This window comes from Littorina saxatilis, linkage group LG16 (genome assembly GCF_037325665.1).
Source record: "Littorina saxatilis isolate snail1 linkage group LG16, US_GU_Lsax_2.0, whole genome shotgun sequence".
Lineage (NCBI taxonomy): Eukaryota > Metazoa > Mollusca > Gastropoda > Littorinimorpha > Littorinidae > Littorina > Littorina saxatilis.
This window is the reverse complement of record NC_090260.1, coordinates 13,212,020-13,356,198: the sequence shown is the minus strand read 5'-3', so window position 1 is coordinate 13,356,198 and position 144,179 is coordinate 13,212,020. Positions and strand designations below refer to the sequence as shown.

Sequence of the window (144,179 nt, the reverse complement as noted above, 5' to 3'; positions counted from 1 at the left end):
CAGGGTCATACAGCAAGACCCAGGATCATACAGCAAGACCCAGGGTCATACAGCAAGACCCAGGATCATACAGCAAAACCCAGGGTCGTACAGCAAGACCCAGGGTCGTACAGCAAGACCCAGGGTCGTACAGCAAGACCCAGGGTCATACAGCAAGACACAGGGTCGTACAGCAAGACCGAGGGTCATACAGCAAGATCCAGGGTCATACAGCAAGACCCAGGGTCGTACAGCAAGACCCAGGGTCGTACAGCAAGACACAGGGTCATACAGCAAGACCCAGGGTCCTACAGCAAGACACAGGGTCGTACAGCAAGACACAGGGTCGTACAGCAAAACACAGGGTCGTACAGCAAGACACAGGGTCGTATAGCAAGACACAGGGTCCTACAGCAAGACACAGGGTCCTACAGCAAGACACAGGGTCGTACAGCAAGACACAGGGTCCTACAGCAAGACACAGGGTCGTACAGCAAGACATAGGGTCGTACAGCAAGACACAGGGTCCTACAGCAAGACACAGGGTCATACAGCAAGACACAGGGTCGTACAGCAAGAGCCAGGGTCCTACAGCAAGACACAGGGTCCTACAGCAAGACACAGGGTCGTACAGCAAGACACAGGGTCGTACAGCAAGACACAGGGTCCTACAGCAAGACACAGGGTCCTACAGCAAGACACAGGGTCATACAGCAAGACACAGGGTCATACAGCCAGACACAGGGTCCTACAGCAAGACACAGGGTCCTACAGCAAGACACAGGGTCGTACAGCAAGACACAGGGTCGTACAGCAAGACACAGGGTCGTACAGCAAGACACAGGGTCCAACAGTAAGACACAGGGTCCTACAGCAAGACACAGGGTCCTACAGCAAGACACAGGGTCCTACAACAAGACACAGGGTCATACAACAAGACACAGGGTCATACAGCAAGACACAGGGTCCTACAGCAAGACACAGGGTCCTACAGCAAGACACAGGGTCATACATTACGACACAGGGTCCTACAGCAAGACACAGGGTCCTACAGCAAGACACAGGGTCCTACAGCAAAACACAGGGTCATACAGCAAGACACAGTGTCATACAGCAAGACACAGGGTCATACAGCAAGACACAGGGTCATACAGCAAGACACAGGGTCCTACAGAAAGACACAGGGTCCTACAGCAAGACACAGGGTCATACAGCAAGACACAGGGTCCTACAGCAGACCGCAAAGAGCCTATTAAGGGCCCACACAAACTTTAACTTGTCACAACAAGTTATAAATCACAAGTTGAAAAGGAACTATGTACACATTAACAATCTTGGCATTATTAATTGTTTTGTCGTTTAAGCTATTTTTACACAATGAAAGGCGGTAAAAATGTCACGTGGGATCATAATCACCACGTTTTCTGCATGCAATCATTTCTCCAATTAGCAATCTCCCCACTGTGACAGCAGCGACTAAAGGCACTTCACATCGCCTCCTTCCCTACTTTTCAAACCGATATCACAGGGTACCAGACCGCAATTCCGAGAATATACCAGTACTGATTTATGACGTCTCAACATAATTGTCTTAGCAAGATTAAAGCAGAGTAGATAGAAATACAAGGATCCCAGTACTTCGTGGAAAATATTGAGTAAAAATGCAGATCATTGTTGATCAAGACCGAGGGTCATACAGCAAGACCGAGGGACATACAGCAAGATTGAGGGTCATACAGCAAGATCCAGGGTCATACAGCAATCCCCAGAGTCATGCATACATACATAATGCGTATAGCCCAGCGGACTGCAAAGAGTCTATTAAGGGCTTACACAAACTTTAACTTGTCACAACGAGTTATAAATCACAAGCTGAAAAGGAACTATGTACACATTAAAAATCTTGGCATTATTAATTGTTTTGTCATTAAACAAAGATCGACCAATCAAACACAGCAATAACACCTTCCTATTTCAAGTTTTACGAATCGTAGTCACACTCAATTCGTCAAAACTTTGAACATCGTGATTTGTATGTCGTACGTGACATGAAAACCCATGGTCATACAGCAAGACCCAGGGTCGTACAGCAAGATCCAGGGTCGTACAGCAAGACCCAGGGTCGTACAGCAAGACCCAGGGCCGTACAGCAAGACCCAGGGCCGTACAGCAAGACCCAGGGTCGTACAGCAAGACCCAGGGTCGTACAGCAAGACCCAGGGCCGTACAGCAAGACCCAGGGCCGTACAGCAAGACCCAGGGCCGTACAGCAAGACCCAGGGTCGTACAGCAAGACCCAGGGCCGTACAGCAAGACCCAGGGTCGTACAGCAAGACCCAGGGCCGTACAGCAAGACCCAGGGTCGTACAGCAAGACCCAGGGTCGTACAGCAAGACCCAGGGTCGTACAGCAAGACCCAGGGCCATGCATACATACATAACATATCGCGTATAGCCCAGCAGACTGCAAAGAGCCAATTTTTGTCTTGCTGTATGACTGGGAATTGCAGATATGTTCTTCAAAAGATTATGCCGTGTCTGAAGCATCAATATAAACGCTTATAGCTCACAGCTGAAAAGAACACTTCCTTACTAGTACGAAACCAAATGACAAACTATCAATTTGAATACAAAACAGCTTCATAAGAACTGCTCAAACAAGGACCAATAAAAGAGAAAACTGAAGACCGTGGCCTTAATCTTACAGGTTTGAAGTTAAAACAAGTTTTGCAAACAAAACATGTGAAAGAATGTTGTTATGCCTGAATATTAAAAAAAAAGTTAGTGTTCCCAGAAACATTTATTATATATATTATTATATTCAGACAAGGTTTTTGGGAACGTGGATATGGGGACCTTATTATGTTTTCATATATATATATTTAAATCCTACAAATAACATTTTCCAGAATGTCTTTTTATATTTGGGTACTAAGTCGACATATAAACCACAATGACAAATTTCAACTTTCTGCAAGCAGTTGAAAACGAGTTCCCAAATAACCGGCTGGTGTCAGAGTTAGCTTCATAAGAACTGCTCAAACAAGGACCAATAAAAGAGAAAACTGAAGACCGTGGCCTTAATCTTACAAGTTTGAAGTTAAAACAAGTTTTGCAAGCAATACATGTGACAGAATGTTGTTATGCCTGAATATTAAAAAAATTAGTTAGTGTTCCCAGAAACTTTTATTATATATATAATACAAGTTTCTGGGAACACTAACTTTAAAAAAAAATTAAATCGATCAACACACACACAAACAAACAAACATAACAACAATAAAAAAAAAAATTAAAAAAAAGGACATACATGTTCATGTCTTGTCGTTTTAAAAGTATAACTAAAAAAGAACTTATAACTAGATATTTAACAATGGTACATAGAACATCCAGAAAGTTGAAATTTCGCACTGTGGTTTATATGTCGACCTAGTACCCAAATATATATAGACATTCTGGAAAACGTTATTTGTTTAGGATTTAAATATATATGTGAAAACATAATATTAATAAGGTCCCCATATCCACGTTCCCCATATTCCTAAACAAATAACGTTTTCCAGAATGTCTATATATATTTGGGTACTAGGTCGACATATAAACAACAATGCCAAATTTCAAGTTTCTGGGAACACTAACTAATTTTTTTAAATATTCAGGCATAACAACATTCTTTCACATGTATTGTTTGCAAAACTTGTTTTAACTTCAAACTTGTAAGATTAAGGCCACGGTCTTCAGTTTTCTCTTTTATTGGTCCTTGTTTGAGCAGTTCTTATGAAGCTGTGTTGTATTCAAATTGATAGTTTGTCATTTGGTTTCGTACTAGTAAGGAAGTGTTCTTTTCAGCTGTGAGCTATAAGCGTTTATATTGATGCTTCAGACACGGCATCATCTTTTGAAGAACATATCTGCAATTCCCAGTCATACAGCAAGACCCAGGGTCATGCATGCATACCTACATAACTTGTATAGCCCAGCAAATAATAGTATTACATCAGGGTCTCATTTCGGGGTCGGACTTATCGCTATTTTGTTACTCAATTTCCTTGTCAGCTATTAAACTCTAAGACACCGGTACAAAATGTTTTCTTATTACGGAAGCCGAAGCGGGGTTTCGCGGGGTACCCCCGGGGTTCCGCAGGGTTTCGCGGAAAATAGCTACCGCACGCATACTGCATGCGTCAGACGTTCTCAACATCAACATTCCGCGATCGTCACCTGTGTTTCTGTTGAAGCTCCTGGAGTGACTCAGAATGTGTGTTGCCGTGTTCCACTCCCTTTTCGTTTTTTTCTTTTCTTCAAGCAAGACAGATAGTCATTGTAAATTTATCTGTGAGATTTCATTCAATTTTATTTGGGTTTAAACCGTTTTAATGACATTAAAATCATTTAAAGCTGTCGGTGTTGCTGTGTGTAGATTTCATTTATTTGTGCGAGTGCGTGCAGTTTGCATCGATGGTGCGATTAGTTTGAAAAATGTCCGATTACATTCCTCTTGACAACCTCAATTTCAAAATGAGCCCCTGTTATATTGTGGGTTTTTTTTGCTTAACGCCCAGCCGACCACGAAGGGCCATATCAGGGCGGTGCTGGTTTGACATATAACGTGCGCCACACACAAGACAGAAGTCGCAGCACACAAGACAGAAGTCGCAGCACAGGCTTCATGTCTCACCCAGTCACATTCTTCTGACACCGGACCAACCAGTCCTAGCACTAACCCCATAATGCCTGACGCCAGGCGGAGCAGCCACTAGATTGCCAATTTTAAAGTCTTAGGTATGACCTGGCCGGGGTTCGAACCCACGACCTCCCGATCACGGGGCGGACGCCTTACCACTAGGCCAACCGTGCCTGTGCCACTGTTATATGGTAAGATGTAATGAATAGGTTTGCTCTACATATTGCACCAACAGGCCAGCAAGTTGTCTCAATCTCTGTGCTATGTCATTTTTTCTAGCTGGTCCATATTTCTTCAGTAAGCTTTCGCCAAAAAGCAACAACATGCTGTCTTTGCCCACAACTTCAGCTAGTCCATCTTAAAACCGTGTCTTCATTTAGTGCTGAAGCTTTGTTCGCACATTCATACATGTTCTATTGTTGAGACAAGTATTTTGGTTAATTGCGGCTTGAATTATCTTCCCTGACGGATACATGCCTTTTTGAAGGAGATGCCCAAAACCATTTATTAAAGTTTGTATTTCAGCATGAGACCAGCTTGAATTTACGCTTGTCTTCATGAGCTTTGTCAACCTCTGCCTTTAATTATTTTTTTTTGTTTGTTTATTTTTTGCTTAACGTCCAGCCGACTACGCAGAGCCATATCAGGACGAGGAAGGGGGGGATGAAGGGGGCCACTTGTCAAGCGATTCCTGTTTACAAATGCACTAACCCATTACTTGTGTCCCAGCAGGCTTTAGTAAAACTAAATTAATACCTACTGGAAGATTACCAGTTTCCAGTATGTTAAAATAGGCTTAACCTATCTACTGCTGGACTTACATCAGAACACTAACAGATTAAACTATACATGAATCGCGAGACAAGCGGCAAGAGAAGAGATTTTTGGAAAAAATACAGGTGAATGAGCAAGATTAAGGCAGAAAAAAGAAAAGAATTCATGAAGAAAAAGAGAGCATGACAGGAAAGAGGAACCAAAAATCTACCTAACAGCAAACTAGAAAGCTCCTGCGGTTCCAAAAACAGGAGGGGCCTTTAATTTCTTAACCGCAGTGCCCCACTGCGGGAGCCTTTAATTAGGTAATAAACAATGCATGTTATTAGTAGTAGCAAAAGTATTTAGATATTATAAGAGTATGTCCACTAGAACCCGACATGTAGCATCTATATATAAATAAAATTTAAATAATATTGTGGCGGTTTCTGCGACTTCCATTACTCGCGCAGAAGCGTCTGATTGGAGAAACTAGAGGTCAAAGTATGTACCAAAATGTTGCTAACTTGACGTTGAGCAATGTAAAATAACATATTTTTTTTAAACAAACTTTGAACTCGAATTTCTCCAATCAGAAGATTCTGCACGAGTTTTGGAAGTCGCAGAAACCGTCACATATGATGGTGGCGGTATAAACATACCAAGCGGTTCTGCATGTGTGCGACATGTGTAGTCGCAATCCTTGACGGAGGAGTCATCGCTCCCCAAATCACCCACGATGCCGGTGTTGTCATTGCCCAAATCACCCACGATGCCGGTGTCGTCATTGCCCAAATCAGCCACGATGCCGGTGTCGTCATTGCCCAAATCAGCCACGAATTGCCCAAATCACCCACGATGCCGGTGTCGTCATTGCCCAAATCACCCACGATGCCAGTGTCGTCATTGCCCAAATCACCCACGATGCCAGTGTCTTCATTGCCCAAATCACCCACGATGCCAGTGTCGTCATTGCCCAAATCACCCACGATGCCGGTGTTGTCATTGCCCAAATCACCATGACCAACTGAAACAAAGATTAGTTTAAAATTATAGAATCTTTGCTTATTGTTGATTTATAACACCGACACAAGACAGACGATGGACCTTCTTGACTGTCACGACCTCAAACAGCATGTAGACGCTCCCACACGCAAAACACACATCATTGACTGGATTGTCACCCACGAGTCCACTGACCTGGTGTACGACATCCTGCTGAATGACTACCTCAGATCCGATCATTCTGCAGTTTTGTTCTCTCTTAAGATGGCCAAACCATCCAAACAGAAAAAGCGCGTAGTCCGCCGTAACCTCAAAGAAGTTAACACTGACACATTTCGCGCAGAAGCAGCCCGCCGACTGCTTGATCCTCCGGTATCCTCAGACCCTGTACGTCATTACGACTCCACTCTCAGCACACTTCTTGACGAACATGCACCCGCAAAAACCAAACTCATCGTAGATTGGCCTTCTGCACCCTCGATCACAGCTGAAGTTAAGTATACAAAACAGTTGCGTCGCCGAGCAGAGAGGAAGTTGCGAACCTCAAAGCTGGTAGTTGACAGACAGATTTACAACAAGCAAATGGAACATGCTCAGACACTCATCGCAGACGCCAAACAATCGCACTACAGCACCAAAATCTGTGAAACAACCTCTGCCAAAACACTCTTCTCCACAGTGAATGACCTTGTTGGCTGCTCTTCTGCTTCTCCCTTGCCCAACAACATCGACCCCTCCAAACTGTCGCAAGCTTTCTCTGATTACTTCCATAACAAGATCCAAACCATCCGTGACAAACTAGACAAAATCCCACACCAAAACTCTGAAACTTCTCCTGCATTTACAGGCACTCCCTTCACACACTTTCAGCCTCTCACTCTCACTGACCTGGAGAAAGTCCTCAAAGAAATGACCTTGAAAACCTGTGACCTTGACCCTCTTCCCACACAACTCTACTCTGACTGTCTTCCTGAACTCCTCCCTTCTATTCTCAAAATCATCAACACTTCTCTGCAAACAGGCACTGTCCCCAACTCCTTTAAGACTGCTATTGTCAAACATCTACTGAAGAAACCATCGCTCGACCCAAACACTCTCAGCAACTACCGCCCTGTCTCAAACCTTTCCTTCATCTCCAAACTCCTTGAAAGAGTCGTCCTAAAACAACTCAACTCTCACCTTCTTTGCAACAATCTTCTCTCTCCGCTTCAATCTGCCTATCGTCCTCACCACTCCACCGAAACTGCCCTTCTCAAAATCACTACTGATCTCCTCCTTGCCACTGACCAAGCTGAAATCTCTGCCGTCGCTCTACTTGATCTATCAGCGGCCTTTGACACAGTCGACCACAACATCCTCCTTCAACGCCTTCAGTACACCTTTGGTATCCATAGCACAGCTCTTTCTTGGTTCTCTTCTTATTTCACCGACCGCTACCAGACTGTTTCGATTGACAAACTGAACTCTGACCCCATCAGGCTTGAGTGCGGAGTCCCTCAGGGCTCAGTCCTTGGGCCTGTACTAATTACTCTCTACACTCAACCTCTTGACCACATCCTTGACCGACACAACGTTCTCCACCACTCTTTTGCCGACGACTCTCAACTTCACAACAGCTCTTCCCCTGACCAGTCTGAATCTCTTCTTTCCTCTATCTCTGACACTATCACTGACGTGCAGAATTGGATGACAGAAATCAAACTTCAGCTCAATAGCAACAAAACTGAAGCTATCCTAGTAGGCACTACATCCAAACTCTCCAAAGCCACTTCCGACTCTCTTCAACTCTCTGACTCTTCTGTCCCTCTGTCTTCTGCTGTCAAAAACCTCGGAGTCACTCTAGACAACACCCTTTCCATGAAACAACACATCTCTTCTGTCTCTCGCACCTGCTACTTCCAACTCCGCCGCATCGCCACTATCCGCAAGTACCTCACCACAGATGCTACCGCCAAACTGGTCACGTCCACCATTCTCTCACGTCTTGACTATTGTAACTCTCTCTTGGCGGGTCTTCCCTCTTCTTCTATCTCTCGTCTCCAACGCATTCAAAATAGCTCTGCCCGTCTTGCCTTACGAAAGAAAAAGGGAGATCATATCACCCCCCTCCTAAATCAGCTCCACTGGTTGCCCGTTCCTGCCCGTATCACATACAAAATCAACACTCTCACCTACAAATGCCTCCATGGTCTCGCCCCTGCCTATCTCTCCGACTCTCTCTCTCTCTATGTCCCTTCACGAGCACTCAGATCATCTGCCGACTCCCTCAAGCTCAACATCCCCCACACCAAACTCAAAACAGCAGGTCAACGCTCATTTTCTTTCCAAGCACCTAGCCAATGGAACACACTACCTCTCCCCCTCCGTCAACAACAGTCCCTCGAATCATTCAAATCTGCACTCAAGACATTCCTTTTTTCCACATAATCCATGCATTCTACACTGCCCACCCCAATACAATACAATACAATACAATAACTTTATTAATCTCTAAAAGAGAAATTACATTGCTGAGCGTTTGTGTCCGTAATAATAACATACATAAAACATTCAAAATAAACATTTGTTCTTTGTCCTGAGAAAATATAGCACATTGGTTATCACATAAGAAAGTATATTAAAAATAAATTAACATGCATTCACCATCAACAATGCACAAAAGAAAGTCAGCACCTTGCCGGTTATCACATATTGTCTAAGAGAGTAGAATAAGAGTATATAATCATGCAAAACAAAATCAACAATACTGAAACAATACAGAACACTGACCCCGTGCATCAGAGCGACAACACCAGCATCTACCGCCCCACCTGAGAATTGAAGATGTGAATTGCAGATGGAATGAACGAATTTCTGTAGCGTGTGGATCTTGCGGTTGGTTGTCTGAATCTGTTGCTCCTGTCTGTCCGTCTACTGTCAAATTCCGGTCTGAGTGGGTGCGAGTCGTCAGCCAAAATCTTCTGTACCTTGTCAGTCAGTCGTCGTTCATGTGTTGATGTGAAATTGTCCTGCTTCCTCCCAACCACCCCACTTGCTTTCCTGATGAATTTATCTAATCTATCCCTGTCTTGCTTGTTGATGTTGCCACCCCAACACACGGAGCCAAAGTACAACACACTATTGCACGTTGAAGTGTAAAACATCTGAAGGATTTCTTGTCTGCAGATGTTAAAAGACCTGAGTTTTCTCAAAAAGTACAGGCGAGAGTGGAGTTTCTTCACAAGGGCATCAGAGTTTGGTTTCCATGTCAACTTATTGTCTATAATCACCCCCAAATACCTATACTGCTCTACCTTCTCTACGACCTCCCCCTTGATCACTATCTCCCTGTGTACATGTTCCCCCCTCCTGTTGTCCATTATCATTGTCCATCCCACCTTGAATAACTGTACATATTTTAATGGTTGCTGGTGTGTGTGTGTTGGTGACTTTAAGTCTCCGTGTGTGTGAATGAGTGTATGTGCGCCTTGAGTCGCCTGTTGGGGAGATATGTGCGCGTTATAAATATTCGTATTATTATTATTATTTATGTCAAACACTCTACCGTACCTCGAAATGTTTTAGCTCTTTGCTCAAGTGCTATTATTATTATTATTAGCATTGCTTAACGTCTAGCCGACTACGGAGAGCCTTCTCAAGATATCCCCATGCTGCCAACTAAAAAACAACAAAAAACATCATTGGCGGTCTGTCACTAGCCCCGTAGATGAACCCGACATGTAGCATCTATATATAAATAAAATTTAAATAATATTGTGGCGGTTTCTGCGACTTCCATTACTCGTGCAGAAGCTTCTGATTGGAGAAACTACAGGTCAAAGTTTGTCCCAAAATGTGTTATTATTATTTCACGTTGCTTAACATCTAGCCTGTGTTGCTAACTGGATGTTGAGCAATGTGAAATAATAATAAGAACATTTGGGAACAAGCTTTGACCTCGAGTTTCTCCAATCAGAAGTTCTGCACGAGTAGTGGAAGTCTCAGAAACCGTCACTTATGATGGTGGCGGTATAAACATACCAAGCGGTTCTGCATGTGTGCTCGTCACGTCGCAATCCTTGACGGAGGGGTCATCGCTGCCCAAATCACCCACGATGCCGGTGTTGTCATTGCCCAAATCACCATGACCAACTGAAACAAAGATTAGTTTAAAATTATAGAATCTTTGCTAATTATTGATTTATGTCACTCTATCGTAAATAAGAACAAAAAGTCCCAGTCTCTAGGCTGGGGGAGGATGGAATCTGTGGCATCCCGGAGGCCGTCATTGCCCCCACGACTTCAAAGAGAGAGAGAGAGAGAGAGAGAGAGAGAGAGAGAGAGAGAGAGAGACTTCAAAGAGAGAGAGAGAGACTTCAAAGAGAGAGAGAGAGAGAGAGAGAGAGAGAGAGAGAGAGAGAGAGAGAGAGAGAGAGAGAGAGAGAGAGAGAGAGAGAGAGAGAACCAACGTATGGTTCCTGATGGCTTTCTTGCCTGAAGAGTGAAGTCAGGTGTATGTAATTTCATCGTTGCATGCACAACAGAAACTTCTTAATCATAAACTCCATTATCTTTTTTGAGAATCTAACTCCTTCATCCACTTCCAAGACCATTTATTTGGATGTTTTGCCTCACTTGGCAACTTGTCGTCAAGCTGATTTGCACATGGGTCTCCATTCTTGAAAAAATCCACGCTTTCACTTATCGTGGTGGCCATTTTGAATGTAAAACAGGAAGTGACCACAAAGGGAAGCAAAGACTTGTGGGAGAAAAAGTGAATCTTTTTGAGACAAGTGAGGCCCTGATAAGGATGTTTAGGGAAAATGTAACTTTTGAAAACATAGGTAAATGTAAACATCCTTGTCAGGGCCTCACTTGTCTCAAAAAGATTGCAAGCGCTTACGATCTGCAACGCTGGGCTGTTTGACGAAATTATATTTATTATATCGCGCATGCACAAGATGTTTGAAAATGCGGGAATTGGTATTTCTTTGCGTGAAAAGGCGCGCATCCAAATTTTATTTTTGCGGGATTTCTTTCATATTTGCGGGAATGCGCGGTCTAGAATCGACACTGCGACAGATCAAAACGTGTCAGAAGGTTTTTGCCAGAATGGAAGGACGAATTTCCTTGGTTAGATTTCGACAGTGGAGTGTGCGTGAGCGCAACTCCATGACTGTGTGTAGGGGTGGGGACGAGTTTTTGCATTCAGATTGTGGGTAACCTGATTTTTGTGCGGGTAAGTTAAAAATGACATGTTACATACCCGGGGAAAGCTGAATTGACAAAAATGTGGCCACCCCTGCGTCCCGTGACAGTAAGGTGGGTTCGTATCATGAAGGAGTTAACAAAAGTGACATTTAGCCCTAATGACAGTGAGGGGCGACATTTGTATTATAGCCTACAACAATACAAATGTCGCCCCTCACTGTCATCAAAGGGTACGAGTCGTGCATCCCTCTCATTACTAGTACTATTGATTGCCAGCACTAAGAAAACTATTAGGAAAGGGTGTATTTTTCAAATAAGTCCAGAGGCTATTTAATTTAGTAGCAATGGACTTCAGACTTTTTATGGAAGAGAACAAATTCCAAAATGATAGGTTTTAAATCGTTTTAAGTAGGGCTAGGCGAGGCGCTCTCTTGCCAACATTGCGTCATAATCTGAAAGGTTCCGCGACGCAATATTCCTGATCCTGATACTTAGCTGCGTCGATATCATCGGAAAATGCACTTTCCAAACCTACTTGTGATATAGACTGCGCACATTTCTTTGCAACCAAACAGCGCCGAAACTCAATTATGTAAGACAGATCTCTTACTTTATCAACATCAGTGGTTGTCTATTGACAACTTGATGCGGCATGCGTGTTCAGATTGTTACGCGAAGCTGTGGTTCACTCTCCCATCTCTGTCAAAATGGCGGAAGGCCGAATCAAGCCACCAGCCACACGTCACTTCCGGAGAGGGACATTATTTTCTTTCGTTTTCTCCCGAGCTTTTGAGAATACGGGTTAGAAAAGTGAGTCATTATCTTCACTGGAACATATTGAATACGAACTCTAGCGCATAAGTCATTAAATTGAAAGAAGAAAGAGAAACAAATGGTTATTTCAGTATTTTTTTTTACCATGGAGACAGCCTTTAAACTTACCACAGATATGTCGTCAGGACATGAATCCAGCCAATGTGTGACTTTCGTGGTCTCGTATACACATGGAATTGCGAAGTTCTGAAGACATGGGCTTGTGAAGTTGTGTTGAAGTGGACTTGGACGGGATTTGTCGTGTTCTGTAGACCCAAAACACTGATTTGTACATTCATGTGTTGGAAAACACAGGATTTCCATTTCGTAAAGTTTCAATCAAGCCGCCATTCGTGTTTCAATTTTCAGCTACTTGAATCTAGTTTTGCCTTTCCATATTTGGCTAATCATTATGAGCTATTAAAGGGGCACGCCATAGCTATAGTTCGGACAATTTGCATCGAGTCTATCAGAATCCTCACCTTCCAAACTGTAATATTCCCACGTTCCACATCCACAAACCCTGCATAGCTACAGAAAGCAGAAATGTTTGAAGAACTAAATCCTTGCGCGCATTTATGTGTAGTGGAAGTGAGTGACAAGCCAGAGCTACGCTTCACTCACAACCCAATTTGGCAACCGTCAGTTTAAAGCAATTTAATTGCAGATAAATGTCAGTTATAACCCTCTATTTCTGATCAGGTCTCCATGCAATCACTTTTTGTTCTTCCAGTCTATTTAGATAGCTGGGATAATATTGCAGAGGGACGTCCTCATGAATATTTCATCTACATCAGTGTTGCTGCCAGCGTTAGAGGACAATAGGTCATTTGGACCTGACCGTAAGAAATCAATAGGTCCAAATGTCCTGGCTTTAAAAAAGTAATAGGTCTTACCGTCTACAATTGACCGCGGCACCCTTGTTAATTTTAAAGTAAATCACAAATTTGTGTCAGCACACACGCATGTGTGTGTGTTTGTGTGTGAGTGTGGGAGGGGAAAGAGAGAGAGAGGGAGCTGATTTTCCACAATAAGTTATAACGTGACTTCAAATTAATTTTGCCATTTAATGACAATAAACGTTCAACTTTGGCAATTGCCAGAAACTTAAACTGCCAACCGTCAGAATCAACCAGGTAAACATGGTTAGATCACGCCACCTATTTGTCAAATATGATATGAACTTAAAATAAATGGGGAAAAATGACTAGAATATTCAAGGACTCCTGAAACAAAAAGGTAACATTTGAAACACTAGCTGTGTTGGTCCTAGAGTACAGTGTCACTGCCATTCCTAGGTACTGGTGGATTTTCAGAGAACAGCCTCCTGGAACAGAGAGTGGAGTGTACACTAGTACGACCTCATCTAGAATACGGCAATCCTGCCTGGTTTCCGAGACTAGTACGCCAATCAACATCAATCGCAAGAGTCCAAAGAAGAGCTACTAAACTGATTTACGAAATAAAAGACTACACATATGAAGAGAGACTAAGATACTTGACTTTGCCTACACTAAAGGCAAGAAGAAAGAGAGGGGACCTAATACAAGCGTATATAATATTTAACGACATTGATGACACTAACAAAGATTTCTTTTTTAAATCACCGCAGACTAACATTGTTGTAACACGTAACAGTACTGACAAAATACAAAAAGAAAGACATGATAATAACAATACAAGAAAATTTGCTTTCAGCTATAGAGTTACAAATGACTGGAACAAACTAACAACTAACATTAAACGGGCTCCCAGTACAAATGCTTTCAAGAACCTCATTGACAAACACAACGCTGGACACGACAGTCGTTGCAATAGTCACTCCCGGTGCACTTCACTTCAGTGATTGCCTTCGAGGGCCGATTAGACAGCCATTGACCAGAACTATCAATTCACAGCGGAATTCCCACTCAGAAGAGACTCCTTCGATGCGAAGAAGCCCTCTCAAATCTTCAATGCCTAACTCAAATAAATAGATATAACACTGTTCTTATAAAGTGCGCTACATAAAATCTAAGGCTTACCTGTACGAGTGGTGTGCCTGATTGTACGAAAGGGAAAAAAATCCCATGCAGCGACCATGTTCATTGTTCAGATTTCTTGAAAAGGCCCGGATCGCTTATCGCTTACGCTCTAAACAATAATAAATATTTCACTGAGGTAAAGCAATTATTTCCAAATGTTCAGAAAATATAAGATAAACTTGTGAAATAAACCTGTAAAATAGTTATTTTACAGTTTTATTTTACACAGCAATGTTAAAAAAAAAAAGAGAGAGAGAGATAATTTTTTTTTTTTTTTTAGTGTCGTAAGCACAAGAATGCTAAAAGCTCAGAAGAGATTGTTTGACGATGCAGAGATCTGTAGCAAGGGAAGGGGGACAACCAAGTCAGAACTCAAATGCTTTTGGGAACACGAGTTAAAACCCCTCAATGGTCAAGCTGAACACGAAAATTACATTTTGAGGTTACCTTGGATATGAGAACATGCTAATGTTCCCATAACCACAGAATGTTCCCAGATCCACGCTCTCACACTTACAGATGTCCCCAGATCCAAGACATTTTAAAAGTATATATATATATATATATATATATATATATATATATATATATATATATATAAATCCTAAAGCCTCCTTAGGTCGACCAATTGTCGCCCTAAGGCCCCCATTTTACAACACTTTCGATTTAGGTCGACCGAAAATCGGTCGACCTAAGGTTTGGCCCCTTTTCTGCAATCCCATTGGACTGACAGCATCGACCCTATGCGCTATGAGAAGACAGTGCCCAAAGTGTCTTGTCTGTAAATGGCATCAATTTGGGATTTACCGTTTAGGAAAAAAATCAAAAAGTAATTTTGAGACTTATGTTGACCTTTGGAAAATGGGGTATTTAGGGCAACTATGATAAATTGTCAAATATATTTTTATCTGAGAGTGTTCCTTGTAAAAAAAATGAGATTTGTGGGAATTTTGTTTTACTCGAAATAATGAAATACGTATCCCATTCGTGCTTCTTCTCGTTTTGCGAAACTTGTCTTTTGTGAAAAGATACACAATTCACACTATGAGCCATCACGGATCCATTGATCTTCAAATGGTTCGACCACAGTCAGACGAAATTTGACCTGCCGCCCTCATCGGAGATGTGAAAGGACGCCATTTTTTCTGATGTGCTCTGCTGGTAAACAACTTTTGATGACTTTATTTGATTGTTTTGCAATGTAAAATATATACGTAAGTAATTTGAAATACAATGCTGATCATAAGCCTGATTTTTACTTTCCACATCGCTCTCTCCACAACTCAGTCGAGTCAGTGCTGAGTGCTCTGATTCTGAACATTGTCGAAGCGACGAAGGTGAACTTTCTGCGCATCGATTTCTTTCGATGTAAGCTTAATTGTAAGCGTTTAGTCTACCAACCCGAAGAACACATTTGCAAATTCGAGTAAAATATGTCGTGTGAAAACGTTCAGAGTGCTGTGTTTCATTTGGGTCTATAGAGTATAGTTTCTCACTCTCAGGTCACAGTGCAGCGAGTGCTGCTGCATGCTGACAGGGACGCTGACTTGTCAGTGACACTGACTGTCACTATAATGTCAGTGTTACAGAAGTTCAGCCACTGGTCATGGAAAATTAAAGTGTATTTATTGGTAAGGGAATTTGATAAACTTTTATGGGTTGATCTATAAACATTCCAGATGAAAGTCTTTAAACCGAGTCAAAATTGATGTGAACAAAAACATTCATTACTACAAAATTCTTCAAGTTCAACCGAATAAAACAAAAACCAGCACCCCTTTGTCACATTTGTGTTGGGAACACACTGACCACTAGCAATATCTGCAACTTGATAAGATGGTCACATGGGGGGGGGGGGGGGTGGACATGCACGTTGAGGCAACACAAAATCAGGGTTCCACACAGGCTCTGAGGTCAAGGGTATTCATACCCTTTCACCATAAAAGTAAAGGGTTTTCATACCCTTTCCTGATTGATCAAAGGGTATGGCATGTTGTCGGCGACTCTGTGTATTGCTTTGCTGTTTTACCAGGTTCTTGCATATATATATATGCATGATGTCAATGTGTGCAGATTGCATTGTCAATTTGAGAGTGCTTTGAATAAAGGAAATAATTTATGACCATTGGGAAATGTCATATGTGTAAATTCTTGCTTAGCATTACAATAAGTGAATAACACCATTTATCTAATACAGGTCTATGATAACACTTAAACATTTACAGCAATTACCGGGGTATCAAAACACTAGTCAGAGGCTGAGAGCTTTCACAAAACGAACAAGTAAACTGGCTTGAAATTCTGAACAGTAAACTTTTATTAATAACCCAGAACCCAGCCACCAACTGACAATTATGAGTTTACCAGTGCAGTGCCACAGTTATTTTCCCCCAAAATTCAGGGTAATGCTATGAAAAGTCAGTTCAGTTCCACAACAACAAGAATATTATTATGAGTATCAATAAGTTTGAAATTATTTGCCTGTTCAGTTGTTGGTTACAAATTAACAACACACCTATCAAGTGCCTGTTGAAATTCACATCTGCAACACACTTGTGACTGTGTCTCTCCACAACAACAGTTCAATCTAAGTTTCAACACACTAAAGCGTGGCATCATTGAAAGGGCGTTGCAACTGTATGGCTCTAATAATTATTACTCTGTAACTCAGTCTTTGGGTGAAGTCTTGGTGTTTTGTTTTGCAAGTCACAGCCACTGTCAACAGATTTCCTTAGTTTTCCTCATGGCTCCGTGCACTTGCAATGCCGCCCTTCCAGTGATGTCACGCTTTAGGTCAGTGCCTACGTGTTTAATCATCATTTTGTTAGGCCAGTCTCTCCACTGAGAGTCGGTTCCTTAGCTTTGACTTCCCCCGGTTCTGTTGACTAAAGCCTCTCTCACAGGGTACAGAAGTGATTGGAATGGTCAAGAGAATGTCACCAAAAATGCTAAAATCAGGTATCGCAAAAATGCAAACGTCAAAGTTCGTTGTTTTGGATCAACTGCAACAGGCTTTCTTGGTCGTGGCCTTTTCAAACACAAAGTCAGTGACAAAACTGATCGTCTGCAAACTTGCACGCTCGCGGTCTTCGCGGAACCAACAGAACCGAAAATAGCGGAGGGGAAGTAACTCTGGTCACGCTGACAGCGCCGACTTCCCGGAGACAGTAAAACACGTGTCGAGATCGCCGGTGAAGCTTTCCAAAATTAGTCTCCCGCGAAAAAAAAAAACCAAAAAAACCTCGAGCGTCGCATAACCAGTCGTACCGTTTGTAAAACGATCAAAGTCATACCCTTTTTCCCTTCAAGTCGTACGTTATTATACCTCTTGGCAAAATAATTGTTACTTACCGACACCCTTTCAAAGAGCGTCTCGTACGTGATTTGGGGGGGTCAGAGGGTATAATACCTCCAATTTTACGTGATGTGGAACCCTGCAAAATATTTTATTGTGTATGATTTTTTTTATCCAGATACTTGCGGCAAAAATGGACTACTACCCTCATTACACCAGAGGTAGGAGGATGTGTGGTCCTCATGGCTTTACGCAATAATTCAGGTAAGAAAAGCTAAGACAAAAACTTGCATGAATTATTTCCAGTTAATCAAAGTGACTACCTTAACCTTTAGCCTGCCCTTCAGAGCCAAAATGAAGTATTGCCAGTCATATTATCATAATTATGACTGGCAATACTTCATTTTGGCTTTATTATGAGTGGACTTACTGCTGTTTGACTTTGGAGGGCAGAGCTAGAATGGACACTTTCCTTCGTCGCTTTGATGCGGATGTAATGCCTTCACTACGGTTCTTGCCAGACACAGCTTTTTGATCTGATGAGGCCCCCACCTGTTCAATTACACATTAAGTGATTAACATGCTTCCATTTGAAACTTCGAAGTCTTCATCGGGGATTGACGCCCGACAAAAGCTAATTGAAGCCCGACGGAGCGAAGCGACGGAGGGCTTCAATTACTTTAGACTTTGGGAGGGCGTCAATCCACGATGAAGACCGAGAAGTTTCAAATGGAAGCATGTTAATGTTATTGTAATTGAATGTCAGTGTTACAGAAGTTCAGCCACTGGTCATGGAAAATTAAAGTGTATTTATTGGTAAGGGAATTTGATAAACTTTTATGGGTTGATCTATGAACATTCCAGATGAAAGTCTTTAAACCGAGTCAAAATTGATGTGAACAAAAACATTCATTACTACAAAATTCTTCAAGTTCAACCTAATAAAACAAAAACCAGCACCCCTTTGTCACATTTGTGTTGGGAACACACTGACCACTAGCAATATCTGCAACTTGATAAGATGGTCACATGGGGGGGGGGGGGGTGGACATGCACGTTGAGGCAACACAAAATATTTTTTTGTGTATGCTTTTTTTATCCAGATACTTGCGGCAAAAATGGACTACTACCCTCATTACACCAGAGGTAGGAGGATGAGTGGTCCTCATGGCTTTACGCAATAATTCAGGTAAGAAAAGCTAAGACAAAAACTTGCATGAATTATTTCCAGTTAATCAAAGTGACTACCTTTAGCCTGCCCTTCAAAGCCAAAAACCGGCACGGTTGGCCTAGTGGTAAGGCGTCCGCCCCGTGATCGGGAGGTCGTGGGTTCGAACCCCGGCCGGGTCATACCTAAGACTTTAAAATTGGCAATCTAGTGGCTGCTCCGCCTGGCATCTGGCATTATGGGGTTAGTGCTAAGCCTGGTTGGTCCGGTGTCAGAATAATGTGACAGGGTGAGACATGAAGCCTGTGCTGCGACTTCTGTCTTGTGTGTGGCGCACGTTATATGTCAAAGCAGCACCGCCTTGATATGGCCCTTCGTGGTCGGCTGGGCGTTAAGCAAACAAACAAACAAAAATCAAAGCCAAAATGAAGTATTGCCAGTCATTATCATAATTATGACTGGCAATACTTCATTTTGGCTTTATTATGAGTGGACTTACTGCTGTTTGACTTTAGAGGGCAGAGCTAGAATGGACACTTTCCTTCGTCGCTTTGATGCGGATGTAATGCCTTCACTACGGTTCTTGCCAGACACAGCTTTTTGATCTGATGAGGCCCCCACCTGTTCAGTTACACATTAAGTGATTAACATGCTTCCATTTGAAACTTCGAAGTCTTCATCGGGGATTGACGCCCGACAAAAGCTAATTGAAGCCCGACAGAGCGAAGCGACGGAGGGCTTCAATTACTATAGACTTTGGGAGGGCGTCAATCCACGATGAAGACCGAGAAGTTTCAAATGGAAGCATGTTAATGTTATTGTAATTGAATGTCAGTGTTACAGAAGTTCAGCCACTGGTCATGGAAAATTAAAGTGTATTTATTGGTAAGGGAATTTGATAAACTTTTATGGGTTGATCTATGAACATTCCAGATGAAAGTCTTTAAACCGAGTCAAAATTGATGTGAACAAAAACATTCATTACTACAAAATTCTTCAAGTTCAACCTAATAAAACAAAAACCAGCACCCCTTTGTCACATTTGTGTTGGGAACACACTGACCACTAGCAATATCTGCAACTTGATAAGATGGTCACATGGGGGGGGGGGGGGGTGGACATGCACGTTGAGGCAACACAAAATATTTTATTGTGTATGCTTTTTTTATCCAGATACTTGCGGCAAAAATGGACTACTACCCTCATTACACCAGAGGTAGGAGGATGAGTGGTCCTCATGGCTTTACGCAATAATTCAGGTAAGAAAAGCTAAGACAAAAACTTGCATGAATTATTTCCAGTTAATCAAAGTGACTACCTTTAGCCTGCCCTTCAAAGCCAAAAACCGGCACGGTTGGCCTAGTGGTAAGGCGTCCGCCCCGTGATCGGGAGGTCGTGGGTTCGAACCCCGGCCGGGTCATACCTAAGACTTTAAAATTGGCAATCTAGTGGCTGCTCCGCCTGGCATCTGGCATTATGGGGTTAGTGCTAAGCCTGGTTGGTCCGGTGTCAGAATAATGTGACAGGGTGAGACATGAAGCCTGTGCTGCGACTTCTGTCTTGTGTGTGGCGCACGTTATATGTCAAAGCAGCACCGCCTTGATATGGCCCTTCGTGGTCGGCTGGGCGTTAAGCAAACAAACAAACAAAAATCAAAGCCAAAATGAAGTATTGCCAGTCATTATCATAATTATGACTGGCAATACTTCATTTTGGCTTTATTATGAGTGGACTTACTGCTGTTTGACTTTAGAGGGCAGAGCTAGAATGGACACTTTCCTTCGTCGCTTTGATGCGGATGTAATGCCTTCACTACGGTTCTTGCCAGACACAGCTTTTTGATCTGATGAGGCCCCCACCTGTTCAGTTACACATTAAGTGATTAACATGCTTCCATTTGAAACTTCGAAGTCTTCATCGGGGATTGACGCCCGACAAAAGCTAATTGAAGCCCGACAGAGCGAAGCGACGGAGGGCTTCAATTACTATAGACTTTGGGAGGGCGTCAATCCACGATGAAGACCGAGAAGTTTCAAATGGAAGCATGTTAATGTTATTGTAATTGAATGTCAGTGTTACAGAAGTTCAGCCACTGGTCATGGAAAATTAAAGTGTATTTATTGGTAAGGGAATTTGATAAACTTTTATGGGTTGATCTATGAACATTCCAGATGAAAGTCTTTAAACCGAGTCAAAATTGATGTGAACAAAAACATTCATTACTACAAAATTCTTCAAGTTCAACCTAATAAAACAAAAACCAGCACCCCTTTGTCACATTTGTGTTGGGAACACACTGACCACTAGCAATATCTGCAACTTGATAAGATGGTCACATGGGGGGGGGGGGGGGGGGTGGACATGCACGTTGAGGCAACACAAAATATTTTATTGTGTATGCTTTTTTTTATCCAGATACTTGCGGCAAAAATGGACTACTACCCTCATTACACCAGAGGTAGGAGGATGAGTGGTCCTCATGGCTTTACGCAATAATTCAGGTAAGAAAAGCTAAGACAAAAACTTGCATGAATTATTTCCAGTTAATCAAAGTGACTACCTTTAGCCTGCCCTTCAAAGCCAAAAACCGGCACGGTTGGCCTAGTGGTAAGGCGTCCGCCCCGTGATCGGGAGGTCGTGGGTTCGAACCTCGGCCGGGTCATACCTAAGACTTTAAAATTGGCAATCTAGTGGCTGCTCCGCCTGGCGTCTGGCATTATGGGGTTAGTGCTAGGCCTGGTTGGTCCGGTGTCAGAATAATGTGACTGGGTGAGACATGAAGCCTGTGCTGCAACTTCTGTCTTGTGTGTGGCGCACGTTATATATGTCAAAGCAGCACCGCCCTGATATGGCCCTTCGTGGTCGGCTGGGCGTTAAGCAAACAAACAAACAAAAATCAAAGCCAAAATGAAGTATTGCCAGTCATATTATCATAATTATGACTGGCAATACTTCATTTTGGCTTTATTATGAGTGGACTTACTGCTGTTTGACTTTAGAGGGCAGAGCTAGAATGGACACTTTCCTTCGTCGCTTTGATGCGGATGTAATGCCTTCACTACGGTTCTTGCCAGACACAGCTTTTTGATCTGATGAGGCCCCCACCTGTTCAGTTACACATTAAGTGATTAACATGCTTCCATTTGAAACTTCAAAGTCTTCATCGGGGATTGACGCCCGACAAAAGCTAATTGAAGCCCGACGGAGCGAAGCGACGGAGGGCTTCAATTACTTTAGACTTTGGGAGGGCGTCAATCCACGATGAAGACCGAGAAGTTTCAAATGGAAGCATGTTAATGTTATTGTAATTGAATGTCAGTGTTACAGAAGTTCAGCCACTGGTCATGGAAAATTAAAGTGTATTTATTGGTAAGGGAATTTGATAAACTTTTATGGGTTGATCTATGAACATTCCAGATGAAAGTCTTTAAACCGAGTCAAAATTGATGTGAACAAAAACATTCATTACTACAAAATTCTTCAAGTTCAACCTAATAAAACAAAAACCAGCACCCCTTTGTCACATTTGTGTTGGGAACACACTGACCACTAGCAATATCTGCAACTTGATAAGATGGTCACATGGGGGGGAGGGGGGGTGGACATGCACGTTGAGGCAACACAAAATATTTTATTGTGTATGCTTTTTTTTATCCAGATACTTGCGGCAAAAATGGACTACTACCCTCATTACACCAGAGGTAGGAGGATGAGTGGTCCTCATGGCTTTACGCAATAATTCAGGTAAGAAAAGCTAAGACAAAAACTTGCATGAATTATTTCCAGTTAATCAAAGTGACTACCTTTAGCCTGCCCTTCAAAGCCAAAAACCGGCACGGTTGGCCTAGTGGTAAGGCGTCCGCCCCGTGATCGGGAGGTCGTGGGTTCGAACCCCGGCCGGGTCATACCTAAGACTTTAAAATTGGCAATCTAGTGGCTGCTCCGCCTGGCATCTGGCATTATGGGGTTAGTGCTAAGCCTGGTTGGTCCGGTGTCAGAATAATGTGACAGGGTGAGACATGAAGCCTGTGCTGCGACTTCTGTCTTGTGTGTGGCGCACGTTATATGTCAAAGCAGCACCGCCTTGATATGGCCCTTCGTGGTCGGCTGGGCGTTAAGCAAACAAACAAACAAAAATCAAAGCCAAAATGAAGTATTGCCAGTCATATTATCATAATTATGACTGGCAATACTTCATTTTGGCTTTATTATGAGTGGACTTACTGCTGTTTGACTTTAGAGGGCAGAGCTAGAATGGACACTTTCCTTCGTCGCTTTGATGCGGATGTAATGCCTTCACTACGGTTCTTGCCAGACACAGCTTTTTGATCTGATGAGGCCCCCACCTGTTCAGTTACACATTAAGTGATTAACATGCTTCCATTTGAAACTTCGAAGTCTTCATCGGGGATTGACGCCCGACAAAAGCTAATTGAAGCCCGACAGAGCGAAGCGACGGAGGGCTTCAATTACTATAGACTTTGGGAGGGCGTCAATCCACGATGAAGACCGAGAAGTTTCAAATGGAAGCATGTTAATGTTATTGTAATTGAATGTCAGTGTTACAGAAGTTCAGCCACTGGTCATGGAAAATTAAAGTGTATTTATTGGTAAGGGAATTTGATAAACTTTTATGGGTTGATCTATGAACATTCCAGATGAAAGTCTTTAAACCGAGTCAAAATTGATGTGAACAAAAACATTCATTACTACAAAATTCTTCAAGTTCAACCTAATAAAACAAAAACCAGCACCCCTTTGTCACATTTGTGTTGGGAACACACTGACCACTAGCAATATCTGCAACTTGATAAGATGGTCACATGGGGGAGGGGGGGGGGTGGACATGCACGTTGAGGCAACACAAAATATTTTATTGTGTATGCTTTTTTTTATCCAGATACTTGCGGCAAAAATGGACTACTACCCTCATTACACCAGAGGTAGGAGGATGAGTGGTCCTCATGGCTTTACGCAATAATTCAGGTAAGAAAAGCTAAGACAAAAACTTGCATGAATTATTTCCAGTTAATCAAAGTGACTACCTTTAGCCTGCCCTTCAAAGCCAAAAACCGGCACGGTTGGCCTAGTGGTAAGGCGTCCGCCCCGTGATCGGGAGGTCGTGGGTTCGAACCCCGGCCGGGTCATACCTAAGACTTTAAAATTGGCAATCTAGTGGCTGCTCCGCCTGGCATCTGGCATTATGGGGTTAGTGCTAAGCCTGGTTGGTCCGGTGTCAGAATAATGTGACAGGGTGAGACATGAAGCCTGTGCTGCGACTTCTGTCTTGTGTGTGGCGCACGTTATATGTCAAAGCAGCACCGCCTTGATATGGCCCTTCGTGGTCGGCTGGGCGTTAAGCAAACAAACAAACAAAAATCAAAGCCAAAATGAAGTATTGCCAGTCATATTATCATAATTATGACTGGCAATACTTCATTTTGGCTTTATTATGAGTGGACTTACTGCTGTTTGACTTTAGAGGGCAGAGCTAGAATGGACACTTTCCTTCGTCGCTTTGATGCGGATGTAATGCCTTCACTACGGTTCTTGCCAGACACAGCTTTTTGATCTGATGAGGCCCCCACCTGTTCAGTTACACATTAAGTGATTAACATGCTTCCATTTGAAACTTCGAAGTCTTCATCGGGGATTGACGCCCGACAAAAGCTAATTGAAGCCCGACAGAGCGAAGCGACGGAGGGCTTCAATTACTATAGACTTTGGGAGGGCGTCAATCCACGATGAAGACCGAGAAGTTTCAAATGGAAGCATGTTAATGTTATTGTAATTGAATGTCAGTGTTACAGAAGTTCAGCCACTGGTCATGGAAAATTAAAGTGTATTTATTGGTAAGGGAATTTGATAAACTTTTATGGGTTGATCTATGAACATTCCAGATGAAAGTCTTTAAACCGAGTCAAAATTGATGTGAACAAAAACATTCATTACTACAAAATTCTTCAAGTTCAACCTAATAAAACAAAAACCAGCACCCCTTTGTCACATTTGTGTTGGGAACACACTGACCACTAGCAATATCTGCAACTTGATAAGATGGTCACATGGGGGAGGGGGGGGGGGGGTGGACATGCACGTTGAGGCAACACAAAATATTTTATTGTGTATGCTTTTTTTTATCCAGATACTTGCGGCAAAAATGGACTACTACCCTCATTACACCAGAGGTAGGAGGATGAGTGGTCCTCATGGCTTTACGCAATAATTCAGGTAAGAAAAGCTAAGACAAAAACTTGCATGAATTATTTCCAGTTAATCAAAGTGACTACCTTTAGCCTGCCCTTCAAAGCCAAAAACCGGCACGGTTGGCCTAGTGGTAAGGCGTCTGCCCCGTGATCGGGAGGTCGTGGGTTCGAACCTCGGCCGGGTCATACCTAAGACTTTAAAATTGGCAATCTAGTGGCTGCTCCGCCTGGCGTCTGGCATTATGGGGTTAGTGCTAGGCCTGGTTGGTCCGGTGTCAGAATAATGTGACTGGGTGAGACATGAAGCCTGTGCTGCAACTTCTGTCTTGTGTGTGGCGCACGTTATATGTCAAAGCAGCACCGCCCTGATATGGCCCTTCGTGGTCGGCTGGGCGTTAAGCAAACAAACAAACAAAAATCAAAGCCAAAATGAAGTATTGCCAGTCATATTATCATAATTATGACTGGCAATACTTCATTTTGGCTTTATTATGAGTGGACTTACTGCTGTTTGACTTTAGAGGGCAGAGCTAGAATGGACACTTTCCTTCGTCGCTTTGATGCGGATGTAATGCCTTCACTACGGTTCTTGCCAGACACAGCTTTTTGATCTGATGAGGCCCCCACCTGTTCAGTTACACATTAAGTGATTAACATGCTTCCATTTGAAACTTCAAAGTCTTCATCGGGGATTGACGCCCGACAAAAGCTAATTGAAGCCCGACGGAGCGAAGCGACGGAGGGCTTCAATTACTTTAGACTTTGGGAGGGCGTCAATCCACGATGAAGACCGAGAAGTTTCAAATGGAAGCATGTTAATGTTATTGTAATTGAATCTGACGACAATCTCTTTCCTGCTTTCATGCGGTTGTAAACAGACAGAATTGGTTCTGTTCTGTTCACACACTACTTTCAGTCCACCTACCTGCAAGGGTCAAGTCCCAAGAAATGTCTCTGTATTCCTATCGTATCACTCTGCTCCTGTTTTGTTTTCTTTCACACACATTTTCCCTTCTTTTTTGACGGTTTTCTGGACAGCAAACTCTAAAACAAATTCTTTTCATCACAAAAGCGATCTTTGGAATTGACTGACGTAGTCCGGAAGAATTCATGCATTAACTTACGTCACGTACTCAACGTCATCACTTCGCATACCTTATGGTCTCGGTATTTCGTTGGCCTTCATATTTCCTACTTGTAAAATGACCCTCAAAGCTAACCGAGACTAGTTGAGGCTGTATCAATACGCCTCGCCAGCAGGTTGTTAATGGATTTTTTAGCGAGTGGTTATCGACAATTGTAATACAATCAAGTTTGCTTTTTAATGAAACAGATCCTGTGATTGGTCAGAATGTCCCAACTCATTACAAATTACCGGTGACTAATTGTCGATAGCCACTAGCTAAAAAATTCATTAACAACCTGCTCCGCACACTCGTGAATTACCAAGAGGCTGCAAATACCCACTCGTGGTTTATTTTCCACTAATCAACTCGTGGTCATTGTTTAAGCTCTATTTAATGACCGGTAATTTTTAATGAGTTGGGGCATTCTGACCAATCACAGGATCTGTTTCATTAAAACGCAAACTTGATTGAATTACAATTAACATTAACCAGAAAAGCCTTTTAACATATGATAATTATAAGAATAACTTTGAATGTAATTAGAAAATTGTTTGCCATTTGAAGAATATTCATACCATAAGACTAAATTGTTGAAAAGTGTCAAATGTACTGAAAGTAGATGGCTTTGTCAACTGACCATAAATACAATTGGTTCTTGTGCCTGTTGTATAGGAGCACCTGAAAGAGAAGGAACAATGGAACAGAAAGTACCAGCAGGAGGTCGACAGTCTGTCATTCCGCAACTAGCAGCTGTCCAAACGAGTTGTGGTACTGCAAGAGGAGCTGGAGGCCGTCGAGTCACAGAAGAAAAAACACAAGGTTGGCACATTTCTTTAAAGCAGTAAAGCGGTAATCAAGACACCAGCATTGACTTGACAGATACAGATTTCCTCTTCGTTGAATAGGGTTGAAGGCATGGCTATCATATTCCTTGGTGGTGGCAATTCCGTTCAATATGTTTTTGTAACGTCGTGAAATATATACTTTTCCCATAAAACTAAAAGCTTAGTGTTACTGCGACTTCATTTTATCATACTTATTTTCATAGTGTGGCATTTTTCGGTTCTCGTCTTTGTTTTGCCAATACATTAACCTTTACTTTAATTGTTTAAAGTTTTAACAAAAACTTACAATGGTAGGAACCCAAGAAAAAGTCCACCCCTCTGCTTTTTGAATGTAATCTATACCTGACTAAGTTTCAAATGTACATTAGTATTAGATAGGCCATGAAGCCTGTAAATGCCCCTTCTTGATCTTGTGATCATTTTATTGCTATTTATAGTACAGAAAAGGGAACCCGTAAGATTTTGCCATATTTTGTACTCTTGATTTTCTAAATTACGATTGATACGGTCTGTGGAAAAAAAGAGAAATAATTCCTAGACTTCTTGCGTTTCTACTTTCGGTTCACTCAGTTAGTGTAAAAAAACAACCTGTTACTATGGCCATTTTGAATCTCGTATGAAGTGACTAAACGAGATCAGTTGCGTTGATCAGCTCAAAGCGTGGAAAGCTCAATTTTTATCATGCAAAAACAACAACAAAGAGGTGGATCCTCAGCAGGAGCAAAGAAAAAGGCTGTTCGGGAACAGGAATTCCTTTCAACGTATGTTTTCCAAGTTTGACATCGATAGACACTGCATGTCAAAGCTAGACTCATAGGGATCCTGAAATTGACAACACCAAGAAAAGCCGCTGCCAGCATGAGGAGCATCACAGACTTTGTCTTTTGCAAAAGATCTACCCGAGGAACAGGGTGCAGTACATGCCAAAGCGATGTTATCCGAGCTGATAGTGAAAATGAATTTGTCATTGAGCACAGCAGATGTGATTTTACAAGCTGTCAAAAGTGTGTTTCCTGTCTTAAACATCGCGCAGAAGTCTAAGTGTTCAGGCTGCAAGAAGGCTACAGCAATGATGAAACAGATGTCTAATGACATTAGGTCTTCTCTTAAAGAAAAAATCAACAAAGATTTCCATCTTTTTTTTTTATCAATGACGGTGTGTGCAGCATGTTTGAAATGAATGATTAAAAGTTATGTGGAGTACTCTCATTTTTCTGAAAATGCACGTAGCTTTTTTTTTGTTAAACTCCATGGCAAAATTGAGGTCCCCAGGTCTGTATTACAATTTATTCCCCCCTCTGCTTCTTTACCTCTGTAAACTTGTAGAGCTAGTTATTTTTCGATAATGACCCAGCAACCAAACAAATAACGAGCCAGCAACAGCCTGAATCCTCGATAGTGCAATGGGTTGAGAAGCTGTTCTGTTTTGGTACTACTTTTGCGACTGAAAAGTTCAAAACGCTCTATACGTACGAAATATACATCTCTGGAGCAAACAATACAAACATACCGCATTTAAATTAACAACTACAGGCCTGAACACATGAATCTCCATATAAAATCCATGAGTTCGGTTGTTTTCTGAATATAGATCTGCTGTGCACACACCGTTCATCACAAGCAAATTCCCAAGGCAAGTAACTCATACTCTTGCCGACAAGAGTAGTTCCCCTTCTTTTAACGCAGTTTCTTCGACAACACTGACTGCAATCCGACGGTCAGTTTTCAACAATATTTCATTTTATAAACAGATCACACGCAACCAAATGCACACATCTCATCAATTTAAACAACATAAAGCGGTTTCATACACTATTTTCCCCAAAAAACTGAACTTCATACAGTAATTAACGTTGGAACACGGGTGCAAAAGTTCGTCTGCTAGTCCCATTTGACGAAAGAACATTATCTTTAGCGATACTAAATCATAAACAGAACACACAATATCTGCCTTTACCGCCACAGCAGAATAACAGCTTATCTGTGTACTTGATTTTAGTCTAAAACAGGGAAACTGACAAGAAGTGTTAACAGAATGGAATGATTTGCACGGAACTATACAACCGCGCATTAATCGATCGCCTGCGCAGGTTGACTGGTTGAGTGATTCGGATTCGATCAAACTTTCGCACAAAAACTCCTGTTTTCTTTGAATAACTGAAGAAAGGGGGAATAAAGAGGTTACACACCTCGTCTCAGTGATTATTAAAAATAATGGTCTCAGTTCGCGGTCATGAAAAAGCTCGCTGAAGCTCGCATTTTTCATGATCCGCTAACTTCGACCATTATTTTTAATAATCACTGAGACTCGGCATGTAACCTCTACATATATATATATATGCAACACATGCTTCTATCAGTTAAAAGATATGATTTGTTTTTTATCAGCCTCATCTGGAGATGTACTGGTACCTCAGGCCTCATCTGGAGATGTACCAGTATTGCCAGCCTCATCTGGAGATGTACAAGTATTGCCAGCCTCGTCTGGAGATGTACTAGTATCACAAGCCTTATCTGGAGATGTACCAGTATCACCAGCCTCATCTGGAGATGTACCGCCATCACCAGCCTCATCTGGAGATTTACCAGTATCACCAGCCTTATCTGGATATGTACCAGTTTCACCAGTCTTATCTGGACATGTACCAGTATCACCAGCCTCATCTGGAGATGTACCGCTATCACCAGCCTTATCTGGAGATGTACTGATACCACCAACCTCATCTGGAGATGTACCGCTATCACCAGCCTTATCTGAAAATGTACCGATACCACCAGCCTCATCTGGAGATGTACCGCTATCACCAGCCTCATCTGGAGATGTACCGCTATCATCAGCCTCATCTGGAGATGTACCGCTATCACCAGTCTTATCTGGAAATGTACCGATACCACCAGCCTCATCTGGAAATGTACCGATACCACCAGCCTTATCTGGAGATGTACTGATACCACCAGCCTCATCTGGAGATGTACCGCTACCAAAAGCCTCATCTGGAAATGTACCGATACCACCAGCCTCATTTGGAGATGAACAGGTACGAAAAGCATTGTGATTTTGAACTTACTCACGGGTTACCTCCATTATGAAATTGACCGTTTTTGTTTGTTTATTTGTTGCTTAACGTCCAGCCGACTACGCAGAACCATATCAGGACGAAAATTGACCGCTTTTATTTTTTAAACTTTCCAGGAAATGGGATTTAGCCACGTCTAGGTCGATGTTGTCAGTCTAATGAAATTGGAGAAAAGGCACCAATGGGTGGCCGAGTGGTAACGCACTTGCGCTCGGAAGTGAGTTCGACCCTGTGTCAGGGCGTTAGCAATTTTCTCCCCCCTTTCCTAACCTAGGTGGTGGGTTCAAGTGCTAGTCTTTCGGATGAGACGAAAAACCGAGGTCCCTTCGTGTACACTACATTGGGGTGTGCACGTTAAAGATCCCACGATTGACAAAAGGGTCTTTCCTGGCAAAATTGTATAGCCATAGATTAAAAAAATGTCCACCAAAATACCCGTGTGACTTTGAATAATAGGCCGTGAACAGTAGGATATGCGCCGAAATGGCTGCGATCTGCTGGTCGATGTGAATGCGTGATGTATTGTGTAAAAAAAATCCATCTCACACGGCGCCTTGAGTCCGAGTCTGGAGATACGCGCGCGATATAAGACTTCATATAACCCATACTTGTCGGTCGCCCTATGCCTAAGTGGAATGTTTTGTATAATGGGAGCTTTAGGGCAATATTTGGCTTTAACACACACACACGTACATATATAGATTGGTTGAATTTAGAATAAAAAGAAAGTATGTAAAAGTCACAACATTCTTACACGTACTCGCATTCACTACCAAGAAACTGTTAATTTTTAGGATAGTTGGACATTAACTACAGTACCTGTGTAATCCAGAAAAACACACAAGATAAGCACATAATTGAGGCAAGTCAGGACCATTATGATGATCTGTGTCAAAAGCATCACATTTATTTTAACACGAATATTTATTGGACCATAGTGGCAGAGTGGGCGGCTTGCAGTCTCACTCAATGACAAAGTTAAGCAATGCCGAGCCTAGGCAAGTACTTGGATAAGTGACTGTCTGAGTTGTACACTGCTGTTAACTTAACGGTTGACCCCTCATGGAGGGCGGTGTCTCACTACTCTTTGGGATGAGATTTTAAACTGAGGTCTATTCAGTATTCTGAGTACATATATGCACTCAAAATCAAGCTTGGACTTGATCCTGACGCCAATGTCCAACTCGGGTCAATGCAACCCGCAGAAACACACCCAGCATGCATCATAGTCTCAGAATAATCAAAATGATGATTGTGGAGACTCAACGAAAGGCAGGTGTGCTTTGGGAAATGATTCTATTGTTATTGCAAATTTGTCTGGAAGCATGTGTCGACATAAGCTTGTATGTCTGCTTGATAGGGAATGGGATCTGGGTTGTCAGTAAAATGAAATTTGAGATTTTAAAAGAATCACCAAACCTTAGGGCGACAAAATATAAGTTGAAAGTATTGTACAATTGGAGCTAAGTTACCTTTAGGACGACATTTGGTTGACCTAACTCCCCTGTAGGATTTAACACAATATATATGTTATAATTTTGGTCGCCCTAATCAAAAGTATTGTATAATGGGAGCTTTAGGGCGACATTTGGCGAATTGGATCTGGGTTGTTACTAAAATGACATTTTACTTTTTTGAGAATTTTTTTTTCATTTTTTTTCAGAGTTTTTTTTTTTTTATACACGTTTTTATTTCTTTTTGGTACATGACATCAACATCAGACAGCAACACTTTTTTGAGATTTGAAAGGAAGCACCAAACTTTAGGGCGAAAGAAAATACGTTGAAAGTATTGTACAATTGGAGCTTTTAGGATAGTTGGACATTAACTACAGTACCTGTGTAATCCAGAAAAACACACAAGATAAGCACATAATTGAGGCAAGTCAGGACCATTATGATGATCTGTCTCAAAAGCATCACATTTATTTTAACACGAATATTTATTGGACCATAGTGGCGGAGTGGGCGGCTTGCAGTCTCACTCAATGACAAAGTTAAGCAATGCCGAGCCTAGGCAAGTACTTGGATAAGTGACTGTCTGAGTTGTACACTGCTGTTAACTTGACGGTTGACCCCTCATGAAGGGCGGTGTCTCACTACTCTTTGGGATGAGATTTTAAACTGAGGTCTATTCAGTATTCTGAGTACATGCACTCAAAATCAAGCTTGGACTTGATCCTGACGCCAATGTCCAGCTCGGGTCAATGCAACCCGCAGAAACACACCCAGCATGCATCATAGTCTCAGAATAATCAAAATGATGATTGTGGAGACTCAACGAAAGGCAGGTGTGCTAAGCTGCCATGGTATTATGGGAAATGATTCTATTGTTATTGCAAATTTGTCTGGAAGCATGTGTCGACATAAGCTTGTATGTCTGCTTGATAGGGAATGGGATCTGGGTTGTCAGTAACATGAAATTTGAGATTTTAAAAGAATCACCAAACCTTTAGGGCGACAGAATATAAGTTGAAAGTATTGTACAATTGGAGCTTTACCTTTAGGACGACATTTGGTTGACCTAACTCCCCTGTAGGATTTAACACAATATATATATACATGTTATAATTTTGGTCGCCCTAATCAAAAGTATTGTATAATGGGAGCTTTAGGGCGACATTTGGTGAATTGGATCTGGGTTGTTACTAAAATGACATTTTACTTTTTTGAGATTTTTTTTTTATACACGTTTTTATTTTTTTTTGGTACACGACATCAACATCAGACAGCAACACTTTTTTTTAGATTTGAAAGGAAGCACCAAACCTTAGGGCGAAAAAAAATATGTGAAAGTATTGTACAATAGGAGCTTTAGGATGACATTTGGTCGACCTAGCTCCCCTGTGGGATTTAACACACATGCATATATATATATATATATGTTATAATTTTGGTCGCCCTAATCAAAAGTATTGTATAATGGGAGCGTTAGGGCGACATTTGGCGAATTGGATCTGGGTTGTTACTAAAAAAAAATGACATATTACTTTTTTGAGAATTTTATTTTTTCAGTTTTTTTGGGTTTTTTTTATACACGTTTTTATTTCTTTTTGGTACACGACATGAACATCAGACAACAACACTTTTTTGACTCACATGCGAAGCAAAAGTGAGTCTATGTACTCACCCGAGTCGTCCGTCCGTCCGTCCGTCCGGCCGTCCGGACGTCCGTCCGTCCGGCCGTCCGGAAAACTTTAACGTTGGATATTTCTTGAACACTATTCAGTCTATCAGTACCAAATTTGGCAAGATGGTGTATGATGACAAGGCCCCAAAAAACATACATAGCATCTTGACCTTGCTTCAAGGTCAAGGTCGCAGGGGCCATAAATGTTGCCTAAAAAACAGCTATTGTTCACATTTTCCCCATTTTCTCTGAAGTTTTTGAGATTGAATACCTCACCTATATATGATATATAGAGCAAAGTAAGCCCCATCTTTTGATACCAGTTTGGTTTACCTTGCTTCAAGGTCAAGGTCACATGAGCTCTTCAAAGTTGGATTGTATACATATTTTGAAGTGACCTTGACCCTGAACTATGGAAGATAACTGTTTCAAACTTAAAAATTATGTGGGGCACATGTTATGCTTTCATCATGAGACACATTTGGTAACATATGATCAAGGTCAAGGTCACTTTGACCCTTATGAAATGTGACCAAAATAAGGTAGTGAACCACTAAAAGTGACCATATCTCATGGTAGAAAGAGCCAATAAGCACCATTGTACTTCCTATGTCTTGAATGAACAGCTTTGTGTTGCATGACCTTGGATGACCTTCACCTTGGGTCAAGGTCACATTGTATTTTGGTAGAAAAAATGTCTAAAGCAGTTCTTAGTGTATGATGTCATTACTAGGTTTAGTTATTTGACCTTGACCCTGAAGGTCAAGGTCATGTAAAGGTCAAGGTCAAGCATGTGAGTCGTATGGGCTTTGCCCTTCTTGTTGAGATTTGAAAGGAAGTACCAAACCTTAGGGCGAAAGAAAATACGTTGAAAGTATTGTACAATAGGAGCTTTAGGATGACATTTGGTCGATCGACCTAGCTCCCCTGTGGGATTTAACACACACGCATGTATATATATATATGTCAAAAATGGTGTGAATGTGATCATACTTTCTCCAAGTCCTTTTTCAAAAATTGACCCGATATTCCGATCTACTTACAAATACCTTTTGGGGTTTAAATTGTGATGTTTTAGTTTAAATAAAAGTTCCACATGATTCTATGTTCCGCCTTGCAAGAGACATCACATTAACTTAACTGTGAATATTTTGTTTTAGGATGAAGACTACTGTCAGGAGAGTGATTTTGATTCTGATAGCACACCTTCTTCCTGCGATTACCCTATGCTGTCACCACCTGCACAAAGGAAGAAAACTTGCCAAGGTAAAAGTCAATGAAAGAAACTGTGAGAAGTAGTAACTCACTGACTGCGACAATTCATGGTTGACCAATTTACTTAAAATTCAGCTTTCCTGAGCCAGAAACCACAACTTGGTCTATAGTTCAGGACATTTCCTAGTCGAGTTGCAATCAATTATTGTACTATCAAGGAAAAAGTTTCTTGTGTAAAGAATTTAACATGCTATACGGTGTTGTTGCCAGGCCTCGGTCTTTTGTCTGTGACGCATTCCTTTCTGATTTGACGCATTGGACCTAGCCTTGTCCGGTCGATGGACCGATAGTTTTTACGTTTTGGTGGTCAACTGACCGATACATATTCGTACAAGGCGGACAAGGTCTGCAATGAATGGAATGGGAGTTGCAAAGTCGGAAAACAAACCCCGATCGAAATGCTCATGTTTGCTACGAGTGAAAAATGCACTCGGTGCCGACTCTGTGTTTGTCGTCATTGACTCTGTGTTTGTCGTCATTGACACTCGAGGCTGCGTTTACGGAAATACCCGTTCCAGCCGGTGTACCTAATTATCGAAAACGGCGCAAACAGCGGAAATTTCATCAATATAATACTACGGCATGGTAATTTGGACCTATTGTTTTTTTAAAGCCAGGACATTTGGACTTATTGGTTTTTTTTTAGGGAGGTCCAAATGACCTATTGTCTTCTTAGGCTGGCAACAACACTGGCTATACTTTTTCCCACATAAAACAGACTTGTGCCCATTGTGATACATTGTACTTGTTTGACAGGCATGGTTACAACAAGGCAGCAAAGTCTGGTTTTCTCGATGGCTGGTTGGCACCCCGTTGCCTTGGCACCTCAAGCAATGATGTTGCCAGCGCAGTCTGTGTCTCGTCTTACTTTTCCCAACAATGTCCAGCTTCCCACCGACCTTACTGTCCTTCAGCAGCAGCTCAGGGCTACAGGTATGTTATTCTTCAGCGTGTGGCATCACCATATTTGATCTTTTACCCTTGTTAAATGCTTCTCATTCAAGTCACTGCACAGCAGAACATGCATGCACTTTTAAAACCAGCTTGCTGCACAATTGTTAAGTACCTATTTTATGAAGCAACTGCTTGTTTGCGAAAATGAGTGTGCCTGCATCGATACTACGTGTTTATCACTAAATCAGTGTCTGATAAGACCGTCCATCCGGAGGGTGAAATGAATAGGCTAAAGTTGCTGATGCGACCCTCATTCACATTTCACACTGTTAGACTGTACGGTAGGCTACGGTTCATGTTGGTTAATAAATATTGGCTTCAAATTGGTACCCTTGAAAATGACAGAAGGCCGCCTTACAATTCTTAAACTTCTTGAGTTTCTACTTTTGTGACATGACGTGGCGAGTCTCGTATGAAGTGACGAAACGAGATCAGTTGTATTGATCTGTTCAAAGCGTGGAAAGCTCAATTTCCATCATGTAAAAACAACAACAAAGAAAAAGGCGGTTCGTGAACAGGAATTCCTTTCAAAGTTTGTGTCAGTAAAAAGATGACCTGATTTATTTCTCATCAGCCTCATCTGGAGATGTACCGCTACCACCAGCCTCATCTGGAGATGTACCGCTACCACCAGCCTCATCTGGAGATGTACCGCTACCACCAGCCTCATTTGGAGATGTACCGATAAAACCAGCCTCATCTGGAGATGACAGGTACGAAAAGCCTCGCGATTTGAACTAACTCACGGGTTACCTACTTCCTGAATTTGACTCTCCGGATGACTTTTTAACTTTATAAGCCTGTGATTAAGGTGACCCACAAACTGTTACCAGACACTCCCTGGACTTATATTAAGCCTAGTGCAGAACCGCGCGAGGTGACATGTGACTCATTTCGTGGTGGAGGGTCACATTTTAAGGATTTTTTGCATTTTACTTCAGTATCTGTGTAATCCAGAAAAGACACAAGATAAGCGCATAATTGAGGAGAGTCGGGACCATTATGATGATCTGTGTCAAAAGCACATTGAACACGACTATTAATGGGACCATAGTGGCCGAGTGGGCGACTTGCAGTCTCACTCTATGACAAAGTTAAGCAATTTGAGATTTAAATAGAAGCACCAAACCTTAGGGCGACTGAAAATAAGTTGAAAGTATTGCATGATTAGAGCTTTAGGACGACGTTTGATCAACCTAGGTCCCCTGTTGAATTTAAAGGCACACGCAGCTTCCCGTAAACCATCACAGACACTGTCTGGCTTTTACACACAGTACAAACACCCTTGCATTTCAACACTCACCACTTGAGAACATCGTAGGTGCCCTCCGAAAAGAGCGAGCACTTATGAACGAATTTATTTTTGCGTGGCCAGCCGGATTGTCTGATCAGACAATGGGATGGCTCGTTTTGGCGCTAGACCTAACTTATACTAATGTGGCGGGAGAGCCAGATTTGAAGAAAGTTTGATGTAAAAGTTAGGGAGGGAAGGCTTAGAATGGTCATGGTGTACAGAGTCCTTTCTGTCACGCTATCGCTGTTTTCAGCTTGCCAAAGAAGAGAGCGAACAATAGAGTATAGACAACAGTAGACGATGCAAGGGAGGTAATTCCCTTTTTAGTTCCGTGTTGGCGGCCATTTATGTGTCGCGGACACGCTTTACCGGCATACGGGTTGATGAAGGGTAGTAAAACTTGACCAATGTCAAGTCGAATAGTTAGAGAATGGATGAAAGTTGTTTAATGGATGTAAATTGATGACCACAATGTATTATTGTGGGTAATGATGTAGCCGGAATGTGATGATTGTTCGTAGGGTTGGAAACAACGATCGATGAACGAAATCATCGTTAGATCAGAAGGAATGGGAAATCTAGAATACAAGGAAATATAGGTTATTTTGATGTGGATAAAATAATATGTGTAATAAATGAGTTGGATTATAGGCGAATTGTTAATGCGTTAGCCGGTAGGTCAGAAGATTAGGGGAAAGGGGTGGACTATGTTGTTGCGGAATGTTTCACAAGTAGTTTGGTTGCGGTCGAGTTGCCAACAACCAATCCGTATGGGGTCCGCGTTTCTGTCTAGGTTACCGTAGGGACTGGTATAAAAGGCCAGAATAGATTAGTACAGGAAGAGACTTCGCATTCTATTGAAGGGATAGTGTAGGGAAAACACAGTGTAACGATAAAAGAACTTAGAGATTCTTCCTACCTTTTTCGTAAATTAGGACAGCTTAGGTATAGCCAGCTTCAAAGGACGACCGCGCATGTTACTGATTGCTTACTTCAAGCAAAAAGTAAAGGTCTAAAAGATATGTAGGCGAGAAATTCCGTAGATAGTCAGAAATAAACAACCGGACTGTTAGAGCGTCGGCGTGCGTTTGATTGAACGGTCCTAAATTAGATAGCTAGGTGTGGTATATTAAAATTTAGGTGACCTGCGCAATTCTAGGTAAGCTCCTGTGTTTTTGGTGTCCCGCCTGTTTTGCGCATGGTACTTTATAAAAGGGGAAGCTGGAATTAGGTTAGGGACAAACAACTTTGGTGACGAATAGGGAGGGTTGACATTGACTCTGTCCCGTTCTCACTAAAGTCAAAATAGTAACTTCTGAAGTCTTAGACTAACCTTAAAACTTAGCCCAAAGCGGGAAGAACTGTTTCTCCCATTTAGCATTCCATTAAAGATCAGGTTTGAGAGAAATTCTTAGATAGTCAGTCAGAGAACAAAAGATCCTGTATGGGATAAAAATATAGCTAGCTCGATATGCGGAGTCTCGATTTAGGATAGGATTATTTGGGGAAGGGAGATTAGGCGGCTTCATTGTTTTCCAGGATAATAATCTGCGCATTTTTGATGTTTGCCATGTAAAGGCTACCCGGGTTTTTGTATCAATTTTGTATGTGAATTTATGATATTGAATAATTTGCACTTGTTGTATTGGAAGGCTTGTACACTTTTCTAGAAATGAGTTTAATAAACTATTTATAGAAAAGTAATCCCATGGAATTGACTCCATCACTCGTCTGAATGATTTTCGTTGATACCTGAGTCGTCACTTCTTCTCACTGATTTAACCTTTTTGGAAAGATAAGCTAACTCGGCAATTTTAGATGGAAGAGGATAAATAAAGCACACTAGCAGATTTTAGTTGCACGCACTAGGGAAAAAATGAACACAACGCGAGGCCAAATCTAGATCCGTAAAGGAGAAAATAACAGGTGCACACACTAAATAACAAATCTGTAGAGCCGCATAAAAGACTCAGGTCTTGGTTATTATCTACAACTTCCACGGTTTTCCGCCGGGTAAATAAACAAACATTCAATGCAATAGGAAAACTGCTACAATAATAAATTGACAGCTTGTTACACAAATATTCTTAAATAATTCTTTTTGCATTAAGACAAAATCAGTAAAACTCAAAGATTTTAAAGTTTAAAAACTAGCCCTGAAGCGTGTCCTGCAAAACGTGTTTCTCGTAGCAGACGAATGTTCAGCATGTCGCCAGTTTCTTTGAACGGTCAGCCGACACCATTCACTTCGTGTGACTCGCAGCCATTTGTTGCGTTTTAGATAACGTGCCATGGCAGATACAGCGAGTCGCATTGAAATCAAGGACTGACTACTAAATTGTGAGAAAAAAAGGGAAAGTAGATCACATGGGTTCACGATGGCTCAGGGGTTAGATTAACCACGAAAACAGGTGTGTGGTTTACTTGAGCTAAACAAAAAAACTGTGTCATTTAATGCTATTCACTAAATGCTATTGCAAGTGTGTTCGATAAGGTTAGAACTGCTTTTTCATGAAAAGATTTGAATCGTTCTGTAAATCATTTGGGACGGACTGGGGCTTTAACACACACGCATTACAAGTCAAATAGTGTGAATGTGATAATTTTTTCTCCTTCCTCCAAGTACTTTTAGTTTTACTCAAAAAGACCTATGACCAGATTTCCAGATCTACTGACAAATACGTTTTGAGCTTTCATTTGTGATGTTTAGATAAAAAAAAAAAAAAAAAGAGTTTCACATGATGGCATGTTCCGCCTTGCCAGAGACATCACTATAACTTAACTGTGAATATTTTGTTTTAGGATGAAGACTACAGTTACGATCCGGAGAGTGATTCTGATTCTGATGGCACACCTTTTTCAAGCTACATGTACTACTACTCAATGCTGTCACCACCTGCAAAAAGGAAGAAAACATGCCAAGGTAAAAGTCCGTGAAAGAAACTGAGAAGTAGTGACTCTATGACTGCAACCTTTCATGATTTGCCAATTTACCTAAAATTCAGCTTTCCTGAGCCAGAAGCAAGACTTGTCTATAGACTATAGTTCAGGACATTTGCATATGCAGTTGCAATCAACTAGTGTACTATCAAGAAAACAGTTTCGTGTGGACAGAATTGTACATGCTCTACATTTTCCCATCTTTGTTAAAACATTAAGTCAAAATTTGACTAAATGTAAAAAACATCAATTTTGAAAACAACACTGGACAGCAATTAAAAATAGCATTCACCAAAACTGGCAACATGGTCTCAAAAGCTTCCTCACCTCATGTCTGACACATGCATGCACACACACACACACAAACACACATACACACACACATACACACACACATACACACACACACACACGCATCTCTGCCTTATGCAGCTTCATTTGTTTCTAAGGAAAATGCTGGGAGTCCATGGTTTCCAGGGAAATTGTATATTTGTGAAACACATTATTCACCAGTCTTGCAAAGACCAGGCAAAAGTTACTAAATGTTCAGTTAAGCTGCTGCAACATTCCCCCATTTTAAAATTTTTACCATGCTCCTTTTTGTTGTGAACATAAAGATCTGAACCTGGGCTTTTATTTCCAGGAAGCGATCACTTTTCATAATCGTTGATATTGGTTTTGGTTATGCCTAATATGATCACATGGTTATTTTTCAAGAAGCGTTGTTCAGTTTTCATTTTTTTTCTTGGGTAGAGCTGCTTTGATCTTTGAAAACTTTGTAATAGGATTTTTTGCATATTTTGTTTTTTTCAGAAATACCAGACAAACACGATGTACTGCCACCTGCCTCAAACGGACTGCCACCTGCCTCAGATGAGCTGCCACCTGCCTCAAATGGACTGCCACCTGCCTCAGACGGACTGCCAAACATTTCTTCCAAGAAACCGAAACGACCTTGCCTATATTGTGGCCAATTTCAAAGTGTGCTCATCAGACACTTACAAAGAAAACATTCTAATGAAGTAAGGGTTGCTGCAGCCATGAAGCTGCCTGCTTGTTCTAATGCGCAACTTGATTGTGGGCAGGCTTACCCTTTTTAAAATCAAAAAACAAGAAAGGTAGGTTGTTGGAACGTTTGTTATTGGATTTACATTAACATAAAACGTTTTAAGAGAACAGCCTTCCTTCTGTATGTTTTTGCTCATTGAACACCTTTGATTTCACCAACTCTTTTTTCTTCTTGTCACTGAGCTCTGACCGGTACGGTTGGCCTAGTGGTAAGGCGTCCGCCCCGTGATCGGGAGGTCGTGGGTTCGAACCCCGGCCGGGTCATACCTAAGACTTTAAAATTGGCAATCTAGTGGCTGCTCCGCCTGTCGTCTGGCATTATGGGGTTAGTGCTAGGACTGGTTGGTCCGGTGTCAGAATAATCAGAATAATGTGACTGGGTGAGACATGAAGCCTGTTCTGCGACTTCTGTCTTGCGTGTGGCGCATGTTATATGTCAAAGCAGCACCGCCCTGATATGGCCCTTCGTGGTAAAACGCTGGCAGTTTCTTTGTTTTTGGATTTACCCTTTTTAACGCAAGAATGGATGGTGAACCAGCCAGACTGACACTGTGTGAATGGCAAGAAGCACAAAGCAATCATTGGGTGGTACTGGTTCAATCTCGGCAGCTAAACTAAAGAGTATGTGTGTATGTAAAATCACCCATGACAGATGTGTACTGGTTCAATCTCGGCAGCTAAACTAACGAATATCAAGTATGTGTTTTGAAAATCGTTGTCAGTATCAGATAAAGGAGAATTTCACTTGAGACTCGACCGAGGCCTGGTTTGTGTTATTATGCAAGGTCCGGTACTATGAACAAATTTGGTCAAATCCACTACAAATGTATGCGTGTTTGGCTTATTTCATAGAGTAAAAAGTTCACGCACTAAACATTTTATGTTGACCGACAAAAGTGTGCCACGTACACTCTAAATATTTGGACGCCAGATACCTCTGCAATGACCGGAACAGAGCTGAGCAGAAAATGCAATCAGGTGTTCTATCTCAGACTAATCAAAGCAGTCTGACACAAGCCTGATCACTTGGATCGTCACTAATCTATTCAAGAGTTCTGCATTGCCCATTATCTCCCATTCAAACCCTCTTTTGTACTGTGAGTTAGTAATCGCTGAACGATCGCTGTTAATGTTATAGCGATACTGGTGAAAACGAAATGTAATATTTTGAGTGCATGCAGTAATTGAAGGGCGCACAAAGCATGTGACTACCCTCCAGTGACTGCACTCATAACCTTTTGAGATGAGTGGTTGTAAGGTATTATAATAAGACTTCCTCTCCACAATACAAGTGCCTGTTGTTGTTATTCATGTTCAATTGATGGGAAGCTAATTCTGGAGGATAAATAGAAAACAATTAAGCTTTTTGAGTCACTTGAGAAAATGTGACTCTATGTAATCGGTCAGTGTTAGTCTGTCCGGCCGGCCGTCCGTAGACACCACCTTAACGTTGGACTTTTCTCGGAAACTATCAAAGCGATCCGGCTCATATTTTGTTTAGTCGTGACCTCCAATGACCTCTACACTTTAACGATGGTTTCGTTGACCTTTGACCTTTTTCAAGGTCACAGGTCAGCGTCAAAGGAAAAATTAGACATTTTATATCTTTGACAAAGTTCATCGGATGTGATTGAAACTTTGTAGGATTATTCTTTACATCAAAGTATTTACATCTGTAGCCTTTTACGAACGTTATCAGAAAAACAAGGGAGATAACTAGCCTTTTCTGTTCGGCAACACACAACTTAACGTTGGGCTTTTCTCGGAAACTATAAAAGTGACCGGGCTCAAATTTTATGTGAACGTGACTCATTGTGTTGTGAATAGCAATTTCTTCCTGTCCATCTGATGCCTCATATAATATTCAGAACTGCGAAAGTGACTCGATCGAGCGTTTGCTCTTCTTGTTTAATAGGTTACAATAATGTCATCATTTATTTCTCATTGAAAATTTCAAATCATTTTATATCATTTTGCTTTAAAAGTTGTCAGTCGTGTCTTGAAATCGATGACATTTGTTTTATGTTTTGCTTCTAATACTGAGTTCTAATGACAGAGTAAATATAGCATTGTAATTTGTAATACCATGCACAGTTCAAACTGTCAATCACGCTCCTTCCCAGTTTGTGATATGTATGTACATGAATTCTGTAAGTGGTCAATTTGTGTGTGGCATTGATCAACATTGCAAACAACACAGTTAATCTATGCTATCATGTACATCAAAATAATTTCAAAGAACTGTTCTCTGTTTTAATCTGTATTTGTTTCACTTCTCTGGGGTAAATTAGTTCCCCAATAAATCCTGTTGCATTGTAAATGCATGCCATTTATTTTCTTCTGTCTTGACTTTATTTTGCCAAAAATGTTATGCTTGGAAGAGGGCTTAGTAACTCTCTCCAAAAGGCCACTGGTTCTGATTCTACTCAATTACGATTGTTTTCTTGATAGTGTACATTTGATTGAAATTTTAACTAAAATTTGTTGTTTCTGTGCTTCATTAATCTTCTTCAATTTGAGGTATCTTGGTGTAGCTTGTGTGTTTATGACATCATTTCTGCCCTAACATTTACAATGATTTCAACATAAAAGATAACTTAAACATACTAAATATGGATCTCTATGTTGTTAATGATTAGGTGAAATGTAAGACTACCAAAATATGTGTGCCATAATTCTGCACACGATATTTTTTCTTTCAAACAAATCATTGGTAATCTGAACCGTACACTTGCAAGTGGTCAAATTACTTTTTTGTGTTCTCAAATTGTTTCATGGCAGAGATTTAAAAAGACCTCAATTAGTGTACTGTAAACTATAGAGCATTTATTGTGATCTTAGCAGACTTTCACTGTGCTGTTCTGGAAAGAACGTCGGCAAGACATTTGAAAGCATTCTGCATTTAGAACATTGACAGATCATGCAGAACACACTGAGAGCCCATAACAGCTTACTTTTTCAGTTCATTCAGCACACAAAAGATGATCACAGCAGCTAACTCTCAAAACAGAACATTTGAATGCCGTTCTCAAACTGTTTCAAATAAGTGAGTGTGTGCAATTCCCATCATGTTCATTTAGAGTGTAGTTGGGCCCCAGATCAATCCAGCATTGAGTGCATTTCTGCCATTACCTGAAAACAATAGACCTTTTGCAAGTGTATTCTTTGCAAGAACTTTATTCTTGTACATACTTGTAAGTTGTCTTTTTTTCCCGTTTTTGTTACCCTCTACAGAGAGGTCCCACTCGCAACTCTGTACGACATCCCTTTTGTCAAATCTCCCTTACTGAACAAAGTATAGTAGGTTTTGGTCTCGAACAATATGGTAAGTGTAGGGAAGCGATTTAAGAACAAGTGCGCACATTAAAACATCATTGCTGAAGGTGTATGTGTATAATTTTATTCTTGTTTTTGACAAATAAATGAGCTGTTGAACAAATACACATTCGTTGACTTATCGCAGTTTGCATTGTATGTGTTAATGTGTGTATATGTACATCCTGTTATATGTTTTTCTTCTGTGATGTACTTTGCTTACATCTGCCTGTTAACATTACAACAAGGCATTCCTATTGATATGTTTAAATTTTGCAAACAGTGACCTTTTATTTCTGACTTGGGAACAACACTGATGAAAGCATCTATCATTTTTTCTGTCACAACTCATACACAAAATCTATTGCACGTTTTGAACTGTTTATTAAAACTGCCAACAGAATAATTAGTGATGAAACAGCCATGATTACACTCAACACAAAGCATCAGGAACCTTAAATAATAACGATTTCGAAAGCGGGAACTGCAGAGTTTGAGCACATAACTAAATGACAATTAAAATTGTTAAAATAATAATAATAACTGGACATTTTTAAGTGCATAACCTATGGCTCTAGGCCCTTTACAAAACTTTGTGAACAACAAAATATACAAATACTGGTCGCCTTAATATACCTTATAAATTGGTTGCCCTAAGCTACCCGAAAAGGCGTGTCGCCGTAACCCCCACTCTTGCATTATTTTCATTAAGGCGACCATGCAAAACACCTATATCTGAATCTTGACAGATTTTCACGTTCAATTCATGACAGTCGGGTGTAGGTCAATTAGCAAATGTAATTACAAAATTGTATTAATATTGCTTTAAAAACAACGGATATAGCACCGGTAGCTATAAAACCCCTTTTTACAATGGTCGTCCTAAAGGCGGATTTATACTTATATATATATATATATATATATAATTATATATACAGGAAATACTATTGTTTATTTGTACATCAACAGATATATACATACGCTTTGATATTACCCGCTATTACGAGCTAGTCGTGTGACAGAGAGTTTTCTTGCACACGAGACTGTAGATGTTTCACGACGGCTTTAGCCGGAGTGAAACAGCAGCAGTCGAGTGTGCAAGAAAACTCTCTGTCACACGACTAGCTCGTAATGGCGATTATGTCTCACAGCTTCAACAGAGGAGAGAACAAACACATTTTGCGTACTCACGCTTGATAAACCTAAACACAGGAGCAGCCATTGTGGAGAGATCTACTTTTTTTACGAAAGTAACCGAACAACTATAAATGACGTCTCGGTATATGTGAATGACGTCACAGTCATCGTCACAGTCTGTATCTTTTGAAGCATCGCAATCTTCATGACGTCTTTCTGTGTCTGCATCCGCGAAATGTTTGTTCTTTCCGGGATCTTTGTCATCTATGTTCATAACTCTGTCCTTCTAGATTCAGACTAACAGGCCTCCTGAGCGAGCCACTTTCCAAGGGCAGCTAAATTCGCGTATGGAAACAGTACTGTCGTCTGGGATGCCGTTTTCAGTATTCTCAGCGTTGAATAATTTGTAAAGAGAAGAAACGATAACAGCAGGAGAAATAAAAGTCGTGTGTGCATTTTGGGGTTTTTGGAGGGACAATTTCGAGTTTGAATCCGTTCTTGCACATGCTCCAAAGCGTGTAACATACAATCTTGCACACGTTTGCTTTAGTAGTGGCAAAGAAGGAAAGCGTGTGACATATGCATATGTTATAGAAAAGACAACTCGTTTAGTGTTGTGCTATGACAAAAGAAGTCAAGACTTAACGTACATACATCTGCTGGATGTGTTTGTTATTTAGTTATGCCCATACAATTTACACTCACAACTGTTGTACAAAATATGATATTATACACGTAAAACTTATGAAAACGTGTCCAGGACTGTTTGTTTTTAGTGTGTCAGTTTAATTACATTAACAAGTGCACATGCAATTAGCAATGTTCAGATTGACAATATCGTAAGGCAAAGTCAAGAAAAGTTAACTTCTATTTTTATCCGTTTTAACATTTAGTCAAGTTTTGACTAAATGTTTTAACATAGAGGGGAGAATCGAGACGAGGGTCGTGGTGTGTGTGTGTGTGTGTGTGTGTGTGTGTCTGTGTGTGTGTGTGTGTGTGTATGTCTGTGTGTCTCTGTGTGTGTGTGTGTGTGTGTGTGTGTGTCTGTGTGTGTGTGTGTGTGTGTGTGTGTGTGTGTGTGTGTGTGTGTGTGTGTGCGTGCGTGCGTGTTTGTGTGTGTGTGGATGTGTAGAGCGATTCTTAACTATCATTGGGAAGGATTGTGCCTTTAAGCCAGTAGCGACAGCTCAATTGTTAAGAATACCTGGCGGCAATGACAGCACGCGTGTCACGAGGCAGGTCTTTCACCACAGATGACAACAAACCGACCTGCGGTGTTTGTTTACAATGTGTTCTGAGGCCTTCAAACGGAGGAACAGTGTACTCATTTCAAGTAGTCTTAATGAAGAAGCAATTAACACAAAAGAAGTTGGGACTTAAGTCAATGTAAATTTAATCAGGTATACTTTTTCCAAACTGTTTCCGTTCTTATTCACATGTTACAATCTATACGTGAAAATCGCGAGCTATTTTTCAAAATCCGTGTTTCAGACAACCCGCAAACAGACAATGCCGCCATAAAGTTAAACAATTCTAAGAAAACGACGGCAACGTCGGATTGTGAGGGTGTGTCCGAGTTGCTGCTAGGATTCATTTCTGCAGAAAGTTAGCAAAAATGGCCACGGAGAAAGTGTCCAATTTTGCAAGTTTTAGGCAGTCATTTGCGTCATATTTCTCTCCAGTGTAAACGAATTCAACAAAAGACGTGCTGATAGTTCCTTTGTTCTGCAGGCTAAGCTCTAAGAAAAAAGTTAAAGGAATACAAATGTTCCAGTTTTCTTAAACTGTGTCTCACAAAGTCAACATTTGTATCACTTTAACGTGGTTTTTGTTTTCTTCTAGAGCTTAGCCTGTCGAACAAAACATCAATCATAATGTCTAAGACATTTCTGCAAAAGTTCAAATCATTCTGAAGAAGTTTTAAAATTATCTTACCTTAAGTTTATTTTCTCACGAAAAAGCTGCCTCTGTTAAAACTGTTGACACAGTCATCAACGTTGTTGCAGCACTGAGATCCAAGTTGATTTAAGTTATATGCATACAGCGGTGGTTGTTTGCTGTTGATTCTAGTTGATGTCCTAGCAGAAACATACTAGAACGCTAGGAAAAATCGATTATTAGTGTTCCACGGGCGGGGATCGAACCAACAACCTCCAGTTATGATAAAGACATCGTTCTAAGGTGAAAACAAGTCGAAATTGTGGGACTGCTGCCGGAAGGAGACCGTAATATATGGTTGCATCACTGTCAAAATATCATCTGCTCCACCGAGCGCCGAAACCGAACGGTTGATTATCACGTGACACTTTTGCCATATTTAGAGTTGTTTGCACAGTAAATACAGCCGCGAAAAATAGCTCGCTTGAAACTGTCTTACATATCAATTCCTTTGTAATCTAAAGAGTACACAAACCATGAAAAATCATTATCGACGATCGCGAATCTGCTTATATCCATAACACATTACGAAAAGAGCTAAATATGTAAAACAAAAAATCGATTTCCTCGCCAGACAAGGAAACCCAAGGCATCCTGTCAGGGATAGAATGAGCCGAACTCATTTTGACCTGAGGTCAGGATGCACGTTGTTGTCTAAAACCCAGCAACGTTGTTGTAGCACGCAGATCCAAGTTGATCCAAGTTGTGTGCGTAAAGATGAGACTGTTTGCTGAAAACATTTGTTGTTACTTGAGCATAAGTCTAATAAGTAATGGTGGTTTTTTTACTCACATCTTTGTCAACCTATGAAACTCATTGAGCAGAAATGTATCATTTGGTACAAAATCAGCAAACCTGTTATTCTATCAGAAATAGTATTTTCCCTAATAAACAGAATAGTTTAGAGAATTATGAGACTGTTGACACGGAAATGAAAGTATTATTAACACTGACACAAGCACACACACAAACATGCACAGACAAACAGACAGGCAGACAGACAGACAGACATACACACACACACACACACACATACACACACACACATACACACAAACACACAAACAAACACACACACATATACACACACACACACACACACAAACATATATATACACACACACACACACACACACACACACACACACACACATACACACACAAACACGCACATACACACACACAAACATATATACACACACACAAACACACACACACACACACACACACACAAACACACACACACACACATATATATATAAACACACACTCAAACAAACACACACACACATACACACACACACACACACACACACAGATAAACGACATTGACAGGCAATGATACACAAAGCGTCATCTAAAAAACGTACAGTTTAACAGTACACCAAACAGATAGATAGACAGAAGAAGAGGAACAAAAAGAGATGTCACACGGATAAAGAGTCACAGCGAACAGACGAAGAGAAAGCAGATATCACACTCACACTCACACACACACAAGACAGAGCAAATGTTGGCAAGGTGGGAGGCAGACAAAAAGACCTAACAATGGAATTGCAAAGATTTTGGATTTAGATGAGATGCAATTGTTTGAAAGCGTCTGTTAATGGCAGAATCTGTTTATCGTCCAAAGCCGTGGATTAAATTCATACCAACATGGCAACTGTTTCAGAGCAATACATTTATGTTCACTGCCACCACTCTGTAGAAATAATCACGATGCAATAATGTAATATATATATACATTACTATTTCAGTGCCCCATATGGCTTTTTGACTATTCAGGACTGATTTTAGAACAGCAGGTCATCATCACATCTACTGAGCGTTACATTATGTGACTTTCCCACAAAGTCAAAGGACACGACAAAAATAGTGACGAGCAGAATACATGCAACGACAACGAAGAAGACTATACCGATTAACAAAGGAAGCGCGAAACCATTCTGTACTTTTTGATTGAAAACATTACGAACAATCAGAGTCAGGATTATGAATACCCAAAATGTGTTTACAAGCATGTTTAATTAATGAAGCTGTTGGGTGATTATTTCAATGCTGTGTCTGTCTCAACACACGGGACAAGCATGTTTCACGGGAAATACATGATGCGCGTTTGCAGAATGTGTAAAGGGAGCAGGAGAAATCTTATGTGTAAGATGTGTTTGCAAATGCATGGGTAGTAAAAATAGACCATGACACGCTTACTGCCAGTCTCAGTTTGGAAACAAAAAACAATGATCCAAAAATGTTGGCAGCTGCTTTCAACGTACACATATCAACAGTCTATCGCCTTCAGCAATGTTTCCTGACACTGAAAGCACTGCAGTTACACAACGCAGTGGAACACCTTGCGTTACTTCAATTAGACACAATCGTCAGATCCTGCGACAACGTATTCGAGATCAATTCCATACAGCTATACTGACACTGCCAGGAATATTATTGGACACAACCAGAGTCCCATCGGTGGCCAAATAGCGCGATAAAGACTGACTGAACGAGACCTTCAAAACTGATGTCCAGCGAGAGGACAGGTCCTTCCCCGATGACATTGCGCAGCGCACCAGCAGTTGGCCCATAATCGATTAACTGGAACTAGCGGCAATGACAAAACATTTTGATCACTGATACGATGACCCTTAGTGCGCATCAATCATGTTAATGAGCGCGTGAGAGTGTGGAGAAGAAGAGGTGAGCGATATGTTGATGGCTGCATCATGGAACACATTGCCCAGGGTGGACTTAACGTGATGGCATCGGGTATAATTAGTCTCAACCACGCTTTTGGAACTGTGGTTTTCCTTAATCCCGGTCGGGAAAGTAATATCAACTAACTCGTCCACTTCAAGAGGCGCCGATGACAGACTGTCACCAACGCCAGTGGGGGTCATACGCCATAATGCCCTTCCAGTGAGGCTTTCGTTGCCCAGGACAACAAAACACGATGCCATATCAAAGTAGGGGAAGTTTGCATAATATGGACCACTATTTGTTTTTTGCTGATAACTAGCTTGTTTTTCTTGCAAAAAAGTTTCATCTTGAGTTTGGTAGTCCTTCTCTCTTTAGTTAATCATTGGGCCTAATTAAAGCGAGTAACCTTTGATAGACATTCAGCAAACATTAAATACAGAACAATTCACAAATGGTTCATATTGGGAGCCTTGGAACAGTGAAGAAAAAAGGAAGTTGGATGTTAAGAGGGGGAGGGGGGGTGGCTAGACAGACATAGTTATATACATGCATAACAACATGACAATGTGGTATTGGAAGTTCATGGATGTCCGATGTATAAAACAATCTGACATGTAAACATCGAGATTTAAACACATCATTTAATTATGAGTAAGGCATCATTTTATTGTTTCAATATTTGTGTAAGTGTTTGCTTGGCTACAAACATGTCTCTCAGTTTATTTGTCTGTGTTTCTTTGACCATTTTTGTGTGAGTGTGTGTCTGTGTGCGGGCGTGCGTGTGTGCGTGCGTGTATGTATGTGTGTGTGTGTGTGTGCGTGTGTGTTTGTTAGAGTGGATGTGTTGGTGTGTGTGTGTGGCGGGGGTGGGGGGTGGGTGTGGGCGGTGGGGGGGTCTTTGTTTGTGGGTGTGTAACTATGTCCCCCAAGAGCCATTCCCCCATTATCCTGATCTTGAGAAATAGCTTCATAGAGACAGGGGGCACTGAAGAAACAGTAAAATAAAGACAGACAGATCCCGACCGATTGTAAAACTCCCTGATGGTTACCAGTGTTTGCGATTGAAGGGAGGTAAGTAAACTAAAACGTTCGTTCTGACTGCGAGTTCTGGTTTCTTACATTGTAACCTCCCTTTGGCTTTGCGCCGACTGATGATTTCCGTGGAGTTGATGCACACTTGAAGAACCCATTCTACTCTGTTCTTTAAATGGAATTGTCCTCCAGAAATTGCTCAGGCAGCATCACACTGTTCTCCGGGGGACCATTTGGCACCAACACACACACGCACGCGCGCACGCACGCACACACACACGCACACACGCACGCACGCATGCACACACGCACGCACGCACGCACACTCTCTCTCTCTCTCTCACACGCATGCACGCGTGTACACAATACAACAAGAAATTACGTGCACGTGATATGTATTTATTCTAAATAATTATGAAGAAATGCACACTTGCAAGATATAACAGTGTTTTTAAGCAGCAATTTACATGTGCGCATAGAAACCACTCAAACGTGTGTGTGTGTGTGTGTGTGTGTGTGTGTGTGTGTGTGTTCGTGTGTGTGTGTGTGTACGTGTGTGTGTGTGTGTGTGTGTGTGTGTGCGTGTGGGATAACATGTCTATGTAGTTCTTGTATAAGTGAATAATGGTTAAGCTTCCAAGCTTAAAATTAATCCTATAATACTGACTTACTCAAAGATTGCTTGAACCAAATTTCAATCAATGTGATTGAAGAATCAATCAATCAATATGAGGCTTATATCGCGCGTATTCCGTGGGTACAGTTGTAAGCGCAGGGATTTATTTCAATTTTTTATTTTAATTTTATGCAATTTATATCGCGCACATAATTATTCAAGGCGCAGGGAGTTATCAATGAAAGCATGACAGTGCCTCCCCAATTTGTGCAAACAGCTGGATAGTAGCCTACGTACGTCATGCATTTATCAAAAACATTCTGGGGATATCCACTGGAAGAAAACGTATGTAAAGTTTCATGAACATCAGTCCAGGAGTTTTCTGAGAATCGTGTTACATGCACACATGTAAAGCCGAACAGTGGTAGCTTCGCGTTAACTGTCTGTGTCTGTGTCTAAGCTAGTACTGTGCATATGTGTCTGAAAGACATTTGTCAGGATGGCGATTACACATACACACGATAAGACGAACGGACAAACAGAATATCAACTCAACAAGTCAAATTAAGTTCCACATTTATATTCAATCTAAATAAAGAATCATAAAAAACATACGCTCTTACAAATCGGCTTCAATCAAATATATCTACATTCTACATAATGCATGGATATTATAGTAAAGAAAAGAACGATCAAATAAAGGAAAAAAGAAGAGGGAGAGGGAGATAGAAAGAGAGTCAGTATATGTGTGTGTGTGCGCGCGCGCGCGCACGTATGTGTGTGTGTGTGTGTGTGTGTGTGTGTGTGTGTGTGAACGTGTGCAAGAGAGAGAGAGAGAGAGAGAGAGAGAGAGAGAGAGAGAGAGAGAGAGAGAGAGAGAGAGAGAGAGAGAGAGAGAGAGAGAGAGAGAGAGAGAGAGAGCAACAAAATCAGAAATAACAAAAGAAAAAAAGTGAGAAAAAAAACATTCTCTAACTTAAATTCAAAAGGCTTTCCATATAACTCAACTATTTTATTTTCTAAAACATGACCAAACAAGTAAAGGTGTATTCTATTAATATGTTTTCAAAAAAAGGTGTCAAAAGATAATCTAACATGAGGCAGAACAAGGACATGCTAAAATCTCAATTACTATATATACAAAATCAACTGCTACCGGACTCTAGTCAATTAAACACCATCTTGAATGCCACTCGCCGGGGAGTGGGTAGGCAGACAAAGGTTGCAGTGATGCCACACGCCTTCTGGACTCACATAGTCTACGTAACTGACAAGCGTGAACACGATTAGCGGGCCTTGGTGGCTAACTTTTAATAAGAAATAGAGGAAAACTCCGAATCTGGGCGTGCAGTTTTTGTCAAGTTTAGGTAGCCTACTTCCTCAGACTCTCTGCCGGTGCTAAACGTGCACTGTATTCAACTTACACAACTACAAGGCATATATAGAAGACACAAAACTGTGAATAAAAAATGTATGCACACTACGCTTTTCTCCACACACACATACATTACTACCCTCGTTTTGTTTCCTTAAGTCTATCTGAAAACATTTCTTTAAAACATGACCAAACATAAAACGCAAGTTAAACGTACCTACGCATACAATTAATACACATTTTGTATGATCAAATTAATTTAATCAAACATACATGATAAAGCACATTATAATTAGGTCAATCACTCATGTATTCAGAATGACAATAATTTGCTGCTCGATCACATAATGAAATAAGCGTAAACATTAGTAGCCGAAATTCTTAGTCTCGGCAACATGTTAATGGTCATAGTGTTCAGGTATATGACAGAAATCGTAAGATTATGCGTTGTAAAACTCACAACACAGTCATGTGAGTTCTCTTTCTCTGTAGTTCATTTGTTTTTCTTTACTTTATTGTCCCATCGCTGGGAAATTCGGGTCGCTTCCTCCCAGTGGAAAGCTAGCAGCAACGGAGTCGCGCTACCCATGTGTCTGCGTGTTTAGGTGTATTCAGCCACCCGTGCACGAGTGGATTGTTACGTGTATGACCGCTTTTACCCCGCCATTCTGGCAGCATACGCCGATTTCGGGGAAGGTATGATGGGTATTTTCGTGTTTCTATAACCCACCGAACTCTGACATGGATTACAGGATCTTTTTTGCGTGCGAACTTCGTCTTGTGCTTGCGTGTACACACGAAGGGGGTTAAGACACTAGCAGGCCTGTACATAAGTTGACCTGGGAGATCGGAAAAATCTCCACTCTTAATCTACCAGGCAGCAGCGACCGGGATTCGAACTTACGACATCCCGATTAGGAGGCCGACGTCTTACCACCACGCCACTGCGCCCGTCCAATAACTCATTTATTCAGAATGGCAATAACTTGTTGATATATACAAAACAATACCCCAGAGAATTAGCTTCTCACATAATTAAATGAGCAAACACAAGAGTAGCCGGAAGTCTTAGTCTCGGCAACATGTCAATGGTTTAGTGATCAGGTATATGACAGAAATCGTAATAAACACAGTCGTGTGAGTTATATTTACCTGAAGTTGTCAGCTAACAAAAATCTGACGACACTAAACAACAAACGCACCAACACACACGAAATCCAACTGCATTCCAATAGCTCCCACATGGTTATATAGCCCCCCTTCTTTCCGTTTTTTGTCCCACCAAAAACCAAACAAACAACCAACAGACAAGCAAAAATCGGAGATCTACACTTAAATACATCAGCCCGAATTGTACGTATTTTTAAAGACCAAAAGGTAAGGCATAGCCTTATCACTATATATGCCATTCAATCTAGTATTTTACAAACATTGGTTTTCACACACAAATCACATTTAAAATGACAATTCCAACATGATTATAACAAGATAACAATAAAAACGTTCTCACGAAAAAAAACCAGCAACATGAAAGAATAAACACGTACACATCAAAATAAAATGAATATTCGTTAATATGTTGCTAATGTATTGCTATCTTGTTCTAATTTCTTTCAGCTGCAGTCCCTTGCTCCATTTAGGATTATATATAAAATGGTCGAAAGAACCGAACCTTAGTTGCAATAATGTCCTACAACACTCGGTGGGGAGAGAACAATGACATATGTGCAATATTCACAACCCGTGGCACTTACAAATTATACGGACATTGAATGGAATTAAAAAACAGTAAACCGATCTGAGCGAGAAAGAGGCAGACATATTGACAGATATAGAAATGACAGACAGACAGAAAGAGAAAAACGGTGTAAAAGTAAGTATACAAGTAAGTATATATAATAACAATAATTAGGCCAATAACTCATTTATACAGAATAGCAATAACTTGTTGATATATACATAACAATACCCCAGGGAATTAGCTTCTCACATTATAACATTAGCACACACAAGAGTAGCCGGAAGTCTTAGTCTCGGCAACATGTCAATGGTTTAGTGATCAGGTATATGACAGAAATCGTAATAAACACTGTCATGTGAGTTATATTTACCTGAAGTTGTCAGCTAACAAAAATCTGACGACACTAAACAACAAACGCACAAACACACACGGTATCACACTGCATTCCAATAGCTCCCACATGGTTATATAGCCCCCCTTCTTTCCGTTTTTGTCCCAACAAAGACCAAACAAACAACCAACAGACAAGCAAAAATCAGAGATCTACACTAGCTAAAATACATCAGCCCGAATTGTACGTATTTTTCAAGACCAAAAGTTAAGGCATAGCGTCATCACAATGCCATTCGATCTAGTATTTTACAAACATTGGTTTTCACACACAAATCACATTTAAAATGACAATTCCAACATGATTATAACAAGATAACAATAAAAACGTTCTCACGAAAAAAACAGCACCATGAAAGAATACAATTATAAATAAAATGGTCGAAAGAACCAAATTCAGTTGCAATAATGTCCCACAACACTCGGTAGGGAGAGAAAAATGACATATGTGCAATATTCACAACACGTGACATTTACAAATTATACGGACATTGAATGCAATTGAAAAACAGTAAACTGATCTGAGCGAGAAAGAGAAAGAGACAGACAGATTGACAGATATAGAAATAATAGACAGACAGAAAGAGAGAAACGGTGTGAAATTAAGTATACAAGTAAGTATATACATACATGGTCAAATGAATGTCACCAAAAATACATGTTCAAGGAAATTATAATTAGACCAATAAATAATTTATTCAGAATGGCAATAACCTGTTGATGTATACATAACAAATACCTCAGTGAATTAGCTTCTCACATATGAAATGAGCGCACACAAGAGTAGCCGGAAGTCTTAGTCTCGGCAACATGGCAATGGTTTAGTGATGAGGCATATGACAGAAATCGTAATAAACACAGTCGTGTGAGTTATCTTTATCTGAAATTGTCAGCTATAAAACATCTGACCACACAACAAACGCACCAACACACATGGAATCAAACTGCATTCCAATAGCTCCCACATGGTTATATAGCCCCCCTTCTTTCCTTTGTTTTGTCCCACCATAAACCAAACAAACAACCAATAAACAAGCACAAATCAGATATCTGAACTGACATACATCGGCCCGAACTGTACGTATTAATGTTTGTCAAGACAAAAAGTTAAGGCATAGCCTTATCACTATGCCATTCAATCATTCTTGTATTTTACAAACATTGGTTTCCACACACAAATCACATTTAAAATGACAATTCCAACATGATGATAACAAGATAACAACAAGTCGCGTGAGGCGAAATTACTACATTTAGTCAAGCTGTGGAACTCACAGAATGAAACTGAACGTAGTCCGCCGCTAGTGCAAAAGGCAGTGAAAGTGACGAGCCTGTTTGGCGCGGTAGCGATTGCGCTGTGCTCCATTGCACCCTTTACTGTACCTCTCTTCGTTTTAACTTTCCGAGCGTGTTTTTAATCCAAACATATCATATCTATATGTTTTTGGAATCAGGAACTGACAAGAAATAAGATGAAATAGTTTTTAAAACGATTTCGGAAATTTAATTTTAATCATAAGTTTTATATTTTTAATTTTCAGCGCTTGCTTTTAATCTGAATATAACATATTTATATGTTTTTGGAATCAGAACATGATGAATAATACAATAAAAGTAATTTTGGATCGTTTTATAAAAAAATAAGTTTAATTACAAGTTTTAGATTTTTAATGACCAAAGTCATAAATTAATTTGTAAGCCTCCATGCTGAAATGCAATGCCGCAGTCCGGCCTTTGTCGAAGATTGCTTGGCCAAAATTTCAATCAATTTGATTGAAAATTGAGGGTGTGACAGTGCCGCCTCAACTTTTAGAAAAAGCCGGATATGACGTCATAAAAGACATTTATCGAAAAAAATGAAACAAAATGTCTGGGGATGTCATACCCAGGAACTATCATGTTAAATTTCATAAAGATCGGTCCAGTAGTTTACTCTGAATCGCTCCACACACACACGCACGCACAGACACACACACACATACACCACGACCCTCGTCTCGATTCCCCCTCTATGTTAAAACATTTAGTCAAAGCTTGACTAAAATTTAATGTAATAAAAACGTACTCACGAAAAAAACAGCAACATGAAAGAATAAATACGTACACAATAGAATCACATGAATATTCGTTCATATGTTGCTATTGTATTGTTATCTTGTTCTAATTTCTCTCAACTGTAGTCCCTTGCTCCATTTAGAATGATAACAGACACAATGGCCGAAAGAACCGAACTTCAGTTGCAATAACTTTGTAGAACACTCGGTAGGGGGACAAAATGACATATGTGCAATATTCACTACACGTGACACTTACAAATTATACGGACATTGAATGCAATTTTTAAAAAAACAGTAAACCGATCTGAGCGAGAAAGAGAAAGAGAGACAGACAAATTGACAGATATAGAAATAATAGACAGAAAGAAAGAGAGAAACGGTGTGAAATTAAGTTTATTCCCCCCTCTGCTTCTTTACCTCTGTAAACTTGTAGGGGTAGTTATTTTTCGATAATGACCCAGCAACCAAACAAATAACGACCCAGCAACAGCCTGAATCCTCGATAGTGCAATGGGTTGAGAGGTTGTTCTGTTTCGGTACTACTTTTTGCGACTGAAAAGTTCAGAACGCTCTAATGTACGAAGTATACATCTCTGGAGCAAACAATACAAACATACCGCATTTAAATTAACATCTACAGGCCTGAACACATGAATCTCCATATAAAATCCATGAGTTCGGTTGTTTTCTGAATCTCATCTGCCGTGCTGAAGCCGTTCATCACAAGCAATTTCCCAAGGCAAGTAACTCATACTTTGTCTAGCGACAAGAGTAGTTCCCCTTCTTTTCACTCAGTTCCTTCGACAACAGACTGCAATCCGACGGTCAGTTTTCAACAATATTTCATTTAATAAACAGATCACACGCAACCAAATGCACACATCTCATCAATTTAAACAACATAAAGGGGTTTCATACACTATTTTCCCCGGAAAACTGAACTTCATACAGTTTTTAACGTTGGAACACGGGTGCAAAAGTTCGTCTGCTAGTCCCATTTGACGAAAAAACATTACCCTAAGCGATACCAAAACATATACAGAACACACAATATCTGCCTTTGCCGCCACAGCAGAATAACAGCATATCTGTGTACTTGATTTTAGCCTAAAATAGGAAAACTGACAAGAAGTGTTAACAGAATGGAATGATTTGCACGGAACTATACAACCGCGCATTAATCGATCGCCTGCGCAGGTTGACTGGTTGAGAGAATAGGATTCGATCAAACTTTCGCAAAAAAATTCCTCTTTTCTTTGAATAACTGAAGAAAGGAGGAATAAAGAGGTTACACACCTCGTCTCAGTGATTATCAAAAATAATGGTCTCAGTTCGCGGTCATGAAAAAGCTCGCTAAAGCTCGCATTTTTCATGATCCGCTAACTTCGACCATTATTTTTGATAATCACTGAGACTCGGCATGTAACCTCTACATACAAGTAAGTATATACATACATGCTCAAATAAATGTCACCAAACATACATTTTTAAGCAAATTGCAATTGAGCCAATAACTCATTTATTCAGAATGGCAATAACTTGTTGATATATACAAAACAATACCCCAGAGAATTAGCTTCTCACATAATGAAATGCGCACACAAAAGTTGCCGGAAGTCTTAGTCTCGGCAACATGTCAATGGTTTAGTGACCAGGTATATGACAGAAATCGTAATAAACACTGTCATATGAGTTTTCTTTATCTGAAATTGTCACCTAACAAACATAATTATGACGACACTTAACAACAAACGCCCCAACACACACGGAATCAAACTACATTCCAGTAGCTGCCACATGGTTATATATCCCCCCTTATTTCCCTCTTTTTGACCCACCAAAAAACAAACAAACAACCAATATACAAGCACAAATCGGAGATCTACACTGAAATACAACGGCCCGAACTGTACGTATATTTTAAGACCAAAAGTTAAGGCATAGCCTTATCACTATGCCATTCCTTAATGTATTTTACAAAAAATGGTTTTCACACACAAATCACACTTAAATTTACAGTTCGAACATGATGATAACAAGATAACAATACAGCAATGTACACACCAGAGAGCAACACGAAAGAACAAACACGTAAAACATAGAATGACCCGAACTTCGGCTGCATTAACTTTATCCAACACTCAGTAGGTATAGAAAATGCCACAGGTGCAATATTCAAAACAAATTAAACCTAAAATGATACGGACACTGATTGCAATTAAAGAACAGTAAACAGAAAACGAGAAACAGAGGCAGACATATTGACAGAGATAGAAAGGACAGAAGGACAGAAAGAGAGAAACTTTGTAAAAGTAAATATACAAGTTTATACACATATTTTGCTGGAGAGCATAATCGGTAATCGGCATAAAACAAGGAAATAAAATGATGGGCCATATATTGGGACAATAAAACGAAACAAAAAACCATACTGTATATATATATATGAATATTTCCATCAAACAACATTGACGGTGGCATTTATGTGTTTTTGTTGTACGTTAATTAGAGTTGCAGGGTCGTAAGTCTACAAGTTTGGCAATCGATGGAAAGTACTATAACGTTGTTCAGCTGAAAATGTTGAAGCAGTACACGTTTACGTACAGAAAGCTAATAGTGTACAGCAAACTGTTGGGAACCGGTTCGATCAGTTGGTATAACACTGGACGTGTGAGCCTATGATCCTTGGGTCACAGGTTCGAATCCAAGCCGGGACAGGCAGGGTTCAAGTTTATATGCAATCAAGAGGTTGCGTGTTCGACCCTGGGTCAGGCCGCTATTTTCTCCTCCCTTTCCTAACCTAGGTGGTGGGTTCAAGTGCTAGTCTTTCGGATGAGACGAAAAACCGAGGTCCCTTCGTGTACACTACATTGGGGTGTGCACGTTAAAGATCCCACGATTGACAAAAGGGTCTTTCCTGGCAAAATTGTATAGGCGTAGATAAAAATGTCCACCAAAATACCCGTGTGACCTGGAATAATAGGCCGTGAAAGGTGGATGCACCGCCTAAAGGCAGTCGATCTACTGGCCGATGTGAATGCGTGATATATTGTGTAAAAAATTCCATCTCACACGGCATTAATAGGTAACATGCGCCTTGAGTCGCCTTGTGTGGTGAGATACGTGCGCGATATAAATCCTCTTAAATAAATAAATAAAAATAAATAAATAAATATGCAGACTCAAAAACGGTATCAATGTAACACCCCTTGTCACCACAGAAAAACACTTCCGTATTTATGCCATTAGTTCCAAGTGGCTGATTACACCTTAACACGAACGCACCTTGGTAGTGACTCTTGTTCCACCAAGAGAAAGCCACTCGAATATTCAAGCAATAGGATATTATAATAAAGAAAAGTAAATAAAACAAATGAATGTGAAATTTCTTCGTGGTCATAATTTATGAGCTTGTATGCCTACACATGGAGTGTACTGTTAATTGATTATTACAACAACAAAAAGCAAGCATAATCATTACAACTGTAAATCTGACAGTTTAAGTTAAAATGAAACAAAGGTATTTAAACCCCTTTGATGTATGTCGGTCTATCTCTCTCTTTCTTTCAGTGTCCCTCTCTCTTTTTGCATCTGCCTGTGTGTATGTGTTTGTAGACACACACACGGTTCTATGCTAATTGCCCCCCCCCCCCCCCCCGCCTCCCCCCCAGACAAATGACACAGACGTTCAATCATACGTACACATAGACACACACGCATGCACGCACGCACACACACACACACACAGAAGCACACATACATTCACACATACATCCACACACACTATCTCACATTTACACTCACACACACACACAGGCACACAAACACACGCGCAGAAACACGCGCGCGCAGAAACACACACGCGCACACAACCAAACACACACTAATTGTAATGAATGAATGTTGTACAAATTTACACGTAGAGGGTTCAGAAGAGATTCGGGGGGGCACACCCACACACACACACACACACAATCACAGAATAATTGGAATACTACAAATACATACTACAAAGTTCCGTCAAATCAATTTCGTTGCGCACCCACAATCTTCCAAAACCGACACACACAAAAACACGGGACACTGTAGCTCACGTCACCACCCCCCCCCCCCCCCCCCGACAATATGTAAGTAACAGCAAAGCAATCATGATCACTTTTATCGTCGCGCACCCAGAACAACTTGCGATTGGCTGTCCAGAGGTAAACTTCAGTCGTGTTTCACACAAGACAAAAGCATTACAAGTGGACAAGGGCATATTTTCAGTGAGGTTAATTTCGGAAACAAATGAATAAAAACCAAAACAAAAGCACGAACATGTTTAACAGCTTGTTATATGTCAGAAGATACAGTTATTTCCACATATGATATAAAAGAAAATATAGTATTGCAAACTCTACAGAGATAACGGAGTCGATTGCTAGAGTTTCTTTGCTTTCCGGTGTTTCTGCCAAATGTTTCCGTTCTTGTAGAAGATAGACTCAATCTGTTCTTCATAGTCATAATATAATTATCCCGCACAACTGGCGTGGCCACAGCGACATAGGATAGAGAAATGCATAATTCACTCTGAAACAAAATCCAGTTTGCAGCTTGTTATCATGTCTCAGAATTATGCCGACTGTTGAAACATCTCCACAAGTTCATCGATGCTATAATGCCGGCGATGGGGCTCACCATTACGTAGCTCATACACTTCAGGGCCTTCTTTGTTGTAAAACACGACGCCAGGAAAGTGCCTGACAGCGACCTCAACAACGTAGCACTGAACGCCGGGGTCTTCGGTATTAACAGGGTGAAACACGACGTCGACTGGATCGTCTTTAGGAAACGAAGGGTACCACAGCAACGCCATTTTAGCACTGGTGGTGATTTGTTCCCGAAGCTGGCCCTTGTCTAAAATGAGTGCACCCTCATACATAAACCTCCCTGCATTTCCAGGGACTGCTTTTTCGCTCGAAGTCCATTTTTGTTCGGCAATTCCATAGAAAACGGAACCGCCTGCTGAAAGTTTTGAAAAAGCTGAAATAAAGAAAGGAAGACTTCTCCAAATGTACTCGAACACTTTTGCCGGGTTGTTTTCCTCAACTGTAGGTAGGCGTCTGGCATCCATTTCTTCAGTTTCTTGAAACATAAATGTTCTACATGCACCAATGTCTGTTGAAATACCAACTGTCACAACGTCCCCAGAGTTGCCGAGTATCAACTTCCTCACCCGTTTTTGGCCTTCTGATATTTGTGAATGTTGCCCGGTCAATTCGCGAAGCAGCTTTCTAAACTGACTTTGTGTCGGATCACGGAGTGAAGTGCCAACACGAAGTTTCGTGTGAAAGGCAGAAATACACACCGAGCGTCCTGCGTTCGCTTTCACTCTGAAATAGACATGGTGGTCGTCATGAACATTTGCTTCAAAATGTGCGGTAAAGAGGGAATCATCAGGTATCATTCGTACTAATCTATCACGAACAAGTTCTTGGAATACTCCAAACAAGTGCGTAGATTCTGTGTGAAGGACAGCTATTCCTCCTCCTGAGTTTAGCAATGCGGCAATGCATCTGAAGAAATTATCGAGCTCCGTGTATCTCTCAAATTTATTTCTGCGATTAACAGTATTTTCAAACAGTCGACGAGAAAGATGAAGACATGCCATGGTCGTTTTCGATTCCAATTCTTGACATATGATGCAGTCCTTTCTAATCTGTTGAGAGAAAACAACAACAACAAAATTACGAAATATCCCCATTAGGAATGTTTGGAACAACACATTAGATAAATGCACCAAAGACAGTGTTTTAGTGGCCTTAATTGTGACAAAAAGTGTTGTATTTCAACAATGACTTGGTAGATATGAATTGGTAGATTGCTTTGAAACTCTCAGAACATACTTCGAAAAAAAAGGGATCTTTACACGTACTTGTTCAGATGTGACGCAATGTTTCAGAAAAACAGTTTTTACACCCCCGGTATAGGGGTGTGTATAGGATTCGGTCGATGTGTTTGTTTGTTTGTTTGGTTGTGTGTGTGTTTGTGTTCGCATATAGATCTCAAGAATGAACGGACCGATCGTCACCAAACTTGGTGAACAGGTTCTATACATTCCTGAGACGGTCCTTACAAAAATTGGGACCAGTCAAACACACGGTTAGGGAGTTATTGGTGGATTAAGATTCTACAAGGACTTATAGAGGGACATATTAATGGTCAAAGGGAAACAACCTTCTCAGTTGGTGGCAGTGAGAATGGTAAGGACGGGGGTCTTTTTCCTACCTCGGAGGAATTTCTTGTTAAACTCGGCATTGGATTGTTCCCTTGTGTCCAAAACAAATATTGACTTTGCATTTCTACATATAAAAGTAACTTTTCTGGGTAGATAATTGAGTAGGTTTTCTTCTCAAATGTAAAAAATTGCTTATGGTGTTTTTTTGTCGATTTTTAATTGGGCCCTGCCGCTTTTGTCCAGTCGATTTTGAGGGTACCCTTATTTGAGCAGCGGTCACTTGATCCCTGTACAATAAATCTTTAATCCGAAAGGTGATCCAGATAGTCAAGTGAACGGCCTTCACTAACATTTACAATTAGGATGACATGACACAGGAATTAATGCTTTAATTTGGGTGCAATATTTCTTCCAATAATGTGTTGGCCTTGTTCATAATAATTATATCATACCTCTGCTTGGGTGACTCGGACGTCCGCAAGATCCGGAAAGTCACCATCGACGGAGGATTTTGATTTTGATCCAGTGGAGCTTTCAAAATCCACAAAATGTTTGCGATGCTTTGACCCCCAAGATGTAACAGAACTAGCCACACTTTCGTCTTTTCTTGCTATATCAGACAATGAAGGCAGACCTGAAAACACAAAAAAAAGCCAAGTTAATATGGCATCAACAAAACCTTAAAGGCACAGTAAGCCTCCCGTAAACCATCACAGATACTGTCAGGCTTTTACACATAGTACAAACACCCTTCCATTTGAACGCTCACCAAACGGGAACATCCTAGGTGCCGTGCCCTACGTAAAGAGCGAGCAACTTTTAAAGAATTAATTTTGCGGATTGTGTCAGAGACAATCGGACCGTGGTGAGTTTTGGCCATAAACCTCACTTTTAAAATCTAAATAATAAATTGACAGCTTGTTACACAAACATTCTTAAATCATAAAATAATTCTTTTTTCATCAAGACAAGATCATTTCTTGGTGTTTAACGTCGTTTTCAACCATTCAATGTTATATCGCGACGGAAGACAAGATCAGTACAATTCGAAGTTTTGAAAGTTTGAAAAAAGAAAAGCCCGGAAGCAGGATCACGCAAGGTCGTGGTTCTCGTAGCAGACGACGGTTTATGCCTATCGCCAGTTCCTCTGAACAGTCAAAAGCCATCGCTAGAGTTCTTGTGAACCACAGCCGTTTGTTTCGTGCATAGTCAGAGGTGCATAATAACGTGCTATTGCAGATAAGCTCACATCGAGTCGCATTCAAATTAATAACTGACGACTACATTGTGAAAAAGGGAAACTGGATCACACGGGTTCACGATGGCCCAGGGGTAAGATTAACCACGCAAAAATAAATTCTTTGAAAATTGCTCGCTCTTTACGGAAGGCACCTAGGATGTTCTCAAACGGTGAGTGTTTAAATGAAAGGGTGTTTGTACTGTGTGCTTACGGGAGGCTTACTGTGCCTTTAATGTGCTAATCACACCGCTTGATAGTTGATGTATATTGCATGCTAACTGTAGATAGCATAAGTACAATAGTGATGGCGGTGGCAATATTGATGATACTTCATTATGATGAATGATGATAATGTTGTGTAATCACTAAAATACAGTCTTTTCTAGTGGCACGTTACTGATTCGCCTAATAGAAAGGAAATCACGGTAATGCTTCATCAAACCACATTTGTGTCCAATAGAAATTAATGTATCTATTCTGTATAAGAAGTATCCATGAGTTATTTCCCTTTCTTTTGTTTTGGGTACGTCCCTTGTTGGGTTTTTCAGCCGCCATTTTGACAGGTCGTCAGTATCAGTACGTTCCGCAACATTTCTAAATATCTTCAGGTAATTTGCGGCTCACATGATGCAAGTAGAGTAATGTAATTTCCGAAAGTTTATTTGCCGTTTCTGTTCCACAATTCGCTTGTGTATAATAGATGTGTGTAGCTTGTTCTATTTGTTTGGTTTCGTCAGCACAACGTGCGCGATGTTCTTGTTCAATTCTATTTTGTGTGCTCTGATTTCTAAATGCTTAGTGGATCGGACACAAGATACTTTTGTTCACTATAGTTTATAATTCCGTGGTACGGACTTGTTTGTAAACAGCTTCTCAATTTTATGTTATCGTTCTGTTTTTTTTCTTCAGTTTTTTAATGCGCGAGACGCAAGAGGCAATCTGCAATCAAATTCATTGTTTGCGATTTAATCAGATGTTAATATGCTCAACCACAAGTGAATGAAATACTACAAGTAGATAACACTGTTCATTGGCTCTATCGACGCCCGTTTTTAACCGCTTGCTTCCCTTTATATGATAAACCGCCCATAGATCGTCGTTCTCCCGAACTAACTCCTTAGTATGTCATCAAGAATAGAGGATTGTGGGTAGTTTCAGACACAATGACGCGAAAACAAGCCTTTTACGGCTTCTGACAAGGCTGACAAGGCTGACACCAGTCTTCTTCAAAATGGCAAAACAACACTGCAAGGCACAACAGCTAAACGAAATCAATTTGTGTGGGTAGAAAATGAGTTGTTCTTCAAAGTGAGATCAAAAACAGGGTCACTCTTACTTATTTTGATTTTGTGTGTATTTTAGTGTCTGCAAATTTGATTTTGCGAATTTGATTTTGGGGGGTGTCCTAGGTTTCCGGTACACAGCATAAGCACTGAGTTATGACAAATGAAACTCTTTGTTTCAAACGGTAGGGAAATAAATGACCTTTCTGGCAATATACTTGGTTTTACGATAACTGGCGGCATCACAAAGTCCTACAGCTAAATGTATGTGTTTAGTTTTGTAGTACAGTTTATAATCAATAATAATTCGTTTTAGACAACCATGCACTCATTTATTTGTGGATTATCAAAATTGGTAACGTATTCCCATAACCATCTTGTTGTAGAGGAGAATGAGATGTTAGAGATCTCAACTTTTCTGGGGTCAGCTTTATGGAGGGGGGGGGGGGGTGCCCAACTCCTCTATCTCGCTGGCTTTACCCATTTTCAGCTAAGTGGACTGGAAAGAGCTCCGAAAAATCAAGTATTTGTATTTGCCCCGAGTGGGGTACGAACCACGACCTCTAGCAAGAGAGGCAAGTCCTCTAACCACTGCACCACTCCGACTCTCAATGTTAACGTACAAGTCTAAATATAAAGAAAACAAACATTATTTTATGAAGAAATGACAAGGTACAATTCCAACCTTTGGGGCAAGGGCTAAACTCTAGTTGTTTCCTGGGTCCTGACTGTAGTCAAAAACTATACCTGTCCTACTAAAAACAAACCCACATGTAACCTTTCAAAGCTTTTATATATGCGGTTTTTAAAAATAAAAACAACCTTGCATGACCTACTGTTTTCCCTTATGCATAAACATACATTGAGAAAAAACAAATCCTGTACATGTCTTTCTTTTGGCAATTAGCTCTCTGTAAAAAGGTGTTCCTGCTCACCGGCTCCTGCGGAAAGGTAATCACTGTCGAGGAAAACGTATTTGGCACATGAGTCATGTGGCTCCATTGGTGTCTGCATTGACAGCTGCAGGCGTTCGCTGTCATCGTCCCCACTTCGGTAACAAAGGTCACTATAAAGCAAATAAACAGAAATAGAATCTTGCTCGATTAAACATTCTTCACGCTGTTTTTTTCTTTTTTTGTTAATGGGGAAATTGAATGGGTTAGGGTCATGTACACGACAGTCTTTACCTCGTTAAAAAAAAAAATGTTCACCGTATTACACGATTGATAAAAAAAGTAAGAGGAGACAACGAATAAATACCATGCATAACTCTCTCACCCAGTAAAATATTCTTCAACAAGAGGCTAAGTCTTCAAGGCTCCCGTAAGAAATCGACAAACAGTAACACAAACTCAATCACTCCGTCACACACACACACACACACACACACACACACACACACACACACACACACACACACACACACACACACACACACACACACACACACACACACACACACTCACACACACACAGAGTTAAAACTAACGCATCATATCTACTCCATGTATAATTTTCAAAAGAAGGCAAACAGATAAAATGACTGTGTATTTGTTGTTGGTGTAGCTGTCCCTGAGGGAGATCTTGTGCAATCCTTACACACACACATACACACACACACACACACACACACACACACACACACACACACACACACACACACACACACACAGTTAAAACTAACGCATCATATCTACTCCATGTATAATTTTCAAAAGAAGGCAAACAGATAAAATGACTGTGCATTTGTTGTTGGTGTAGCTGTCCCTGAGGGAGATCTTGTGCAATCCTCTCTCTCACACACACACACACACACACACACACACACACACACACACACACACACACACACACACACGCACACACAGACACACTTTTAAACTGCATCAGCATAATTATCATGGCAAAGCTTATCTACACTCATTAACCTACCCTACAGCTTGCGTATCAAGATAATATATTCTTGGAATTGTCATACGACTAAGATATGGGCGTCACGGTGATCACACTCAGACAGGTTCACATGAGGTTATTTTCCCTGGTCCTCGCACTCCGAAGTCTATGATATTGTCCAGTGACACGTTGTCCTGCTGGCAACCAGCTCCGCGTGCTTGGGCATGAACGGTCACCAAGAAGATCATTATCTCTCATTTATTCCCCCCTCTGCTTCTTTACCTCTGTAAACTTGTAGGGGTAGTTATTTTTCGATAATGACCCAGCAACCAAACAAATAACGACCCAGCAACAGCCTGAATCCTCGATAGTGCAATGGGTTGAGAGGTTGTTTTGTTTCGGTACTACTTTTTGCGACTGAAAAGTTCCGAACGCTCTAATGTACGAAGTATACATCTCTGGAGCAAACAATACAAACATACCGCATTTAAATTAACAACTACATGCCTGAACACATGAATCTCCATATAAAATCCATGAGTTCGGTTGTTTTCTGAATCTAGATCTGCCGTGCTCAAACCGTTCATCACAAGCACTTTCCCAAGGCAAGTAACTCATACTTTGTCTAGCGACAAGAGTAGTTCCCCTTCTTTTCACCCAGTTCCTTCGACAACAGACTGCAATCCGACGGTCAGTTTTCAACAATATTTCATTTAATAAACAGATCACACGCAACCAAATGCACACATCTCATCAATTTAAACAACATAACGGGGTTTCATACACTATTTTCCCCAGAAAACTGAACTTCATACAGTTTTTAACGTTGGAACACGGGTGCAAAAGTTCGTCTGCTAGTCCCATTTGACGAAAAAACATTATCCTAAGCGATACCAAAACATATACAGAACACACAATATCTGCCTTTGCCGCCACAGCAGAATAACAGCATATCTGTGTACTTGATTTTAGCCCAAAATAGGAAAACTGACAAGAAGTGTTAACAGAATGGAATGATTTGCACGGAACTATACAACCGCGCATTACTCGATCGCCTGCGCAGGTTGACTGGTTGAGAGAATAGGATTCGATCAAACTTTCGCAAAAAAACTCCTCTTTTCTTTGAATAACTGAAGAAAGGAGGAATAAAGAGGTTACACACCTCGTCTCAGTGATTATAAAAAATAATGGTCTCAGTTCGCAGTCATGAAAAAGCTCGCTAAAGCTCGCATTTTTCATGATCCGCTAACTTCGACCATTATTTTTGATAATCACTGAGACTCGGCATGTAACCTCTACGTACTGGCTGTGTGAAAGGTATTAAAGTCAATGAAAGACAAATCATGTACTTCCTCACTGCAGCCATGGGAAGCTTTTTAATCCTGTCCCACTCAATTATCGGGATGTTCCTGTGGTAGCACAACTTCTTGTTTAGAGTACACTATGCACTATGTTTCTGTATCAGAGAGTTGTAATGTTAATTTGCAAGGACGTCCTTTCCTAAAACAAATGAAGAGTTGGATTACATGATGGTCTTTGAGATGTGATATTATCTTTGAGGACACAAGTTTGAATAGTGCACGGATTGTTGGAATATAAAAGCAGTTTTATGATACTACATGCCAAATCGCCAGTGAGGTTAAAATTGATCACAGAACCTACACAATCTTAATATGTTGACAAACTTTACAGTTTTGTAAATTTTTGTTTCAAAACACAATGCTGTACCAATTACCATTCTGTTCCTTTTGTATGAGTTACAACGTTTTGTTTGTTAATATGTGAAGGATATGTTTCTCTCTATCTCTCTCTTGCTCTTGCTGTCTCTCTCTCTAAAAGTCTATGTGTGTGTGTGTGTGTCTCTCTCTCTCTCTCTCTCTCTCTCTCTCTCTCTCTCTCTCTCTCTCTCTCTCTCTCTCTCTCTCTCTCTCTCTCTCTCTCTCTCTTACACACTTGTCTGACTTTTATCAAGAAACACTCTTTGCAACTAAGCCACTAAGACCAAGGTTTTTCTTCCTTCACACGCCTGAATACCCGATCACATGCCATGTGGTGGTTATAAATCACAAGTTGTCCCTTTTTATTTGAAGAAAAAATAAATGAGTTATTGGTATTTTCTAGTATTTCCTGGATTTTTGTGTGGATGTGTGTGTGTGTGTGTGTGTGTGTGTGTGTATGTGTGTGTGTGTGTGTGTGTGTGTGTGTGTGTGTGTGTGTGTGTGTTATATTATGCTCCTTCATTAGCGTAGCATGTTGTTTTGGTCCCGCAGTGGGGCACTGCGGTTATGAAATTAAAGGCCCCTCCTGTTTTTGGAACCGCAGGAGCTTTCTAGTTTGCTGTTAGGTAGATTTTTGGTTCCTCTTTCCTGTCATGCTCTCTTTTTCTTCATGAATTCTTTTCTTTTTTCTGCCTTCTTGCTCATTCACCTGTATTTTTTCCAAAAATCTCTTCTCTTGCCGCTTGTCTCGCGATTCATGTATAGTTTATCTGTTAGTGTTCTGATGTAAGTCCAGCAGTAGATAGGTTAAGCCTATTTTAACATACTGGAAACTGGTAATCTTCCAGTAGGTATTAATTTAGTTTTACTAAAGCCTGCTGGGACACAAGTAATGGGTTAGTGCATTTGTAAACAGGAATCGCTTGACAAGTGGCCCCCTTCATCCCCCCCTTCCTCGTCCTGATATGGCTCTGCGTAGTCGGCTGGACGTTAAGCAACAAATAAACAAACAAACAAACAAATGTTGTTTTGGGTCACAAACGTCTGTTTGTCCGGACTCGCTTATCTCTTACCAACAAATGTAGTAGCAAATTGTTTTCGGTAGCAACAGTCTGTCGAGTTTGGATTCTCTAGCCAGCGGTTTTTCGTTTCGATGTTTTTGATTATGATATAATTTATAAAAACTAGCTGTGATCCGTGTCAGTACAGTTTTCAAGAAAGTCATAAGAAAACCACATAAATACTGAGGTGGTTTTTTTCTGTCTCTTTTCAACTCTGTCCTCACACGGGTTGAAGCTTGGAGGATTTGTTTCACTACTGGATTGCAAAATCAACCCTAAAGTGGCAGATAACAGCTTGTTTTAATTGTATTGTATTTAATTGTTTATCTTCTCTTTTTGAATATCTGGTAAATTTGACAAATATTGATGCAAGCATTACGCCACAATTAGTTTTTGTTGTATACGAAGTAGAATTGCAATGGTATGATGTCCTCAGATAAAAGAATCTCAATTTGTTAATTGTGGCGTAATGCTTGAATCAAATGTCAAATTTTCGGGATATTCAAGTACAGAACATATAAACATTTAAATGAAATCATATTAAAACATGCGGTATTGTGCCACTTTCAGTTAGGTGCCCATTAATGTCCACGACTAGAAAATCCACTGTGCCAAATTGTGTACAAATCGCTCAGACAGTTTAATAGTTAGAATGGAATAAACTTTGTCATATAATTCAAAACCATGTGCTTTTGGACGTAGCTATATTTCTTTCGGTTTTTAAATATTGAAGAAAATATACTTCTTTTAAAAAAAAAAAAATTATTTGACCTCCAAAGGTTATGTGATACTGTCACATACACCGAAATGAAATGCACACAACAACATTTAAAAAAAAACCACGAAAACAACACACAAAAACAATTTCTGGCCTCAATTTTCTATGTATATAGTTAGCCCCCCATTGTAGGAGTTTAATTAGAATATGTGTATATAACTCTAAAAATAGAATCCCCCAGTTTTTGTCAATCCCCCAGTTTTTTCTAAATCATTTAACACGAGCAAACAATGTATTTTTTACATCTGTTGGTCCCTATGGTAAGGATAGATGGGATACTTTACTGACAGTCCTTACAGTTTTGAAAAAAATAAGGTTTTACTTGAGACCCCATTTTCACATGATATGGCAAGGGCCCCACTTACCCCACTTGTGTGTGCATGTGTGTATGTATGTATGTATGTATGTATGTATGTATGTATGTATGTATGTATGTATGTATGTATGTAAGTATGTATGTGTGTGAATAGAATAGAATAGAATATATTTTATTGTCGGAACCAAATTGGTTATTGACACAAAGAGGGATTAAAACAATCTGAAATAAACTTTCCTAGACGAATTTGTATTCTGTCTTCGCAAAATACTTCACTAGGTTTATTTTTGGAATACTTTATATCTATATTTGATAGATCCTTTATAAAATCATTTCGCAGTTCAGTGAACTTTTGACATCCGTCTAGGAAGTGAATTTCATCTTCAATAACGTTACATTTATTACATAAACGATTTTCTCTTGGTATGTTATTATGTCTTCCAGTTTCAATTTTTAAAGAGTGTGTACTTGTCCTTAATTTACTCAGTAAATGTCTATGCTTGATATTCGTAATGCTTATAAGGTATGGCTGAACTTCGTATGTCTTGCTTACAGAGGAATAAAATTTCAGCCTTGGACGACCTTCACATTTAATTTTCTCCCAAAACTTTATGTAGTTAATCCTTAACTTTTCTTGTATGGCGTTTTGTAGTTTACCGATGTCAAATGTATATTGATTAAGCCATACATGTTTAAAACCTATTTTGTACAAAAGCTCTTTGATGAAAGTTAGCCACGGATTTTTTGGCGCTTGGTTTAACATTTCTTCATATATTTGATGAATAAGTGATTTATTCTCCGTTTTCAAAATATGTGCCCAATACGATATGCTTTGTGATAACATTTTTAGTCCTAAAGGAAATCTTCCTATTTCTGCTAAAACTGGAATCCACATGGCTTTTTTGTGCACACCAAGAATAAATCTACAAAATTTAACATGGACAGATTCGTGAAGACATTCATTCGAAATACATCTTTCAAAAAAGTTTTCAATGTCATTGGTATCGTTTTTGCTCGTGAACATGTAAGGGAACCAAATTTCTGCTCCATATGTTAAAATAGGGTTAACCAATGAATCAAATAAATGAAATATTGTATCAACTTGCACATTTTCATTTCTAAATGTTTTTCGAAGAGAATATGCTGCTTTATTTCCTTGTTTACTTAAATGTTCTTGCGCCAAAGTTAGTTTACCATTTGTGTGTGTGTGTGTGTGTGTGTGTGTGTGTGTGTGTGTGTGTGTGTGTGTGTGTGTGCGTTCGTGCGTGCGTATGTATGTGTATGTGTGTGTGTGTGTGTGTGTGTGTGTGTGTGTGTGTACCCCCGTTTCCACAGGTTTGGTTGCCTAAATCACCATAAGGCAACCATCCACACGTGGATGGCAACCTAAACTCTGGATGGCAACCTAATTGTGTGGATGGTCGCTTCATTTAACACCGTTAAATTGACTTTTTTGACGGAAAGAATGTCATAACAATGTTCAAAATGACATTCTTTCCGTCCTCTATAGGCGACGAAATATGTAGGTCAAATTTTGTGCATTTTTTAGTGCAAAATTCTTCGATGCCGGAGCGAGTACTGCACCCAGTGCTGTTGTAGTGCAAGTGCACTAGAAAGGCACTGCACCCAGTGCCGCCTCTTAGGTATCCATCCACACTTTAGGTGTGTGTGTGTGCGTGTGTGTGTGTATGTGTGTGTGTATCTACTTACATTTTAAAAGCTGGCCCCGCTTCCCGTTTACTCACGTGTGTCCCTGAACATATCCGTTGTTGAGAAAGTCGTCAGCAACGAAAACAACATCCTGTATAAGGGCCCATCGTCTAGCAGCTTCCAGTGCTGCTACCTTCACTTTGTACTCGTTGTCCGAAGTGTACGTGATGTGGCAGTCTCCTTTTTGAAAACTCAGCGCTTCGATCATCAGGGACAATGCAGCTCGCCAGTCTCGTTCCATCAGTGTCAGATGCTTTTGTTCACTGAAATCTTCTGTTTGCTCTTCCTGTAAAGCATAAACCAAAATGTACTTTGTAGGTGCCCTGTCTCTACTAAACACCTTACTCTATTAAAAACTGTTCATTAGTACGTACGTAAAACTACGTTGTAAACGCCTAATGCCACACCCTGCATCAATGTGTCTTGAAAATAGGACAAAAGGAAACAAGATTTGGGTCATGTCTTGAGGTCATCAAAACCTGGCAGAAAAATCTTAAATAGTTTTCAATAAAGTAATTTTTGGACACAAGTGAACATTCATTTGACATGTTTAAAAACAGTTTTCTAAACATTGCATAACATCTGACCAAATACGCGTTACAATCCAAAATTGTATTTGAAGTATTGGTAAAATAAACTTGGCCAAAAAATTATTGCAACAATTTTCGCACGCTAGGAAAAGCATTAAAACGCAATTCATTTTAGTTAAACTTTATATGCTCGAAAAGGTAATTATGTCAGCTGTACATATCATTTGTCCGATTGATGGTACTTTGTATAGGCATCCCGTGACAGCCTGTCAAACAAGGTCACCCCTAAAATCGACCTGACAAAAACCATAGCCCCGTATTTTAAAATCTGCAAAAAATCAGAATATGCACAAACCAAACACTTGTGACAATCATTGGAAAGGCCATTCAATTTCCAGTTCAGAATATTTTGTTTTATGCACCTGACTTCTCTTGTCTTTAGGTAGCCTTTTGTCAAAGGCGGTAGGTGTCAACCGTTTCAGAGGCCCAAAAAGGCACGTTTTGCGGCCATTTTTGAGGGGGTCCACCACCCAAAGAACCATATCTGCTCAAGTTCTTAATGATTTGCTTTGGAAATTTCAGAAGTTATGACCAATAGGCTGACCTAAATGTCGCGCCACGGAATAACTAGCTAATCAAATGCCCGTAAATTGCAAACCCAACCATCAAATACGAAGGGAGCGAGAGCGAAAAGATTGGTGTAGAGGAGACAGTGTCACCAAACGGAGCGTCGTAGATTGGGGTGGAAACATTTCTGCACTTTTTCCCTCCCGTTTGAGAACTGTTCGTGGAAATCGTGGGTCAGGTGAGCGAGACAAGTCATTCCTATCCCAGTTGGTAAGGAGGAAAGATGTCGGCAGCTTAGCACCAGCGACACGCGACAACTCTGCAATGTACTGCAGGTGAGGTTAAATTAGTGAGTTTAGTTTATCCCTACCCTCGTCAACCAATGATATTATAAAATGTTTTACTGGGAACAGGAGAAGAACAACATGATTATTGAACGTTTTCCGTAAGTTTTTTCAAGGTAAAATCATGTATCATTGAGGCCGGTAAATTTAACACTGTATGTCCCTCGTAACTGCAAAGTAAGTTGTACATTTTCTTTTCCTCTTAAATATGCTACATGGAATGGGTGGAAAATGGCAGGCGGGTATTTGTTTTTGCTGTCGTATGCATGGACGTCTTTTGTGTGTGTGAACGAACAAAAGAAAGAGTGGCTATCTAGTGAGTTCAGTGATCCGAAAGATTGCTGGTTCAACATATTCCGTGCTTCTGCACTGAGTTAATATTGCTGACAGCACGCGTTCGTAGCTGGGTATCATTGTTATGAAAGACCTTGCACTGCGGGTGTAGAATTCGTGCTGTGGTATTAAAGACTGTTGGTGTGACCACTGGTCAGTGAAAGAGTGCAGCCCTTAGCTGTTCTTTTGTTATTTTGTGCGGAAGGAAAAACAAGTTTCCTACGATAGTGACATACATTGTCCGTGGGTTGTTTAGTGCAAAAGTTCATGAACCAAGTTCTTTTATCAGAATGAATTTTAACAGTAATTGACGAGCGTTGATATGCTTAAATTGTGCAGTGGTTCAGTGGTTTGATAAGTCAGTTATATGTATTCTGATAATCAAAATAATTCTAAATAATATGTTTAGAAAGGTCAACTTTTATGTTGTATAATGCATAACAATTACTGTGGTGGATATATTTTTGTCGACTTGTGTGTTGGCATTTATGATAATTTTTCCACCAACTTTCGAGTTGAAGCTGTGACAATTTATTGGTAGATTGTATGGTCACTGTTGTGATGATCAGCGAGAGGAAATTTGTATTAAGTGTTTGAAACATTTAATTATTATAATATTTTTCTCTTTATATTTTATTGATAGAATTGACGCTGGAATTTATGCAATGGCATGGATAGGAATCCATAACTCAGGTTATAACTTGCCATTGTGGCGTTTGATGTTGTGATGATGTTTAGGGTTTTCATGCCGATCTACGGTTTCCCCTCTGCCCGCATGGCACTCGGGAAATCGTAGGGTCGGAAAGTCTTGACACACTTTTCCGACTGCAGGTAATGGTCGCACCAGTATACGCTACTACTACTGCTGCTACTACTGCCATGGGGTCCATCACAAGAGGACAACTGTTGATCTCAACCCGTGGACATCTTAGGAGGAGTTACAGGCCGATGGATCCGAGTTTCTCCTGCTTTCGCCTTCTATAACTTTCCGCAGGATCGTCAGGCGGAGACCTCCACACTGGACGTCAGTGAGCAACGTCTGTGGGGGCTGTTCTTCGTCAGCGAGGCGCTGCGTAACGTTCTTAGGAGGAGTTACAGGCCGATGGATCCGGGTTTCTCCTGCCTTCGCCTTCTACAACTTTCCGCAGGATCGTCAGGCGGAGACCTCCACACTGGACGTCAGTGAGCAACGTCTGTGGGGGCTGTTCTTCGTCAGCGAGGCGCTGCGTAACGTCGTCTGCTTCCATTCGTCGCAGACAATAACGGGACTTTTCTCCGTCATACAGGCTAAGTTATTACTTATATATCTTGGGTGTTGTGTGGAAGGGGGGTCGCCGTTCGGCAGTGTAATGACACACTGAAACAGTTCTATTGATATGCGCGATTTGTTTTTTTACCTTTATATATTAACCGGTATTTCATGTGGCCAACGTACTGTATGTTCATCGAACAATTCTACATACTAAGTTTGTGTGGCTCTTCGTTCTTCAGAAACCACCAGGCCACTGGAGTGTGATTTGATTGATTGTTTTGTAAACTGTTTGTGGGTTACATGTTGAATTTAATCTTATAAATAGATGAACTGGTTTTTTGCTTCATTCTTTTATTTTCTCTCCCTTTTTGCTCTCCTGTCTATCTGAACCCTAAAGCGTTTACGTTTGGAGATTTTAATACAATTTATGAGTGAGGTGCGAATCATGTGAGAGTGTGTGGGTACTTGTGTGTGAAGCGCTGTGCGAGTGAATTGTTTTATTTTCTCTAAGCCCGCGGTTTGCGCCCGCGACATATGGTGGAGATGCCGGGGACAACTCTGTGAGAGTTCCCATCAGATAAATAGAGAGCAAGTTTTTTTGGTTTTTTTTATCTTCTTTGTCTGTTCTATCTTTATTCTTTGTGAGGTTTTGTGAGGTTTTGTTTGTTGGACTGGGTGAGTGCTGGTGTGTAAGTGACAGCAGCGGGTGGTTATTGAGGTTGTCTGGTGGTTTGTCCTATTGCTAGGACTGCCGCGGGCTAGATACCTGCCTCCCATTTCCTCATTACAGGGTAGTATCTTTTCCCAGTCCTTTAAATTCAAAACTATTCGCAAACGTTCATTTTGGTTAGACATTTTCCTTCCCTAAAATATAATTGACATTTTATTATACTTGTTCTATTGTTGTTTTCCCAAAACAATAGTACTGGTTATTCTTCCGCGATCCTGTTTAGAAATAAACCAGTGTTGGATTATGTTCGCAATTAGTGACCGAGAAACAAGTGTGTTGTTGTAAAGACAAAGATCTCCTTTTCCAAATTCGATTTCATCTATGATGCAGTAAATTTCTTTCGATACATTTGTAACGTTAATGTATGAGTAACTTGTAACTTGTAAAGATATTGTGAGCTATATCGATCCATTAACGTTTAAGCAGCCATTCTTTCCGGCCAGTTGTTGCGGCTCGAACCAGATCAGTTATGGAAGCAAAAGCGAAAGAAGCCAGAGCTCTTGCTTTGGAAGAAATTAAAGCTATTCGTACAGTCGGTGAGGAGTTGGGTCTTAGGGATGAGACTTTGCGTGAGTATATCCTTGAAGAGAAGAGATCTATTGCAGCTAGGAAAGAGAGGGAGTTAGAAACCATCAAAATAGAGACTGAAAAAGCCAAGTTAGAAGAGTCCAAGTTGGCTAGGGCACAGGCCAAAGAGTTGAAAGAACAAGAGTTGAAAGCAGCCAGAGAGCTAGAAGAACTCAAAATTCAAGCTAAAGAAGAAGCTAGGAATGTATTATAAAATGGTTTTTATACTTTGATGTCAAAAGAATCTAGCAATTAGAAGGAAGTGTATGCAAGAAGCGAATATGTCAGCCAATGAATAAAAGCATAAGAATGCATATTGGAGAATGTTCCGTGGTGCTAGTTCGGGCAACTCCCTGTTAGGTCGATCTTGGGGGGGAGATTTGTCGCGCCACGGAATAACTAGCTAATCAAATGCCCGTAAATTGCAAACCCAACCATCAAATACGAAGGGAGCGAGAGCGAAAAGATTGGTGTAGAGGAGACAGTGTCACCAAACGGAGCGTCGTAGATTGGGGTGGAAACATTTCTGCACTTTTTCCCTCCCGTTTGAGAACTGTTCGTGGAAATCGTGGGTCAGGTGAGCGAGACAAGTCATTCCTATCCCAGTTGGTAAGGAGGAAAGATGTCGGCAGCTTAGCACCAGCGACACGCGACAACTCTGCAATGTACTGCAGGTGAGGTTAAATTAGTGAGTTTAGTTTATCCCTACCCTCGTCAACCAATGATATTATAAAATGTTTTACTGGGAACAGGAGAAGAACAACATGATTATTGAACGTTTTCCGTAAGTTTTTTCAAGGTAAAATCATGTATCATTGAGGCCGGTAAATTTAACACTGTATGTCCCTCGTAACTGCAAAGTAAGTTGTACATTTTCTTTTCCTCTTAAATATGCTACATGGAATGGGTGGAAAATGGCAGGCGGGTATTTGTTTTTGCTGTCGTATGCATGGACGTCTTTTGTGTGTGTGAACGAACAAAAGAAAGAGTGGCTATCTAGTGAGTTCAGTGATCCGAAAGATTGCTGGTTCAACATATTCCGTGCTTCTGCACTGAGTTAATATTGCTGACAGCACGCGTTCGTAGCTGGGTATCATTGTTATGAAAGACCTTGCACTGCGGGTGTAGAATTCGTGCTGTGGTATTAAAGACTGTTGGTGTGACCACTGGTCAGTGAAAGAGTGCAGCCCTTAGCTGTTCTTTTGTTATTTTGTGCGGAAGGAAAAACAAGTTTCCTACGATAGTGACATACATTGTCCGTGGGTTGTTTAGTGCAAAAGTTCATGAACCAAGTTCTTTTATCAGAATGAATTTTAACAGTAATTGACGAGCGTTGATATGCTTAAATTGTGCAGTGGTTCAGTGGTTTGATAAGTCAGTTATATGTATTCTGATAATCAAAATAATTCTAAATAATATGTTTAGAAAGGTCAACTTTTATGTTGTATAATGCATAACAATTACTGTGGTGGATATATTTTTGTCGACTTGTGTGTTGGCATTTATGATAATTTTTCCACCAACTTTCGAGTTGAAGCTGTGACAATTTATTGGTAGATTGTATGGTCACTGTTGTGATGATCAGCGAGAGGACATTTGTATTAAGTGTTTGAAACATTTAATTATTATAATATTTTTCTCTTTATATTTTATTGATAGAATTGACGCTGGAATTTATGCAATGGCATGGATAGGAATCCATAACTCAGGTTATAACTTGCCATTGTGGCGTTTGATGTTGTGATGATGTTTAGGGTTTTCATGCCGATCTACGGTTTCCCCTCTGCCCGCATGGCACTCGGGAAATCGTAGGGTCGGAAAGTCTTGACACACTTTTCCGACTGCAGGTAATGGTCGCACCAGTATACGCTACTACTACTGCTGCTACTACTGCCATGGGGTCCATCACAAGAGGACAACTGTTGATCTCAACCCGTGGACATCTTAGGAGGAGTTACAGGCCGATGGATCCGAGTTTCTCCTGCTTTCGCCTTCTATAACTTTCCGCAGGATCGTCAGGCGGAGACCTCCACACTGGACGTCAGTGAGCAACGTCTGTGGGGGCTGTTCTTCGTCAGCGAGGCGCTGCGTAACGTTCTTAGGAGGAGTTACAGGCCGATGGATCCGGGTTTCTCCTGCCTTCGCCTTCTACAACTTTCCGCAGGATCGTCAGGCGGAGACCTCCACACTGGACGTCAGTGAGCAACGTCTGTGGGGGCTGTTCTTCGTCAGCGAGGCGCTGCGTAACGTCGTCTGCTTCCATTCGTCGCAGACAATAACGGGACTTTTCTCCGTCATACAGGCTAAGTTATTACTTATATATCTTGGGTGTTGTGTGGAAGGGGGGTCGCCGTTCGGCAGTGTAATGACACACTGAAACAGTTCTATTGATATGCGCGATTTGTTTTTTTACCTTTATATATTAACCGGTATTTCATGTGGCCAACGTACTGTATGTTCATCGAACAATTCTACATACTAAGTTTGTGTGGCTCTTCGTTCTTCAGAAACCACCAGGCCACTGGAGTGTGATTTGATTGATTGTTTTGTAAACTGTTTGTGGGTTACATGTTGAATGTAATCTTATAAATAGATGAACTGGTTTTTTGCTTCATTCTTTTATTTTCTCTCCCTTTTTGCTCTCCTGTCTATCTGAACCCTAAAGCGTTTACGTTTGGAGATTTTAATACAATTTATGAGTGAGGTGCGAATCATGTGAGAGTGTGTGGGTACTTGTGTGTGAAGCGCTGTGCGAGTGAATTGTTTTATTTTCTCTAAGCCCGCGGTTTGCGCCCGCGACATTAAATCGCTGTTTACTTTTGCGAATGTGTATAATAAGCGTGTTGTATTACGTACATTTTCCGAAAGAACTTTGGCACCTATTGCCTCACCCATGTTGTGCTTAGCATGCAAAGTCACGATTTGTTAACTTAAAACCCTGAATTAATATGAATATTTGTTTAGTTCTTTCGGAAAAGTTACGTAATACGACACGCTAAGTATACACATTCGCAAAACGCAACACACATTTTGGTCAGCCTATTGGTCATAACTTCTGAACTTTCCAAAGCAAATCATTAAGAACTTGAGCAGATATGGCTCTTTGGGTGGAGGACCCCCGAAAAAATGGCCGCAAAACGTGCCTTTTGGGCCTCTGAAACAGTTGACACCTACCGCCTTTGACAAAAGGCTACATAAAGACTAGAGAAGTCAGGTGCATGCAACAAATGTTCTGAGCAGGAAATTGAACGGCCTTTCCAATGGTTGTCAGAAGTGTTTGGTTTGTGCATATTCTGATTTTTTGCAGATTTTAAATAACGGGGCTATGTTTTTTGTCAGGTCGATTTTAGGGGTGACCTTGTTTGACAGGCTGTCACGGGATGCCTATACAAAGTACCATCAATCGAACAAATGATATGTACAGCTGACATAATTACCTTTCGGGGCATATAGCGTTCAACTAAAATAAATTGCGTGTTAATGCTTTTCTTAGCGTGCAAAAATTGTTGCAATAATATGTTGGCCAAGTTTCTTCCGAAAGTTCAAAAGCAATCAACCAAGTTATTGCTGAAATACAGCGCTTTTTCTCACAATACATCTACAAAAGGGCGAAACAAAGTCCCGTTTTTATATTTAGTCAAGTTTTGACTAAATATTTTAACATCGAGGGGGAATCGAAACGAGGGTTGTGGTGTATGTGCGTGTGTGTGTGCGTGCGTGTGTGCGTGTGTGTGTGTGTGTAGAGCGATTCAGACTAAACTACTGGACCGATCTTTATGAAATTTGACATGAGAGTTCCTGGGTATGAAATCCCCAGACGTGTTTTTCATTTTTTTGATAAATGTCTTTGATGACGTCATATCCGGCTTTTCGTGAAAGTTGAGGCGGCACTGTCACGCCCTCATTTTTCAACCAAATTGGTTGAAATTTTGGTAAAGTAATCTTCGACAAAGCCCGGGGTTCGTTATTGCATTTCAGCTTGGTGGCTTAAAAATTAATTGATGACTTTGGTCATTAAAACTCTGAAAATTGTAAAAAAAAATAAAAATTTATAAAACGATCCAAATTTACGTTTATCTTATTTTCCATCATTTTTTGATTCCAAAAACATACAAATATACAGATGAAAATTAAATATATAAAAATTATTATCAAAATTAAATTGTCCAAATCAATTTAACAACACTTTCATCTTATTCCTTGTCGGTTCCTGATTCCAAAAACATTAAGATATGATATGTTTGGATTAAAAACACGCTCAGAAAGTTAAAACAAAGAGAGGTACAGAAAAGCGTGCTATCCTTCTTAGCGCAACTACTACCCCGCTCTTCTTGTCAATTTCACTGCCTTTGCCATGAGCGGTGGACTGACGGTGCTACGAGTATACGGTCTTGCTGAAAAATGGCAGCTACTTGACTAAATATTGTATTTTCGCCTTACGCGACTTGTTTACATTTAGTCAAGTTTTGACTAAATGTTTTAACGTAGAGGGGGGAATCGAGACGAGGGTCGTGGTGTATGTGCGTGAGTGCGTGTGTGTGTGTGTGTGTCTGTGTGTGTAGAGCGATTCAGACTAAACTACTGGACTGATCTTTATGAAATTTGACATGAGAGTTCCTGGGTATGAAACTCTTTTTCATTTTTTTCATAAATATCTTTGATGACGTCATATTCGGCTTTTCGTGAAAGTTGAGGCGCCACTGTCACGCCCTCATTTTTCAACCAAATTGGTTGAAATTTTGGTCAAGTAATCTTCGACGAAGCCCGGACTTCGGTATTGCATTTCAGCTTGGTGGCTTAAAAATTAATTAATGACTTTGGTCATTAAAAATCTGAAAATTGTAAAAAAAAATAAAAATTTATAAAACGATCCAAATTTACGTTTATCTTATTTTCCATCATTTTTTGATTCCAAAAACATATAAATATGTTATATTTGGATTAAAAACAAGCTCTGAAAATTAAATATATAAAAATTATTATCAAAATTAAATTGTCCAAATCAATTTAAAAACACTTTCATCTTATTCCTTGTCGGTTCCTGATTCCAAAAACATATAGATATAATATGTTTGGATTAAAAACACGCTCAGAAAGTTAAAACAAAGAGAGGTACAGAAAAGCGTGCTATCCTTCTTAGCTCAACTACTACCCCGCTCTTCTTGTCAATTTCAATGCCTTTGCCATGAGCGGTGGACTGACGATGCTACGAGTATACGGTCTTGCTGAAAAATGGCATTGCGTTCAGTTTCATTCTGTGAGTTCGACAGCTACTTGACTAAATGTTGTATTTTCGCCTTACGCGACTTGTTATTACATTTGGTCAAGTTTTGACTAAATGTTTTAACATAGATAGGCTTGAGACCAAGGGTAGGGCGGATGGTGGCGAGAGAGGTGAAGGGACGGGGAATGTTTACAATGTCGTGAGCCGGGATGTGAGCAGTGCCCGCCAATGTTTAGCTCAGGCACCGTCGCGGCAGACGCGCCTTAGTTCTATGCAGGAAATGCAGCGCGCTATTCTGGCCGTCTGGTCAACTGTCGTCCTCATCTCTAAGGCAGACTGATACCAAGAGGTGTAAGTTACACCCGCCTTCAGACTCAGGCATTTTCAAACGCTCGACTCAAGACTGTAGAGGGGGGAATCGAGACGAGGGTCGTGGTGTGTGTGTGTGTCTGTCTGTGTGTGTGTGTAGAGCGATTCCGACTAAACTACTGGACCGATCTTTATGACATTTTACATGAGAGTTTCTGGGAATGATATCCCCGGGCGGTTTTGTTTTGGATAAATGTCTTTGATGACGTCATATCCGGCATTTTGTCAAAGTTGAGGCGGCACTGTCACACCCTCATTTTTCAATAAAATTGATTGAAATTTCGGCAAAGCAATCTTCGACGAAGGCCGGACTTTGGTATTGCATTTCAGCTTGGAGGCTTAACATTTAATTAATGACTTTGGTCATTAAAAATCTGAAAATTGTAATTAGAATTATTTTTTTTATAAAACGATCCAAATATACGTTTATCGTATTTTTCTTCATTTTCTGATTCCAAAAACTATAATTATGTTATATTCGTGTTAAAAACAAGCTCTGAAAATTAAAAATATTAAAATTATGATTACAATTAAATTTCCAAAATCGATTTAAAAACAATTTCATCTTATTCCTGATTACAAAAACATATAGATATGATATGTTTGGATTAAAAACACGTTCACAGAGTTAAAAAGAATATAGATATAGAAAAGCGGGCTATCCTCATCAGCGCAACCGCTACCGCGCTTTTCTGTATTGTTAATTTCACTGCCTTTGCCACGAGCGGTGGACAAACGATGCTACGAGTGTACGGTCTTGCGGAAAAAATGCAATGCGTTCAGTTTCATTCTGTGTGTTCGACTGAGCTTGACTAAATGTTGTATTTTCGCCTTACGCGACTTGTTGCTCTTGCGATCAAAACCTGCATCAGTAGGAATAGCATAGCAAACGTAAAACGCACGGTTGCTGAACAAAACTACCTGTTCTGGGTAGATGACTAATTTGCCTTTCTTGTCGTATGTAAACGTTGCACAGGTTTGCCTATTGTGATTGTTTGTCAATGTGTAATTGGGCCCTTCCATTTTGGTCCAGTCGATTTTGAGGGTTCACTTAATTAGGCGGCGGTCACGTGATCCCTGTAAAATAAATCTTAAATCTGAAAGGTGATTCAGATAGTCAAGTAGACGGCCTTAATAGACAATTAAAGTTTGGATGACATGACACAGAAATTAATGCTTTGATTTAGGTGCAAAATCTGTTGCAGTAATCTGTAGGCGCAGTTTAGTTTATTTCTTTGCTTGTTTGTTTTTTTGTTTGTTTTTTCAACATCTAGTTGCTTTTTAGTAATAAAATGTGGGGTTTTACCTTGTATTTGTTGAGGATGTATGGCACGTATGACACGCCAGTCAGTGATGTTGCCGCAGCCTTTATGTTTTGATACATGCCAGTAGTGAGCTGATCTGCTCCCTGTTGCATCTTTTCCACATTATGTTTCAAGTTATCTTCTGTCCATTGCTGCTTTGACAATGTGAGTGGCAAAATGGTGAAGTCGAAACTACAACAGCCGCGTAACTGGTTTTCAAGCACTCCAGCAATTTTGTTACTGAAGCAGGACATCCTCTTTTCCATATTTTCCCTTGAATCATCGGATAAACTGTATCCAGGGTCGTACATTGTCAACATCCAAGGAGGCTTGTCTTCTCCGACGAAAAATACTTGCAAGCAGTCTCTTTCGATATCGCCTACGTTGAGATTGAAGTCTATGTACAAATGATTTGAAATCCATACCGACCAACGCTTGGCTTTTCTTGCCCATTTTTTCACAACAGCCAAAATTTGTTTTTCGTATTTCTTTGAAAGGTATCTTTTTTCCAGCTGATTGGAAGGGGGTTCCGCCTTTCCATCTGAAAATAAGAGAAGGAAAAGATAAATTAAATGCCAACAAAATAAGCATTCACTAAATAGATTGATCTTCAAAAAAATAGTTCATACACACAACCACCACCACAACCACTAATACAACCAAAACAGCAACAACACGACCACCACCATAATAACGAAAACCAAAAAACAAGCACGCTTAGGCGTAATTATCCATTAAGTCAATCAAATTAACTGCTGGTGTTCTCTAACCTGCCCCATTAAATGGCGAGAGAGAGAGAGAGAGAGAGAGAGAAAGAGAGAGAGAAAGAGAGAGAGAGAGAAAGAGAAAGAGAGAGAGAGAAAGAGAGAGAGAAAGAGAGGGAGAGAGAAAGAGAGAGAGAGAGAACGAGAGAGAGAGAGAGATTCCTTTATTCAGTAGGGTAATTATATAAGCAGTACATGCTTTTTCACAATTAGCCCTCGGTCATGAGGGAACAAGAACAACACACACACAAAACGCTATCTAACGGTACAGAACTCTTTAACACTTCTTGTCAGTTTTCCTATTTTGGACTAAAATCAAGCACACAGATATGCTGTTATTCTGCTGTGGCGGCAAAGGCAGATATTGTGTGTTCTGTATATGTTTTGGTATCGCTTAGGATAATGTTCTTTCGTCAAATGTGAACCTCCACCACGAAATGAGTCGCATGTCACCTTTGCATGATTTTCATATTTTTACATTTTCCTAAAGAGTTTTTTATGCTCTATCCAGTGGTGAAAACCGTTTTAGAAAAGAGCGAAAACTGTTTGAGTTATAAGCCTGTGACTAAGGTGACCCTCACACTGTTACAAGGCACTCCCCGGACTTATATTAAGCCTAGCGCAGAACCGCGCGAGGTGACATGCGACTCATTTCGTTGTGGAGGGTCACAAATGGGACTAGCAGACGAACTTTTGCACCCGTGTTCCAACGTTAAAAACTGTATGAAGTTCAGTTTTCTGGGGAAAATAATGTATGAAACCGCTTTATGTTGTTTAAATTGATGAGATGTGTGCATTTGGTTGCGTGTGATCTGTTTATTAAATGAAATATTGTTGAAAACTGACCGTCGGATTGCAGTCTGTTGTCGAAGAAACTGAGTGAAAAGAAGGGGAACTACTCTTGTCGCTAGACAAAGTATGAGTTACTTGCCTTGCGGGAAATTGCTTGTGATGAACGTTTGAGCACGGCAAATCTAGATTCAGAAAACAACTGAACTCATGGATTTTATATGAAGATTCATGTGTTCAGGCCTGTAGTTGTTAATTTAAATGCGGTATGTTTGTATTGTTTACTCCAGAGATGTATACTTCGTACGTTAGAGCGTTCGGAACTTTTCAGTCGCAAAAAGTAGTACCGAAACAGAACAACTTCTCAACCCATTGCACTATCAAGGATTCAGGCTGTTGCTGGGTTGTTATTTGTTTGGTTGCTGGGTCATTATCGAAAAATAACTACCCCTACAAGTTTACAGAGGTAAAGAAGCAGAGGGGGGAATAAAGATGTCTATCATACTAGAAGTTCCTATCTCTGTTCATTGGCTCTATCGACGCCCGTTTTTAACCGCTTGCTTCCCTTTATATACTAAACCGTCTATAGATCGTCGTTCTCCCGAACTAAATCTTTAGTATGTCATCAAGAATAGAGGATTTTGGGAAATCCTTTCATGCGCCTTTCGACGATTGGTCAATGCATTTCGTATTGATAATGTCGGTCTCGCCTGAAATTATCGCTGCTTGATATTGCTTTCCAAACTTATATGAAGTGACCGGGAGCTTAGGGTCAGCCCCGAACAGTGAGATATGGAGAACAGTTTGGAAACTCGAGTCAGTCGTCGCCACGCTCGAGAGTTCAAGCATAATATTTGAAGTTAAAATCTCCCTCGACCACAGTGCGACAAAATAGCTCAGTTGGTAGAGTGCCCGATTGACGGTGCGCTTGTCTATACTTTTGTGGTCCCGGTGTCACGAGCTGAAAACTCTGCTGAACAATCCCTTTCAATGCTGTCAATGCGCATGGGTTCGATTCGCCTTGAGGACACGTTTATTTAAATTTCTGTTCTGAACTCGTAATTCTTGTATTTAATTCATTTGCTTCATTGCAAACGTTTTGGATGATGTAATGAATCGAAATAATCAAAAAGTTGCATGATTATTGAGTACTTCCAGCGGGACAATTTCCCCAGACTCAATTTCCCATTATATTTTTTTTTACTTACCTCAGCTTTGGTGAAAATGTAATGCCCTATAGGTAACACCGTGGCTGCATGTAATGACAAGAACACGTAAAAATCACAAATAGGAACGGGGAACCGACTAGTCGACAAATGCTCGTTCGATAACCCCGGCGGGCACGTGGAAGATATGGCGGTTGCAGTTCAAGTATTTCTTTTCACAGTTTTAGGTCTGTGTTCTTGGCAGGTTGGTACACTACGTTTGCTTGTAGATCCGGCGGTCTCGAGTTCGAGTCCTATACTTGGCAAGTTTTTTCTCAACTTTCTCTTGTTTTCTTAACTCTATATACTTGTATTTTTTGTCATTTTGATTTATCCCAAAGATTTTGAGTCGTGTATTGACAATCGAATATAGTGTATGAGTGCCATCGAACAGCTTTCCCACAATCCCGTATTCTATTTTTAGTAACGGATATTCCCAAAGAAAGGTCAAAGGGCATGATTATGTATCATCGCGTGTCGACTGCTGGTAATAATAGGTAGGTGCTTCTATTATGATAGGCTTCTGGTAAATATAATAATTTAGTTAAGCAGTACCCAACAACACATTCTACATGCAACAATCAATGTTTTGGAAAATCAATGAGTTTAATTTTGAAACCCTGTTTCACTTGTTGTCTCTTGAAGTTTGTTTAAGGGGGCAGGGTCACCCAGAATTTGAAAAAGATCGGTTTTTTGGCAAACACAAAAGTGTTTAGGCTTATTTTAAAGTTTGATTTCTCCTCTTTCAGACACTGTTTATATTTTTTCCCTACACAAAGTCATTCGTGAGATATGTGCTTTCAAAAAAGGTATGTGTGTGTGTCAACACAACACAAAATTACATAAACAATCTGCACGCGAAACTTTCATCAAAAATCGAAAAAAATCGGTTTTTTGGCAAACACAAAAGTGTTTAGGCTTATTTTAAAGTTTGATTTCTCCTCTTTCAGACACTGTTTATTTTTTCTCGATACACAAAGGCATTCGTGAGATATGTGCTTTCAAAAAAGGTATGTGTGTGTGTCAACACAACACAAAATTACATAAAAAAATCTGCACGCGAAACTTTCATCAAAAATCGCGCATCAGACACACTCTTTGTATCATAACTTTATTACATGTTTACCAATTGTCTTGAAATTTTGCACACTTATTCTTTGATGTGGTATCCATGGCCGGCACCAAAATCAAGCAGATTGAAAGTAAACAGAGAAAATACAGGTATTTGTCTTTTATTATTGTACTAATATTTTTTCGAAAATTTGGCCCATGCGTTATGATAACAGTTCTGATGAGTACAAATACGATTTTGGTACCAGCCACAGGCAAGACAGTCAAAAGCAGTCATGAAAAAAATCAGACATGCTGATATAAATCCAAAGCCACTATGTTTCTGACAATTATGGCTTTTTTATTTTCGCACAATATAAAATATATGTTTATGTGTCAGTTTAGAGGAACGATAAATTGTTTTTAAACTGAAGGTGAGGCGATGGTATTTAGGACTGGACAAGGATGGTGAGGAAGGGGGAAGGAATGGAGATAGCGGATGTGGGCGGGGCCTAGAAGTAAGGAGGGAGGGGGGAGGGTGTTGTAGTGGAGGTTTTGGCGCCAAACTTTCTGGCAAGGGAGTGCCAGAGGATACACGCTCTTGCATTAGCGGCAAAGCAGCGGCAGCAGCAGCAGCATTGAAGTGCGCGCGTCGGAAAATTGAACATTATTTGGTGATCATGTCCGAAATAGAACAATGGTGTAAGGAGTCAAACCTTCCTTCAGCGGTGACCAGCGTCCTCGTCAAAGAGGGGTTCGATTCGTTGGCGGCCCTCAAATGTGTCGAGCCGGAGGATTTGGACTCCCTGAGTGCCAACATAAAAAGGGGGCATCTTGCCCTGCTTCGGGCAGGGATTAAAACCCTGCAAGCAAAAGATGGGGGAGGCCCCATGAGCAACGACACCGCCAGAGGTGCCCGTGGTTTGGCGGAATTGTTGGGGCGACTCAACATGGACGGTTCGCCAGTGACGCCGGCAAGACCCAAAGGTGAGGGATTAAAAATCATCGATTTTGTTTCATCCTCGTTGGCTGTGGAGGAGGAGGTGTCTCTTGGCGGAGGGGTGACAATCAAGTTACCCAATACAAAGCCGAAGTTAGATCGGGTGTCACCCTCCGCCTGGATTGTGGCAAATGCCAGAATCATGGCCACACTCCTGTCCCGGGATAAAGACTTTGATGTAGCGGCCTATCTACGCTACACAGAGATGGTGGGGGAGTTAGGCTGCCGTTTCACCTGGCAGTCTGTGCTCATCTTCGACGACGAATATCGACAGCGTCAGGCGGCCGACAAATTGTCCTGTGGGACCGAAGCACCACACCTGGCGACAGTTGTGCTTCGGGAGCGGGCTACGCCAACCATCAAGAAATCTGGCAGCAACGGCGGAGCCAGTGGCGCGCACCGACAGCGACCGACAGGACCCGGGGGCAAAGAGGTGTGCCTGCAGTACAACAAGGGGTCATGCGCCTATGGTCCACGTTGTATCTACGAGCACGCGTGCAGCAGCTGCGGCAAGGACCATCCCACAACCCAGCACTCAGCGAACCCTGGCAGCCACCCCCTGATATAGGATCCAGCACAGCAAATTGTCTCTACGGCCAAGGTAGGCCCCAACCACTCTAGTCCTTATGCAGCACAGAACCCTGACAATTGTAACTTTCTCTGTGGTAGTTCTTCCATTGGCGCAAAACTTCATATTTGGCAAAATGAGCTGGTAGATGATAGCGATAAGACCTTTTTGTTGGATGGCATAGAACACGGTTTTCGCATTATTGCAAGAGGCAGTGTAGTAACACCAGTAGAACATAAGAACCACAAATCAGCGATACAGCATAAAGTAGCAGTAGAGCAGGAACTCATAGATCAGATAAATAAAGGAAACTACGTTATTGCTTCAAAGAAGCCTACCATAGTTAGTGCCTTGGCAGCTATACCAAAAAACGATAAAGAAATCAGACTCATTCACGATGGCAGCAGACCTTATGGACAAGCAATGAACGATTACTCAATACCGGAAAGTGTTAAATTTCAAACATTAAGAGATGCCTGTAAATTAGCAAAGAGCGGATATTGGTGCGCTAAAGTTGATCTTCAAGCAGCATACAGATCTGTGTGTATCCACCCAGAGAACTATCAGGTAACTGGACTCAAATGGGTTTTTGGTGATGACAAAACACCTACTTATCTTTTTGACAGCAGACTGCCGTTTGGCAGTAACGTAGGTCCCGCTCATTTCCATAGGATTTCACAGGCTGTGAGACGGTGTATGATTAGACGAGGAATGAGTGGAGTAGTGGCCTATATTGATGGTTTTTTGTTAGCAACAGAAACAAAAGAAGAGTGTGAAAAAATGCTTTTTACCTTGATTAGATTACTCAGAGAATTAGGATTTAACATCAGTTTGAAGAAAGTGGTGGGGCCTACCCAGCGCATCACCTTCCTGGGGGTGGACATTGACACCCAGGCCTGCACACTGTCGTTGGGCAACGACAAGATACAACAGCTACGACAGAAGCTACAGCAGTTTCAGCGGAAACAACGCGCAAGCAAGCAGCAGCTACAGAGCCTCGCAGGCTCTCTCAACTGGGCGTCATGTGTGGTTCGGGAAGGCAGATTTTTTCTCCGTCGCATACTTGACGCACAAAAAACCTTTGCAGCAGCAAAAGCACAAAACTAGACTTACAAAAGCCTTTCATGAAGACTTGCAATGGTGGTTGGCTTTTCTTACAGTGTTCAATGGTACCGTGTATTTTCATCAACATGCTACGCAGCATGTGTATGTCGATGCGTGCAATACAGCAGCAGGAGCCTTTTACCAAAGTGACTGGGTTTATACTTGTTTTGAAAAGGACATTCCCGCAGCAAAAAACCTGCACATACATTTCAAGGAAATCATTGCAGTCGTGAAAGCAGTTGAACGCTGGTCGCACTTGTGGGCAGGAAAAAGCGTGGTTTTCCACACTGATAGTACTGTTGCTAAAGGTGTCATAAACAAAGGACAATCGACGAACACTTACGTTAATTGTCTGTTACGAAAAATGGCGTGGGAATGTGCTAAGACAAATTGTAATATTTCTGCGGTGCATGTGGCAGGATCGGTTAATATTATGGCTGACAGTATATCACGCCTCCACGAAGGGAAGTTGGACCAATTAGTGGACTTGTTATCATGGTACCACCACGGACGCAGACCCGCAATCTTTTGGGAAGATCATATGTCAAGTGCGACGCTTGCCTTTCTTGGTTGCAGGTGCGGCTACGGCTAGTCTGGGTGCGGAACTAAAGAGAGAGGTGGCAGGTTATCGCGCCCTGAACTTTGCGGACAGTACCAAAAAGACTTACCATACTCACTTAAATTCCTACCTACGGTTCTGTGACTCTATGAACATTCTTCCGGTGCCAGCGTCAGAGCAAACTGTGGCACAGTATGCTGCGTTCCTTGCGAGGCGCATCAAACCAGCGTCGGTGAAACAGTAACTCAACATAATTCGCATTCTTCATTTGGAATGTGGCGAACAGCCCCCATATAGAGACTCTTGGTATGTCAAAACCACCCTGAAGGGAATTGACAAATGCATGGGGTGTCCTCCTACGAGAAAGACGCCGATTACTCCTGAAGTGCTACTATCAATTCGCAAAGAACTAAACTTTTTGTATGCTGAAGACTGTGTGTTTTGGGCGGCTTGTTTGGTTCTTTTCTTTGGACTGTTGAGGAAGTCAAACCTCTTTCAAGACGATGGCACTTTTGACCCGACAAAACAGCTGACTAGAGACAGCTTCCTTATGACCGAACATGACTGTGTTACAATTGTGGTGACGTGGAGTAAAACGATCCAACGCAACGAAAAAACACTAGCTATCAGATTACCTGTGTTATTGGATCATCCTCTGTGCCCCGTTACTGCGGTAACTGCAATGTTTCGGATCTTGGGCGCGGCACCCTCGAAGTCCCAAGCCTTTCCACTCAAAGGTTCCAAATCTTGTTACTGCAGCTGCTGCGGGGAATTTTAGTAGTCACAGTTTTAGAAGGGGTGGCGCAACGTGGGCTATGTCTTGCGGAGTCCCGGGGGAAATTGTTAAACTCATGGGAGACTGGGCAAGCACCTGTTACTTAAGGTACTTAGACCAAATACCAAATAATATTATAGACAAGTACAGATCTCTTTTCTCCGATAAATTACCTAAACACTGATTACCGATTCTCGTCTATTGGGCAAAGGAAGGGCTTCCTTGGTTGGGAGAAGTCCACAGACAACTGTATTGTTGATGTCCGTTAAGTGATATCAAATGTATGTATGTGTCTGTTGACCTGTATGAAAAAGAGGAAAGTAAATGGCCCCCCTGGTTTTGCCCAATGTACGAGACTCGTGAACAGTCGTTATCTTTGGAATGTCTGCGAGAGAATGGAGGGAGAGTCACTGAGTACATCTCTGAGGTGAGAGTCTGTGTGTGGCCGTAGTGTGATTGTGTGTGGATAGGGAGTGGCCCACAAGGGCGGAGGGGGGAAGATGAGGGGAGGTGAGGGGGGGGGGGGGTGCGTCAAGGAGCGGAAGTTTAAGTGTCAGTTTAGAGGAACGATAAATTGTTTTTAAACTGAAGGTGAGGCGATGGTATTTAGGACTGGACAAGGATGGCGAGGAAGGGGGAAGGAATGGAGATAACGGATGTGGGCGGGGCCTAGAAGTAAGGAGGGAGGGGGGAGGGTGTTGTAGTGGAGGTTTTGGCGCCAAACTTTCTGGCAAGGGAGTACCAGAGGATACACGCTCTTGCATTAGCGGCAAAGCAGCGGCAGCAGCGGCAGCAGCAGCAGCAGCAGCAGCAGCAGCAGCATTGAAGTGCGCGCGTTGGAAATTGAACATTATTTGTCCCACCAACCAACCCCTATCCACCCCCATGGCAATTTGCTGGATTTCGTCCTATGTCGATAAAGACTTCTACTATGCCTTATCAAATGCATGATGTTTGCTTCTTATCACCTGATCATATTTCCATCGTACGTTTCCGTCGTTGGACGTATGTGTATTCTTTCACTTCATTGAAAAAGGGGGGCTTATGTGTTTTCGTTAAATAACATGTTGTAATTGATTGAATTGTGTGTTGATTTGTTACCGATGTTAGTTTTAGGGTTTTTATTTTCATTTTATTACTGTAATGTTAATGTGTGTGGAGAAGTCCACTGACAACTGTATTGTTGATGTCCGTTAAGTGATATCAAATGTATGTGTCTGTTGACCTGTATGAAAAAGAGGAAAGTAAATGGCCCCCCTGGTTTTGCCCAATGTACGAGACTCGTGAACAGTTGTTATCTTTGGAATGTCTGCGAGAGAATGGAGGGAGAGTCACTGAGTACATCTCTGGGGTGAGAGTCTGTGTGTGGCCGTAGTGTGATTGTGTGTGGATAGGGAGTGGCCCACAAGGGCGGAGGGGGGAAGATGAGGGGAGGTGAGGGGGGGGGGGTGCGTCAAGGAGCGGAAGTTTAATATATATTTTTACTAAAAAAGCAAAGTTATATCACCAATTAGACTGTACAGATTTATTTTAGAACCCTTCCTGTAGGTCTTGGCCAAATTTCAAGTAAAAATACCCAATAGAACCTGAGATACAATTTTTTGCAATTCTGGTACCGGATTTTGGGTGACCCTGCCTCCTTAAAGGTAGGGAGTTCCAAACCTTGCAATTAGAAAATGTTAGGCTTGATTCGGAAAGATCTATTCTTGCAAGAGGGATTAAAATAATATTTTTCTGTTGTGGATTATTTTAAAGACAAGAATAGGAGGTGCTCTTCTCAACGTGATTGTGTGCATTTATACTGCGTTTTTGAAATGCAATCTCTTTTTCAGTGGAATAATATTTAAATGTTCATAATCTGTTTCGTTAAGTGTTTCATATTTCAGCAGAATTAGCTTGATTGATCTTTTATGCAAGCTAAAAAATAGCTCCAAAGTATTTGCTATTGGAAGTGTATTATAGATAGTAAATACATATTTTTTAAACTCCTTTGTTAAGTTCTGAAACATGAGCATTCCATGATAGATTAATATCAACCATTACACCAAAACTACATTATTCCATACTTCTGTAATACACTTTGCACAAAAACGATTGCACCCATTTTCGTACTCCAACATATCAATTTTTATAAGCCTTTAAAGACCCTTCACCTGGCTATCTGACTCACTTTTTGAATCAAAGATTTCTGTCACTATAATGTGTTGACTTTGTTTTAGCGTAATTGTTACTTAAGGAGAGTTTAACATTAAAATTGAATTTCACATTAATTTTAAGCACGAGTTATTACAAATAATTATTATGACAGGTAATCATAGCTTACTTATCTTATGGCTTTGGAATCAATGTTCGTTTATAACTGATTGCCAATTGAAGTATTGTCATGTTTTTTTTTACCAACTGACATTCTTTGAACCTCCACTCCAAAAGTGTTTATTTAGTAGCACTTCTCTCCAACGTAACATGTTTATTTGTTTTTATACAACTCCTGTAATGCAACCGAGGAGTGGATTAAATCTAGTTGATTATTTTTAGACAAGTGAGAAATTAGAACGAACTACTTTACACCCAAAAATCACACGTGGATTATTCGAAGTTTGAATAAAGAGGGCTAAAAATAATCAATACTAGAACTTATTTTTAGAACATGACAGCATTTGAAACCCAGACGATTGGACCCTGTTGCGGAAGAATACAACGTTGACTCAAAACTGTAACAACAATGGCTGACGTGTATATAGTACACGCATACCTCGCCAGGTTTGTTTCTGTGAATAGTCGACAGACGATGCCATGTGCTTTGTGTGTGTTTTTGTTGTTGCTTACTGTACATGACATACATTACGTGTAGGCAACAAACCTTGCAAATTTCCAGAAGCTGCAATCTGAAGCGACCTATCTCTGATTCTAGCAGACGATCTCTCCAATGTTTAACACAAAATCAGCAAACTCTCCTGTCACATAGAACGTCCATTATACAGTGCAATATTGAAATGAATTTACCGGTCTGAAACATTTAGTCGTTTCTTCAGAGACAATCCTTGTTCTCTTATCATCTACAGATTTACCGCAGTCTTCACCACGCGAATTCCCAACAGAAGTCAGACTTTCGAACATACAATCTACGTAGGCAGGCATGATACGTCATGACATCATATGATTCCTAGCATATTGACGTAATGCTAAACATCCGGTTATCCCGAGTTTTTTTTCGTAATACATGTCCGTGGGTTTTTCAATGTTCGGTTATTTCCGTGGCTTCATGCGGAAAGGGAACCGTCGTCTGCAATCAACGACATGGACCATTCTGGTCCTTGTTGCTGACAAAAACATGATATTAACACTGAATGTAATGTCAGAATAGCTATATAAGCGCTATTGTGTTTTCATCGTAGCAATAGGGTCCGATATTTAGACGAGACAAGTATAATGCCGACGAGTCGGAGACTAAGAATAAAGTAAAAGAATAGGGACTATTTGAATGACGCGCATTTGACACTCTGAGTGATTAGGCTGAAATGAAATTGCCTACAAAATGTCGTCTGCATGACTGCATGTTCGACCCGTGTTGTTCGTTGTGTAAATAACTTAAACAATGGTTTATTTTCCAGTAATCAACGAGTGGTCATTGTTTAAGCTCTATTTCTTTCTATAACCTGTGTTCTCATGCTTTTTTGTTTGTAGCTTGTCTTTCTTTATTACTTTCCCTGTTTTGTTGTTGTTTTACACAATTTTGTATGCCATGTTTTTATTGTTGTTGGCTGTATCGCTTGTGTGTTTTGTAAAGAAAGAAAATAAGTCCTGTCTTATTTAATATAATCTCAATGTCTATCCAGTTGTAGCGGGGCTCGTTCGTTGCACTAGATTTTAATTCTGTCGCAGTAGCATACTTAGTGTTGACAGCGCTGGCAGAAAAGTTCAGTTTGTATGCGCAGAGAAAGAGAAGCCCAGCGCATTCCCCATTCTAAACATAACCAACCCCGATAGCTATAGCAGTTCTATCAGACCGCCATGAATACCCAGGAAACTCGAACAATTACCGACCGGTAGTTAAATTATTAGACATTTGGATTTTATCGAACCCGAATTTACAGATGTTTCAAGAATGTGGACCCAGATCTGTAAGTTTGTCGTTTTTTTTTAAATTTCATAACTTGACAGTTTCTAATATCTAAAGGAAGTGTCAATATATGTCTTAAGTCGTTGTACTTAAGTCTGAATTACAATGTGTCTGAATCAGTACAAAGTAAACGACAGCAGCCTGTGTAATGCAGAATGGGGATCGTTTTACCCAAACGTCACCCTGCTGCGATTTTGACATTATTTTAGTATTGGTCAACGAGACTTGGTTTATTGGTTTATGTCTGGTTATTATACACTGCCGAACTAAAGTTAAGGGCCAGAAGAAGAATCATCTCTCATAACACAACAAATCAAAGCAACACCTTCAACCCTTGAAATGTTTTAATATGACATGTAACCGTTCGAGTCATGTAAACAAAATCACCAACAAAGAAATTTCATTTGCGCAGCAACCGTCGGAAGTACCCCACCCCCCTTTCGAAAAGTGGCAAGAAAGTTCTGTCAGTTTGTTCAAGTTCAGTAACGGGTGTGGCCACCCAGGGCTGCAAGGCATTCACCGATCCGTGAGCGCATTGAGTTTACATGGTTCTGGAGCATCTGTTGAGGGATTGCCGTCCACTCCTGCTGCAGGAATCGGAAGAGCTGGTCCACATCAGCAGGTGGGGGGTGATTGTCCCTCACCCGGCGCCCAATGATGTCCCAGAGGTGTTCTATGGGCGCCAAGTCGGGGGATCGGGCTGGCCAGTTCATCCTCACAATCTGCTGACGCTGCAGAACACCTTGGACCACCCTAGCGCGATAAGGGGTCGCGTTATCGCCTTGGAGCATAGCGCCGGCACCCACGGCTTGCAGTGTAGGGATGATTTGAGGCCTCACGATTTCATCCCTGTACCGCACGCCGGTAAGATTGCCTCTAATACGGTACAGGGGGGGGGGGGGGGCGTCCTCCCGTGCAGATGGAAGCCAGCCCACACCATAACTGAACCGCCTCCATACCTGTCATGTTCCTGGACAAAGGCATCGATGACACGTTCACCCGGACGTCTCCAAGCCCGTATGCGGGCATTACCGGAAGAGAGAGTGAACCGGGACTCGTCTGTAAAGAGTACCCTGCCCCACTGCTGTCTGTTCCAACGCCGATGGTTGCGGCAGAACACCATCCTGGCCCGGCGATGACGTGGTGTGAGGGGCGGACGGACGACAGTTCTCCTTGAGTGCAGGCACACCTCACGCAGACGACGGGTCACAGTCATGCGACTGATGGTGACGTTGGTAGCGGCCCTGAAGTTGCCTATCAACGTCCTGCGGGTGTTGGTTCGGTTACGTAGAGCCAAGAGCTGGAGGTAGCGATCGTCTCTTCGATCTGTACATCTTGGGCGCCCAGACCGAGGTCGCTCAACAGCACTTCCGGTAGTCTGGAAGCGTTGGTGGAGCCGCTGAATAACAGAGTGGCTCACTCCTAGCCGTCTGGAAACTTCTCTGCCAGACACGCCGTCCTGCAGCCATCCCAGCGCCCGTCCTCGATCCAATGTTGTCAGTTTCGTTTTTGGAGGCATGCTTACTGAGCTCTGGTGCGCGCCCCTAAATACCCATTCCTGTGCAACTTTCGTTGAGGAGTTTTCAGTATAGCCATGGTTTGCTCGTGCACCATGCCAAACACCGACTGCAATACTGCTTCTTCAGCTAAAGTCGAGCAAATTTTATAGGAAATTATCGTGTTTTGACAACTTTTTCACTGCCCCTAAAAACGGTGTTGCTGAACTGCAATGCGTGCAAAACAAGGTCAGGCACGTGCAGCAGTGAGACAGGCGTCTGGAAAACCCAAGTTGGCCATTTTTTCGTCATGCAGTGTTGGCATAAAAAACAAAACGGAAAGCTGCGCAAATCAGAGGCCGGCCCTTAACTTTAGTTCGGCAGTGTATAACCCCTAAAGTCAGTAAAGTTAAAAAGACTGAGCTTCAACAAAAACCAGTTAACGTCCAAGTTAAAGGCAAACATCTGTCTCCAGGAGACCAAGCCTTTTTAAATGTCATACCTTCAGTGTCACACCCAAACACGGGACTGTTGAAATAAATCGGTGAACCTTGCAGCGTGGTCACTTTCGTGTATTCATCTGGGTTATCTGAAAGCAGAAATAGCACATGTATGTTAAGGCTGAGCTTTCAATCTGGCTAGATTACGAATTTAGCCGGATATAAGTAGAATTCTATTCACATACAATATTAGATCATAATTTTTATTTAAGCTGAATGAAACGAGGAACTTTAATCAGAAAACACCGATTCTAATTTCACATGCCTGCATGGGATCCCATTTTTCATTGTATTTAAAATATCACTGAGTAAAATCAGAATTCTGTTTATATGCATTATTACCTTCAAACTCGAAAATCGGAATTATGATGTGTAGAGCACATGTGCCCCTTGAATCGAATACGTGTGTGTTTGTTTTCTGATAGGTAGACTTACACTTTACGTTATACTTTCTAGAGCGACGTCTGTTTGCTTAAAGGTCAAATATGTCACGAGGTTTGAGAAGAGATCAAGGCTCTAAGGCGCGTCTTCAATTTGGATGCATCGATACCAAGACGTTTCGAGAAAAAAGGCACGCATAAACATAGTGTAGAATAAACAGAAAAGGTATTCATGGTTTGAGTTGGAATTAGGAAAAACGTTGAGATGTTGCTTTTGATTTGAATACATAGCAGAATTGCTGTTGGTATATATGGGTAAACGACAAGTTTCCCCTTTTTTTCAGCAAGGAGTCATAAATAAAGTTGAGCATCAAAGTGTTATACTAACATGCTTTGAGGTCTTTGATGGCATTTTTCAGAGCCTCCAGGTTCTGAGCCTTTCCTGTAAAAGAAGGAAAAACAGGAATGAATGTTCTGAATAATGTGATTCAATGGTTACTCAGGTAAGTTGAATAACAAATGTCATTAATAACCCAACTGCAGAACTAAACTTAGCAAACAAATTGTTGCTAAAAAGGCCCAATTTAATGGGAGTGATGGCACGGACATTAGGATTTGGTTCTTGGATTTTGTTTGTCAATCTTTATTTCACGGTTCTTGAGAAGAAAAAAATCCGTAAAAAAGATGTGTTTTTGTCCTACAAAGGGACATTTAAATGAATTATGGGTCAAAATAGATTTTTTTTCAAATAATGCTGAACCGAACACGCTTACGATTTGTATCAAACAAATATACACAACAATGAAAGTATTGGATTTATAGCGTCTTACCTGCTGGATGTAATTAACTATGAATTGAAAAAAGACGAAAACCATTTTCTGTTGTTGTTCTTTATTACCGCGATTGTTGTTTTTGTTTAGCTTAATCCTTCACCCATATGGGAAAATGGGTGATCAGCAGAAAAGATCTTTAGTTTTCATTAGATCTACGTTGTAAGATGACCAAACGAAACACTGTAGTTTAACATGAAGCAATTACGATTACACTCAGATAACACTTTTATACTCAAAATCCACTTAGCTGCTTGCCAGGGGAGGTTGGGATGAAGTTAGAAACAATTATATGAAATTCCACTACCTTCTTCCAAGCGGAGTTCCTGTTTCAGCTCCTGAAGTCCACTGGGAAGGATGATTTGTGGCTGTTCAGCTGAAGCTCCATCATCATCGTCGTCATGTCCCCTACTCTCCATACCCTCTGCATTGTTCTTGCTCGTTATACTTTGGCCTATAAAACACGTAAGAATGTATGCAGCAGTTGCTTAACAAGATTCACACTTGACAAAATTGATTGATGTTTAAGTTGCCAGCCTATCAACAATCAACTATATGTGCAAATACAAGACTGGTGATGACAGTAACTGATTACAAATATGTATGCCTTCCTTTCTGGACAACTGTTCTTCCTTTTTGTACCGTCCTAAACTGTAATATGTATGCGTTCTCTTGGCAGTGTTCCATATGTATTATTTCATGAAACATGTGATGATGGCTATAAGATGAAAAAAATGATTTTTATGTCCCTTATTTTGGTACACATTAACCTTTGCCGTGCTTCCTGGGTTCACCTGTACCCAGAGACACACTAAAATCATTGTAACTCTGGAACCATTAAAGGTATCGTTTTGAAATTTTAAGTATCTCTCACACACCTAATTTGCTCTCTGTCTGCAATTTTTTAGTGTGTACATGACAAAACATTAAAATTAATTGATTATGATAATTTACATAAACACTACCGATTGCGCGGGTTCACACAAACCCATACTTTTAAAGAGTAGTGGTGATTGTAACTATCCCTCTGCCGACGGCGCGGGTTCTGCTACACCCATAATTACCAAAGCGGCGGAACAGTGTCTGTCTGCCTGTTTGTCTCCAAGAGACTGTCTGTCTCTCTGTCTGTCTGTCCGTATCTCTCTGTCTGTATGTCTGTTGTCAGTTGCTATGTCTGTCTGTCTGTCTGTCTGTCTATCTGTTTATCCGTCTATCTGTCTATCCGTCTATCTGACTGTCTGTCTATCTGACTGTCTGTCTCTCTCTCTCTCTGTCTCTCTCTCTCTGTCTCTCTCTCTCTCTGTCTCTTTTTTTAATTATATAATTGTGTGTCTATGCGTCCCAAGGACAGATTGTAAGAAAAGGCGTAGCCTTAAATCTAAATCCTTGTAAAATAAAGTTCAATTCAATTCAATTCAATTCAATTCAATTCAATTCAATTCTCTCTCTCTCTCTGTCTCTCTCTCTCTCTGTCTCTCTCTCTCTTAGTCTCTCTCTGTCTCTCTCTCTTAGTCTCTCTCTCTGTCTCTCTTTCTTAGTCTCTCTCTCTCTTTCTTAGTCTCTCTCTCTCTCTTTCTTAGCCTTTCTATCTTTCTTAGTCTCTCTCTCTTTCTTAGTCTCTCTCTCTCTTTCTTCGTCTCTCTCTCTCTTTCTTAGTCTCTCTCTCTCTCTCTCTTTCTTAGTCTATCTCTCTCTCTTTCTTAGTCTCTCTCTCTTTCTTAGTCTCTCTCTCTCTCTTTTTCTTAGTCTCTCTCTCTTTCTTAGTCTCTCTCTCTCTCTCTCTCTCTCTCTCTTTCTTAGTCTCTCTTTCTTAGTCTCTCTCTCTTTCTTAGTCTCTCTCTCTCTCTTTCTTAGTCTCTCTCTCTCTCTTTCTTAGTCTCCCTCTCTCTCTTTCTTAGTCTCTCTTTCTTAGTCTCTCTCTCTCTTTCTTAGACTCTCTCTCTCTCTTTCTTAGTCTCTCTCTCTCTCTCTTTCTTAGTCTCTCTCTCTTTCTTAGTCTCTCTCTCTTTCTTAGTCTCTCTCTCTCTTTCTTAGTCTCTCTCTCTTTCTTAGTCTCTCTCTCTCTCTCTCTCTCTCTCTCTTTCTTAGTCTCTCTCTCCCTCTCTTTCTTAATCTCTCTCTCTCTCTTTCTTAGTCTCTCTCTCTCTTTCTTAGTCTCTCTCTCTCTTTCTTAGTCTCTCTCTCTCTCTTTCTTAGTCTCTCTCTCTTTCTTAGTCTCTCTCTCTCTCTTTCTTAGTCTCTCTCTCTCTCTTTCTTAGTCTCTCTTTCTCTCTCTTTCTTAGTCTCTCTCTCTCTCTCTCTTTCTTAGTCTCTCTCTCCCTCTTTCTTAGTCTCTCTCTCTCTCTCTCTCTTTCTTAGTCTCTCTCTCTCTCTTTCTTAGTCTCTCTCTCTTTCTTAGTCTCTCTCTCTCTCTCTCTTTCTTAGTCTCTCTCTCTCTCTCTGTCTTAGTCTCTCAGTCTCTCCCTCCCCCTCTCCCTCCCCCTCTCCCTCCCCCTCTCCCTCCCCTGCAAGAAGTCGGTGAAGGGAGAAATTCGATGCACCCACTGAAGTAGCGCTGTGGGTTTCCCTGAACCCACCCCGTCGTTAGAGAAATAAACGGTAAAAACCCTCTTTCAAATGTATGGGTTCAGACAAACCCGCATCGTCGGGCGTGTGTAGTCAAAAGCGGCATCCGGCAAAGGTTAAAATATTATGACAATCCACAGGTAAGCAGCATTCGTTTTCTCTTGTTACTTATGTGTCTCCCCCCTCCAGCACATTTGGTTCGCCCTAAAACAATCGAGTAACAATTTAAAAAATAAAGTTTACTTGCCACAGGTTATCACACTTTTGGTATTTACTTGACTCCATATTGCAGTACAGTTTGAAGAAAATCAATGCGTACACAGTATGTTAGAAGAGGATTTGCATGGCTACCAAGTGACCACTGACAGCTACATCTAGATTTGCTCTTGACTTATTGGTGCTGGAAATGCGTTTGATGAATTTGAAGATAACAGCCCTGAAAATGGCGAGTAGTTTACTCGCCATGGCGAGTAGAAACAGTTAACTGGCGAGTAAAAACGTAAATCTACTCGCATTTACAACCTGCCAGGACTGTACTGGGCGGGGATATAGCTCAGTTGGTATCGCGCTGGATTTGTATTCAGTTGGCCGCTGTCAGCGTGAGTTCGATCCCAGGCTCGGCGGAAATTTATTTCACAGCGTCAACTTTGTGTGCAGACTCTCTTCGGTGTCCGAACCTCCCCCCGTGTACACTACATTGGGTGTGCACGTTAAAGATCCCACGATTGACAAAAGGGTCTTTCCTGGCAAAATTGCTAAGGCACAGCAACATTGCTAAGGCACAGTTAATAATTGTCTACCTATACCCGTGTGGCTTGGAATAATAGGCCGCGAAAGGTAAATATGCGCCGAAATGGCTGCAATCTACTGGCCGTATAAAATTTCATCTCACACGGCATCACTGCAGAGCGCCTAGAACTGTACCCACGGAATATGCGCGATATAAGACTCATTGATTGATTGATTGATTGATACTTTGGCTAGTGAAATATTTCCTTTGATTAGTACAATTTCAGAGGCACTAGCCAAAGGCTAGTGAAGCATATTGTGGGCCTTTCAGGGCTGGATAACACCATACGTTTTCATTGGCATTTAGATGTTGGGACTTGGATAATCAAAAAATATTTTCCCGTGTCTATCTGTCTTCTCGTCACGGCTGTATTGATGCACACAGTAGTCACAGGAGATGTTCAAATGTCTGTTAATTTCATTCAGTGAGTTCGACAGATTGAGTAAATGTAGTTGTTGCTTCATGCGACTTGTTTTCTTTCTTTTCTAGTGGTGTCAGTGCAGTAAGTTCCAATGTATAGACACTATTTAATGTCAAATACGCCTGTTTGCAGAATATGGTGGGGGAATTGATGGCCTCCAGACATATAACTGACTGGGCAATAAACGTCCTCATTAGATCTGCACTCAAACACACCTGCTTAGCATGTTGTGTATGACAGTTGGTAAAGTTGAAACTTTGACAAGGAACACATGACGTTCAGAAATCTGCTGAATCCTGTCTAAACGATATCTGATATGCTTGAGTTTTATCTACAACTAGTGAAAATGACATTTTGGCTGCTGACTTTTCAAACCCAATGAAAATTGGACGAAGAGTTCTGGCACCACATATGTTAATTCTTGTCTTATTGCAATAGGCTGCACTTTCTTGTGCGTCACTTTCGTAAGTATTACCAAACAACTCTCATTACTCTGGAAAATTCAACCTCATCATACCTAGTCAATTTCCAAGGTCATGCATGGTGCGGTCATTTTTTGTTTCCTCCATTTTTGAAGCTACAACAATTCTAAAATTAAGTTACAGTATCAGCTAGTCATCATGAATTTGTGTCTGTTTCGTATCTTGTTTGCCAACTGTAAAGACTGATAAGTCGAAACTCTTGTGAATGTGTCGTTTTTTGCTTAATATAATGTTTTATAAACTTAACCTTTCTTGTTGTTAAGGCATGATAACACAATTGCAAAAGGAAGCTTGGCTTGCTAATTTGTTTCTAAAGGCAGTTCCGATGACACTGAAGATAAACGAGGCTTGCTGAACATGCTGAACATTCATCGCTGCCAAAAAGTCATGTAAAATGTAGGTAGACAGTTATTGCAGCTTTGGATTGGGTAGGGCTACCAGACAATCAACTGCCTTTCTGTACGGAAAATGTTCCCTGACAAAGTCCACAGTGTAAAACCACTTTGTTCGTGCCACCAATTTGGTCGCAAAACAAGCATCAGTAATTTTTGATTCCCCATATTACTTTAAACACTTTCAATGTTGTAAGTTCTTTTTTGCTTTTATTCCCCTTCAGTATTGTTGACTTTTGAAGTGAGTTTGTCTAACTAATTGTACGTTCAGGCTATATTTGTTTTGTAACGTCTCATGCATCAATACCTATATAGCTTGTATCGAACAAAGGTTAAAGATTTGTTGTCATAACACCAAATAGCAAAACGAATAGGGTACCTCTGTTTGGACCGTCTTACAAACACATATACACATACCCTGTCCTGTGTTTCCCTCTGGTGGATCGCTGCAAAAGGGTACACACATACACTTTAATTTAATAAATAAACAACAATACAAAGGAATACTACTACTACTCATGCTTCTGCAAGTCCTACTATTTCTACTATTTTTACCACCACTATATTGCTCCGATTTTTCCAAGGTGGGTGGGGCACACACCCTATAACACCTATTTTGTGTGACAAAATGGTTGGTTGGATATTATCAGCTATTGTGTTTTTAGCATAGCAAAAAGGTCCGATATTTTGACAAGACAAGTATAATGCTGACGAGTCGAAGAATGCAGCTAATGGAATTTTGCGAGGTTTGTTGCCTGTCAAAGAATGGGATTTTACATGTAATGTTTTTTTATGAACCATAACACTTGTTGGGGGGTGCAAAATGCATCGTCTAGCTGTCGACCAGTCACATAAGCAAATCTGGCCAGGTAAGCATGTACTTCATCCACGCCGATGAAACCGGGACTGTGTGTTGTTTGTTTTGTAACTGAGCACAAAAAGTTAAGGATATTTTTTCAGTGGTATAGTCCAGATGTAAACAGCAGTGTTTGGCTCAGAAAGATACGTGTATTTAAAGATCATTCTTCTTTCTGCTCAAAACCGTGTTTCCTGGATCTGAGCAATATTTGGGTATGACGTCACAGGTCCGTGACCACGCCTACCCTCAAAAATGGCGTGTTTTGACGGCATGATTCACTTTCAACCGTCAAAACGGTGACTTAAACTGAATGGTATTTTACATTTTTTACATCCGAAAGTTTATTTGGTGTCTTACCTAACAGTTCATACACATTTCGTTCAAATCCGCCGCGCATTTAGGCTGTTCAAGCGTGTAAAAGAGAGCGACCACAATCCTGGAAAATGTCAACAAATCCTGGGTTTTTATGGTGTATTTGCTGGGTAGCCGCAGTTGATATGCAATAAATCGAACACTACAAACAGCAGCCTCTCCAAAGTTCACAGAACGTTGACAAAGACCCTTATCTGTATACGTCCCGATACTTAGAGCAAACAGAACCCGAGAAGGGACGTTGTAACGGTTTTCCGTCAAAAAATGTGTAAACGTTCGTAACGTTCCAGAAAGAAATATGACATGCACGCAACTTTGTATACTTTTGCAAACAATGGTGCCATTACATGTGTGCCAAGTTTCAGAAACATTCTTTTACGGGCTCAAACGTTATGATCATTTGCAAAGAGGTGAAAAATACGCTGTGTTTTATTTATGACTTTCCGGGGCTACGAGGTTGAAAAATAGGGATACAATCATGTACAGAATTATGTACAGCAAACGCTACCCGAAACCCCACCTATACGGCGTGTATGACCTTGAGAACGTCAGTCAACGCTTGAATTTTGCAGGGATAACATCCGGTTTGCTCTCTAAAAACTGATCATATTTTATCTTCAAGAGAGATCAAGGGGACAAAATAAACGCCCCGGCGAAGGTTCGAACTCTCGACCTCGAGACTTCGTGTCTCATATTCTAACCACTAGGCTACTGCGCCAATTGAGAAAAAGAAGGAAAAACATTGATATGTTATTCTTGAAGCAGCATGATTTATACCTCTATCCGCCCATTGTTCAGAAGTGAATACATGTATAACTATCTATTTGCATGGCGCGAATGTCGTGTAGCATGACGGTTTAAACATGTACTGCGATTTCGTGAAACATGTTTGCAAATAAAGGCAAATTTTAATGGCAATGTTTACGTTTTTGCAACTCATAAATGGTAATTCAAGCGTAGAGGGGGGAATCGAGACGAGGGTCGTGGTGTATGTGTGTCTGTCTGTCTGTGTGTGTGTGTGTAGAGCGATTCAGACTAAACTACTGGACCGATCTTTATGAAATTTGACATGAGAGTTCCTGGTTATGAAATCCCCAGACGGTTTTTTCATTTTTTTGATAAATGTCTTTGATGACGTCATATCCGGCTTTTCGTGAAAGTTGAGGCGGCACTGTCACGCTCTCATTTTTTAACAAAATTGGTTGAAAGTTTGGTCAAGTAATCTTCGACGAAGCCCGGACTTCGGTATTGCATTTCAGCTTGGTGGCTTAAAAACTAATTTATGACTTTGGTCATTAAAAATCTGAAAATTGTAAAAAAAACATTATTTTTATAAAACGATCCAAAATTACGTTCATCTTATTTTCCATCATTTTCTGATTCAAAAAACATATAAATATGTTTTATTTGGATTAAAAACAAGCTCTGAAAATTAAAAATATAAAAATTATTATCAACATTAAATTGTCGAAATCAATTTAAAAACACTTTCGTCTTATTCCTTGTCGGTTCCTGATTCCAAAAACATATAGATATGATATGTTTGGATTAAAAACACGCTCAGAAAGTTAAAACGAAGAGAGGTACAGAAAAGCGTGCTATCCTTCTCAGCGCAACTACTACCCCGCTCTTTTTGTCAATTTCACTGCCTTTGCCATGAGCGGTGGACTGACGATGCTACGAGTATACGGTCTTGCTGCGTTGCATTGCGTTCAGTTTCATTCTGTGAGTTCGACAGCTACTTGACTAAATGTTGTATTTTCGCCTAACGCGACTTGTTTTCATCGGCCCCGACATTTCGAGGCCCCGAGGCCTTGAGTTCGAATCCCTGCCAAGTCGTTCATTTTTTTCTGCTCGATCCTTCTTGACAAATATGCTCAGCTCTGAGAGAGCTAACCGGTTGTTACCACTGCAAAATCCAACCGTTGACTAAAGCTCTCAAGGTCATACACGCCGTATAGGTGGGGTTTCGGGTAGTGTTTGCTGTGCATAATTCTGTACATGATTTTATCCTTATTTTTCAACCTCGTAGCCCCGGAAAGTCATAAATAGACCACAGCTTTAAGGACACTTTCTATAATTTTGTTTCACGTTCTCCGATAGGATGCGTATTGCCTTCACGGATGATGCGAACAACTTGCTCAGTAGCAGTTGCAGAAAAAGAACTGTTTACGTGTTTTGAACACAGCTGTGTTGTATACAAAAGAAGTAAAGAAGACAACAAATCAAAAAGACAGAAGAATGCAGACATGACGTCATATTGTGATTCCACAAATATGATGTCAGATAGAGGCAACACTGGGTTTTTCTCATCGTCGTCTTGATAACGGCAAGTCACAATCTGGCATTTGGTGCGACGAATTATACAGTTGAAATGCTACAAAATGGAGCTATGGAGATGGACATCGCCAGGTTTTTAAGAGTTTGTAAGAGCATTGTGCCGAGGTCATAACGGCCTACTATACAGAGAACCGTTATTTGTTCGTTATGACACAGAGAGAACGATTTTGTGGTCGTCCCTTAATTCGTAAATCGTTAACATCAAGCTACGTGAACAGTGACACAAACTAAACAAGTATGATTATTTGAAGCTCTTTGGATTATTGTTTTTATCATACGCACATACAAACACACACGTAGTCACAGACAGACAGATGAGATGCATAAACTCACGCGCTTGCACACCAGAACACCGTGCCAAAGACATTCAAAAACACCACACCTAATAGCATATCTTCACTAAGGAAAACAAGTTTCAATCGCTGAGCTTTGTGCAATTAACCTAAATAGTGGAAAGTGTGTGTCCCGACCACTCAGCCACATTGATATTAGTTTTGCGACGTCATCGTCTAAAAATAGAACAACGCAGTGGAGTGAGATTCTACTTTTTATTTCTTCAAAGTCGTGAGGCTATAACTGTTGAGCCCATGCAAGAATGTTTCTGAAACTTGGAAGACAGGTGACGGCATCATTTCTTGCACATTATACAAAGTCGCGTGCATGTCACATTTGTTTCTGGATCGTTACGAACGTTTACACATTTTTAACGGACGTCCCTTCTCGGGTTCTGTTTGCTCTAAGTACTTGAACATATACGGATGGGGGTCTTTGTAATAGTTCTGCGGCATTTGGAGTGGCTGCTATTTGTAGTTTTAGATGCATATCAACTGCAGCTACCAAGCAAAAACACCATAAAAACCCTGGAATTTTTGCTGTTTTCGAGGATTGTGGTCGCTCTCTTTTACACGCTAGTTCAGCCTAACTAACTAACGAAAGGTGTATGAACTGTTAGGTTAGACACCAAATAAACTTTCGGATGTACAAAGTGTAAAATATCATTCAGTTTAAGTCACCGTTTTGACGGTTGAAAGTGAATCATGCCGTCAAAACACGCCATTTTTGAGGGTAGGCGTGGTCACGGACCTGTGACGTCATACCCAAATATTGCTCAGATCCAGGAAACACATTTTTGAGCAGAATAAAGACTGGTCTTTAAATGCACGTATATTTTTGACCCAACAATGCTGTTTAACATCTGGGCTATACCACTGAACACATATCCTTAACTTCTTGTGCTCAGTGTAGATGTGATATGTTTGGATTAAAAACAAGCTCAGAAAGTTAAAACGAATAGAGATACAAAAAAGCGTGCTATCCTGCTCAGCGCAGCCACTACCGAGCCATTCTGGATTGTCAATGTCACTGCCTTTGCCACGAGTGGTGGACTGACGATGCAACGAGTATACGGTCTTGCTGAAAAAATGCAGTGCGTTCAGTTTCATTCTGTGAGTTGGACAGCTTGACTAAATGTTGTATTATCGCCTTACGAGACTTATTTTATATCTACTTTCAACCGCTGATATGTCAAATTATGTTGATGCAAGCATTGTATTGCAACCTTTTTTGTATACATCTATATGTATGATTTTGGCTTAAATAGAACAGATTCACACACACCGCCCATTTTGAATGTCTCTACACGGCTTTTAATCAATGAAGATACTTCATTCAACACATAGCAGTGTCCATTCACACTTAATCGTCCACAACTGGCAAACATTGAGCGCCCTGCTTTATATGTCACAAAGTAAGATGAAAGCAAAAATAACCAAATTACCGTTTTTCCTTGCTCAAGAACATTCGCCGGACCTGAAAAACCAAAGCAAGATATTGTATGTTCAAAAACAGAGTTAGCCCACGCTCCCTCTCTTTTGTTAGATTAACTACTTTATTTATCGGTAAATGTTCTATGCTTTAAGCGGTTCTGGGGGAGGCTTTTTCATTTTCTTTTCTTAGTTTGCAATGCACATCATTGTGGGGCTTTTAATCAATGAAGATACGTCATTCAATACATAGCAGTGTCCATTTACACTTGATCGTCCACAACTGGCAAACATATGGCATATGATTCCTAAAGTTTCTTTTCAAATAGACATGTTTTGATGTACATGACCAACAGAGAAAACAGAATAAAACCACAATATCAAGGCAACCGGACAGACATAGTAACGAACTCACCTACAAGTAAACAATAATACATACCACATATTTAAATAGGGCATATACACAGAGAATTATACATAAACGCAGTGAACGCTCAAAGGAAGGTAAAAGAGAGAAAGAGGGAGAGCGTGAACGAGAAGAGAGAGAGAGAGAGAGAGAGAGAGAGAGAGAGAGAGAGAGAGAGAGAGAGAGAGAGAGAGAGAGAGAGAGAGAGAGAGAGAGAGAGAGAGAGAGAGAGAGAGAGAGAGAGAGAGAGAGAGGAGGGGGAGGGCGGGGGGGGATGGTGGTGGTGGTCACATAGCCAATTTATACATTTTTAAATATCGATATTAATAACAGTCATTTTCAAACATAGCTGTTTCTTACACACACTTTTTGTTTATAAATCGTCAAAACAAGTTGCGTGAAGCGATATAAAAATATGTACTTAATCTGTCGGCCTAAACCTAAAAGATCAACACTCATAACCAGTCATCACCAAGACTACATGTAATATTCCTAGCTGGCCATACCCGAAGACCAAGACAGGTCACGCTCGTGTCCGCGAAACATGCAACTATACCGAATATAAATTATGTTCTTAACTGTGAGCACATTTTTAGAATAAAAACACGGTATATCTATATATAGCTATTCTGATGAACACGTGGGGGAATTCGGGGGCTGTGATTGGATGGTCTCTTCCGATCATCAAAGCATAATGCTACGGAAGTCGGCCATTTTTCTCAATATCCAAAAGCATATTGTCAATAACAAAGACGCATGGTTCCGGTTTACCCACCTGTACCACACGATGTTTCACTGATCGACAACAGCATACACTGACAACTTAAAATTCTTCCCGGGCATGTTTTTCAGCTTTACAAATGTCGATAGCATATCCTTTTCTGCTAACTTCCCGATGAAACAGGACTAAACCTATTATTTTCTGTCCCTAAACACCACAAAATGCCCAAAGTCGAAAGATGTAGTACAAACAGGGGAGTAAAACGGAACAGCCGTTTTTGTGTGCCTGTGAGCTTAGTTCACAGTTGCCGACTGTCACACATTTTCGCATTCGGCTTTTCTTATCTCGTAACTCCCCACTAAATACCCCACTTCCCCTCTGAAGTATTGATGTACAACTGTCATGGTATCATACATGGCTCGCCGAGACTACAATACGTTTGTTATATTCACGTGTCACGTGTTTCCGCCCAGCACTCTCGGGGAGCTAGCACATGGCAGCTAGAAGACATGTTTGAATCCTGATGAGTTGAAATTAAAGTTCTAAACTTGAACGGACCCGTTTCAGTATTTATGAGTGCATGGACGGTTGCCGTTCGGGATTTCACTCGCACCCGAAATCTTCCAAAGAACCATGGAAGACATGCTTCAAGGCATAGAAGGAGTCGTTTGCTTCATGGTTGATGTCGTTGTCAGTGGCGACTCTGAGGCAGAGCATGATGAACGTCTCAGGCAGGTTCTAGAGCGCGTAAGACAGGCGGGGCTCAAGGTGAACAAAGAAAAGTGCGAGTTTCGGAAAACGAAGCTTGACTTTCTGGGTCACACGATCAGCCAAGACGGCATTCAACCTGATCTGTCAAAGGTCAAGGCTATCATAGAGATGACAGAGCCTCAAGACGTGAGCGAGTTGTGACGGTTTCTCGGGATGGTTAACTACCTCGGTCGGTTCATTCCAAACCTCGCGGACATACTTAAGCCACTGAACGCGCTTCTTCACAAAGATACACAGTGGATCTGGGATAGTGAACAGCGACAGGCGTTCGAGCAGGTGAAAAAGAGTATCACAAACGCACCAACGCTGGCGTTCTACGAGTTAGGTCGCGAAACAGTCGTGTGTTCAGATGCAAGGAGCTATGGCTTAGGCGGAGTCCTATACCAAGTGTATGAAGGCGAACTCAAACCTGTCGCGTTTTGTTCGCGAACGCTCACATCAACAGAATGCAAATACGCGCAGATCGAAAAAGAATGTCTTGCTGGGGTCTACGCGTGCGAAAAATTTCAAAGGTATCTTACAGGGTTACTGGAATTCAAGCTGGTTACAGATCACAGACCTTTGGTTCTGCTGATTAACAAAAAGGATCTCACAGACACTCCTTTGCGGTGTCAGCGTATGTTGATGCGACTGATGCGTCACAATGTTGTCGCGGAATATGAACCAGGGAAAAATCCGGTTGTCGCCGATGCTCTGTCTAGATCTCCACAGGCAGAGACGGAGAGTCCAGAACAGAACACAATTGAAACAGATGTTCAAGTACATGTAGACGCGGTTCGCGCATCGTGGTCGGTCTCAGATGAAAAGCTAGAAGCTCTCAGAAAAGCAACACAAGAAGATGTTACGCTTCAAACAGCGTTAGAGTACACGCGATCGGGCTGGCCGCAATACAAAGAAGACGTAAAACTTGCGGCTCGTGAGTTTTACAGTGTCAAAGATGAACTGAGCGATCATGATGGATTACTAGTCAGAGGGTCAAGGATAGTAATCCCATTCTCCCACAGAAAAGATATTCTGGGAAAAATTCATGACGGGCATCAGGGCATTCAAAAATGCAGAGAAATGGCAAACCAGTGTGTTTGGTGGTCAGGCATGGGTCAGGAAATCAAGGAAATGGTGGGGAGGTGTAGACATTGCTTAGAAAGCAAACCAACTCAGCGAAAGGAACCTTTGATTACTTCAAAGTTACCTGAGTACCCATTTCAGAAAGTAGGGGTAGACCTACTAGCATTCAGGGGAAATAACTACTGTCATACGTAGACTCCTACTCTCGCTTCATTGAGATTGAGCAGCTGTCCAGGGAAACAGCAGAAGAAGTGATCGGCAAGCTGAAAGACTTCTTCTCCAGACACGGCGTTCCAGAAATTGTGGTGTCGGACAATGGTACCCAATTCACGTCGTAAAAGTTTCAAGACTTCAGACACTCGTGGGGCTTCACGCACGTGACAAGTAGTCCACGGTATCCCCAGAGCAATGGTGAGGCGGAACGATCTGTGCAGACGTCCAAAACAATCTTGAAACAAAGCGATGTTGCCTTAGCCTTGCTATCCTACAGGGCTACCCCAATCCCATCACTTGGTGCAAGTCCAGCCGAGTTGGCGTTTGGGCGAGAGCTTAGAACTCGTCTCCCAAGTCTCCTCAAATCCCTCATACCCCAAACACCTGTGGCGAAGGATTTCAAAGAACGGGACAGACAAGCAAAGCAGCAACAAAAAGAGAACGATGACCGTAGACATGGTGTCCAGTCTCTTCCCACCCTCGAGCCGGGTGAGACTGTCAAAATAAAGATCGACGGCGAAGACGGATGGCGACAGTCCGGACGTGTAGTTGAGCAGTGTGCCACTAGATCGTACGTGGTCCAAACGCCGACAGGTAGACTGAGACGAAACAGACGACACCTTCGTCGGGCTCCAACAGGCGAAGAGGTGCAGATTCGAGATGAAACTGTTCCAAAATATCCTGCGGCAGGTGATTCTGGCGGCGCAGAGACTGTTGAAGAACTTGAACAGCCAGATCCTCTAGATGTTGAAACTTCTCCTGTTCGTACCAGGAGCGGCAGGGAAGTCAAACTTCCACTACGGTTTTAGTAAAAATATTTGTTTCCGTACTACGCGAAAGAGTACGTGTAGTCACTTCTAGTCACATTCACTTTGGTGTGAAGTTCTGGTGCTTTTGTTTAAGTTTTAAGTCAGAGACACTGATGAGAGACTCAGTGCCCTGTTTGAGTCATTGTGTAGTTAAGTGTGCAAAATGAACTTGCTTACATAACAAGAAATACTTTTAATTTCTGTCGTTAGAAATGTTCAACTTAATTAAAGTAAACATATTCAACTTAAAAAGAAAAGTGTCCATTTAAAGAAAGAGGGATGTCATGGTATCATGCATGGCTCGCCGAGAATATAATACGTTTGTTATATTCACGTGTCACGTGTTTCCGCCCAGCACTCTCGGGGAGCTAGCACATGGCAGCTAGAAGACATGTTTGAATCCTGATGAGTTGAAATTAAAGTTCTAAACTTGAACGGACCCGTTTCAGTATTTATGAGTGCATGGACAGCATGACATCATGACAACAACCCATGGCACTAACATTCATGTAGTCGTTTATAACTGAAGTGAAAAAATTCGCTTCATGACGAGACAAGTATAAATGCCATTCACCCAAACTGGAAACTTCGCTGCACGGTCTGCTCGCGTTGTACGGATTAGCTGTTCTCTTTTCCACCTTGTTTCATCCTAGTTCTTCAGTTGTTTCTAGTTTTCCGTTGATGTGTGAGTTTAGATAGAGCGGACAGCGTCAGATAAACTCTATTTAAACGAGACAGATTAGTCACGGGTGGAGGAGGAGGATGTTAGATACTTGAAGTAGGCCTAAAGGGATCAGTGTTAGCAGGTAGGGAAGAGAGGGTAGTAAAGCAGGATATCAACACTTAGGCCCGTAATTAGTAAGAGAGGGGAGAGGAGGACTTGTGAAAGTCAAGGAGAAGAGCCCAGCCGCAATGTCCATGTTGCCGGGGGGCTTGCACGTGTGATGCATCAGCGGGGGTCTATAAGAACGGGATAGCAACACCTTGTGGTCCGTCCTTACCAGCGCGGCGCAGCGGGCATATGCCCACTATTTCTTATGTAGCCCAGGCAACCCCTTCATGTATAACATCACAACAATCCTAAACCTCCCACCTCTAACCTAGTATACTGTCTTTAGTTGGGCTGAATAACGAGTAGTACCTCTAATTTGGGACTTATCACTGCACAATGATATCTCTCATTGTCAGATGGTATTCTCTTGAATAAACTGCCCTCGTTATTTGCCCAAATCAATACATGACTTGGCTACGTGTGATGTATGTGCGCACGAGAGTGATTGCGTGTGTGTCAGGTGTATGTGAGTGTGTGCGCGCGCGCAGGTGTGTGAGTATAACTGTAAGTAATAAGAGGGAGAGAAAGAGGAGTGTCATTTCTTTGGGATTATCGTGTGCTCTTGATTTGCGCCGGGGGGGGGGGGGGGGGTGGGGGGGCGATAAGTGAGTAGTTTAAGTTGTGTTTTGGTCTTCTTCATAAGTAGTCTTGTTCAAAATTAAAAAAAAACTCAAACTTCTCTTTGTTGTATACGAATGAACAAATGAAAAGCTGTTTAACAGCTGTGTTGTCAAATCGAGTTTTTTTTCCAAAGTCAGTGAATAGCCTGCGCAAAACTAATGCGCATAAGAAACGGCGTCTGCTTTCAAAACCTGAGATCAACGCATCGACGCAAAAACTGTCATTTTGTAAGTTTGGAACAACAAATAAAGGTCAGAACAGCTATATAATCGCTATTGTGTTTTCAGCGTAGCAATAGGGTCCGATATTTAGACTCGTCTTCGACTCGTCGGCATTATACTTGTCTCGTCTAAATATCGGACCCTATTGCTACGCTGAAAACACAATAGCTGTTAATATTTTTGGATTCAGAAGATGATAAGGAATACATTACAATCACTTTTTGATCGATAATCACATGTCAAGGAAATCAGTGCCTTGTGCATTTGCTGTGTGTGTGTGTGTGTGTGTGTGTTATCTCAATTTTAACAAGTCTGCAAACATCATGAGATATTTTATTCAGCATTAAATTTCAGTAGCAGCATTCGAATCGTTGATTATCTATTTTTTTAATCATTTTCGTTTGCTTGTGTGATTGTTGTTGTTGTTGTTGTTGTTGTTGTTGTTGTTGTTGTTGTTGTTGTTGTTGTTGTTGTTGTTGTTGTTGTTGTGTTTGATGTTGTTGAGTAATGAACAGCAGGCTGCACTGCGACATAAACGTTGTGTGGGTAGACGTCACTGTAGACGGAAAGAAGAGCTAGTATCTAGGTCACGTAGATGGGAGATAGCTCAGTAGTCGGAAAGTAAAATGCCGATAGAAGAGTAGAAACATGCTACGAGGGACCCTCTCGCTCTGGCTTGGCACTACTATAAACGCCCAATTGACTCTGCTAAACAAACCACCGTTAGCACGAGGTCTTGTGTTGACAGCTTAGCTGAAATAGGCTGTGGGTTCTCAGTTGGAAGTTTTGTATAACTGAATCTAATAAGGCAGTAACATGACTATTCCAGTTCGTTCATTCAATTGGATTTCATAGCAGAAACCACATATTATAGGAGATTTTTTTTACATTTAGTCAAGTTTTGCCTGAATGTTTTAACATAGAAAGGGAATCGAGACGAGGGTCGTGGTGTATGTGTGTGTGTGTGTGTGTGTGTGTGTGTGTGTGTGTGTGTGTGTGTGTGTGTGTGTGTGTGTCTGTGTCTGTGTCTGTGTGTTTGGTGTGTGTGTAGAGCGATTCAGACTAAACTACTGGACCGATCTTTATGAAATTTGACATGAGAGTTCCTGGAAATCATATCCCCGGACGTTTTTTTAAATATTTTTTCGATAAATGTCTTTGATGACGTCATATCCGGCTTTTTGTAAAAGTTGAGGCGGCACTGTCACACCCTCATTTTTCAATGAAATTGATTGAAATTTTGGCAAAGCAATCTTCGACAAAGGCCGGACTTTGGTATTGCATCTCAGCTTGGTGGCTTAAAAAATAACTAATGAATTTGGTCATAACAAATCGGAAACTTGTCATTAACATTGTTTATTTTTTTAAACGATCCAAAAACAATGTCATCTTATTCTTCGTCATTTTCTGATTCCAAAAACATAATACATGTACATATTTGGCTCACGTAAGTGTAGCCTATGCGATGCTAAATTTTGTCTGTCTGTGCGTGTGTGTGTGTGTGTGTGTGTGTGTGTGATAGAAACTTTAACATTTCCGAGTCTATGTGTGTGTCCGGTTATCCAAGACTATGGATAAAGCTCGCAATGATAAGAAGATTACGTCACGGTCAAAAGTGTTTGACGTCAATTAATGCATCATGACGGCATGCCTCCCTGTAGTCTTTCTCTCTCGCGCGGTGTGTGTGTGTGTGTGTGTGTGTGTGTGTGTGTGTGTTCATTTTGTGCACATGATGTGTTATTGTTACTGTTTGTGTATGTGTACTCGTGTGTGTGTGTGTGTGTGTGCGTGCGTGCGTGCGTGCGTGCGTGTGCGGTGTCAGTCAGCACGGTGTGTGTGTGTGTGTAGGAAAGAGAGACTGAGAGAGAGAGTGTGTGTGTGTGTGTGTGTGTGTGTGTGTGCATGAGTTTGTGTGTATGTTTGTGTGTGTGTGTGTTTGTTTTTTGTAAAGGTGTGTGTGTCCGTCTGTCTATGTGTGTATGAGTGTGTGTGTGAGCCTGTGCCGGTGTGTGTGTGCGTGCATGCATGCGCGTGTGTGGATGTGTGTGTCTGTTTGTAAGAAAGAACACCGAAATACTAATTTTACCGGTTTATTATCCAAGCAACAGCTTCAAAGTATTGATACATTGATCAACATTTCGTCGGCACGTATGTAGATAAAGTGTGTATCCAAAGAAAACGGGACTGATGGGGGGGTACAAGCAGTTGCCTGGTTTGTGTCGTGTGTCGATTCGGGGAGGACAACTTGATTTCGGCACCGGGTTCATTTTCTAAGCTCCATAAAAATAGACTCAAACTGAGAAGAAACCAAAGGGATATTTCCTACAATTTGATCTGCACAGCGTTTTTCCAATGTCTGCGCGAGGAAGAGCTGGCGCCGAAAGTGCAGTGTCGGTCTGCATCTGGCAGAGTCCCGGTCACGTAAGTACACTGAGACAGATCTAGTGTCACACGGATGTCACATACACAGTGCTCGGCAGACTCCCCTATTTAAAGTGAGTAGATCTAAAGTGCCTGTAATGATTGAATTTCTTTGTTCTTGGTTAGATTTATGTGCATTTCAAGAACGGCAGCAAAGCTTCTTGACTGTGTCAGTCTGACTAATTACTGCACGACCGTGCCCGATCGCTCAGTCCGACCGCACAATTAAAAGCGACCGCAAAAACAAAGCATTTACACGTAATATTTGTGTTGTTCGTATCTCCACAATATTTTCTCATGTTGGACCAGTTTTTAAGTCAGAGAAGTGATTGATAAGGGAGTTATGGTGTATTTTGAACAACAAATCAGTATCATTACGTCGCGCCGCGGCACTACCGATTAGTCAAACCGTTTTGTGGAATTGTGGGATAGCTTTTTTCTCCGTCCTTGCATGGCCGTGGCGCGTTCAGTTTCGCTCTTCAATTCAGTTTTGTGAGTAGACTACACGGTATTTGTTATCATGTCAAACACTTGAAAAGTGTGTGTGTGGGGGGGGGGGGGGATTCCCTGTAGGTGGAGTTCATGTTAGTGGTTTGTCTCGTATACAGGAGATACAGAAGGGTGAAATTCGATAACCTTACTGTTCAATGCGGCGCCAAGCGCGTGACTGCCGCCGAATCAGTCACCTACTTCCCCTTCCAGAATCGCGGTTCGACAGGAAAATATTGTGACCAGTTCTCACAAAACCAGTGATAGATACGTCGCTAGCGGCCAGGTGCTAAGCGAAGCAGGGCCAAGCATTGTACTGCGTTCGGCGCATTTACGCCGAAAGAACTCTTTTGAGCACGCACTTCCTCTAGTGTTAGCTTTCAACAACTTCAAGACAAGGAGTGGCATTGCTGACATTGAGTCATGAGTGACATTGTGTTTGTTCGGTACCCTGTTTGTTTGAGGAAGGTAGGCACTTTTAGGCCAAAAAACAAAGTTACAACTTAACTACAAGATTGTCAGTTTTCTTCTTTCCTGTCTGTGTTTTGCTTGTTGATGAAGGCATAGTTTAATCATGCAAATAGTTTCTTAATCTTCTTGGGGGAGGGGGGGGGGGGGGGGGGGTGAGGGCTAGTTTTAGGTGCAAAATCACAAAACCTTTTCAAATTCTAGGGGTGTTTCCCCCTACCACTGCCTTTGTAAGCTGAACTCACTTTTTCCAATGCTAGCCCCCCGACAGTGAACAGAATAAGGTATTGAGGGTCAATGTGGTTGACATTCCACTTTTTCGCTGTTTAGATATATATGACTAGCACTTTATTTACCTAACAGGGCAGTCACACGCTGCAATTTTCCTAAGATTTACACGGTCACGCGGGCGGCTGAGTCTTAGAAAAGAGCTACAACTTTGTAATATGAGATTCCCTCGTAGCTTGGAGTGATAGAACTTCTTCTATCCCTAAGATTCTGTCATAGCGCAAAGCCAATCAGAACGCGTCGTTGCGGCCTTCAAGCCGCGACTTGATAAAATGGCGGACAGCGTCTCTTCGTTGATTCAAAACTATTAGCGTGAACTCTCGCGCAGCGCGTTAGCCGTGTTCACTGTGATGCGTCAGTTCCGCACTGTTCATGTGGAGTTAATTGTTCCTCAATCGTTTATCGTGTGACGGGTCAAAGGCCTAAGATTTAATCTGCGATTGAATCGTCCGTGTGACGCCAACTTAATACTAATAGTTGTACTGCCTGCATTTGGTTTTTAGTCAAAATCATCTAAACATGTGTTACACTTGATTTTATTGATACCTACTATTCTTTCAAAGCATCGTTTCTTGTAAAGAAGGCCACATTGTGAAACTTATTATTTGCAGAACCCCCGCTTATTATTACTATCGCGGTCTCGGAGAACAATGACTGTCTCGATCTGTGTAAAATGTCATATTTTGGTCAAAAACGCAAATAACATTTATGTATCGATCGAATATCGCGATCTCGGAGAACAATGACTGTCGAGATCTGTGTAAAATGTCATATTTTGGTCAAAAACACAAATAACATTTATGTATCGATCGAATTCATTTCGCTGTTTCAGGTACTGACTTTGTTGTTGTTTTGTTGATTGAACAAGCACACACACGTATGCAATCAAACACATAAGCTTCATATTTGGGCGTTTCATGCTGTCCGATTTGTTTGCGATTTTGGAACTTAAATTATTTTTCTTTTCTGTTCTAGGAGTGCTGTCCTCTTCGATTTCTTCAACCTGGACAATCATGAGCTTGACGGTTTGATCTTCAGCATACTTTAGGATTTTCAGTTCTTCAGCATACTTTAGGATTTTCACACGAGGAACAGCTTTGTGAGTACCCAAATTTATACTACTGTATTACTAATAATTCTGACTTTTCATTCATCATTAAAATATTTTTCGTCTCGGTTCTGCAAATAGTTTCCAGGCGTAGGAGTTCTGTCCGATTTGTCTGCGATTTTGGAACTTAGAATATTTTTTGTCGCGGTTCTGAAAGTGGTTTCCAGGCCAAGGAGCGCTGTCAGACTTGTGTGCGATTTTGGTACTTAGAATATTTTTCCTCTCGGTTCTGTATTTGGTTTTCAGGCCTAGGAGTGCTGTCCGATTTTTCTGCGATTTTGGAACTTAGACTATTTTTTGTCGCGGTTCTGAAAGTGGTTTCCGGGCCCAGGAGTGCTGTCCAAATTTTCTGCAATTTTTGAACTCAAAATATTTTTTGTCGCGGTTCTGAAAGTGGTTTCAAGGCCTAGGAGTGCTGTCCGATTTGTCTGTGATTTTGGAACTTAAAATATTTTTCTTCTCTGTTCTAGGAGTGCTGTCCTCTTCAATTTCTTCAACCTGGACAATCATGAGCTTAACGGTTTGATCTTCAGCATCCTTTAGGATTTTCACACAGGAACAGCTTTGGCGAGTACCCAACTTTATACTATTACTAATATTCTGACTTTTCGTACATCATTAAAATATTTTTCGTCTCGGTTCTGCAAATAGTTTCCAGGCCTAGGAGTGCTGTCCGATTTTTCTGCGATTTTGGAACTTAGAATATTTTTTCTCTCGGTTCTGAAAGTGGTTTCCAGGCCAAGGAGCGCTGTCCGATTTGTCTGCGATTTTGGTACTTAGAATATTTTTCCTCTCGGTTCTGTAATTGGTTTTCAGGCCTAGGAGTGCTGTCCGATTTTTCTGCGATTTTGGAACTTAGAATATAGACTATTTTTTGTCGCGGTTCTGAAAGTGGTTTCCAGGCCAAGGAGCGCTGTCCGATTTGTCTGCGATTTTGGTACTTAGAATATTTTTCCTCTCGGTTCAGTAGTTGGTTTCCAGGCCTAGGAGTGCTGTCCGATTTGTCTGCGATTTTGGTACTTAGAATATTTTTCCTCTCGGTTCAGTAGTTGGTTTCCAGGCCTAGGAGTGCTGTCCGATTTGTCTGCGATTTTGGAACTTAGAATATTTTTCCTCTCGGTTCTGTAATTGGTTTTCAGGCCTAGGAGTGCTGTCCGATTTTTCTGCGATTTTGGAACTTAGAATATAGACTATTTTTTGTCTCGGTCCTGAAAGTGGTTTCCAGGCCAAGGAGTGCTGTCCGAATTGTCTGCGATTTTGGAACTCAGAATATATTTCGTTTCGGTTCTGAAAGTAGTTTCAAGGCCTAGGAGTGCTGCCAGTGATTTTGTACACTGTACATATTATTGAGCGTGTGCAGTTTTGATTCATATTCTTTTGATTCTGAATTAAGTTTTTTTTGTGCTTGCATCATTAGTTCTTTTCTGGTCTTCGAGTCAGAGGTTTGTTGCCGATTTTGTTTTGTGGTGACGATTGCTCATTATTACTGAATCTACACTTAACAGTCACTGAGTAAGTTATTTGCTCCTCAAAATGGATTCGGTTCTGCAGTGTGTAGACTGCCAGAAAATGTTCAGTACCCGTGTCAGGCTATTGAAACATAAATGCTCCAAGTGTACTTCTTGTGGCAAGGTGTTGTCATCATTCCAGCGCCTTCAGTCACACAATTGTTCAGATTCACAGGATATTCAGGTTAAAGCTATTGAGCAACATGGTATCACATTCAACCCTGTACACTGCCAGTGGCAGTTAGACAAATGTCGCCAGTTCACTTTGCCTTTGAAGCTTGCACTGCCTTCGTCAGATCAGCTGCTTCCGGCTGGAGCACCCAAACATTTTAAAAGGGTTGGTGGAGATGGTAATTGTTTTTTCCGCTGCCTGAGCCTTGCAGTGACTGGGTGTGAAGAGTACCATCTCCAACTTCGAGCTGCAGTCTGCCATTTCATGACACAGTCTGCATACACATATCGAATTGAGCATGTTCTCCTGCAACAACAAGGGCTGACAGCCGCGTCCTATCTGAGCAGGTCGGGCATGCGGAATTCAGGGACGTGGGCAACAGAAGTGGAGATTTACAGTGCTACCCTCATGCTCAACACCAGAATCTGTGTTTATCGCAATGTAGTCGGGCAGAGTGCCTGGCACACACATGATCCAAGACTGATTGCTCCACAGACCCATGTGAGTTCACAGTGCATTTACATCAACCACCCCAACAATACCCATTATGAAATTGTGACTGACGTCCATCTTCTATCTGATGGACCAGTGCCGTCGTGCCAACATCAAAAAGTTCATGTACCTGTGCTTGCAGCAGCAGAGTGTGAAGGTGCTGATAGGCCACTCGTATCTCATACAACTCAAACCGTAAAGCTTGTGAACCACAGAAGTACAATGCGCAAACTGCGCCAAAACCAAAAGTATAGCCAGAAAGAAGCAGAAAAAAACAGACTTAGAATGACCAAACAGAGAGCCACTAAAGAGTACAGTCAGAAAGAAGCAGAAAGAAACAGACTTACAATGGCCAAACAGAGAGCCACTAAAGAGTACAGTCAGAAAGAAGCAGGAAGAAACAGACTTACAATGGCCAAACAGAGAGCCACTAAAGAGTACAGTCAGAAAGAAGCAGGAAGAAACAGACTTACAATGGCCAAACAGAGAGCCACTAAAGAGTACAGTCAGAAAGAAGCAGAAAGAAACAGACTTACAATGGCCAAACAGAGAGCCACTAAAGAGTACAGTCAGAAAGAAGCAGAAAGAAACAGACTTACAATGGCCAAACAGAGAGCCACTAAAGAGTACAGTCAGAAAGAAGCAGGTAAAACTAGACAGAGAATGGCAACAAGGAGAAGTAGTGATGAGTACAGAGGGAAAGAGGCCCTAAAAGACAGGCAAAGGAAAGCAGAACAAAGACAGAATAGAAACTATAGGCGAAAGGAATCAGAGAATGACAGATTGAGGAAAGTGAAGAGAAGGCGTTGTCCTTCATACAGACACAGAGAAGCTTATCAAGCTAAGGTGCGAGCAGCAAGAGACAAACTGACCACAAAAAGCGGTTGCTTGACGGTCGATGACATCAAGAAGGTCTTTCAGTCCAATGTTAGTCACGGACCTTCATTCATATGTACATGCTGTAATGGTCTCTTCTACAAACACTCAGTGAGTGTTGCTCCCTCTGCTACATCTCTCCAGAACAAGGGTGTTAACACTTTCGTGACGGGATGCGACTATATTAGTAATAGCGCTGCAACGCCCACGGACGGGAAGCGACTATTTTAGTATTAGACATACAAGGTACACGACTCGTGATTGCTTCCCGGTTTTTGAAGCTTGCAGTAAATTGAGTTGTTTCCCTTGATACACGTGGTTTTCTCTTCCGGCTTGATCAAATTAGTGCAGATTTGCGTGGTGTTTTCGAACAAAAAAAATGAATCGAAGGCGAGCCTTGTCACGGGAGGAGATTCTCCGGATGTTGGATCTTGAGGATCCTGTAGATCATGATACATCGTGTCGTTTTAGCCTCAAGAAAGCGATAATAGCAGTGATATTGAGGAAGAAACAGTCCCGTTGTTGCTAGTACGAGTCGGCAACTACACGTGGTCGGGGGTGATACTGCTAGACGAACATGATGTATCTCGGAATCGTGCAGGAGCTATAGGGGCGTGGCAGCACTGATAACAATGGATGGCTGGAGCCTTCAAATCCTTTTGGAATTGTTCATAGGTGTACAGTTGGTACTTTGTTGTGAAAATGTGACTTATATTCAATATGGATTACCTAGACATCATTTGGTGAGTGTTACAGTTTTGTTTCATTTGAGTCAGGATGCTGTGAGTGAATGCGTGATTTGCTTGTTTTTTTCTTTGTACTGTCTCCTTATTTCTGTGTACAATGTTAACAATATTTCAGCTAATTCATAGGTTTTACACCTTGTTTGGTTATAACATTATTTATAATACTTTCTGTTAAAAAATAACTTTTAAAAAAAGCAGTGGAAAATAAAACACACACAAAAAAACGTTAAAAAACACAAATTATCCCCCTTTCACCCCCCTTTCACCCCCCTTTGCTAAAACAAATCGCGTGACAAACTTATAAATAGCACGACTGAACTGGGCATCCATTTTTGAATTAGTACACAAAATTTAGTGGTGATTGGACTTAATTCAAGCTTGCTAGACAGATTTCTTTACAGTTACTGATTTTTGGGAAGTTTCTTGGTGGCAAGCTTGGGCAGGCAGGACGTTAACGCCGTGGCAGTGCTAGTCACAATAGTGTTAAGTCTTCCATTATAGAGCAGGTTCTGTCAGGAACGAAAAGCTACCAAGACACTGAGTGGATATGTTCCACATGTCTCTCCAGTTTGAAGAAATCTGTGCTGCCCAATTTAGCTGTGAGAAATGGTCTTGGATTCCCGGCTATTCCACCTCCACTCAAAGATCTCACAACCCTGGAGGAACGGTGTATATCACCACGAATTCCCTTCATGCAGCTGCGAGAACTTGGCTGCGACCATCAGTTTGGTATTAGAGGAAATGTGGTGAATGTGCCTGTGGATGTGCCAGCTATGGTGACTTCATTACCTAGGCGATTCGAAGAGACAGAGACAATTGCCTTGAAGTTGAAAAGACGCTTGCGCTACAAGTCCTCCTACCACTTTGAAAATGTGAGGCCTGGGAAGATCTTTGCTGCTGCAGAGTGGTTGATTGGGAACAGTGTCCTGTTCAGGGAAGAGGGCATTAAGCTGGATCCTTCTTGGTTCAAGCCAGAGTGGGAGGAAGCAGAGTCGGTAGAGTTCAGAATCAACAGTGCAGATGATGACAGTTGTATCCAAGGTGAGAAGACCAACCATGCTCACTCATGTGACGAAGGCAAACAACCTGAATGTGATGCTGTGAAGCAATGTTCTAATCTACTGCCGCAAGGCCCTGAGCACTTGGTAACTGATCAAGCTTCTGGCACAGTGAAAGACAACAACAAACCAGAACAAGACCAAGACGGTAATCTGCAAGAAGAGTATGCAGATTTGTTTCAGGAGTGGCCAGAGGAAAACATACCTGCTAGTGACAAAGATGACACCGGGGAAGATGATGAAGACAAAGAATGGGTAGAAACCAGTCAAGAGGCAGAACTGGGAGGTGGATGTCGTGACACCCTTCTGCACCCCAACGACTTTACAACCGATGGCCAGGCAGCACTGAACATAGCACCAGGTGAGGGTAAACATCCACTTGGTCTGTTCATGGACAAAGATTGTGAGGAGAAATCCTTTCCAACCATATTTTGCGGCCAACGACGTGTTGATAACAGTGATCGAATGAAGCCCCTCACCTACAGTAAGATCTGCAAGGCTGAGCTAAGAAGTGCTGACCGGCGTGCTGCCCACTCCATTGCAAACATCTTTTTCAAGTTGAAGAAACTACAGATGTTACAGATTCGAGATTTAGCCACAACAGCACTTCGGAAAGTGAAAGGAGCAAAGACAGGCCATACTGCAGGGCAGTTGAGGAAAGATGGTGCCATTGAAGATCTTCTGCGCCAGGATCAAGGGTATCGTGTCCTCAAAACACTGCGATCCTCTCCCCCGTACTGGCAAGCAAAACAGAAGGATCTCTTTGCTATGATTAGGCAGCTTGGTAGACCAACTTTCTTTGCTACATTTTCTGCTGCTGAAACAAGGTGGCTTGATCTTCTCCGTGTCCTCTACCGCATGGAGCACAGTGTAGACCCCACTGATGATGACCTTGAGAACCTGACCTGGCAGGAGAAGTCGCAGCTTATACAAAAAGATCCTGTGACTTGCGCTCGTCACTTTGACTACAGAGTTCAGGTCTTGTTCAGAAAAGTCATCCTGAGTGCTCTGCAGCCTCTTGGAAAAGTGACGGACCACTTTTTCAGAGTAGAATTTCAGCAGCGGGGGTCCCCTCACATTCACTGTATGATCTGGGTTGAAGATGCACCAAAGGCTGATACAGACCCTGACGAAGATGTGGTGGCATTTCTTGATAAACACTTGACATGTCAGAGGCATGAAGAGGGTGAGTTGAAGAACGTTTCGAGCCTGCATGAACACAAGCATTCCAAGTCATGCAAGAAAGGTGGAAAACACGTGTGCAGGTTTGGTTTTCCTCTCCCTCCTATGTCAAAAACTATGATGCTCCGTCCACTGACTCAGTCTGAAGCAAAGGAGAATTCTGGCATCACAGAAAACTTGAGATCCATCAAAAGAGAACTTAGCCAGTTGAAACTGGGTGAGAACATTTCTTTTGAAGAATTTCTGGCGCGAGTCGGCATTGATGAGAATCAGTACATCCTTGCACTTCGTTCTGACCTTGACAGCACCAAGATCTTTTTGCAACGCGAACCATCAGCGACACGCATGAACAGCAGAAATGATATTCTCGCTCAGGTGTGGATGGCCAACACAGACGTGCAATTTGTCCTGGATGAGTATGCCTGTGGAATGTATATTGTGACATACATCAGCAAGAGCCAGCGTGGCATGAGCGATCTTCTAAAACACGCTGATGATGAGGCAAAACGTGGCAACCAGAGTGTCAAACAAAAAGTCAGACACATTGCGAACAAGTTTTTGAACCACTGCGAAGTGTCTGCCCAGGAAGCTGTCTACCTCCTGATGCAGCTGCCTTTGACCCGATGCACAAGGGATGTGATTTTTGTCAACACATCACCCCCCTGCCAGCGAGTTGGTCTGCTCAAGAATTTCACCATGCTTGAAGCAATGAAAGATGAGGACACAGATGTGACTCTCACTAGCCTGATCGACAGGTACTCTGAAAGACCAAAGGAGTTGGAAAACATCTGTCTTGCAGACTTTGCTACTTCGTACGACGTGAGAAAGGCAGGATCAAGCAGCAGAACAGGTAAGAACACCAAGAAGAAGGAACAGGATTTCCTCCCTGAAGGTGAATATGAGGAGGATGCAACCGACAACATCTGGAACAATGACTCCTCTTCTGGTCACCTGTACAAACTTCCTGATGGCAAAGTCTTGCACCACCGGAGAAAACCAAAAGTTCTGCGCTGTGTTCGCTTTTCTCTGGAGTCGGACTCAGAAAACCACTACAGAGAGAAGCTGATGTTGTACATACCATGGCGAAACGAGGACAAGGATATCATTGGTGGGTGTGGGACATACCATGAGAGATTTGAACAGATGAAAGAAACAGTGTTCGAAGTCAGCAGCAAGTTTGAGACCAATGCTACTGCTGTGGACCAGGCTGTGGAACAGGTGCAGAAAGATGGCATTGATGAGGAAGCTTGGGATGGGGTGGCTCCACAAGCACAAGACATGGAGAGCCGCCACGAGAAATACAACACAGAGAGTACCATCAATGCAGCGTTCCAACCAGACTCTGAACAGCACCGACAGTATGACATTGGTCTTGACCTGGGTTGTCATGCTACATCCGACATAACCCACGACCGTATAGTGAACAGGATACCAAATGAAGAATTTGATGCAATGGTAAGATCACTGAATTGCAGTCAGCAAACGTTCTTCTATCACATACTGCACTGGATGAAGACAAAGTGTAGTGGCAGTCTATCTGCATGCGAACCCTTCCACTGTTTTCTCTCTGGAGGTGCAGGTGTGGGGAAGAGTCGCTGTGTCCTGGCCATTTACCATGCCCTTGTCCGTTACCTAAGCAGTCGCCCTGGAGACAATCCAGATTGCCTTCGGGTACTTCTTGCCGCTCCAACAGGCAAGGCTGCCTATAACATCAGAGGTGTGACACTACACACAGCCTTCTGCCTCCCTGCAAACCAGAGTCTCAGTGATTACGTGAAACTTGACGCCAGTCGCTTGAACACACTTCGGTCAACTCTAGCAGAATTGCGATTGGTGATCATTGATGAAATTTCCATGGTTGGTGCCAACATGATGGGTTTTGTCAGTCAGCGTCTGCAACAATTGATGGGTTGCAGCAAGCCGTTTGGTGGTGTAAGTGTCCTTGCTGTTGGTGATCTATTCCAGCTGAGACCAGTCATGGATCGCTGGGTATTTCAGCCAAGTCGTGGAGCCTACGAAGCACTAGCACCAATTGTCTGGCAGGAGCTGTTCCAGATGTTCGAGTTGACCCAGGTGATGCGGCAGAAAGATGACAGAACCTTTGCTGAAGCTCTAAACAGGATCAGGGAGGGATGCCACACCAAAGAAGATGCAAACCTCATCAAGTCCCGTGTTGTCAAATCCAGTATCCCGGACAACATGCTTCACCTGTTCACCAGCCGTCGTCTTGTCACTGAGCAAAACACCAAAAGTCTTGCCCTTCTCCAGTCTTCGGAGATTCTGCTGGAAGCCAAGGACAGTGTGATGGGTGACATCAGTGTTGCACTGAAAACGGAGATACTTCACAAAGCTCGTGATATGACAGTGCAACAAACACAGAGTCTTCCATCACACTTGACTCTCAAAGTGGGCGGTAGATTCATGTTGGTGCACAATGTTGACATCAGCGATGGTCTGACGAATGGAGCTTCTGGCACCTTACGACAGGTTGGACACAAAGGCAGTGAGAAGCCAGAACATGTGTCGGTTGTATGGATAGAATTTGATGAAGAGAGTGTTGGTGAAAAGACCCGCCACCGAAACAAACAACTCTACACACCAGCCATCAGCTCCACATGGACTCCCATCTTTCATGCCGTCAAACAGTTTCGTGTTGGAAAACGAGAAAATGTTGCAGTGCTTCGTAAACAGTTTCCGTTGACAGCTTGCTCTGCAATCACAGTACACAAGTCACAGGGTTCAACTCTTGAGCAAGTTGCGGTGTCTTTCCAGGGTATAGTACAACACCATCTAGTGTATGTGGCACTCAGCAGAGCCAAAACTCTGGGCGGCCTCCATCTTCTTGATTTTGACCCAAACAAGATCAGAGTGTCACCTGATGTCAAGACCGAGATGGAACGATTGCGGAAGAAGCCCATTGAGTGGTGTGTGAGCGACCTACAGCAGTTTGCCAGCATTGGATTTCTCATAGGTTTTCACAACAGTCGCTCTCTTCACAAGCACATTGGAGATCTCCGCCTTGAAAGAAATCTGTTACGAGCTGAAATGTTGTTCATATTTGAAAGCTGGGAACAAGAACAAGATGAACCACAGCACTACAGTCTCCCTGAATTCAAAGTTCTTGAGAGAAACCCTGCTCCAACCAAAACTCACCGTCCGCATGCTGGCACAATAGTGTACATCCGTGATGACAGTCTGCTGTCTACCTCCAACACAGCTACAAGCCGAAGTTGCAATCACAGCATAGAAGTTACAGTGCTTGACGCCAGCAGCAGAATTGCAGGGCTGAGTGTAGTGGGAGTGTACTGTCCTCCAGGTGTGAAAACCAACGTACTGCGTACTGAACTTGAGACCATTCTTCACAGCGTATTAGCAAGTCACCCCTATGTTGTGATGGGAGGAGACTTCAACAGTGATGCCTCTGACAGACTGTCAAAACCACTCAAACAGCTTTGTCAGGAATTCAGTCTGCGTCAGCTCATTACTGAACCTACAACAGACTATGGCTCAGTGTTGGATCTGATCTTCACCAATCTCCCCGAGTCTGCAATACTAGGAGGTGTACTTGAATCCTGGTACTCGGACCACAAACCCTGCTGGGTGTCAATTTCAGTGTAAATGGAATTTTTGAGAGATTGAGAGTTTGCTGTTTTGTTGTCTTTGTATTTGAAATGCAGTGTTAACAATATTCTGTTTGTTGCAGAATTTGATATGAAATTTAAGTTGAGGAGTTTAGTTACAGGTCCCAAGACCGATCCCACTTTATTTTGAGTCCACTGGCCTAGTCCACCTTTCTTGTCATGATAGAAGCAGTAAACGGAGAGGGCACAAATGTGACTTTTCAATTGCTGTGAAAGCTGAAACAAAACATTGTGTTTGCTATGAATATGTCCATTACAACAAGTATTTGGCTATTCAGGACGTGTGGATATGTATATATGTATATTATAAATAACTGCCTAGTCAAGGTGTTTGGCATGGATGGGTCCAGCATGGATGAAGTAATCGGAGAGGGCACAAAGGTGACTCTCCAGTTGCTATGAAACAAACCAATTTTCTTTGTCAATTTGCATAGTCATATGATATGTATATTTGGCATGGATGCGTAAAGCAGGAGAGAAGCAGTAAGCGGAGAGGGCACAAAGGTGACTCCCCAATTGCTGATAACAACCAATTTTTAAAAGGTGATAGATCTTTTTTCTTTCCCATTGATATGTACAGAACGAGTAAAATGCGGTAGGTCGACGGGCCCTCATTTTCATGGAGTTGTTGTTCGGTTTTAAATTCTTGGTGATAGATCTTTTTTTTTTCCCCCATTGATATGTACAGAACGAGTAAAATGCGGTAGGTCGAAGGGCCCTCATTTTCATGGAGTTGTTGTTCGGTTTTAAATTCTTGGTTTTCTTTTCGTGGCGGTACCTCTCTGCGATGACACCTGAGAAGGTATCATTACAGACAGGTTTATGGCGATTTTACCGGCACATTGTGGAGATTGGTTATATGGAAGTAAAATTTTGGTGTCGGTCTCCGCCACAAGTTGCGCAAAAATTTTGAAACAAATTTGGAAAAAAGAACATATAACGTGGATGCATACAAATATATGGTATGCAAAAGTCGCTGAAATAAAATTCAGCGGCACAAACAACAACTCCAGGTGTGGGCTACATGATGTGTGTGACAGCGTGAGGAGTGTGAACAATATGTTGACGTGTGTTAAAACATCATGTACATGTATCAGCATTGCCAACCTACACTTTGAAATGTAAATGACTTTATGACAAGTCATAAATGCAAGCCATGACAGTGACACAACTAGGTGTGGATGCGTTAATTAGATTCTGTGTCTTGTGTTTAATTGGCGCTAAATAAGAAGTTATGTACAGGAGCATAAGATTTTGTCATGTTTTATTTTGAATTAATGCAATTGAAATAAAGAATTAGTAGCAGAACACATTTGACTCCTTGTTTTTTTTTGCTCATAATTTCATTAAGTGCTCTATTCTTTTCTGCTTGTAGTTGGTTGTTGTTTATTTATTGATTGAATGAATGTCTTAATCAAGTTTTCTCCACAGGTCAGTGTTGATATGATCTAACTTTATTAGTGTATTGCAGATGTTTGTGGGGTGTAACAGTAGTAACACACAACATGCCTGGATGAGCTTACAGTTCATTGTGCTTGATGTATTTTCATCATTACACTCAAATGAATGTTCATGTCCTTGCAAGTGACTAACTGTCCCACAGGACAAAAAGGAAGCGTGGAATTAGCCTTGCTGTATGCTGAGTGTGTGATTTGGAAATAAAATATGTGGATACATTTTGTTTCATGTTGTTTCATCAGTGGTCTGCTTTGTAATTGTAATTTTAGGCTAGCGTATAATTCGCATTTCGGATTAGTTTTAGGTGTTTGCTTTTTTTTTAAATCGATTTATTGAATATCATAGTCAAGTTGTCTCCAGGTATTGTCAAGTGGTATAATTGTACTATGACAATAAATTTGAACAATAAAGTCATGTCACTTATGTGAGGTAAGTAACTGCCCCCAGAAACTGATACCGTGTTGTGGTGGGGTGGCTTGCGTGCTTCCATAATCCATCAAGCTAAGTCAGCTAATGTGCAGGGTGTCTGGTAGGGTCTCCCATACTGAAAAGTCGGTTGTGTCTGACCATCAAACTAAGTCAGTTGGCGCGTTTTGCACATTTTCAGGGTTTCCCATGCTGAACAGTTTGAATGGCTAGAAGCCTGACAAAACTCAGTTTCAAGATTAAAGAAGTAGAACTCGAAAACAATTTTATCAGATATATATATATATATATGCATGTCTGGTTTTGGTTACAGATCTGAGGATATGGTGGCATGGTGGCCAGTGATGACAGCAAGCACAGAGCAGTAGTGGAATAAATTGCAGGACACTCAACCTCTCACCCCACCCTCATGGCCTGCTGCTTATCAGTGCCGGGCAAGCCTGCATGGTCCAGAAGTACACTGAACAAGTAGCTATACAGAATCCTGGACTGACAATACAACTGAAGTGGTAACTAGCAGCTGCTACAGAAATGTCTTCATTTTCTCCTTTAGCTGTGGCTCCATCCTTGTAGACATTGCCATTCTCTGGTTTTCAAACATGTTGGATAGTGTACTCTCAAACAAAATTGGTTACATTTCTGAATCATTTAGAGATGACTGTGGTATGCTGCATGAAGTGTTGTGCTATCATTGACCCTAACACTGTGCGTGGGAAAAAAGGATGATGAAATTCAAGGCTATTCGGTGTAATCTTTCATATTCTTCCCTGCATGTGGACCTGGAAATCCACAGGACAAGTGACACACCAGAGAGACTTCTGTATTCAACATTTCCTGTGATCATGATCCAGGGCTAAAGATGGTGTGCGATTTACCAGTACACTGTCTAGGGGAGATAATTCACCAGACAGACAGAGGCCTAGGAACTACACATCACTAATTTAAAACACTACAATGTATCACATGTGTGGAAGAATCTTCAAAAAAAGATAAAATGAGTGTGATTTTTGTGTAATGATTCCCATATTTGACTTTTGTTATGACTTTTCAAGAATGTACCATCATTTTAAAGGCACAATTCTTATAAAAAAATGTTTGGCTCACCGTCTCACTTTCAGACATGGCAAAGCTTTAGTTTTGTAAAAGCGACTTTTGGCTTTAGCAAGCAGTCAGCATTTTGAATGTTGGCATGTGAAAAATTCAAGGTATGTTTATATGCAACACACGGGATTTAGATTTACTGTCTGTGTCTTTTAGACCCCGTTATCTCCCCCGCGAGTTTGGTCAGATTTTTGTTACGGTCATCTACACTCCATCTACATGTTGGATAGTGTACTCTCAAACAAAATTGGTTACATTTCTGAATCATTTAGAGATGACTGTGGTATGCTGCATGAAGTGTTGTGCTATCATTGACCCTAACACTGTGCGTGAGAAAAAACTCCCACGCCTCAGCCCAAATAGCAGATGTGATCAGAGAGTTGCAGCTTATCTCCCCTGACGCCCCAAACTTTATTGCAGGTGACTTTAACGACTGTGACTTACGCACGAACCTACCGACTTTCCACCAGTACGTGACTGTCCCTACCTGCAAGAACAAGACAATAGACTTAGTGTATGGAAACGTCCCCAAGGCCTACCGATCGTTTGTTCTCCCTCCCGTAGGTAACTCAGACCACAATAGTGTATTTCTTGTCCCAGCCTACAAACCCAAAATTCAGACAGAACCCGTAGTGAAGAAGTCAGTTAAGGTGTGGTCTCAGGATAGCGTAGAGCAGTTGCAGGGATGTTTTGAGTGTACAGATTGGGACATGTTTCTTGATTCTAGTGTTAGTGTAGACGAAGCTACTGAAGTGATTTCTGACTATGTCAATTTTTGTGAGGATATGATTGTTCCATCTAAGACAGTGAAATTGTACCCCAACAACAAACCTTGGATTTCAAAGTCTCTCAAAGCAGACCTGTTTACACTACACATTGAGCGTAGTAAACTACGAATTTGAATAATATACTACGCAACTACGCAAGTCTGTCGTTTTCTACGCAAACGGTATTTATAAAAAAAAATTTAAAAAAAAAATTCTTTTTTTTTCGTCTTTACACCTGTTCCTTGTCCCGTTGTGCTCTCACACCGCCCCGTCCCTGCACGCAAACGGTATTGTTTCGGCTACGCAAATCACAATCCGTAATTTTCTTCATCTCCCTTGACCGATCCATTTTCCAATCCATGTTTTCGGCCAGCAGTTGTTTGCTGCGTGCAGCGCGTAAAGCGCCCACGGGCGTTGCGTTGTAGCTTGTTAATGCCGAATAGGCTTCTCCAAGCAAATGCCGGGCACAACTGAAAGCGTTACTGCCAAACCATGCGGGCGTTTCGACACAATGGCTGAACGCAGAGCACACGAAAGTGAAGATGAGAACTGTGAAGAAAATGACTCCGAAAGACCACCGACCAAAAAGTAAAAGACGAGCAATGCGCCGAACCAAGTCTTTCTGCCAAAATATCATCAGGACTACCCATGCCTTGTCTTCGCGGAAAGGAAAACATCATGCTCATTGCACTGCCTGCAATTCCCATTTTTCCGTCAGTCAATCAATACATGTGGTAAAAAGTAGCAATCATTGTTCTTGTTGTTGTGATAGGTCGACGAGAAATTCTACACATTCAATTACAAAACTACACATTTGCCTCATTTTGCTCCCAGAAAATACACATGCAATGTTTTAGGGGTAAACAGGTCTGCAGTCAAAGCCACACTCAACGAGAAAAAGGTAGCATTTCAGACTGGAGATAGAGTAGAAAGGAAAGTAGTACAGAACAAGTTGAGGAAAGAAATTTTGGAAGCGAAGAGACAGTACAAAGAGAAAGTAGAGTCACAGTTTGAATCAGGTAGCTTAGCAGACGCATGGAAAGGACTTAAAACTTTGTCAGGACAGGCCAAATCAAAATCCAGTAGCGATGGCATGCCGATAAAAGAACAGGTTGAATTTTCTGAGAAATTAAACGAGTTCTATTGTAGATTCGAGAAAGATGATTTGAGGGATGATTTAGACAGCGTGACTTCCCAGCTTAAGTAGATATGGCAGGTGATGAGGAGGACTTTGAAATCCAAGGCAAGACTGTTGAGAAGGTTTTTAGCAAGTTGAATGTAAAGAAAGCAGTTGGTCCTGATAACATCGGTGGACGTGTTTTGAGATCATGTGCCTGTCAGTTGTCCGTTGTTTTTAGCCGTTTGTTTAGTTGGTCTCTGAAAGATTGCACTGTGCCTAGACTCTGGAAAAACTCTACGATCTGCCCTGTCCCCAAGAACAACAAGCCCAAAACCCTGAATGACTATCGCCCTGTAGCTCTCACCTCTATTGTTATGAAGTGCTTTGAGCGCATTGTCCTCTTTAGACTGCTCCATCAGGTCAAGCCCCATCAGGATCCCTTCCAGTTTGCATACAAGCAGAACAGATGCACAGATGACGCCACACTCACACTCTTACACAACGCATACACACACTTAGAAAAACCTGGCTCTTTTGTACGCATTCTTTTCATAGACTTCTCTTCTGCCTTCAACACTATCCAACCCTGCCTCATGGCCCGGAAACTTCTCCTCTACAGCGTGACTCCAAGGCTTATCCTGTGGATTATCAACTTTCTCGTTAACAGAACCCAGTCAGTCCGCTTTCAGACAGCTCTCTCTTCCCTTAGGTCCACCTCCATAGGCTCTCCACAGGGTACAGTTATCTCCCCTGTGTTGTTTACACTAACGACTGCAGTGGCACTGACTCCACCCTTCTTATCAAATATTCAGATGATACAGCGCTAGAAGATCTCTCCAATAGTGACGCAACTTACTTTGCAGAAGTAGAACGTTTCAACGCCTGGTGTAAAGACAACTTTTTAGACCTAAATGTGACAAAGACCAAAGAACTTCTGATAGACTTTAGAAGAAACCCTGCCCCTGTCCCTGACCTGATGATTGATGGTGTGACTGTTGAGCGTGTGACTGAATATAAGTATCTTGGCACAGTTATCGATGATAAGCTGTCCTTCAATGCAAACACCACCCTCATACACAAAAAATGTCAGTCACGCATCTACTGCCTTCAGAAACTTAGGAAGTTGAATGTGAACTCTTCTATCCTTCAAACTTTCTACCGCTCTTTTATCGAGTCTGTCATCACTTTTGGTTTTGTGTCCTGGTATGGAGGTCTGAGTGTGAAGAACAGGAATGTCTTAGTGCGAATGGTGAATGTCAGTAGCAAGGTGATTGGCAGGCAGCAAGCAAGTGTGGAGTCCCTGTATGAAAAGCGTGTGGTGAGAAAGAGTAGGCGGATAGCTTCAGATAGGTCCCATGTCCTAGCCCACCTCTATGAACTCCTTCCCTCTGGCCGTAGACTTCGCACGCACAAAGCTAGGACACTCAGGCTGCAAAACAGCTTCATCCCCAAATCCATCACCCTTAGCAACATGTAAACACATCCACATACCCGACTCAGCCCCTCTTCTGCCAGTGCAATCAGTAGTAATGTACATGTATGTATTGGTTTTATGTACAACCGTATATTTCCTGCGATATATTGTATGTTATGATATTTTGCAATGATGTTTAGCCATAGTTCGTTATACGCGTAGGTGTGCGAGAATATGTAAGCGCAGTGCTTTAAAGATGTCCATGTTATATAGTGCTATATGTTTTATTTAAAATCAATGTCTTGTTTGTATTATTGTTATGTACCACCCCTGAATTTCTCTATGAGATAATAAAGTATTCTTATTCTTATTCTTATTAACAGCCTTGCTAGATTTGACTGAGATTGTGAGATGTTTTCACAAGGAGGAATGTGCCTTTAATTAAACACTGGGGTGGTTGTATGACTATGACTGTAGATTGCACAATGTCATGGTGTTCTGTTATAATACTTCCAGGGAGTGGTAACTGTACTACTACAAGTCATGCTACAGTGGAACTCTCTTTTTAAGACCCCAAAGACCTTGTAGTTTTCACAATTTCTGTTCATATCCTCTGTAAAATTACCCCCACTTTTTACTTGCTTCATTTTAAGACCTGATTTTTTCGTATTTGTGGGGTTTTTAAAAGGGGGGTTCCACTGTATTAGACATTTTGTCTCAGCTTCCTCCTAAAAAGGCCACTGCATTGGAACCGCCCCTTTTTTTAAGACCACCTGATTTGGACTTCTTCACAATCCTGTGTCATCTCAGAATTTGTTTTCGTATCTTCTGACTTCTTCTGTAAATTAACCCCAATTTTGCGACCCCCCCTTCGCACCAAAACTATTCTGATGAAAACCTCACAAATTGATATTATGCATGAAGTCATTGTGTCTAGTCTGCAGATTTTAAAATGTTTCCTGAAGTTGACACGAGGTAATTGAATAAATTCTGAAACTGTCAGTGTGTATATGTGTGTTGTAATATATATGTATGTATTCCTATGCATTACTTGCATTGCATAAGAATTCCAAAGTTAAAAAATCTCATCTTCGTGTGTGTGTGTGTGTGTGTTCAACATATAGTTTCACATACGTGAGCCTTGAAGGCTTTGCCTCTTGTTTATATTTGGATTACAAACAAGCTCTGAAAATTAAAAATATGAAAATTATGATTAAAATTAATTGTCCGAAATCGATTTAGAAACAATTTCATCTTATTCCTTGTCGGTCCCTGATTCCAAAAACATGTAGATATGATATGTGTGGATTAAAACAAACTCAGTACGCTAAAAAGAATAGAGATACAGAAAAGCGTGTTATCCTACTCAGCGCGACCATTACCGCACTATTCTGGCTTGTCGATTTCACTGCCTTTGCCACGAGCGGTGGACTAATAATAATAATAATAATAAATGAGCATTTATATAGCGCAACATCATAACTTTACAATGATGCTCTTTGCGCTTGACAGATTTAAAATTAAAACACAGTTATACTAGCATTTACATCTACATTCATAGTCAGCAACGCTTAATTAAAAGCATACACCATCAAACATACATTACAAAAGATTCTTCCACTAACTAAGTAATACAAACATGAATAAAACATGTAGTGAAAACAAGGAAATACCAGCTGAATACCCTCAATCAAACAGAACATGTTATCAACAATACTGAAAACAGCCCGACTGACGAAACTACTAGTATGTGGTCTTGGTGAAAAAATGCAGTGCGTTCAGTTTCATTCTGTGAGTTCGACAGCTTAACTAAATGTTGTTATTTCGCCTCACGCGACTTGTTGTAACTTAATTTCAATCCATATTGATTCCATAGACTAATTCCGAAAATAACTGTGTCGGGTGTGTATTGGTTGTGAAAGAGTGACTACCCTTGCTTACATTGGAGTAGCCAATCACTAGCGAGGTGTGTGTCTGAAACATGTGGGCTGGATCGAGCATGTTTAATTATATTGTTTGAGGAAAACCAAGGGTATTTAACAACCAATACAAACCCCACAGAGTTATTTCAGAAAATCGCCTGTTGGATGAGGTTCTTTAAGTAAAATGCGGTTAAAATGTAAAGAATTGCTTATGTATACAAGTTACGAAATTGTTTCTTCTCCAATAATATAAGCGATAGAAGCTACTTTTCAATTACAGCTACAGCTTGAATTGTTGAGTTTCACGTTTAGCTGGCATTATTGACTGCTGATTGTATATCAGCAATCTTAAACACAAAGCTCAATGTGTTATATGTACGTATAATTAAAGCAGATAAATCTGAGCAAGTTTGAAACATTTCAAGTATTACATATTAAAGCTGTGGTCTATTTATGACTACCTGGGGCTACGGGTTTGAAAAGATAATGCTGAGAATCATGTACGGAATTCTGTACCACGAACGCGGCCTGAAACCCCACCTATACTGCGTGTATGACCTTGAGAGCTTTTGTCAACGCTTGAATTTTGCCGTGGTAACATCCGGTTTGCTCTCTCAGAGCTGAGCATACTTGTCAAGAGGGATCGAGCAGAAAAAATAACGCCTGGGCAAAGATTTGAACTCAAGACCTCGAAATGTCGGGGCCAATGTCCTAACCGCTAAGCCACTCCACCAGCGTTGACAAAGAGAGAAAAATTAATAATTTTGTATTGTTTTACGCTTGAATTACCATTCATGCGTTTCAAAAACGTAAACATTGCAGGGGCTCACATCCATGAGAGGTGGCATAGGACAAATGTCCTGGACAATGCAAAAGTGATAGGACATTTGTCCTGAACAAAAATAAATCAATAGAATTTTTTTCTGGCACCAATTTTCGTTTTCGCAGCATGTTGCTTTTTCGGAACAAAAACCGCGAAGGGAGGCAACTGTCAACCGGATCGGAGCATCGAGAGTTGCGACCCTTGGAAGCTCTTCTCTAAAAACAAATTAAAAAAACCCACATAAAGTCTCCCCAAGTTTGGTCTGCTTGAAGAGACACATCGCTTCGCAAAACATCGATAAAATAGCAAATCAAACTACTGTAAATTGGAAAGTACTGACAACATCCGGATCAAATAAAGCATAATCGGACAACGTCCACTTTGTGACAGAAACAAAAGGACTTATGTCCTCTTGCATGAAAAATGTATGGGACATTTGGAAAAAATATCCGAGTATGTCCCATGTCCAACGTGGATGTGAACCCCTGACATTTCTGTTCAAATTTGCCTTTATTTTGCAAACATGTTTCACGGAATCGCAGTACATGTTTACACCGCCATACTACACGACATTCGCGCCATGTGATGGCTGCACTATCTCTATTTACAACATGCATGAACAATTAGAAGAACTGTAATTGTATCCTTCCAAAGTTCTGTGCAGTTGAAAACAGACATCAAAGAAATATTTATAGTAACTTCTAAACAGTGGGCGGATAAGATATATAAATCGTGATGCTTCAAGAATAACATAACATCAATTCATATCAATGTTTTTTCTTCTTTCTCACAATTGGCGCAGTAGCCTGGTGATTAGGACATCAGCCACGAAATCTCGAGGTCGTGAGTTCGAATCTCCGCCGAGGAGTTAAGTTTTCCCCTTGATCTCTCTTGAAAATAAAATATGATCAGTACTGTGGGACCAAACCGCATGTTATCACGGCAAAATACAAGCGTTGACTGAAGCTCTCAAGGTCATACACGCCGTATAGATTGGGTTTCAGCCCGTGTTCTCAGTAAAGAATTCTGTACATGATTCTCAGCATTATCTTTTCAAACTCGTAGCCCCGGAAAGTCATAAATAGACCACAGCTTTAATGTCATTTTCTATCAAATCAGTGCAGGATGGCTTTTTAGTTTGATCACTGACAGACTCAAAACAGAAAGTATCAATGTTGAATTTGGCATATAATAATGCAATTTCATAAGGCATGAAAGATGTTCTTTTTATCTAACTATTCCACACAACTTTCCTTTCAAAGAAAATGTCACAAAATTAAAAAGAAAAGAACCGAATCATACTGACATGTTGACCGCCTTGACTGGTTGGTACTTCTGCTTTTTTCTGTAGATGCTCGGCTTCACTCTTCCCTCTGTAGCGTCCACACTCCAGTGCTACACACAAAGGCAGAAAAATAAAATATAACACAATTAGATGGATTCTAACAAAGACAGACACAGCCTTGAAATATATGATACAGTTTCATGAGCAAGCTACCTAAGAGTCCCTTAAATTGGGTCAATACAAGGTCCGTAGACAGCAGGGATGGCCAAATCGTTCGCCCGATCGCCAGGGGCGAATACAAATTCTGCCGGGCTAGTAGAAACCGCCTGGCAACTCGCCCATCTAGCCAATGACAATTCTGGTCAAATGCAACCCTTTTTGTTGTAGTATTGAGTTTTAAAGCCAAATAAACACTGCAGATCAATTGTGGTATGTACTAGGCCAACGACATTTCCGGGCTGGCGAGTTAATACTTTGAGATTTGGCCATCCCTGGACAGTAATGTCATGCAATCAGTTTATCTGGTGTCCATTGTTTTTTAACTTCATATCGTGATATGTTTCTAGTAGCCTATGGTTGATTAGTATGCATGTGTGTTTAAAACAAATCACAAACGAAGATTTCAATAAATTCTACAAACATGCTACATGACAAACGTGCATGCAGATATTTCCCTTCTGTGTCAACTCCGATAGACTTGTCATGGTTTTCAAATAAAGTAAGTATCCTTCATCTGTGGCACAAATCAAAATCTTTAAGTGTGGCTGATCTGCAAACAAACTTTTCAAAAAAGTCTACCATGAGGGTTAAGAGAATATAGGCTGGGTTTTTGTTCATGTGTGTTTAAGTGTTATAATGCTCTCTTCTGTGTGCGTGTGCAGAGAGAGCAAGTTTACCTGAACCATCCATAGTCTCGATTTGCATCCTGTAACTGGTATGCTTTCTCTTGCCAGTCAAGTGCTGTAGGTAGCTGATCAGACACAAAGAAAGGGCCAATATCAATCAAGTACATTCATGACAGAAATCACTTGTTATAAAAAAGAAGGGCAAATCCAAAAACAAAGAGACTGCCAACGTTCCAAAATTCAGAATAAAAAAACCCAAGAAAGGTGGGTTGTTGAAACGTGTGTCCCCAACTTTCCGAACAAGCGGCCAAAACATTGGATCAAGCTAAGTTCTTGTTACTAATTGTTTGTCTGTGCACTTTAAAGACCGTTGGGTCGATATATTTGTGAATGTAACCTATTGTTTTGTCAATAACAAACGTTCCAACAACCTACCTTTCTTTTTTTTATAATAAAAAGGGCAGATATTCTTATCAATAAATCTATACATCTCACAACCTTACATACTTTTGTGTTTTATCCAAGTCGAGGTCAGAGTGAGTCGGTGCACGAAGGACAACATCATGTGAAAAGGCCCATCGCCTTGCTGCTTCAAGTACAATCATTTCAACGGTTCGGTAATTGTCCGCACGACATGTCAGCGTGTATGTAGCATCCTCAGTGCTGCCCAGAACTTCTGTAAGCAGCGAAAGAGCTCGGCGGCATTTGGGGCTCAACTTCAACAACCAGATCTGAAAAATATGGACTTATTCAGAAAAGATTTCAAGATAGCAATGGTTTTAGTTCAAAAGTTTCACCTCTCATCTTCTCATTCTTGTTAACTGTGTGTCGGGTATAGTGTTCTTTAATTTTAAGACAGGTAAAGCAACACTGTGAGTGAAAGTTTTGAATTGTATTCAATAAAAAGTGCAATGTATAAAGCAAATCAATCTGAGCATGGGGTTGGTGGGTATGTATGTTCAAGAAACTCTTAAGTTGAATCTGTTGGGCAATTGGTGAGAAATGGGACACAGTGATCACTCCTCTGTAATAAAATAATATCCTCTGCTTTCTGAAAAAAAGTTAAATGTCATTTAAGTCAGTCAATCAACCAAGAAACAGAATGCACCGTGAATATTAGACATGATAGGTATGTGTGGTCTCATCAGCATTATATTATGCACATATATATTCGATGAATTGTTTCTTTGTATCTGTACTTCCATTATGGGTATATTTCTTGTATTTTTAGAGTACAATACAAATACGATGGTAAAAAAATCATATAAGTGCTGATTCTGGTTTGGTCAAGGAACTACTTTCTGCCGACCTTTGACCTAACACCGAACATGTGTTGGTAGATTGAAAAGCATTGCTGAAACACACACAATTCACACACAGACGAAACCATGAAACGTATCTGAGGTATGTGATTCAATAAACAAAGCGATTTTATTTGCACGTAAGGTGTAGTTTGAGTCAAAAACAAACAAAAGGGAGGAATCAGTTAGGGTTAGGTTGCAAACGATCGAACCTCTCAGTTCCGATTGGCGATGGGTCTTCGAAATACAACGAACAAGAAAACGACATGCATTACTGACTCAAAGTGAATCCGAGCAAGAAATTGCAACAAATCGGCAGGGAAACAATTTCCAAAATTACTGGTGGCCAAGACAATTTTCTGCAAAGAAAGTCCACTTGTTTTGATCTCATGTTGGGGGGAAAAAATGGCAAAACCAAGTAAGTCTACACAATTCCCAACAAAACTAAAACCATATATCAAATAAGTATAAAACTCGGGTTGTAAACGTAAATTATTGTCATTTATCTTAATATCATCTTTGTTGGTTGATGGAGATAATCGTCACTTTTGAGAAACTTAATCAAACAGAAAAAGTCGATTTTTTCCCCCACACATTTCAATAAAACAAACATAATGACCAGAATGATGCTAGTCTTTTTCTCGCAGAATACTAATTGAAGTAGCAACACGGTTTATAACAATTCTCCAAAGCTCAGGTAGTCCTTGCGTCTCCCCGACAGAGAACAGGTTTTGTCGCAACGTGTTGGTACATTTAAGGTAAGGTATGTTTTTCACCGCCGGACCGCTGGCACAAAACAATAACCATTCATAGTGTTCTCATCAATTCTGTTTTGTAGTGCTCATCAGAGATGCAGTTGTATCTGTTTGTGTGCTGTGCATGTATGTAGGCACGCACGCGCGTACGTGCGTGTGTGTGTGTGTGTGTGATTGTGTGTGTGTGTGTGTGTGTGCGTGCGTGTATGTGAGTATGTGTGTGATAGAGCGAGAGAGAGAGAGAGAGAGAGAGAGAGAGAGAGAGAGAGAGAGAGAGAGAGAGAGAGAGAGAGAGAGAGAGAGAGAGAAATGGGGGAGAGAAAGAGAGGGAGAGGTGAAGCAGAGTGAAATGTGACAAGTGCTACGAGTGTCCTAATCTGTCCAGCTGTAGTGTTGTATGGAGGTAGTTGAATTGACAAAAGGAAATGTTATCCATCATAATGATATCTGTTGACCCCAGTCGTGACCACTGTTTACCTTTTGGTACTTCGCGTTTCTTTGCTAGTTGTTCGACACTGTCCAATTAATTAGCTAGGGCGAAGTAGCACGAATAAGGTTACTGTCTTTATGTGCGACAGTTGTTGAGACAGGAATCAGGTATCATACTAATCTGTGGTCACGCATTTTGGTGAATATAACCAGGGACTGACTGGACAGTGATCGGTCCAGACACTAGATAGGAGAGTGCAAGACTATGGCATTCCGTTTGTCAAATAATGATTTGGATACTTTTTCATGTTTTTATCACCAGTTTTAGCTAAATAATCATTATTTAGAAGCTCATGTGCTAAATAAGTAATTGTTTATAAACAATGTAAAACAATTCTAAATAATTTTTTGTTTACGTAAACCATTCATTATTTACCTAAACAATTCATTGTTTACGTAAATAATTCATTGTTTACGTAAATAATGATTTATTTACGTAAACGATATATTATTTAGACTTATATTACATTGTTTATAAACAATCAGCAATGTTGCTAAATAAATCATTATTTACGTAAACAATGAATTATATACGTAAACAATTCATTGTTTAGGGAAAGCAGTTTTCATTATTTAGGGGAATCAAGAATTGACTTCTAAGCTTCATTTTTTTCTTTGTGTATATACTACTAGAGGAATACCCGGCTTCGCCGGTTTTTATCCACCAGTTTGTGCCCGGGGTCCA

At 41.2% G+C, this 144,179-nt stretch overlaps 3 protein-coding genes and 2 long non-coding RNA genes across 6 annotated transcripts; 2 read left to right on the top strand and 3 right to left on the bottom strand.

Moving 5' to 3' along the window:
• Window positions 1-2,287: 2,287 nt before the first annotated feature.
• Window positions 2,288-14,675, bottom strand: LOC138950440 (uncharacterized). The gene is made up of 4 exons (XR_011450661.1): window positions 14,448-14,675; window positions 12,553-12,689; window positions 10,441-10,551; window positions 2,288-6,442 (listed from the first exon to the last, which is right to left on the bottom strand). It is a non-coding gene; the product is annotated as an uncharacterized lncRNA (long non-coding RNA).
• A 10,361-nt stretch (window positions 14,676-25,036) lies between these two features.
• On the top strand, window positions 25,037-35,540 carry LOC138949864 (uncharacterized). Its single transcript, XM_070321647.1, has 5 exons — window positions 25,037-25,141; window positions 26,916-27,062; window positions 29,477-30,126; window positions 34,455-34,560; window positions 35,326-35,540. The coding sequence occupies exons 1-5, from the start codon at window positions 25,120-25,122 to the stop codon at window positions 35,538-35,540; spliced, it is 1,140 nt and encodes a 379-aa protein (XP_070177748.1). The 5' UTR covers window positions 25,037-25,119.
• A 539-nt stretch (window positions 35,541-36,079) lies between these two features.
• Window positions 36,080-133,643, top strand: LOC138950438 (uncharacterized). 2 transcript variants are annotated; one of them, XR_011450659.1, is made up of 4 exons: window positions 36,080-36,236; window positions 39,620-39,740; window positions 40,571-41,487; window positions 133,629-133,643. It is a non-coding gene; the product is annotated as an uncharacterized lncRNA (long non-coding RNA). The 2 variants fall into 2 exon arrangements; XR_011450658.1 differs by lacking the exon at window positions 133,629-133,643 and having other exon boundaries at window positions 40,571-44,266.
• LOC138949625 (uncharacterized) lies at window positions 61,225-62,814 on the bottom strand. The gene has a single exon (XM_070321412.1). It carries the CDS (start codon window positions 62,768-62,770, stop codon window positions 61,733-61,735), a length of 1,038 nt encoding a protein of 345 aa, XP_070177513.1. The 5' UTR covers window positions 62,771-62,814; the 3' UTR covers window positions 61,225-61,732.
• On the bottom strand, window positions 63,784-100,204 carry LOC138951316 (uncharacterized). Its single transcript, XM_070322941.1, has 7 exons — window positions 100,004-100,204; window positions 99,255-99,308; window positions 98,489-98,575; window positions 84,559-85,097; window positions 73,372-73,622; window positions 66,796-66,926; window positions 63,784-63,971 (listed from the first exon to the last, which is right to left on the bottom strand). The coding sequence occupies exons 1-7, from the start codon at window positions 100,113-100,115 to the stop codon at window positions 63,784-63,786; spliced, it is 1,362 nt and encodes a 453-aa protein (XP_070179042.1). The 5' UTR covers window positions 100,116-100,204.
• Window positions 133,644-144,179: the final 10,536 nt, after the last annotated feature.

What these genes read in the sequence shown, in the direction of transcription:
- LOC138949864 (XM_070321647.1), top strand. Translation starts at nt 25,120, where the DNA reads ATGGCTTTACGCAATAATTCAG. An exon ending in GGCTTTACGCAATAATTCAG is followed by an intron (nt 25,142 to 26,915) that starts GTAAGAAAAGCT and finishes CCTGTTGTATAG; the next exon opens with GAGCACCTGAAAGAGAAGGA. An exon ending in CCTCATTTGGAGATGAACAG is followed by an intron (nt 30,127 to 34,454) that starts GTACGAAAAGCA and finishes ATTTTGTTTTAG; the next exon opens with GATGAAGACTACTGTCAGGA.
- LOC138949625 (XM_070321412.1), bottom strand. Translation starts at nt 62,770, where the DNA reads ATGGCATGTCTTCATCTTTCTCGTCGACTGTTTGAAAATACTGTTAAT.
- LOC138951316 (XM_070322941.1), bottom strand. Translation starts at nt 100,115, where the DNA reads ATGGAGAGTAGGGGACATGACGACGATGATGATGGAGCTTCAGCTGAA. An exon ending in CATCAAAGACCTCAAAGCAT is followed by an intron (nt 98,576 to 99,254) that starts GTTAGTATAACA and finishes TTCTGCTTTCAG; the next exon opens with ATAACCCAGATGAATACACG. An exon ending in TTACCTTTCCGCAGGAGCCG is followed by an intron (nt 63,972 to 66,795) that starts GTGAGCAGGAAC and finishes TTGTGTTTTCAG; the next exon opens with GTCTGCCTTCATTGTCTGAT.